The 144,179-nt window shown below is 43.5% G+C and overlaps 4 protein-coding genes across 5 annotated transcripts; 1 reads left to right on the plus strand and 3 right to left on the minus strand.

Annotated features, from left to right (window-relative positions):
- Positions 1-5,874: 5,874 nt before the first annotated feature.
- On the plus strand, positions 5,875-87,347 carry LOC112245254 (SH3 and multiple ankyrin repeat domains protein 3). The gene is made up of 13 exons (XM_042323214.1): positions 5,875-7,016; positions 40,818-40,931; positions 55,071-55,146; positions 57,034-57,116; positions 70,654-70,778; positions 70,922-71,057; positions 73,939-74,019; positions 74,281-74,304; positions 74,936-75,066; positions 75,335-75,440; positions 75,560-76,104; positions 76,218-78,322; positions 85,927-87,347. Exons 1-13 carry the CDS (start codon positions 6,764-6,766, stop codon positions 86,483-86,485), a joined length of 4,338 nt encoding a protein of 1,445 aa, XP_042179148.1. The 5' UTR covers positions 5,875-6,763; the 3' UTR covers positions 86,486-87,347.
- Positions 87,348-94,806: 7,459 nt separating this feature from the next.
- Positions 94,807-99,446, minus strand: rabl2 (RAB, member of RAS oncogene family-like 2). The gene is made up of 8 exons (XM_024413347.2): positions 98,386-99,446; positions 98,237-98,266; positions 97,876-97,955; positions 97,602-97,681; positions 97,398-97,509; positions 97,215-97,312; positions 97,010-97,093; positions 94,807-96,081 (listed from the first exon to the last, which is right to left on the minus strand). Exons 1-8 carry the CDS (start codon positions 98,490-98,492, stop codon positions 95,998-96,000), a joined length of 675 nt encoding a protein of 224 aa, XP_024269115.1. The 5' UTR covers positions 98,493-99,446; the 3' UTR covers positions 94,807-95,997.
- Positions 99,447-99,937: 491 nt separating this feature from the next.
- On the minus strand, positions 99,938-101,622 carry odf3b (outer dense fiber of sperm tails 3B). The gene is given in 8 exon segments (XM_042322754.1): positions 99,938-100,027; positions 100,182-100,322; positions 100,472-100,521; positions 100,524-100,592; positions 100,791-100,839; positions 100,841-100,893; positions 101,018-101,278; positions 101,598-101,622. Coding segments are annotated over 8 exon segments (738 nt in total).
- A 16,831-nt stretch (positions 101,623-118,453) lies between these two features.
- On the minus strand, positions 118,454-120,714 carry LOC112245203 (CD209 antigen-like protein A). 2 transcript variants are annotated; one of them, XM_042323215.1, is made up of 6 exons: positions 120,473-120,712; positions 120,298-120,387; positions 120,105-120,212; positions 119,795-119,937; positions 119,098-119,198; positions 118,454-118,972 (listed from the first exon to the last, which is right to left on the minus strand). In XM_042323215.1, the coding sequence occupies exons 1-6, from the start codon at positions 120,582-120,584 to the stop codon at positions 118,822-118,824; spliced, it is 705 nt and encodes a 234-aa protein (XP_042179149.1). In that variant the 5' UTR covers positions 120,585-120,712; the 3' UTR covers positions 118,454-118,821. The 2 variants fall into 2 exon arrangements, with proteins under 2 accessions (XP_042179149.1, XP_042179150.1); XM_042323216.1 differs by lacking the exon at positions 120,298-120,387 and having other exon boundaries at positions 120,473-120,714.
- Positions 120,715-144,179: the final 23,465 nt, after the last annotated feature.

The raw sequence follows: 144,179 nt of genomic DNA on the forward strand, positions 1-144,179 counted from the left end.
TTTCTTTATTTTTATGTTTTCTATTTCTTTGTTTTTGGCCAAGTGTGGTTCTCAATCAGAGGCAGCTGTCTGTCATTGTCTCTGATTGGGAATCATACTTAGGCAGCCTTTTTCACACCTGTGTTTTGTGGGTATTTGTTTTCTGTGTAGTTTATTTTCCTTACAGAACTGTTTTTTTTTCTTCACTTTGTTATTTTGTTGGAGTGTTTTGATCAATAAAAATCATGAACAATTACCACACTGGGCTTTGGTCCATGCCTTCCGACAAGAGACGTGACAGAACTACCCACCACCAAAGCACCAAAGGACCAAGCAGCGTGGTCAGGAGAAATGGACCTGGGAGGAGATTTTTTAATTTTTTAAATTTTATTTCACCTTTATTTAACCAGGTAGGCTAGTTGAGAACAAGTTCTCATTTGCAACTGCGACCTGGCCAAGATAAAGCATAGCAGTGTGAGCAGACAACAGAGTTACGCATGGAATAAACAATTAACAAGTCAATAACACAGTAGAAAACAAAGGGGGGAGTCTATATACAATGTGTGCAAAAGGCATGAGGAGGTAGGCGAATAATTACAATTTTGCAGATTAACACTGGAGTGATAAATGATCAGATCTTAGACGGGAAAGGACCCTGGGCGCAGGCTGGAGAGTATCACCATCCGAAGGAGGAGATGGAGGCAGCTAAGGCGGAACGCAACGTTATGAGGAGTTGGCTCAACAGGCAAGCAGGAGAGGCAGCCCCCAAAAGGTTTTTGGGGGAGGCACACAGGGAGATTGGCAGAGTCAGGGTTCAGACCTGAGCCAACTCCCTGTGGTTACTGTGGGGAGTGAATGACTGGTCAAGCACCGTGTTATCCGGTTCTGCACAACATGCCTTCGGTGCACAGCCTCCAGCGACGGTCCGGCGCCTCCGGCGGTGATCGGAGGTCTGGTTCCTCCAGTGAAGGTCCAAGCACCAGGGCCGCCACCAAAGCGAAGGGACCTGTGGGCGGAGGGGGTCTACGTCCCGCACCGGAGCCCCCGCCGTGAAGAGATGCCCACCCGGACCCTCCCCTTTAGAGTCAGGTTTTGCGGCCGGAGTCCGCACCTATGGGGGGGGAGGGGTACTGTCACGCTCTGGCCATAGAGAGGCTTTTATTCTCTATTTTGGTTAGGCCAGGGTGTGACTAGGGTTGGCATTCTAGTTTCTTTATTTCTATGTTTTCTAGTTCTTTGTTTTTGGCAGAGTATGGTTCTCAATCAGAGGCAGCTGTCTATAGTTGTCTCTGATTGGGAATCATACTTTTGCAGCCTTTTTCCCACCTGTATTTTGTGGGTAGTTGTTTTCTGTATAGTTTATTTTCCTTACAGAACTGTTCGTTTTTCACTTTGTTATTTTGTTAGTGTTTTGATCAATAAAAATCATGAACACTTACCACGCTGCGCTTTGGTCCATGCCTTCCGACGAGAGACGTGACAAGTATTTGATCATCAATGAATTCGAGAAAAAGCCATTTGTTTTTTAACACAGGAGCCCCATATCAACAGGTAGGCCTAAATGCACTTGTAACTTGTTTTCATTCGCAAACTATCATTTTCTAATTTATTCCATGATACTTTTGTTACAAAGTAGATTTGTGTTGTCTGTGATTAGGGCATGGGAATAGAAGAGCATATGCTGGGCTAAATTAACAAACTAGGCAAGCATAGCTCAACACATGGTCCTCAAACCAAATACTGGCCAAACCTGTGTTTCTAAAAGTAAATTCAAATGCACTGTACAGCCTAATAAGGCATTTTTCATGTCTTTACTTTTTAATTCTAAGTCATCATTTTTTTAATGTAATTTTATACAGCCTACATTGAAAATGTATAGGCATGTTGAAGTGTTGTTGTTGATGTGTTGTTAAAATACTGAGCACTCCTGCCAACCTGTAGCGTGTCACAAATGCTTCACTTAAATGTGTATTTGTATTTATTAAGGATCCCCTTTAGCTGGTACCAAGGCAGCAGCTACTCTTCCTGGGGTCCAGCAACATTTAGGCAGTTATATACAGTACATTTAAAAATATTACATGACATTACATTTCATAACACTTTTCACAACACATTAAGTGTGTTCCCTCAGGCCACTACTCTACTACCATATTTCTACCATACAATACAAAAAATAATCAGGCAATAACTAACTCATTAGGAATCCGGGGCACCACGGAAGCATTAGTTTATATAGAGCGGCTATCTCCCAAATCCACTCTTAAAGATCTGAAGATCTTTTATATCAATTGCAGTCAGTCACTAATTATTATTTACCTTCTATCAGTCTCATCTGAATGTCGTAAAATGATTGGTTATCTGCACGAACCCTAGCATAAATTTTGAATCAGCGATATACAAATTGGCTTAATTATTTATTTACTAACTAATCAAATCACAGAAATACATACATAACAAACAAACAGTAGATATTATAGATTGGGTTGCTACATGATACAAAGAAAAGTCCCTAGCGAACGAAACCGATATGACAGCTACCAAGACAAAAGAAAGGGGAGGGTGGTTCAAGAGCACGAAACTCAGAGGATTAGTACACTCATAGAAATTGCTAATACTTTACATGAATGACCGCTCATATGAAAATAAATTGCAATTTATATTTACGCTCGTATGTCATTATTGTCTTCTCTGTTGGAATCCGGTCCGTCTGCTGGAGAGTTCATCAGGATCTCTCTGGTTGCGTTTCCCCAAAGATCAAACTATTTTGTGGTTGTTAGATTGAATACTTTAGAGTACCATTCGGAAATGTTCTCATAGAATAGATGTTTTGGCGTTTGTCTGTATTCTCATTCTAGGTTTACGTAATTTCTAGCTGCAGACTAGTAATTATATGTCTAAGATTTGCTCTTATTCTGTAGGGATCAATAGTCTCAGAGTTGAACCATTTCCAGCCGTGTAGCCAATGCTCCACGTGGTATAGTCTTGCCCTTTGGTAGAGTTGTAGTTTAAACTACTTCACACACCAGCGTCACCCGGCATGTTTTGGTCTTAGAAATTCAACCATTTGCAACCTTAGCTTACACCGGGGTTTGCGTGGTCTGGTGTGAACTTCATCAGGAGTGGGTCTTATACGTTTCAGTAGAAAAGGGTGGTCCATGACAACTAATGTGACGTCTGGGCTCAAGGGGGCGTATTGTAATATTTTAAAAACATTTAAAAACTGCCTAATTTTGCTGGACACCAGGAAGAATAGCTCCTGCCTTGGTAATCCGTCTGGCCCTGCGGCCTTGTGAATGTTGACCTGTTTAACGGACTTACTCACATCGGCTACGAAGAGCGTGATCACACAGTCGTCTGGGATTTCTTATAAGCGTCCGCTCCCTGAAAGTGGCAACTCTGGAATAATCGCTGTTTTGGTATCCAGAATCTCTTTTCTGTCCTAAGAGACGGTGGCAGAAACAGCAGCTATCTCCTCCGGAGCTATTCTATCAATTAAGTCTTGCGTAGTTAGTTTTGCTTTGAAAGTGGCTAATATTCCGTTGATTCGATTACAATTCCCACAGTAAAAGGTAAACGTTGATAGCGTTAGCTATCATGGAAAACTAGAAAGTTGAGTGATGTTCAATCTCGTACTTCTCTGCATGTGCTGATATTTCTTCTGCATGGCAGTCCCGGGGAAGTGAATGCCACTTATGCACGCAGCTTAGCGGGAACATTGGTGCCAACTGTAAAGTTTGGTGGATGGGCTGTTTAACATGTTACGGGCTAGGCCCCTTAGTTACAGTGAAGGGAAATCTTAATGCTACAGCGTACAATGGCATTCTAAACGATTCTGTGCTTCCAACATTGTGCCAACAATTTGGGAAGGCCATTTCCAGTTTCAGCATGAAAATGACCCCGTGCAAAAAGCGAGGACCATACAGAAATAGTTTGTTGAGATCTGTGTGGAAGAACTTGACTGGCCTGCACAGAGCCCTGACTTCAAGCCCATCGAACACTTTTGGGATGAATTGGAATGCTGACTGCGAGCTAGGCCTAATTGCCCACATCAGTGCCTGATCTGACTAATGCTCTTGTGGCTGAATGGAAGCAAGTCCCCGCAGCAACGTTCCAACATCAAGAATGGAAAGCCTTCCCAGAAGAGTGGAGGGTGTTATAGCAGCAAAAGGGGGACCAACTCCATATTAATGCCCATGATTTTGGAATGAGATGTTCGACGAGCATGTAGTGTATTTTCTCTTTTCTGGTATAGACAGTTACCACGGTTACAGAAGCGGTGTCCTAGGAAACACAGACACACACACGCGCACACAATGAGAGGGGGCCATCGTGGCATTATAAACACAGTTCATTAAAGGGGAGGAAGAGAGATCAATCTGGAGTGTACAGGGACACATACACACACCAGCAACATCCTCCTCCAGACCACCTGCAAGGAGCAATCAGGGCATCTGCCACCACAGAGGTCAGACCATCTAACATACCATTACAGCTCTGTGTGTGTGTGTGTGTGTGTGTGTGTGTGTGTGTGTGTGTGTGTGTGTGTGTGTGTGTGTGTGTGTGTGTGTGTGTGTGTGTGTGTGTGTGTGTGTGTGTGTGTGTGTGTGTGTGTGCGTGTGTGCGTGTGCGCGCGTGCGTGCGTGCGTGCGTGCGCGCGCATGTGTCGGTGCAAATATGGATGTTCCAGACCAGCTTGTAGCAACATTGAGATATGTAGTTTTATTGCCTGTTATACAACTGATGACAGTAGTAAATGAATGTGAATGTATGTACAGAATTATGTGATTGGAGATTTGTATCCACTAACGCTGCATTAACTGAAGCTGAATTAGTTTAGCTTTAGGCTTAATTAAAACAGAATCCCTATATCCTTGTTTACCCTATTCTGTCCTTTTTTTAGCCTCATATCTCTCTCTTCATCTCAATCTGCCTGTAACCCTGTCTCTCCTGCCCACTCTAGCTGCTCCTTTCATCTCTCTTGTCCCTCACTCTTTCTTCCCTTTTACCCACCCCCTCTCTCTCTCCTCCTTCCTCCATCCATCTCTCTGCTCTCCTCTCTTGCTCCCTCGCTCCACCCTTCCATCCCTCACTCCCTCCCTCTCTGTGTTGTGTTCAGCTTGCGGAGGGTGGAGTGTCCTGGGCTCAAACATTAACATGCGGCAGGCAGCCATCCCAGCATCTTTCCTCCTTTCCTCTTAAGGAAGCGATAAACAGAAGGGAGGGGGAAAGATGGAGAGTGGAGAATGAACGAATGAAATAAGGGTTCCAAGTGATTGATATGGCACAGACAGAGAGGGAGGGAGAGAGGAGAGAGGGAAGGGGTAGATAGAGAATGAGGGGTGTACTCACAGACACACTTGACGTGATACCCATAATGTACACACACATAAACACAGACACACATACCTTAACACACAGAGGCAATGTAAAAACACATTGATATTTGAATCACTGTATAGTTTCCATGATTTTGCAGGAACAAAGAGAGAACAGAGAGAAGGGGAGAGGGATGGAGGAAGTAAGGAGAAAAGCAGCTGTTAGAAGGATGGGAGAGTGAGTGTTGAGGACACAGACAAACAGGCAGCAGTGTGATCCACACACACACACACAACGCTGCAGCAGTAGTGATGAATGAAGATGAGGAGAAGCTGTGATTTGGCTCTATTAGAATTCACCAGCCACCTCCATCAGAGAAATAGAAGGAATGGAGAGAGAGAGATGGAGGCAGAAAGGGGGAAAAAGATAAAGTGATTCAAGGCGAAGAGGAGGTGGAGTGCCAGCGACAATTAAGCCAAATGGGCCGGTGCTTCATTCCTGCCCCCCCACTCACACACCAACCTGTCCCGGGTATCAGTGCCACATGCACACACACACGCAGGCAGACAGACAGGCAGGAGGAGATCAATGGTGCCCGGGGCGTGTGTGTGCGTGTATATGTCGGTTCAGTGTGTTTGTGACATGGTGTCGCTGGCGTATGTTGTGCTAGCGGAGATGTAGCATTAGCAGCAGCGGAGGGGGCAGCCTGCTTGTGTGTGTGTGTCTGGGAGAGTATGCGTGTTGGTTAGAATGCTCAGAGAGAGCTGTGTGTGTGTGAGTGTGTGTGAGTCGTCAGAGGGGAGGGGAGCCTCCAAGCGCAGTAGCGGTAACAGCAGCAGGGCTAGCAGCAGCATCGTCGCCAGTGTGTGTGTGAGTGTGTGTGAGTGGGCGTGTGTGTGTGAGGGGTGGAGGGGAGCGGAGAGGGACTCCCAGGAGAAGGAGTCTTGGTCGGGGTGTAGAGCCAGCCTCTCTCCCTCTCCTCCACAGCAGGACCTGGACCTCCAGAGCCAGGGGACTAGGTGGATCTGTAGCCCAGCCTGGAGCACTGGAAGCTGGGGAGCTCTCTCCCCCTCTCTGGAGGGCTGTTCGGTGGGAGCGGGAGCTCAGGATATGTGTGACTCAGGGGGACTGCCAGAGGGATCTGAGAGACAGCAACGGGGAAGATTCCGTTACCTCTAACCGTTAACACTACTGCTCCTGCCTTGGAGAGGACGAGGAGGAGAGGAAAAGAGGGGTGAAGGGAGGGGGACAGGGGGATTTTGTGTTTGCTGTAACAGAGGAAAAGACAGAAGGATTTAGAGGTGGAGGGTAGGAAGAGTGATCTCTCGTCCCATGACTTTCCCTCAGGGTTTGCTTTGGGACCTTTGACTGTTGGCCGATTGGACAGACAGTGGCATTTATCTTACAACCTGTCACTGTAACAACTGTCAGGTTGTTGCTGGGTTACTGTCCCCTTGGCGACCCGACCATGTCGGTGACCACAGGCTTCAGCTACCAGCTGCCTGGCATCACCACTGTAACCTATGTGTTTGTTTACAGCCCGGGCACGGTACAGCGGGACCCCAGCCCCCCCACCCACACCCCCCCTGCCATTCCCGGCGCCAGCGGGCCCAAGCGGAAACTCTACAGTGCCGTGCCGGGACGCACCTTCATTGTGGTCAAACCGTACACGCCACAGGGCGAGGGAGAGATCCAGCTGAACCGTGGAGAGAGGGTCAAAGGTTAGTACACTATGACTGTTCATAAAGTGGTTTGACCTCTTTTGACAGGTGTATTATGAAACTCGACAGGTCTCAGATTTGGGAAGGAACCTAGAAAGCTGTAAATGACATATCTCATTCTAGGAAACCAGGAAATCACTAGGACAAAGGAAACTTGCCTTGGGATCACAAACTTTTATTGCGTCTATAGAATGTGATAACTATGTGCTGAGTAAGTCTGGGTCTAGTCTGTAGTCTCAGGCAAGGTCAGCCATCACAAGAGTGTGTCACTCTTGTCACAGGTGTAAATGGATGTGACAGAAGGTGTGTTTAACTGTAGAGGCAGTACAACACTAAAAGGATGGGTCATGCATACATTATGCAGTACAGTACATAGATAAAGGACACTCCACTGTTTTCATTCCATTCATGCCTCTGTAATGTCACTTCACCACTGGAAAGTGGTACATTTGTCATCTAATGCATCTGAAGTGTTGTCAAAGTCAGTCTGACATGAACAATGTTTTTCTGTTTTAGTGCTACTTCACCAGCATTGTCATGGGTTGAATCCTAACTAACGTGTGATGTCTACGCATAAATGCCGTAATGATTTTGAGTTATGTGTTACGTGTGCATATCTCGAGCTAGGATTCAGCCCTACAGGATGTCTATATATTCTGACTCATAATCCTAATGGTGCTGTGGTTACGGTGTCATGTGTGTGTCTTCTGTTCTCCATCCATGCCTCACTCCAGACTACGACTCTAATGACCTAGAAGGTAAAATGCTACAACATTCTTCAACATGACTGTCAGCTCGTCTCTCTCTCTCCCAATCACCTCTATATCCAAACCCACCCCTCTCCTTCCCCAGACAACTCTAGTGCTTGGTTGTTGGTTGAGGAGGGAGTGTGTGTATTCTACATGAGTTGCTGCCTATGTAAGTGCATGGTCCTCTATTGCCCAATCCCAAATTGACTCCTACCCCTTATGCACATTTGATAGGATTTTACTGTATATAGGTGGAGGCAATATGGTAACAGCTCCACTGAATGTGTCACCATATTGCTTATGTAGCAGATGAAGATCTGTGAAACTCACTCCTCAGCCTGAAGTGTCTGCGCTGCCGAATAGCTAGCAACTGGGTATAATGTTTCAGGAGGGCAGTCACGTGTGTTTGCGAGGCAGAGGTCCTGGGTTTGAGCCTGGGTGTGAGATGATTCAGGAGGAAGCGGTACATGCTAAGCAAGCAGTGCGATGTCCTTTTACACTTACACCTCTCAAAGCCTGACAGATCTCAACAAGTGCATAGGGGTTAGGGGTTAAGTAAAGTTTGGGCAAGAGCATACACTCACTTCGTACTTCCTCTTCAGAGTGATTCTTCCTGAGTGCGACGTAGTTTATCTTCCCTCTTCTATGCATGCCTACAGGATGAAATGTTTGTCACTGTTTACTCTCCTACAGGCTCTTAGACACACCTCTCCCCGACAGGCACGGATGCCACACTTACCCTTTGCTATATGGTCTGATACACTCCCACCCTGTGTGTGTGTGTGTGTGTGTGTGTGTGTGTGTGTGTGTGTGCGTGTGTGTGTGTGTGTGTGTGTGTGTGTGTGTGTGTGTGTGTGTGTGTGTGTGTGTGTGTGTGTGTGTGTGCGTGCGTGTGTGTGTGTGTGTGTGATGAAAAGTGTTGTTGTTTATGATACCTAGGCAGATGTTGTGCCAAACAACTGCGTCGTGAGTCATGACTATGAATAGAGGAACTCAGTGACCCAGTCTGATATGAGAACTGATATGTATAACATTGACACAGATGTTATCACCCACAGAACTTTCCATTTCAGAGGAACGAACACACACACCCACACACAATGTTATGCATTTGTCCTCCTTACCATGCATTGTTCAAGGTTATTCGCATAACCACAAACATCAGAAGTAATAGTGTATGTTGTGTCTAAAACATGGTGTTCCATGACGGTACTGAGAAATGGAACACCAGTCCTACCGTGGCAAGGCTATATGACACGTTCACGCTATGCTGAATACTGCAGGTGTGAATGAAAAACATGACGATATACGTGGCATATGCTCTCACTTATGATTACAGTCATGTGGCTCATGCTAGAATTGAACCTACAACGTTGGGGTTGCCAGCACCACACTCAAGCCAACCGAGTCATCTGGAAGTGTTGTCTAATACTGCCCAACATGACTAACTGTACTTTCCACTTCCCTGTCCACTGTAGTTCATGGGTATAAGCTGTATCGAATGCCAATTAGAAGGCAAAAATATATATTTTCACTCTTCAGTTTTGCTAGTTCCCAGCTGGTCTTGTTGTTGCTAGCCTGCAGTGACCAGTCCGCCTCACAGTGCATAGAGGGGGTTTGGGACTGGGAGTGGCCATCTCTGTGGATGGATGATCTCCACTTTGATACATAATACATTCCATCTCATCTGCATTCATGAATGGATGAGTTGCTAATAGTTACAGGCCTCATTTACACTGGGGGAAGAGAGGAGGTGAGGGGAGGAAGGAGAAAAGAGGAGAGGGCAAGAGATTAAGCTTCTCCACCGTGCCGTGCCATATTCTTGGGGAGAAAAACTTTGACAGAAGCCAGAGCACATGGCCTGTAGATGTGATGGTATGCCATGAAAGGATAGGGAGAATCCCCCCCCCCTCCCACCAACCACATCCTTTGTAAGAATAAAGAAGGTCGCCTTCTATCTTTTGCAATGAGAAGGTAGTAAGAGTACTATACACTTTCAACATCAACGTCCTACTTCAACCAGCTTTATTTGTAAGAGCCTGGTTTTGTAGGATGGTGTCCCTGACATACTTTGTTGTTGAACCTCCATTAACTCAGTCACAGCTCTTCTCCCTTGTGTCATACCCATATTCTTCTCTTGTCACTTTTCCATCCCTTTATCCTGTGACAACAGAGGAACACCTGTATGAGGAACTGAGAGGGGGTGAAACCAGCAGGCCTGCATTCTAACTCTCCTCTCATAGCCTACTGTGTGTTTGTTAGCATACTGTAGCTAGCTAGCCTGCACCCTGTGGATTAGTATTGTGGCTAGGTTAACATAGTCAGGTGTTTGGTGTATAGGTTCAGTTGAGCTGGTATTGTATGTAGTCCTTAGACCAGGGCTGTAATACAACAGATTGTATGCATTCATGTGTTCTTGTCTTCCTCTCTGTCCTGTAGAGAACGGTGTTTTTCAGGGATCAGAAGGTAAACACAGCTGTATAACTCTACAAACCCTGGGATATCTACTGTACAATATAAACCCTTAGAGATGGTTTCCTGGTCACAGATTAAGCTTATTCCACAACTAGGCTTCATCTGTGTCCTGAAAACCGGTCCTTAATGTTTAGGCGTTGTGGTAGAGGACAGTCATGGTTAGCACTGTGTTGTAGTTGGTGTGTGACATGTTGTAGTTCTACTATAACGTTTAAGTGTATGCACAGCTTTGTGCATCCTTCAGTGTAGTTTGTACATCCTTCAGTGTAGTTTGTACATCCTTCAGTGTAGTTTTTGCATAGTCCACGATGTCACATTTTCTAGCTTTCATTGTCTGTCTTGGTTTTATTGTCTTTCACCCGTTGTTACTCTTTTATATGTGTTGTATCTTCCCTCTACTCAAAAATGCTGTGTAGCTGACTCCCAATCTGATGAAGAATAGCTAGGTAAATTCCATTCCTCTCCATAATTTTGTCTACAGAAGGATAGTGACAATAGCCCACTGATGCACAGATAGTCTATTGTTGCCTTCCTATATGTGTGTGTACCTCCACCACTGTGTGTGTGTGTGTGTGTGTGGCGGGGGTCTCGATCCATTGGATATGTTAGTGTTGACAATACCCCAGGGGGCCTTCCATTCCCTCCACCTCTCTCTCTCTCTCCTCTCTGATGTACTCAGATAGCATCACCAGGATGAACACCTCTCGATAGGCCACTTGCTGTCACTATGGAAACGGCTAGAAACACTTCTCCTGAAACGTGGTCAAGCCCTTAGAGCACACACTCATTCACACGCACACACACACACACGCACAAACACATGCCCTCACCTAGGGCTGTGGCGGTCATGACATTTTGTCAGCTGGGGATTGTCATGCAAATAACTGCCGGTTTCATGGTAACTGACCTTTAATTAACATAAGCACGTTTAGTATCTCTTAGCTTCCACGCATAGCCTACAAGCCACTGATGCAGACCTTTGGAACATCTACATTTTAAAGTCTAATACATCCATTTAACATAGCCTAGGCCATTACAATAAATAGTAAGAAGACTACAATTGAACATAGCTGAATAAATTAGAAAGGATATTTCACCAAGCGATCTGAGGGAGTGAACACATGTGGCATTCTGTGTTGAGAGGTTAACAAAGAAGCAGGCCCTCCTATATGCTTCATTTACAGTTATTTATGACACTTTAGTTGTGATACAAACATTAGGCTATATATATATATATATATATATATAACAAATTATTCATTCTGAAGCTGCATGATTCAACTCTAATGATGATTTGAAAAAAAGTGGCATGAAGGCATGAGCTCTGCTGTTCCTTGTGCAGTCTGCTCACACTGAGTCAGTCTCTCATTCACAGTTTGACAAGCGCTTGATAATATTCTTACACATCAGACTTTTCTCAATTTTGTCTTTACATATACTAAATACTGTGTGAAATCAGTTTGGATATAAAATGGGACATTATCATGCCCCTGTCGGGAACAGGGGCAGGGGAAAAAATGCATGTAACCCATATGCACTTAAATAACGAATGGAGGACACTTTCCCCGCGGTTCATTTTCATGCCAGCCAGGCAGGCAGGCTACTACGGTTGTAAAGTGAAGCAATGTGCTTAATATTAGGAATGTTTAGAAATATATATAGTAGAGTTAGCCTATAGAAAGCTGATGGGATCCTCCTCTTTTTAATAGAGGCCATCAAAACTCTGTTTTCTCACGCAACTGCATAGCCTATAGAAATCTTGCGCAACATGGGTTTATGGGCTCTCAAGTAGTGTTTGATTCGATTTTTTGATTGCATTTGCATTAATGTCAGATTGATTAGAGTGCTGAGTACCAGGCCATTATCGAAGCCATTGGCCGTTAACAAGTTTGGTAGGCTACTAATGACCATCAGTGGCATCAGAGCGCAGTTTTGGAGAAGCCTAATTACCATGACTCCACGGTCACGTGGAATTTAACTGTGGTCATGACACATGAATGCCAGTAAAATGGTCACCGTAACAGCCCTACACTCACCTCACACATTGTACCATCTTAACACACATAAAGTACAAACACACACCAACATATTCCATTAAAAGTTATTACTTCTCAACACACACACACACAAGCACACACACCTCTCGTCTGCATGCCATTGTAAATCTTCCAGACAGCCATGAAAATCTAACCGGCACAAATAACATTGAGATTAGACATTCACAAACATGATTAATGGTCTCAGGCCGCGCCCAGTGTGTGTGGAATATTAACATTGCTATGGCCAGTAGAGGATACCTGGAGCACACACACACAAGCTGGTAGACACACACACACACACACACACGGACAAAAAAAAGGCATTACTAATGATCTGAAGGGGAATTAAGTGTGATTTAACCATTACAGCAGATATACAATTCCAGGCTCAAACCTTCCACTGGTGCTAATGCTTGGTCAACCTGGGTCCTTTATGGCTTAGGGCTTCTCTATCATGTTGGCACAGAGGCCCACATCTGTATGCGGGTGAGGGTGTGTTGTAAGCCTAGGACTGAGTGCTGTAATGGGCTCTCAGAGATGCACAATAGATCATTTGAATGCAGCATTGTGATGACACGCACACACGCGCACGCACACACACACACACCCAGTGTTGTATTCCAATTTTGAGGACACAGATGTAGCTGTTTCTGGGACCAGAATGCAACTGTCTGTAACCAAGCAACAGGTGCTGAACACAACAGAGCAAAAGTTAAATACTCGATTTTCATGAATAACAAAAGCACATTTATCCGTTTTTTAAAATCCTGACATAAAAAAAAACACATTTGGATTGTATAACCTCAAAAGTTACTTATAGGCCTACCTCTGCTTTTGACACTGTTGGTGACATTGAATTGCCAGAAGTGGGTAGTGTATTTTCAAGCGTGTTCTCCAAAAATGTAGTCCATTGTAATGTACTCATTTTGAAATAGATCTTCGATCTGAAACCTGTCACATACAGTTTATGACGGCTACAACATCCACACTTCCTCTCTCATACTAGGAAGCAATTCATCCTGCATTATGAGACCTGAGAAGGGGGTGGTAGGGAGTAAGGATCGGGGAATGTGTGATTGTGTGTGTGTGATTGTGTGTGTGCCTCTAGAGAAATTACAAAGTGACAGGGTAGAGTGGTCATAGTGACCTGAGGGGATAAAGTTTATTAAGACCTTATTAAGATTTGTGTGTGTGTGTGTGTGTGTGTGTTTGTGTGTGTGTGTGTGTGTGTGTGTATCAGTTGGGTCAGTGGCCTGGGGGAAGGACGAGAGTGTCACAGCTGTCCAATCAGAGACGCAGCAGGTAGCAAAAACCCGGCCACGCCCACACCTGCACCCTGCAGACCACACCATCTGTCCCTCTATCGCACACACACACACACACACATACACATACACACACACACACACACACACACACACACACAGCTAATAACAAACACAGCAGAACCAGCAGTCAATAATTATTATGAATACAGATCAGGAACTAGAGTGAAAGCTTCCTGACATACAGGATTGCTCCATAACCATTAGGTACAGATTGTGTGTGTTTGTACAGAGTGTACAGTTTGTGTGTGTTTGTACAGAGTGTACAGTGTGTGTGTGTGTGTGTGTGTGTGTGTGTGTGTGTGTGTGTGTGTGTGTGTGTGTGTGTGTGTGTACAGTTTGTGTGTGTGTTTGTACAGAGTGTGTTTGTGTGTGTGTACAGTGTACAGTTTGTGTGTGTGTGTTTGTACAGTGTACCATGTGTGTGTGTGTGTGTGTGTCTGGATCCTTGCATTTCACATGTGTTCCTTCAGAGGGTGTACTCTACCTAGTTTTTTCAGAGGGTGTACTCTACCTAGTTTTGTCAGAGGGTGTACTCTACCTAGTTTTGTCAGAGGGTGTACTCTACCTAGTTTTGTCAGAGGGTGTACTCTACCTAGTTTTGTCAGAGGGTGTACTCTACCTAGTTTTGTCAGAGGGTGTACTCTACCTAGTTTTGTCAGAGGGTCTACCCTACCTAGTTTTGTCAGAGGGTGTACTCTACCTAGTTTTTTCAGAGGGTGAACTCTACCTAGTTTAAGCCTCAGTGCCTGCTGTGTGTGTATTCATGCCCAGATAGTGAGCCGTATCAAGGACAGGGGATACCTAGTCAGTTGTACAACAGAGATGCAACTGAAATGTGTCTTCTGCATTTAACCCAACCCCTCTGAATCAGAGAAGTGCGGGGGGCTTCCTTAATCGACACCCCCCACGGCATCGGCGCCCAGGGAACAGTGGGTTAACTGCCTTGTTCAGGGGCAGAACAACTGATTTTTACCTTGTCAGCTCAGGGATTTGATCCAGCAACCTTTCGGTTTCTGGCCCAACGCTCCTACCCGCCAGATGGACACAGTGGGACTGTGAGATCCTGTAGTGTCTCCGTATGGTCTTGCCCTGTGTCAGCCCTGCCCTGCCACTGTTACTGTGACACTGTGTATCATTGAATATGTGTATGAGATGCACACACACACGTCACACATGTGCTGATACGATGTGTTGCGATTCTCACAATTCTACATGTACTACGATTTGATGTTCCAAACATATTGCTCACCGTATGTCTGCTGCAGAGGGACAAGATGAAGCCATAAGGACTAGTTTTATTCAAGTCAAGGAAAGCTAATTGGCTCACTATTTTAAAATACTGGAGTTTTGGTGCAGGTACAGTTGACTAGCGCAAAAATAATATTGCGATATGTGGTCAAAAATAATATTGCGATATGTGGTCAAAAATAATATTGGTAAATGTGGTCAAAAATAATATTGCGATATGTGGTCAAAAGTAATGTTGCGATATGTGGTCAAAAATAATGTTGCGATATGTGGTCAAAAATAATATTGCGATATGTGGTCAAAAATAATATTGCGATATGTGGTCAAAAATAATATCCTGATATGTAAATGTATCGATTTTTGCCCCATCACTATTATTGACAGTCACTTTCAGTATGTGTGTTTACTGTGGGCAACGGTCTTGCTCATTAAGGTCCTGTATCACAGAGTAATCACCATTAATCAACACCTACTAACAACCACACATGCACTCACACACACACACACACACACACACACACACACACACACACACACACACACACACACACACACAATCACACACACACACACACACACACACACACACACACACACACAGATCTATGACTGATCAACAAACATTCTGTCAGTGATATTAACGGTCAATACGTAATCACTCAACACTCAATCTCTATCAAACCCTGGTCTTTTAAAAGTGACCTTATGAAGGGGTTCATTATTTTTGCCTGTTTTTTTTTATCCACAGCCAGGCTGTGCAGCAAGAAGGTGCACCCACATCGAATGAGCTTGTGAGTGTATTAAGGTGAACAATAGACAGGAAAGGTAAGAGTTATTAGGTAGCCTGCCTGGTCTATTTTTGTCTTCACCTGGGGGCCTATAGAAATGGGGAGAAAGAGAAGAAGAAAGAGAATAAATTAAATAGAGGGAGAGAATGAAACCCAAAGAGTTTTGCTTATCCCTTCAAGGTTGGGATCCCTTGGAGTTTTCCTCCCCCACTACTCTCACACCTTAGTCATTAAGCAGATGCTCTTATCCAGAGGGACTTACAGGAGCAATAAAAGTTAAGTGTCTTGCTCAAGGGCACATTGACATATTTTTCACCTAGTTTGCTCAGGATTTGAACCAGTGGCCTTTTGTTTACTGGCCCAACACTCTTACCCACTAGGCTACCTGCTGGTCCCTTCTTCTGCTCCACCTGCTCTCATTCTATACCTGACTTCGCTGTCATTACAGTTTTTTTCGATTGCTAAACGACAGTGGGCACAACTGGAGTCACATGTGCAAAACTCTAACTACAGTCTGCACTACCAACAGTCACCTGAGCTAAACAGTTCACATCACCTGCAAAACTTATTCCAAGCAACACAACTCTTAACACATGGCTCAAAACACGCTCAGTGCAGCCAAACACTATGCACAACCCTCACTGAGATAACACACACTGTCACTCAGAACACACTGAGAGTAAAAACACTAGCATCAAACACCAATACAGAAAATACAAACTCTTCATCTTTACAGTTTGAACAATTTCAGTGACTTTATACAAAGTAATATTTTCTTCAAAGAAAAGAGTGACATTCTTTCACATGATTTATTAAATTTTTTAGAACATAACAATTCTTTAAGGTAAATGAAAATTAGCAGTTTGCTTCAATAGTCTGTAGTAATTTACGGAATTACAGTAATGAGAAAAAAAAGAAACTAAAAGTACATACTGTAATTCGAACAAATAATTGAGGGGCTAATCCTGCCTCTCTCTAGCATCAGGCCACAGGTTTTCTTCAACATCACATCTAATGTTTTCTCTTGCCATGCACCTGGGGAAGAACCTTCTGGAGTGCCTTATCCATTCCTGGCAGTCCTCTGGACTCGTGTCCTCACATCCGGCACGCATGGCTTCCAAAAGAGACATTTGGTCATGTGGGTGGTGACCAAACACTTTCCACCTCCAGGCAGAGAAAAACTCCTCTATTGGGTTGAGGAAGAGTGAAAATGCAGGCAGGTACAAAACCATAAATCTGTGATGTGCTGCAAACCAATCTGTGACAGCTGCAGAGTGGTGAAAAGCAACGTTATCGCAAACTATGACAAAAACTTGGGGGTTTCTTACTGGCTCCCCCTGTTCTGCTGGCACTAGCTGAGCATAGAGCTGTTCTAGGAAAGCTATAAGCCTTTCTGTGTTGTATGGGCCAATGAGTGGTGTGTTGAGAAGCAAACCATCATTGGCCATTGCAGCACACATGGTGATATTTCCCCCCCCTTTGGCCTGGAACCTCAACAGTGGCCCTTTGACCTATAACATTCCTTACTCTGCGCCGTGTTTTGGCAAGGTTAAATCCAGCTTCATCGATAAATACAAATGAATGTGGTCTTTCCAGTGCTTCCACCTCCATTACTCTCTGAAAAACAGTAAGTGCACAGTTTTACTGTAGAAATGCTAGTGTTTTTTTTTACTGTAAATATTTTGTATAGCTGTGTACGTAACCTCAGACGTCTTAACTGGACATATTGGTATCTTTGCTCTTTTACCCGTTCACTGTTTCTCTCGAACGGTACAGTGTATAACTGTTTCATTGTAACTTGGTGTTTCTTTAGGACTCGAGCAATAGTTGTTGTACTGACAGAATTAACATTTTCAAATATATCATTATCAGCCAGCACTCTATCTTGAATCTCCCGCAGTTTTATTGCATTGTTGACAACAACCATGTCAACAATAGCATTTTCCTGCGCATCTGAAAATATTTTTCCTCTTCCCCCTGTTGGGGGTAGCCTTTGGGTCCTGTTGTAAAAATATATTTTACAGTCAAACTTACTGTAATATATATCTGTGTAAATATTCTACAATTGCAATACAAAATAGATTCCTGTAATGTTTACATTTACTGTAAGGATGTAACTCTCACCTGTTTGCATGATGGAAAATTCGCATTACAGATGCCACTGTGGATCTTTGCAGATTGGGTTGCACCCTCAACCCATCTCTCTCAATGAGAGACCATGGTTCACGACATGGTCTATAAGTGTAGCCCTTATTTCATCTGAAATAACAGCTCTTTGCCTTCTTTGTCTTCCTCCACGCATCCGCCCTCTCCCTGGCACCCTTCTCCCTCCACGAACCCATCTTCCTTGTTCCATTTCCAAAATGAGTCTTTCTGAGCTCTACCTATATATACTGTAATATGTGTGTGTGTTCACTAACAAGTCTAAAACAAGACACCTGCTTAGCCTTTCAGCTGAAATTGCAATCAGCAGTGTTTGAAAGGCACAAGGCTGAAATCTATTCCGTTTTGAATGTGTGGTTCACAGTTTTGACAGCAGTGTGTTAGCATTTGAACAAAGTGCTGTAAATCCACAGTGTTGTGCAGGTTGTGGTTAAAGTCATGGGATAAGTGTGTAGAGTTTTGAAAACTGTGTTCAAGCAATGAAAAACGAACTAGAGTTTGGTCCACATGAACTGCTGCTGTGCAGACTGTAGTTAGACTTTTGCACATGTGACTCCAGTTGTGTCCACTGTCGTTTAGCAATCGAAAAAAACTGTAATATATATATATAAAGCTCCCTTTTTCATACACTCTCTCTCTTCCTCGACTGAAACGTCTTATCACTCACTCTCTCTTTCCCTCCCTTACTGTGGGTTTGTGTTGAATACAGATGAGGAAGGGACTGCGCCACTCCCCAGCCCTCTCTGAGCTGAAGGAGCCCTGAGAGCACACACACACACACACACACACACACACACAAACAAACAGGGCCCCAGTCTCAGGGAAGCGTGACTATCCTTCCCTCCATTCACTTATTCACTCCCTCCTTCATCTAAACTCCTCTGTGCCTCTGGGGTCTACTCTGCTCCTCCATTGTTTCTTCATTCCCCCTTCACTCTCCTCACCTCCTAATATATCTCTTTCTATTCCTCCTCTCTTCTCCTTCTCCTTCTCCTATACTTGTGGTAAGATGAGAGCTATTAGTGTCATATACGCTGCTTTATCTGGCAATTAATTAACAAATGATGTTCACTGCATTCGGGGATATATAGTTGAAAATCCTTGAGACTTGCATCCCAAATGTTTGTGTTTGTGTGTGTGTGTGTGTGTGTGTGTGTTGTGTGTGTGTGTGTGTGTGTGTGTGTGTGTGTGTGTGTGTGTGTGTGTGTGTGTGTGTGTGTGTGTGTGTGTGTGTGTGTGTGTGTGTGTGTGTGTGTGTGTGTGTGTTTGTATGTGTGTGTGTGTGTGTGTGTGTGTGTGTGTGTGTGTGTGTGTGTGTGTGTGTGTGTGTGTGTGTGTGTGTGTGTGTGTGTGCTCTCTCTATTAAAGCATGTTGAAAAGAGGTTCAGTAAAGCGTGGAGGGCTCCAAATCTATTAACTGCACTTTGGATATTGGAATTCTCCCTGTACATACACACAAAATCATATGCCTGCTGGCCACCCACAGCAGCTCCACACATCTGTAATATGTTCTGTTTGTAATGATACATTACTGTGTATATACATCTCATTTGTTCTTAGTATTCTTACAGCACACACACACCCTCATTTTACCAGGTAAGTTGACTGAACACATTCTCATTTACAGCAACAACCTGGGAAATAGTTACAGGGGAGAGGAAGGGAGATGAATGAGACCATTGGAAGCTGAGGATGATTAGGTGACCATGATGGCCAGAACACTGGGGTTAACACCCCTACTCTAATGATAAATGCCATGGGATCTTTAGTGACCACAGAGTCAGGACACCTGTATAATGGCCCATATGAAAGACAGGACGCTACACAGGGCAATGTCCCCAATCACTGCCCTGGGGCATTGGGATATTTTTTTTTAGACCAGAGGAAAGAGTGCATCCTATTGGCCCTCCAACACCACTTCCAGCAGCATCTGGTCTCCAATCCAGGGACTGACAAGGACCAACCCTGCTTAGCTTCAGAAACAAGCCAGCAGTGGAATGCAGGGTGGTATGCTGCTGGCTCTCTCTCTGTGTGAATGCATATCGGCAGATGGCCATCTCCCAGTGTCTCAGCTCTCTGCTGGTTCCTTTGTTGTGTGTTTCTGCAGGAGAGAGGAGAGTTTTTTAACAACCCCACTCAGTCTGTCTCTTGTCACCTTTCTCTCCTGTGTGTGTTTGTGTGTGAGAGAGAGAGAGAGAGAGAGAGAGAGAGAGAGATGTTAAGAGAAGAAAAAAGCTGGACAGCTGTCTTTGGGAGCATGTATAGTGGTAATAGTATGAGAGAGAGCGAGAGGTAGAGAGAATCAAGTTTAATGTGTGTGTGTGGGGGGGGTGGAGGGAGAGGAGAGAGGAAATATTGATGTGTGAGTGAATGACTCAGCTTTGAGCAGTAGAGCGAGGCTAGGCTGAAATTAAAATGAGCTCAGTCGGTCGTCACACACACACACACACAGTGGGGATACAGTGGAGCTTGAAGGCAGGGCAGAGTGTGTGTGGAGTATAAATAGCTCTGCATTGCCACTGATGCTATTTCTGGACCAGGCATCGTGACTGACTCAACCGCAGGCAACCTCAGATGGGACACCGACACACACTTTGTTCAGCACACACACTCACGCACACTTGCACACACACTAAGTTCCTCGGTGTCCAAATCTCTAAGGACTTAAAATTGTCCAAACATACATTAACAGTTGTGAAGAAGGCGCGACAGTGGCTCTTCCCCCATCAAGATATTTGTCATGGGCCCTCAAATCCTCAAACAGTTCTACAGCTACACCATTGAGAGCATCTTGACTGGCTGCATCACAGCTTGGTCTCGATCGCATGGCGCTACAGAGGGTGGTGCGGTCAGCCCAGTACATCACTGGAGCCGAGCTCCCCGTCATCCAGGACATCTATATCAGGGGATGTGAAAGGAAGGCCCAGAAAATTGTTTAAGACTCCAGCCACCCAAGCCATAGACTCTCTACTTCCGCTCGGCAAGCGATACCGGAGCAACACATCTGACACCAACAGGCTCCTGAAAAGCTTCTATCCCCAAGCCATAAGACTGCCAAAAAGTTAACTAAATGGCAACACGGACCATCTGAATTGACCTTTCAATGTTATATTTTTTGCACTGATTATTCACACTCTCTCGCTCTATGCACACTGACACTCCAACACACACACATTCATACTGACTCTACACACACGCACACACACTTACATACAATCATCATATACACTGCTGCTACTCTGTTTATCATATATGCTGATGCCTAGTCACCTTATCCCTATACATATCTAACCATACCTCTCCAGTATCCCTGCACATTGTAAATATTGTATTGGCAATGACCCTGGAACTGACCCTATATATAGCTACTGACCCTGGAACTGACCCTATATATAGCTACTGACCCTGGAACTGACCCTATATATAGCTACTGACCCTGGAACTGACCCTATATATAGCTACTGACCCTGGAACTGAACCTATATATAGCTACTGACCCTGGAACTGAACCTATATATAGCTACTGACCCTGGAACTGAACCTATATATAGCTACTGACCCTGGAACTGACCCTATATATAGCTACTGACCCTGGAACTGAACCTATATATAGCTACTGACCCTGGAACTGAACCTATATATAGCTACTGACCCTGGAACTGACCCTATATATAGCTACTGACCCTGGAACTGAACCTATATATAGCTACTGACCCTGGAACTGAACCTATATATAGCTACTGACCCTGGAACTGACCCTATATATAGCTACTGACCCTGGAACTGACCCTATATATAGCTACTGACCCTGGAACTGAACCTATATATAGCTACTGACCCTGGAACTGAACCTATATATAGCTACTGACCCTGGAACTGAACCTATATATAGCTACTGACCCTGGAACTGACCCTATATATAGCTACTGACCCTGGAACTGAACCTATATATAGCTACTGACCCTGGAACTGACCCTATATATAGCTACTGACCCTGGAACTGAACCTATATATAGCTACTGACCCTGGAACTGAACCTATATATAGCTACTGATCCTGGAACTGACCCTATATATAGCTACTGACCCTGTATATACTGTACTGTAGCTTACTTGCATTCTTGTGTTCTTATTTCTATTTCTTGTGTTTTCTTCTTCTACTTGACTTTTTTTTATAGTATACTGATATTGATTGCTGCATTGTTGGGAAAGAGCTCGCAAGAAAGGCATTTCACTGCAGTTGTGCAACTTGAAATTTGAAACACACACAATCACTCAGTACCACACTTACATACTATACCGACAAAGAAATGCATACAGACATGTATCCACACCACTCTCAAATGCATCACCTTTCAACGATTGTTTGTGTTTTGATTAGGATTATTCCTCTGCTTTTGTATCCCTCCCTCTTGTGCTCCTTTTCATTCTCTCCTCTCTCACCACTCCTCTATTTGTCTTTGTCTTTCGTTCTCTCTCTCCCCCTCTTTCTTTATCCATCCCCTGCGCATGATTACTGTATTAGTGTTTAATTAGGCCTGTCCATGTCTGCCACAGAAAATGTTTTGTGGATTGTGGAACAATACTTATCCAGCTCACACAGAGTCTATTGCTGCGGTGGAATGACTGGAGAACCCACTGATTCTCAGAGGTGGAGTGACTCTGAGTTCCCTACAAGAAACTCTTCCCATAGAATATGATGGGAACTATGATCAGTTAATGCAGGTATGACTGTTTCCTACGGCTTGGACTACAAACTGAAGATTAGTTGACTTACCCCCCTGTACTAAGTAAAATGTTTGAGGCCCAGTTTAAAAAACTGAATAGCACATCTGTTATTGTTCCATGAGGTGACAGATACCCTGTTTTGTGACATCTGTCCTCTGTGTCGCCCACTGCTGTGTACCTGTAGAGGTGATTCTAAACCAGCATGAAGCCAGTGGTGCTGTAGTACTGTAGCTGTTGTTGTCCAGTGGTGCTGTAGTACTGTAGCTGTTGTTGTCCAGTGGTGCTGTACTACTGTTGCTATTGTTGTCCAGCGGTGCTGTGGTGCTGTAGTACTGTAGCTGTTGTTGTCCAGTGGTGCTGTAGTACTGTAGTACTGTAGCTGTTGTTGTCCAGTGGTGCTGTGGTACTGTAGCTGTTGTTGTCCAGTGGTGCTGTGGTACTGTAGCTGTTGTTGTTACAGTGGTACTCTAGTACTGTAGCTGTTGTCCAGCGGTGCTGTGGTGCTGTAGTACTGTAGCTGTTGTTGTCCAGTGGTGCTGTGGTACTGTAGCTGTTGTTGTCCAGTGGTACTGTAGTACTGTAGCTGTTGTCCAGTGGTGCTGTAGTACTGTAGCTGGTGTTGTCCAGTGGTGCTGTAGTACTGTAGCTGTTGTCCAGCGGTGCTGTGGTACTGTAGTACAGTAGCTGTTGTCCAGTGGTGCTGTGGTACTGTAGCTGTTGTTGTCCAGTGGTGCTGTAGTACTGTAGCTGTTGTTGTCCAGTGGTGCTGTAGAACTGTAGCTGTTGTTGTCCAGTCGTGCTGTAGTACTGTAGCTGTTGTTGTCCAGTGGTGCTGTGATGCTGTAGTACTGTAGCTGTTGTTGTCCAGTGGTGCTGTGGTGCTGTAGTACTGTAGCTGTTGTTGTCCAGTGGTGCTGTGGTACTGTAGCTGTTGTTGTCCAGTGGTACTGTAGTACTGTAGCTGTTGTTGTCCAGTGGTGCTGTGGTACTGTAGCTGTTGTTGTCCAGTGGTACTGTAGTACTGTAGCTGTTGTCCAGTGGTGCTGTAGTACTGTAGCTGGTGTTGTCCAGTGGTGCTGTAGTACTGTAGCTGTTGTCCAGCGGTGCTGTGGTACTGTAGTACAGTAGCTGTTGTCCAGTGGTGCTGTGGTACTGTAGCTGTTGTTGTCCAGTGGTGCTGTAGTACTGTAGCTGTTGTTGTCCAGTGGTGCTGTAGAACTGTAGCTGTTGTTGTCCAGTGGTGCTGTAGTACTGTAGTACTGTAGCTGTTGTTGTCCAGTGGTGCTGTGAGGCTGTAGTACTGTAGCTGTTGTTGTCCAGTGGTGCTGTAGTACTGTAGTACTGTAGCTGTTGTCCAGTGGTGCTGTGGTGCTGTAGCTGTTGTTGTCCAGTGGTGCTGTAGTATTGTAGCTGTTGTTGTCCAGTGGTGCTGTAGTACTGTAGCTGTTGTTGTCCAGTGGTGCTGTAGTACTGTAGCTGTTGTTGTCCAGTGGTGCTGTGGTACTGTAGCTGTTGTTGTCCAGTGGTGCTGTGGTACTGTAGCTGTTGTTGTCCAGTGGTGCTGTGGTACTGTAGTACTGTAGCTGTTGTTGTCCAGTGGTGCTGTAGTACTGTAGCTGTCGTTGTTCAGTGGTGCTGTGGTGCTGTAGTACTGTAGATGTTGTTGTCCAGTGGTGCTGTGGTACTGTAGTACTGTAGCTGTTGTTGTTCAGTGGTGCTGTAGTACTGTAGCTGTTGTTGTCCAGTGGTGATGTAGTACTGTAACTGTTGTTGTACAGTGGTGCTGTAGTACTGTAGCTGGTGTTGTCCAGTGGTGCTGTAGTACTGTAGCTGGTGTTGTCCAGTGGTGCTGTAGTACTGTAGCTGGTGTTGTCCAGTGGTGCTGTAGTACTGTAGCTGGTGTTGTCCAGTGGTGCTGTAGTACTGTAGCTGTTGTTGTACAGTGGTGCTGTAGAACTGTAGCTGGTGTTGTCCAGTGGTGCTGTAGTACTGTAGCTGGTGTTGTCCAGTGGTGCTGTAGTATTGTAGCTGGTGTTGTCCAATGGTGCTGTAGTACTGTAGCTGGTGTTGTCCAGTGGTGCTGTAGTACTGTAGCTGTTGTCCAGTGGTGCTGTAGTACTGTAGCTGAGCCCCACCCAATACCCGACATCAGGACAGATTTTTCCCCACCACTCCACCCACCTGCATAGAATTGTTCTGATAGCCTATTCATGACCCACCAAATAACATAACAGTAATATTTGATATTGTGATGAAACCAGCTCAAAGTATGATGACCAAAGTATGAAAAATGACTGTTGCTTCAACATTGATAAAGTGTGATCATAAAGTTACTGGTCCCCTCCCCCATGTCAAACACTTTGATTCAGAAGGCACGATTATTAAGGGGATAGGGTGACATCACCCTAACTCTTATTTTAATGCACCAACGGTAACATGATATTCTATTACCTTTTTTAAAAAGGTACATCGGAGAACACATGTTTGCAGAGGAGCGTGGATTATATAGCTAGATAGCTACTCTACTGGTGCCAAAATTTGACTGTAGGGTGTCAGCAAATATAATTAAAAGTTTACACTATTCATCTATGGCAAAGATGTTTCCCCTTTCATCTGTGTCTTGTGGACGTCATGGAACAAAAGAGGAGGAAGGGTCATTCAAAACTCTGACACAGTTGTCATGTCAACACATCTGTCAGTGCTGCTGTGAACCGCATCACAAGAGACATGCCGACCGTGAAATGTACACTGCTCAAAAAAATAAAGGGAACACTTAAACAACACAATGTAACTCCAAGTCAATCACACTTCTGTGAAATCAAACTGTCCACTTAGGAAGCAACACTGATTGACAATCAATTTCACATGCTGTTGTGCAAATGGAATAGACAACAGGTGGAAATTATAGGCATTTAGCAAGACAGCCCAATAAAGGAGTGGTTCTGCAGGTGGGGACCACAGATCACTTCTCAGTTCCTATGCTTCCTGGCTGATGTTTTGGTCACTTTTGAATGCTGGCGGTGCTTTCACTCTAGTCGTAGCATGAGACGGAGTCTACAACCCACACAAGTGGCTCAGGTAGTGCAGCTCATCCAGGATGGCACATCAATGCGAGATGTGGCAGAAGGTTTGCTGTGTCTGTCAGCGTAGTGTCCAGAGTATGGGGGCGCTACCAGGAAACAGGCCAGTACATCAGGAGATGTGGAGGAGGCCGAAGGAGGTCAACAACCCAGCAGCAGGACCGCTACCTCCGCCTTTGTGCAAGGAGGAGCAGGAGGAGCACTGCCAGAGCCCTGCAAAATTACTTCCAGCAGGCCACAAATGTGCATGTGTCTGCTCAAACGGTCAGAAACAGACTCCATGAGGTTGGTATGAGGGTCCGACGTCCACAGGTGGGGGTTGTGCTTACAGCCCAACACCGTGCAGGACGTTTGGCATTTGCCAGAGAACACCACGATTGGCAAATTCGCCACTGGCGCCCTGTGCTCTTCACAGATGAAAGCAGGTTCACACTGAGCACATGTGACAGATGTGACAGTCTGGAGACGCCGTGGGGAACGTTCTGCTGCCTGCAACATCCTCCAGCATGACTGGTTTGGCGGTGGGTCAGTCATGGTGTGGGTGGCATTTCTTTGGGGGGCCGCACAGCCCTAACATGTGCTCGCCAGAGGTAGCCACTAGGTACCGAGATGAGATCCTCAGACACCTTGTGAGACCATATGCTGGTGTGGTTGGCCCTGGGTTCCTCCTAATGCAAGACAATGCTAGACCTCATGTGGCTGGAGTGTGTCAGCAGTTCCTGCAAGAGGAAGGCATTGATGCTATGGACTGGCCGGCCCGTTCCCCAGGCCTGGATCCAATTGAGCACATCTGGGACATCATGTCTCGCTCCATCCACCAACGCCACGTTGCACCACAGACTGTCCATGAGTTGGCGGATGCTTTAGTCCAGGTCTGGGAGGAGATCCCTCAGGAGACCATCCGCCACCTCATCAGGAGCATGCCCAGGCATTGTAGGGAGGTCATACAGGCACGTGGAGGCCACACACACTACTGAGCCTCATTTTGACTTGTTTTACGGACATTACATCAAAGTTTGATCTGCCTGTAGTGTGGTTTTCCACTTTAATTTTGAGTGTGACTCCAAATCCAGACCTCCATGGGTTGATAAATTTGATTTCCATTGATCATTTTTGTGTGATTTTGTTGTCAGCACATTCAACTATGTGAAGAAAAAAGTATTTAATATGAATATTTCATTCATTCAGATCTAGGATGTGTTATTTTAGTGTTCCCTTTATATTTTGAGCAGTGTATAAAATAAATGTACATTTCTTATCAGGTTTCCATCCAACCATTTCATGCGGATGAATTACCTGATGCATGGAAAAAGTCACAACCAGGCTGATGGAAACAGGTTATGCCCGGTACGATTTTATAAATGCTGACAATCGATTTGTTGTTCGACATAGTGTGATATTTCTGTCCATACAAATCATGCGAGATATTGCAGTGGAAATGCCTTGTGGTCCTCCCACTACGACTCGGGGAAACTACGCAGCTTGTTAGGCGACAGATGACATTAGTTATGAACTTCACGGGGTGGTGAAAGTGCACGGTGATGAGCTTGATGCTCCTTTCCAAGAAATATCAAGGGTCTTATCTGGTGACATGATGATCCATGCTTGACAAATAAAAATATTAGCACTTTTATCCAGAATAATCTCATCATGTAGACTAGACAACCCGCACATCCTACATGCACTGTATCTGCGATCTGTTGGCTAGAGCGCAGGTGCAAGACCAGAGAAGACATATTTTCTATTTAAAGCAACAGTTTTTGTGACAAAACTAGTGGTAGAGTTAAAAATGCGATGGAATCACATTGAACTTTAGATTTTTATATGGTACATGAAAACTTAAGCAAAATAATATATGTTGTGTGCACTACGTTATTACACAAAAAAACATTTTTTATCTGCAACAAATCTATTTGGTGGAAACATACCACTGGTAGGAAAATGCACATATTCTACAATATTGATATTAAAATCTGTCGCGAATTGGATGGAAACCTAGCTACTGCAATTTCAATTTAGCTTGATTTGCTTTGTCTATCACTAAATTTGCTTGAGATGATTTTTCTGCAAAACTGCTCACTGCATCCAAGTTTCTTAACATAGAAATTTCAAAGGGCTGTCAGTCAAGGCAAGCTCATGAATATAAACTCCCCACCCACTCAACCAGTCTTTTCAAACTTCTCTGTAGTTAGCCATGAGAGAAAAATTATTTTTTCTGAAATGTGGAGCATTTCTAGCCTCCCAAAAATATTTTGGGTGATATTTTAGTCACTCAAAAGGCTATTTTACATATACAGGTCTGGTGCAGTCAATATGTTTTCCTGAGTTTTGTATCATATTGTACAGCAGCTGATGAAAATAACAACGTAAACGTGTGAGTAAATGTGGTGTTTCCTAATGGGGTGGCAGGGTAGCCTAGTGGTTAGAGCGTTGGACTAGTAACCAAAAGGTTGCAAGTTCAAATCCCTGAGCTGACATGGTACAAATCTGTTGTTCTGCACCTGAACCCACTGTTCCGTCATTGAAAATAAGAATTTGTTCTTAACTGACTTGCCTAGTAAAATAGAAAAATTGTTTCTGGTAGAAAATGCAATCTACACAGAAACATCTAATCATCAGGTTTGCATTCCATGGTGACATCACCATGCAGTAAATTGGTTAATAGACCAAAAACAAAGAGTTCCAACCTCTCAGCCAATAACAGCTTGTTTTCTGCTCCCCACTCAGTCTTTTTTTTTTATTCATGGGGTAGATCAGCTTTAATATTGAACATAGATTGTAGCTCCAATCAATGTAATTCTGCATAATTTCCAATCCCCCATATATATCTTTTTGTAAATATATATATTCATATACAGTACCAGTCAAAGGTTTGGACACCTACTCATTCAAGAGTTTTTCTTTATTTTTACTATTTTCTACATTGTAGAATAATAGTGAAGACATCAAAACAATGAAATAACACATATGGAATCATGTAGTAATCAAAAAAGTGAAAGCTTTGCACACTCTTGGCATTCTCTCTCTTAAAAATTGTATCCCCCATACATATAACATTCTATTGGTTGCAAGAATTTTGTATAATAATATAAATTGAAAAATTCAAAGTTTTGAATCTGGCATCGTTTTGCGTATCAGTTCATAAACCATGTGCCATGGAATTGGTACGTTGTAAATCTCTTCCCAACTATTTTGCAATCTATTATGTCACAGCTGTCTATTAGTATGTTTGAGTTTTAACCACAATATTTGTTGGATTATTTGTAAAAAATAAGAAAAAATCTGGTGGATTAAACTGAAATTGCAACCAACTTTCTATGGCTTGTTTTTAAAATAATTATATTTTGGAGATTTACTCTGTTGTGCAAAACTCACTCTGAGAGCCCCCACCTATTCCATATGTGTTATTTCATTGTTTTGATGCCTTCACTATTATCCACTTACGCAATGTGATCTTTCTCGCCCATATTTCAAAATAAAAGCCTGAAACTATGTCTAAAGACTGTTGACACCTTAGGGAAGCCATAGAAAAAGGAATCTGGTTGATATCCCTTTAAATGGAGGATAGGCATGCATAGCAACAGAGAGGTTTCAAAATAAGAGGCACTTCCTGATTGGATATTCCTCAGGTTTTCACCTGCAATATCAGTTCTGTTATACTCACAGACAATATTTTGACAGTTTTGGAAACTTTAGTGTTTTCTATCATAATCTGACAATTATATTCATATTCTTGTTTCTGGGGCTGAGAAATAGGCAGTTTCAAATGGGTACGTTTTCTTTGCCAAAAACGAAAATACTCTCCCTGACACGCAAAAGGTTACATAGCCTGCGTATGGTTGAAATTAACAAAAGCCTGAATTAATATAATAATTAACAGATAATTGTTTTCAGGCTTTGTATCCATCTACCGGGTTGTTGACCTCCTTGTCTACAACGACTCCTTCCAAACCTGAGAGGTCACTCGCACACCTCCTGTTTCCACGATGGTGTTATTCCACCATTATTTTGCCGGTTACGTTAGCCATATTCACGTGAGCTAGGCTAGCCAGGAAAGGTTCACTTGGCAATGTAGTCATGTGTGGGTGGAGGGAACATAAACGGTGCATGTGGGCAAATTAGGAATGTTTCAGCAAAACACAAACAATGGACAGTTCACTGCTTTAGGCTACTACCGGTAACTGCCAAAATAATGGAAACACTTGTGTAAATGAGGGATACAACGTGTATTGAAAGCAGATGCTGCCATACCACTGTGGTTCCTGAGTTAATTAAGCAATTAATGATAATGCCTCCATCCACAGGGCACAAGTAGTTGCTGAATGGTTTGATGAGCATGATAACAATGTAAGCCATCTGCCATGGTCATCTCAGTCACCAGATCTCAACCCAATTGAACACTTATGGGAGATTCTGGAGTAGCACCTGAGACAGCAGTTTCAACAAAACACCAAATTATGGAATTTCTTGTGGAAGAATGGTGTCACATCCCTGCAATATAGTTCCAGATATGTGTAGACTCTATGCGAATATGTTTGTTCTGAATCACAAAATAATGTTTTCATTCCACCACCAGCTGAATTTTTTTGCGGGTCACTCGCTGGGGAACCGTGGGTGTCCAACCCGATGCAGGACTGTACTATGAGGGACGTTCCACGAAAATAATGCATTTTGTATCCCTTTAATATTTGAAGTAGAAATTGAGTCTTTGCTCAGCACCGCCCCAGAATTTTTGACAACCAATCGCAGCGCTCCAATGGATAGCAACTGTTGTCAATTCCGACACCTCGGACAAGCTCGTATTTAAATCGCATGAAAGCCAGTGAGGGCATTGGCAAAAACAGAGTTTTCTTTAAAAAAAGAAAAAGGCTAAATAATATAACACTGCACCAGGAGTACTTGCTACTGTGATTCCTGAAATGCAGAGCCTGTTGCAGAGTATTGTTCTTATCTGAAATTATAATTACTTTTGTTACATTGTTTGCTACCTCAGCTGGTCAGCTAGTCTCTTAATAAAACTTATTTTCTCAAAATGTATGTTAGCCAGCAAACTTAGCAATGTTATGAATACAACCCCAATCTGCTTATGACATCAGGATACAATTTGAGAGCACTAGTTAACTCCAAAAGTGGCTATGGCTTTGACTGCAAGTTGATAATGAATTCAAAGCCATTCAGTGGCTAGCTACACTATAAACATAATTTTACTAGGTTCCTGTGAAGCAATTGTAATGACAGTCCACAACAACATACCCCAGAGTTTCCTGATTAGCAAGAGGTATACTGTGTTTAATTTAATTGTGTATTAGAAACACAGTTGGAGATCATTGTGAGGGGATTTCACCAGTGGTTGAATGTGGTATTGGGCTTCCCGGGAAAATGTTGTCTGAGGTTGCAACAGTAACCAAGGGGGACGGGGCTTAGCGAAGGGTCAATTGTGCACCAATATTGAATTTTAAAAGCCTGTTATAGTAAATAAAGAGCAACATGGACAATTCAATAAATCATATTTTTAGATGAATAAAGACTTGCTAAGGTGCCAAAACATGTTTTTTATGAAGTAGAACATGTGCTCTTTATGACAGAATGTTAAAATCAGGTGAAATCAAAAGTTACACTTCTCCAAATTGGTGGAACGACCCATGAGCTCTTGGCTTTATCCTCAGTTAGAGTCACATACAACACACTGTGATGGTTTTCTGGTTATGCCTCTTCTCTCCTGTCCATCAACCCTCTTTTCTATTCCCCTACTTTTATCTGACCTCTGATTTCTCCCCATTTCCAACCTTCTCTTCCTCCACTTTTGCACTCTTTATATTCACCTCATGTCTTCTTCCTTTTATATATGCTCTCTCAACTCTCCTCCCTCTACGTTTCTCCCTCTTTCCCTCTCTATGGCCTTGCTCCCAGCTCAGTCTGGATAGCAAAAGACACACTGGTGCCACTTGGCCACTAAATACACACAGAGCCCTGTTTCAGGGCCACTGAGTGCCAGCGTCTGTTTCAAGGGGCCAATAGTCATGCCAACCGGGCCTTGGCACAAGACATAACAGTTTGCTGATGACACAACAGTGGTAGGCCTGATTATCAACAAGAACGAGACAGCCTACAGGGAGAAGGTGAAAGCCCTGGCGGAGGGGTGCAAGGATAATAACCTCTGTCAACATCAACAAAACGAAGGAGCTGATCATGGACTTCAGAAATGCAGCAGAGAGCGCACGCCCCCATCCACATCGACGGGGCTGCAGTGGAGAGGGTGAAAGCTTCAAGCTCCTCGGCTTGCACGTCACTGATGACCTAAAATGGTCCATTCACACAGACGGTGTAGTGAAGAAGTCGTTGGCCCATAAGACCCTCACAAACTTCTACAGATGCACCATTGAGGGTATCTTGTCAGGCTGTATCACTGCATGGTACTGCAATTGCACCGTCTGCAACCGCAGGGCTGTCCAGACGGTGGTGCGGTCAGCCCAAAGCATCCCCTGGGACACACTTCCTGCCTTCCATTACTCTACAGCAACCAGTGTCACAGGAAGGCCAAGAAGATCATCAAGAACCTCAGCCACCCGAGCCATGGAGTGTTCACCCCGCTACCATCTAGAAGGCGGAGAAAGTTCAGGTGCATCAAAGCTTGAACCGAGAGACAGCTTCTATCTTCAGGCCATCAGACTGTTAAATAGTCACTATTAGCCGGCCTCCAACCAGTAACTTGCCCTAAACCTTAATCACTGTTACTAGCCGGCTACCACCTGGTGCTCTACCCTACACATTAGAGACTGCTGCTGCCCTATGTACATATAGACATAGCATACTGTTCTACCCACTTCACATATATACTGAACAAAAAAGTAAAACGCAACGCAATGTAAAGTGTTGGCCCCATGTTTCATGAGCTGAAATAAAAGATCCCAGAAATGTTCCATATGCACAAAAAGCTTATCTCTCAAATGTTTTGCAAAAATGTGTTTATATCCCTGTTAGTGAGCATTTCTCCTTTGCCAAGATAATTCCTCCACCTGACAGATGTAGCATATTAAACAGCATGATCATTACACCTTGTGCTGGGGACAATAAAAGGTCACTCTAAAATGTGCAGTTTTGTCACACAACACAATGCCACCGATGTCTCAAGTTTGTGCAATTGGCATGCTGACTGCAGCAATGGCCACAAGAGCTGTTGCCAGAGAATTGGATGTTCATTTCTCTACCATAAGCCGCGTCTAACGTTGTTTTTGAGTATTCTGCAGTACGTCCAACCAGCTTCACAACCGCAAACCATGTGTATGGCGTTGTGTGGGCGAGCGGTTTGCTAATGTCAACATTGTGAACAGAGTGCCCCATGGTGTCTGTGGGGTTATGGTATGGGCATAAGCTACGGACAACAAACACAATTGCATTTTATTGATGGAAATTTTAATGCACAGAGATAAAGTGATGAGATCCTGAGGACCATTGTCGTGACATTCATCCGCTGCCATCACCTCATGTTTCGGCATGATAATGCACGGCCCCATGTCACAATGATCTTTACACAATTTCTGGAAGCTGAAAATGGCCCAGTTATACCATGGCCTGCATACTCACCAGGCATGTCGCCCACTGAGCATGTTTGGGATGCTCTGGATCGATGTGTATGACAGCCTGTTCCAGTTCCCACCAATATTCAGCAACTTCGTACAGCCAGTGAAAAGGAGTGGGCCAACATTCCATAGGCCACAATCAACAGCCTAGTCAGCTCTATGTGAAGGATATGTGTCTCGCTGTATGAGGCATGCCTCAAACAGCGAGACACATATCCTTCACATAGAGCTGACTAGGCTGTTGATTGTGGTCATACCAGATACTCACTGGTTCTGATTCACGATCAACTTTTTTTATGCACCAGTATCTGTGACCAACAGATTCATGTTGACTGTATTGACTGTATTCCCAGTCATGTGAAATCCATACATTTCCTTAAATCAATCAAATGTACTTTTAAAGCCTTTTTTACATCAGCAGATGTCACAAAGTGCTGTACAGGAACCCAGCCTAAAACCCCAAACAGCAAGCAATGCAGATGTAGAAACATGGTGGCTAGGAAAAACTCCCTAGAAAGGCATAGACATAGGAAGAAACCTAGAGGGAACCATGCTCTGAGGGGTGGCCAGTCCTCTTCTGGCTGTGCCGGGTGTAGATTATAACAGTACATGGCCAAGATGTTCAAACAATCATAGATGACCAGCAGGTCTATCACATTCAAGAATAAGACCCAGGTGCAGATAGTGTTGAAATAACAAAAGTTTATTATTCGAACAGGGGCAGGCAAAAGGGCAGGTCAAGGGCAGGCAGAGGTCAGTAATCCAGATAGGTACAGGACGGCAGTCAGGGTCAGGGCAGGCAGGGATGGTGTACACCGGGAAACAATAAAACAGGAACTATAGCAAAGACAGGAGCAAGGGAAAAAACGCTGGTAGGCTTGACGAACAAAATGAACTGGCAACAGACAAACAGAGAACACAGGTATAAATACACAGGGGATAATGGGGAAGATGGGTGACACCTGGAGGGGGGGGGGTGGAGACAATCACAAAGACAGGTGAAACAGATCAGGGATTGACAGGGTCAAATAATAAAAATCACAGTGGTTTTAGATGGTGCAACAGGTCAGCACCTCAGGAGTAAATGTCAGTAGTCTTTTCATAGCCGATCCTTCAGAGTTAGACAAGCAGGTGCAGTAGAAAGAGAGAGTCGAAAACAAAACAGCATGTCCGGGAAAAGATACAGTAGCACGTCCGGTGAACAGGTCAGGGTTCCATAGCCACAGGCAGAACAGTTGAAACTGGATCAGCAGCATGACCATGTGGACTGGGGACAGCAAGGAGTCATCTGGCAAGGTAATCCTGAGGCATGGTCCTAGGGCTCAGGGCCTCCGAGAGAAGAGAGAAAGCGAGAGAGACAGAGAGAGAGAGAATTAGAGGGAGCATATCTAAATTCACACAGTACACTGGATAAGACAGGAGAAATACTCTAGATATAACAGACTGAACCTATTCCCCCGACACATAAATACTGGAGGCTGAAAAAGGAGGGGTCGGGAGAACTGTATCTCAGAAAATCTTTGAAATTCTTGCATGTTGCATTTGGATTTTTGTTTAGCATATACTGTATTCTACTTATTGTTCATCCTGTATAACTATTGCTGTAAACATTTTCTATTCGTATATTATACAACGGGTGGGTCTAATCCTGAATGCTGATTGGTAAAAACTGCATTCCAGCCGGTGTCTATTCCACAAGTTATCACTGACTAAATCTATGCTGTTAAAATGCCTATTTACTCTGTTCCATCTGACTGCACAATCCACTGTCTCATCAACCCAGCCAGGCAATTTATAGAGTTGATCTCTACCCACTATAAAAAGCATCTAGACATTATCTCACATTTCTTTTTGACTAACATTTAGTTTTCAACAGTGGATGTTTGTATAAACCTTGCTGTCTGTCTCTCCTACATTTGCAACATTGTTTCAATATTCAAATTCGATATCCAGCTGTCCCATAGTAATGAACGTGTCGGGAGTCGGGATGAAATATACAGCTATACAGCTCAGCCAGTAGAACACATGAATCAGCATTATTTGTATGGATTTATACAAAGAACTATCAATAGAAAACAGGTAAAACAAAAAGAAGTGCAGATAGTTTGCAGTCTTTCCAGCTTCAGTTTCAAATTATTAAGCTAGCTATGTTGTTGCCCAGCTCCTCTGAACAACAGTGTCCTGACAAGAAAAAATAATTTTCTATGCCAGGTGAAATTGCGCATCATTAGCTCGTTGTTAGCTCCACAGATGACTCAATCTCAAATCGGACTCCACACTGCCCTTGGACACCCACCTGGACAAAAGGAACACCTTTGTGAGAATGCTGTTCATTAACTACAGCTCAGCGTTCAACACCTTAGTGCCCACAAATCTTATCACTAAGATTGGGACTAAACACCTCCCTCTGCAACTGGATCCTGGACTACCTAACGGGCCGCCCCCAGGTGGTAAGGGTAGGCAACAACACATTTGTCATGCTGATCCTCAACACGGGGGCCCCTCACGGGTGCGAGCTTAGTCCCCTCCTGTACTACCTGTTCACCCACGACTGTGTGGCCAAGTATGACTCCAACGCTATCACTAAGTTTGCTGATGACATAACGGTGGTAGACCTCATCACCGACAACGGTGAGACAGCCTATATGGAGGAAGTTAGAGGCCTGACAATGTAGATTCAGGACAACAACCTCTCCCTCAAAGTGATCAAGACAAAGTTGATGATTGTGGACTACAGGAAAAGGAGGGCCGAACAGGCCCCCCATTCACATTGACGGGGCTGTAGTGGAGCAGGTCGAGAATTTCAAATTCCTTGGTGCCCACATCACCAATAAGCTCTCATGGTCTAAACACACCAAGAAAGTTGTGAGGGCATGACAACGGCTTTTCCCCCTCAGGAGACTGAAAAGATTTGGCATGGGTCCCCAGATCCTCAAAAAGTTCTACAGCTGCACCATCGAGAGTATCCTGACTGGTTGCATCACTGCCTGGTATGGCAACTGCTCGGCATCCAACCTTAAGGTGCTAGAGGGTAGCGCGTACGGCCCAGTACATCACCAGGGCCAAGCTTCCTGCCACCCGGGACCTATATAGTCGGCGGTGTCGGAAGAATTGTCAAAGACTCCAGTTACCCAAGTCATAGACTGTTCTCTCTGCTACCATACGGCTAGTTGTACCGGAGCACCAAGTCTAGGTCCAAAAGGCTCCTTGACAGCTTATATCCCCAAGCCGTAAGACTGCTGAACAATTAATCACATTTCCACGGGTACTATTTATATTGACCCCCCTTTGTTTTTACACTGCTGCTACTGGCTGTTTATTATCTATGCATAGTTACTTTACCCCTACCTACATGTACAAATAACCTTGACTAACCTGTACATTGACTTGGTAACGTTCTTATCCTATCTTGTCCCTTGCGGCTAACTTACAACCATGTAAAAGAGTGTAGCCAGAAAGTACTGGTACCCCCTGAATAAAGTCTCATTATTCTTATTTTTTATATTCTTCATTTGTTTGACTTTAGTTTATTTAGTAAGTATTTTCTTAACTCTATTTTCTCAACTGCATTGTTGGTTAAGGGCTTGTATGTAAGCACTTCACTGTAAGGTCTACCCACACCTGTTGTATTTGGCGCATGTGACAAATACAATTTGATTTAATTTGTTATGGATGTATCAAAATAAATATCACTAGAAAACCGCTTAAACAAATGCAAATGCAGCTAATTCCTTGCTTTCTGGCTGCACTCTTTGACATAACTGTAAGTTATTCGTAGTTGGCTAGTTAGCAAGCATGGGATAAGATCGTTTCCAGCCAATATGGCAATGGAATATTTAGAACGACTGGGAACGACTGGGTCGCGTCCATAGATACAGAACGAAGACTGAATGACTGGGTCGCGTCTCTGGCAACCGAACCAATAGATCAAACAACCAGCCGGCTTGGGTAGCAACCCCAGATTTGTGTCGGTACTATATCTTGTGGAAGGATGAAACAGAATAAATTCATCAAAATAACATTAATAAAAATGTAAATTATTATTTTAATATGTTGGTAACACATTGTATAAAAGTGATAATGCCCTTGAAGCAGGTGTATGGAGGATATATTGACTTAGTCTCCGGCCTAACAACACCTGTGCCAATATATCCTCCAAACACCAGCTCTCAGGCATTATCACTTAACTGTCCATACTTTCTATACACACCATTATTTATATATACTCTAATATTGCTCGTTCTGATATTTATTCATTTTCATTTGGGGGATTTGTTTGTATTGTTTTGTACTGCTATGTATTGTTGGAGCTAGTCTGTTGGAGCTAGACTGTTGGAGCTAGACTGTTGGAGCTAGTCTGTTGGAGCTAGTCTGTTGGAGCTAGTCTGTTGGAGCTAGACTGTTGGAGCTAGTCTGTTGGAGGTAGTCTGTTGGAACTAGTCTCTTGGAGCTAGTCTGTTGGAGCTAGTCTATTGGAGCTAGTCTGTTGGAGCTAGACTGTTGGAGCTAGTCTGTTGGAGCTACACTGTTGGAGCTAGTCTGTTGGAGCTAGACTGGAGCCAGTCTGTTGGAGCTAGTCTCTTGGAGCTAGTCTCTTGGAGCTAGTCTGTTGGAGCTAGTCTCTTGGAGCTAGTCTGTTGGAGCTAGTCTGTTGGAGCTAGTCTCTTGGAGCTAGTCTGTTGGAGCTAGTCTGTTGGAGCTAGTCTGTTGGAGCTAGTCTGTTGGAGCTAGTCTCTTGGAGCTAGTCTCTTGGAGCTGGTCTGTTGGAGCTAGTCTGTTGGAGCTAGACTGTTGGAGCTAGACACACAAGCATTTAGCTGCACCTGCGACAACATCTGCAAATATGTGTATGCAACCAATGAAATGTAATTTGTGTACGTGTGTGGGGACCAGGGTTATTTGAGCTTTTTATGAAGTGTATTTCATCAGCCTTCACTCTCAATTACCCTGTTCTCTGTGGCACTTTCCTGCTCTCCCTTTCGTTTTTACTCTCTCTCGTTCTCTCCGCTTCAGTGTGATCGGTGACGGTCATCTTTGGTCACAGTCTGGTTGTGGTAGTGGCACTGTCAGGGGTCTTATTTCATGGTGTTCACACACACACACACACACACACACACACACACACACACACACACACACACACACACACACACACACACACACACACACACACACACAGAGAGAGAGAGAAACACTCCTCGCAGAGTAAAGACGAGGGAATGGTTTTACATGCTCACCAGTCCGAGTGGTGAGCCTGCCGAAGGAAGCAAATTGTTGACTCGTGTTGTGACTGAGTGATGGAGAGCAGAACCAATCAGAAATACTTTTGGCATTTGTGTCCTGCCACTCTAATCTCTAGTTCAGTATGTCATTCTGGGCAGAAGTTAGGGGTTGAAAAATAATGCATTCATGTATTGGAAAAGACAACATGTCTCCAAAGGATACTCATGGTTCATCATCATTGCTTGTAAAAGGTTCACCTTTTTATCATTTCAATGCCCAATGTTTGACTCTGCCTTCTGACATTCATCAAGATGCACGTTCAACAATAGTGGACTAATAGTGGTCATGAATGAAATACAATGTTCATGTGATTTGGGATGTTAGTTTGAAGTGACTCAGAAGTAACGTTGAATTTGAACTGTAGTATGAATGTTGATGTGTGATATGAGTTTATGTCAGAGAGAGGATTAAAGTTATGCTCCAGAATTTTATCCTTTCAGCCAGTAGTTTTGAAAGTGATACTTGAGCCAAAACAGGTCCTCGTTTTTTGTGTACAGTGTCATGATGATACGTTCCCGAATTTAATTTGCATACTATTTTACAGATTTGTACCCCTTTTTCGTGATATCAATTGGTAGTTACATTCTTGTTCCATCGCTGCAACTCCCGTACAGATACGGGAGAGGCGAAGGTTGAGAGCCATACTTCCCCCAAAACACAACCCTGCCAAGCCGCACTGCTTCTTGACACACTGCTTACTTAACCCGGAAGCCAGATGCACCAATGCGTTGAACTGGCGACCGTGTCAGCGTGCATGTGCCCGGGCCCGCCACAGGAGTTGCTAAAACGCGATGGGACAAGGACATCCCGGACGGCCAAACCCTCCCCTAACCCGGACGACACTGGGCAAATTGTGCACCGCCTCAAGAGTCTCCAGGTCGCGGCCGGCTGTGACATATCCTGGGTATGAACCTGGGTCTGTAGTGATGCTGTGCCTTAGACCGCTGTGCCACACATGAGGCCCCAGACTGCATATTTAAGTGGTGATGCAATGCTCTGGGGTTATTGAGGAGCTTATCATCATGGTTCCTGTGGCTGTCTGCTAATTGGCAGGTTGATTTCCTGGTCCTTGATTACAGCTAGCTTGGGTGAATTCAGCTGAAGAAGGGAAATAGAGATGATGGTGTGTGTGTGTGTCAGTTCCCTGAAGGTCTACCATATTTCACTATTGAGACATTTCTGAATAGAGTGAAGGCAAGTAATCGCTTAGTGCTATGTAATGGTTGTATGCCAAGCCAAAGGACAGGGAACGGCATCGAGGGAGTATGCCCAGGAGACTGACACAGTGAAGCAGGTTTAATCTGTGATCAGAGAGAGGGAACACAGCAGGTTTCCTCCAGGAGACGGGGTCGATGCAGCTCCTCTATCCGATCAGAGTGAGCCCTGCCTTTGCCTGGAACTCTGGGACTCTGGTTCTATGCTGGATTCTCCATGCTGAGGTAGCAGATGTGTACTGGCACGCTAATGACGTGCTAGTGCAGTTTCCCAACGTATGGTCACCTGTCCTGAGATATAAGAAGTCAAGTGTCACTCACAAAGTGAGATTGGAGAATTCATCCTGGGTAGCACATTCTGTCATTCCAACATGTTAACATTCCAATAGGTTAACATCCCATCATTCTAACATTCTTCAAACCAGCCACATGCTGCAACCTGACTTTGCCGTAACCTAGCAACCATGGAAGGATGAGGGTTCAGTAGAACACAGCCAGAGTTCCAGCTGGTGTTCGTTTATGTGTGTGTCGATATATGTGTATGTCCAGCTCCTTAGTCTTCTTGTTAGCCTGTGCGTAATGAATGTGTATGTTAACATGTGTGTGATGAGGTAATGGATAAGCTTAGTGGAAATGAGCGCTTCCTGCAGCGAAGATTAATATCAACCATACATTCGTCTCTAATTACCACGGCAGGGCACACTCATGCACGCAATTACACACGTGCACACACCACACACATGAAAACACACACTGAGACACACACACACACACACACCAAATGCCTGCCTTGACTAAGAACACACACAACTCACTGCCATGCAATTGAATGGCAATTTTGCCAGTGTTGGGTTTGCATCTGTTATTTTCAGGAAATAAAATGAAAAAGAGGTCTTCCGACCTCAATGAGACTTCCTGGTCAAAATAAAAATAAACATTAAATTGTGTCCACTTTATCCACAGGATACAAGAACTGACTGTGATTAGGGACTTACAACTTGATCCACCCAACATTCTGTGACATCTACTTCCTTTTAGCCACAGTGGAGACTCATCTGTATCTGTTAACCTGCAATGAACTGTACATATGCTGTAGTTAACATTCTCTGTCTCTCCCCCTGTGTCAGTGTTGAGTATAGGAGAAGGAGGCTTCTGGGAGGGCACGGTCAAGGGGAGAACAGGCTGGTTCCCTGCCGACTGTGTGGAGGAGGTTCAGATGAGACAGTACGACCCTCGGCTAGGTAATGACTGGAGAACACACACAGACAGCTCTGTAAAGCACACACTTTCTCACTCTTCACAGTGTATATTTACTTTGGCTCGCTAGCCCTGTCCACGGTGCTGAACAGGCTGGTGAAACTATGGGTGCTGTCCAAGGTGCTGATTCAGCCATGTATGTACAATATTATGTGTGCTGACCTCTAATGTGTATACTGACTGCCGGGACACGCACACACACCAAAAACACACCTGAAGATGCTCATAATCACATGATGAATGAACCATCTGTCTCACTTAGCCAGGTAGCCTATCGGTTAGAGCATTGGGCCAAATACCTGAGCTGACAAGGTGAAAACATCTGTTGAACTGCCTTTGGGTAAGGCACTTAACCCTGTGGCTGACCCTTAACTATGGCTGACCCTGTAAAACAACACATTTTACTGCACCTATCGGTGTATGTGACAATAAACAAGGACAACAGAGCCCATGGAAAAAGAAAACATGCTGCATTCATTAATGTACTATCTATCTCTGCATGTTTAGATTGGTTTATGGGTAAACAGGTGGTGTGTTTATTGAACCATAAAGGTTCATGAACCTTCTCCATCACAGAGTGTGTGTTAAATAGGCTTTCTGAATCACACCGCAAGTCCCATTAGGAACCCACGGATGCAGCTCCTACCTACTGTGTAGAGCAGTGGGATGGGGAGAGGTGTTCTGGAAAGGAGTCTGAGGATGTGGCTAGGGAGGGTTTTGTGGAAATGGGTGGATGAGGAATGTCTCTCGTCTTTCCCCTCAATACCACTTGAGGAATCGTGTCCCCTGATGGGAGGGGTGAGGAGATATGGAGAGGAAGGAGGGGAGGGAGTGAAATAGTGATGGAGAAGAATGAGGGAGGATTCACTAAAAGACATAGGAGAAGAGATGATGAAAAGGCAGCTCTCTGTCTCTATTTTTTCTCCTCTCACTCCTGTGTTTCCTTATTCCCTCTCCTCTCTTGCTTCACCCCCCCCTTCTCTTACTCTCTCTCTATTCTATTTGTCTCTTCCCCCTCCTCTCTCTATTCTATTTGTCTCTTCCCCCTCCTCTCTCTATGTTTCCCTCCTCCCTCCATCCAGTTCTCCTTCTCATTCCTTCTCCTTCATGTCTTTCCACTGGGTGTTGAAGTACAGAAGCGTTTTTATACTGTATGTTTTTCTTAGATTGTTGAATATTAACTCGACAGATGATTTTGGTGCAATAAATAAGTCCAGCTGAATAAATAATGCTGTGTAATGGTTGAAACTCAACAGTTGGTGATACACAGTTGTTTTGAAGGAGTTATATGTATCCCAGATGTTTCAATAGTGATGAAATAATAGGTAACATACTAGAGGACACACAAACTCAGAGACATAGACACAAGCACACACACACACACACACACACACTCAGACAAACACCTCCACACACACATACCCTTGTCCACCTGAAGGTAAGCATTGAGGCTTCACTGACAGTCACGGCAGTATATCTCAGCTCAGTGAAGCAGGAAAGACAGCCCTGTCTACAATGATCTAACCCAAACAACACTGCTCGTGTGTGTGTGTGTGTGTGTGTGTGTGTGTGTGTGTGTGTGTGTGTGTGTGTGTGTGTGTGTGTGTGTGTGTGTGTGTGTGTGTGTGTGTGTGTGTGTGTGTGTGTGTGTGTGTGTGTGTGTGTGTTGTTTATTGACTCTCCTACAAATCAGTGTGTTTGAGAAAACTGACTGTGTTGCAGGCTCCCCTATCTACAAGCTCTCAGATTCTCACTGCAGAATTAGACGTTTTTCCACGTTTCTCCAAACGGCAAATTTAGAAGTTGCAAAAGCGTGTGTCAATAACTGGGATTGAACACGTGATCCTCCAAGACGGAGCTCGCGGATTATGCACATCCGCCACACCCATCCACAACACCCATCCACAACACCCATTCGCCACACCCATCCACAACACCCATCCGCCACACCCATCCACAACACCCATCCGCCATACCCATCCACAACACCCATCCGCCACACCCATCCACAACACCCATCCGCAACACCCATCCGCCACACCCATCCACAACACCCATCCACCACACCCATCCACAACACCCATCCGCCACACCCATCCACAACACCCATCCGCCACACCCATCCACAACACCCATCCGCCATACCCATCCACAACACCCATCCGCCACACCCATCCACAACACCCATCCGCAACACCCATCCGCCACACCCATCCACAACACCCATCCGCCACACCCATCCACAACACCCATCCGCCACACCCATCCACAACACCCATCCGCCACACCCATCCACAACACCCATCCGCCACACCCATCCACAACACCCATCCGCCACACCCATCCACAAACACCCATCCGCCACACCCATCCACAACACCCTAGCAAAACCCAAGCCAGCTTGATGGTAATAGCGCTCAGCGTTGCCCCTAGTGGCGACATCCTTTAGTTAGGCACACAGCTCCAGACATTTTAGCCATGTTAGGCTCCCAGAAACAAATCTACGGTTAAGTTAATGCATTCATTCCGACTGGCTTAAAAAAAGAGCTACGGTTTGGGATATAGAAAAAACTCTAGGCTTAAATTCAGGCATTAATTCCAATTGGTTAACAATTTAGACATGAATTACAATTGGTTAAATTGAGGATTAAGTTTTGGGACAGGGTTAAAACAGAAAAACAAGTTTAGCTATTAATTAAGACTGGCCTTGATGACTCATTGTTTATGGATGGAGTAGTAGTAGTCTAAGCAGCAAGCTACTGCTCCATGAACTGCGGGTTCAATCGAAGCTCCGGGCTTATTATGAGTTTGAGAAAAATAGCCCTAGTGGACTGTTTTGATGGCAACATCACATTTCTACTTGAATCTGGAGTGATCTCTCTGCTCCTATACATCAACCCTGTGTCGTGACTCACTGTGCTCTCCCCCTCTCCCTCTCACCCTCTCCCTCTCTGTGTCTCTTTCTCTCTACCCCTCCCATTTGATTTGGCGGTAAGGTTCTGGTCCGTGTCAGAGAGAGAGAGGGAGAGAGATGGATATGGGTAGAGTTAAGGTCAGGGTCAGGCCATCAGTGAATCTCAGTTATTTATTGTGACTATCTCTGTCTGTCTGTCTGTCTGTCTGTCTGTCTGTCTGTCTGTCTGTCTGTCTGTCTGTCTGTCTGTCTGTCTGTCTGTCTGTCTGTCTGTCTGTCTGTCTGTCTGTCTGTCTGTCTGTCTGTCTGTCTGTCTGTCTGTCTGTCTGTCTGTCTGTCTGTCTCCCTCTCCCTCTCTCTCTCTCTCTCTCTCTCTCTCTCTCTCTCTCTCTCTCTCTCTCTCTCTCTCTCTCTCTCTCTCTCTCTCTCTCTCACACACACACACACACACGCCAAGGGGACAACAATGGAGATGACACTTTATAAGTCACTGCAGGTAGGAGAGAAAGAGGGAGAGTACAGAGGGGGATTCAGGACAGAGGTATTCAGGACAGAGGGATGAAGGGAAGGAAAATATAAGGAGGGAGGGAGAGACTGATAAAGAGAGAGAGAGAGAGAAAGAAAAGGATATTGATTGATTCAATTCATTAACACAACATTGAGTGATGAGTGGTGAAATGCTGCTGGCTGTGAGTGTATTGGTGTTTGCATTTGTTTGCTTTAGCATTTGGGGGTGCGCATGCCATGCACATGCGTGACTGTGGATGCTATGGTGATATCACCGTTTTTTAAACTAAGGGCATTTTCACATATGAAATTCGGTATCCTGGTTCGGTTTCCTGGAGCCTTTGTGAGAATTCTACAGAATATGTTTTGCTTTCACAAGACCTGAAAATGACCATTTCGGAGTGTGATTAGCAAGATGCACATTCCATATGACGTTAGCGAGCTAGCTTGTTTACATTTGGAAAAAAGTTCCAAGCGACTCGCGCCGCCGAGTCACTATACCTGGTACTCTGGTCCTGGATCTTGAAACCGCTACTCACGCAGGTCCAGGATTAGTATCAGCCAGGATTCGTTTGAATTTCACATGTGCTTTTTAGCAAGGATCAGGGCACCAAACGCTCCAGGATCCAGGGGGATATGTAAAAGTGCCCTAAGTTGTGTTACTGGTAGTTTTAGCTACTATGTAACATTAGCAGCATGGCTTGAGGTTTCTTCATGGTTTTGTATGTATTCACTCTCATCTCTTTCCCCCACCCTCCCCTTCCCTCCCCTCCCACCCTCCATTCCCAGTGCTGAGTAGTTGAATGACTCACCAGTCAGATAAAGACTGCTCTATTTTTAGCCTGCCCATTAAAAAGTTTGGGAGTCTCTTCTTCATCCGCACCCTCTCTATCTATCCCTCCTTTTCTCCCTCTCTTTCTCACACCCTCTCTACTCTCCTGGAATACTAATCACAGGACCTCTGCAGCAGGAGTGAAAAGGAAGTCACGGCTGAAAGAGAAAGGGAAAGGGAGAAAAGAGGAGAGAGCAGGTAGAAGAAAGACAGGGGGAGCTGTTGTCATTGAGAGAAGTGAGGGGCAGATAGAGAGGCACAAGGTATCTTCCATCAGATTTGATTTGGAGTTTTAGCAGACACACATACACAGATCTAACTAGCTCAGGCTGCATTTGATCCCAGAGCTCTGAGATGAGGCAGTAATAATCACATTCAAACAGAAGCTCTACACTCTTCGAAAAAGAGGTGCTATCTAGACTAGATTCTAGAGAACCCTTTGAAGAACCCTTTTTGATTCCGCGTGGAACCCTTTTGGTTCCATGTAGAACCTTTTTGGGTTCCATGTAGAACCCTTTCCACAGAGGGCTTTACATAGAAGACAAAAGTGTTCCACCTGGAACCACAAAGGGTTCTCCTATGGGGACAGCCGAAGAACCCTTTTGGAACTTTTTTCCCAAGAGTGTAAAGTGCTGTGTTAGCAAGGTCATTCACACATGTTAATCAGTCCAGGTTAGCACGCCTCTAACAGCAATGACCTACCTGTTGGGAGGAAATGATGACATGATGAGAGACGGTGCAAAGAGAGGGACAAGAAGAAGAAGAAGTGAGATACAGACAGTGTCTCATGGAGGCAATATGCTAATTCTATATGCACGCACGCACACACACACGCTCACTTTCTCTCTCTCTCTGTAACAGTGTTACCTGAAAGCCAGCAGCGTCAGCAGAGATATTAGCATAGGCAACTAATCCATTTTATTAGAGAGAGAGAGAGGAGAGAGAAGAGGAAGAGAGGAGAGAGGAGGAGAAGGGAGGGACCACTAGCAGGAGGACATGTCTTTAGCATTAGTGTTTTAGCTGAGTCAGTATTATTGAATTCAGTTGAGGTCAACCCCCCTTTAGCCTTCAGACACCTGAAGGGATTGGCTTGTTTCCTATATGGGTGTGTGCCCGTGTGTGAGCACGTACATAGGTGTGTGTGTCAGAGTGATGGCCACTGTCTCCATTCCATCAGAAATCAGTCAACTGTGCAGAGCCAAGACATACAGTATCTACACACATACGAGAGAGAGAGAGAGAGAGAGAGAGAGAGCTTTGATTCATTGTCCATATAGTCTATCAGGCCACACTGTGGAGCAAAGACAAATCACTTTTGACAAGGAGCACATAGGGTGACACACACACACATCAGCACACACATCAACACACTGGGTGACTAAACTGGATGACAAAAGCCAATTCCAATTCATACTGTCATGGTTCCACACACTACAGACGCCAAACATGCTGCCTGAATATGTGTGTGTTTGCGTGCACCAGGAAACCCACTGAGCTTGCCTACATTGTGTTTGGCACATCTGCCAAGTTGACACACACACACACACAAACACACACAGGTTTGTCCTCTAACAGCAGAGCAGGTTAAGTGGCAGAGATAGGCCTCACATGACTAATCATACTCTCCCCCCAGCCCCAGTACAACCCTTTGTATGTGCTTTACAGTGACTTAATGGCTATTGTGCTACTGATGATGTGGTAGATGTACATGTTGTACAGTAGTTGTTGTCTGAATCTGACTGAATTATTCAATGCCTCCTCAGAGAGAACCAAGGTATTTTTAGACACACACACAGTCACACACAGTCACACACACTCAGCCTGAGAGACTTGAGGAGAGAGAAAGGGAGAGGTATATGTGAGGGAGCAATACAGAGAGGGAAATAACTGGCGAAGGAAAGAAGGACAGAGAGCTTAAAGACAGGAGAGATGGACTCAGATACACACTGAGAAGATGGAGACAGGTATTCATAAGGAATCCAAGTGGAATTGCTTTTGTATCATTTTCCTTGACAGCATCCATGAAGCGCTTTTGGGACAACAAGAATGTGGATTTGAAGAAGTGACAGCTGGATGTGACCTGCCCTCCGGCAGCATCAGGGGGTGTGGTGATAGGAGGGAACAGTGGTGATAGGAATGCAGAAGTTAGTGATGGACGGTAGGGAGCAGTGTGGGTAGTAGAGTGTAGAGTCATAGATAGGTAGTAGGAGCTGGGGGATGGATTGTTGCCCTGTATTAGTGTCAGACCTGCCAGTTCTCTGCAGTAGAATAGATGGGATAGTAACCTTGGTCAAGGCGGAACAGCCCTACTCTATGTGTCATGGCCGTTACCAGGGTAAGTGGGATATGTACAGCTCTTAACCAGACCTGCATCAAACATTTACATGAAATACTTTCAAATACCTCCGGAGTGCTTGAATTAGCTAGCTTGACCATACAGGGTGGGTGGGGTTTTCATTTTGGGGACTGCAAGATCTATAAAAGTAAACGACAGGCCTACTGTAAATAATAGGTTCAATGTTGCCCTATCTTCCTTTACCTATGGTAGTGGTAATGAACTGTGTTGGTTTTTAACAGATCTCTCCCAGTTGTGTTCTATTAACAAACCTTACTGTACTGGCAGTATCTTTGTCAGCCTGAGCCTCTGCATTGATCAAAGCACCTCATCACCCTGGCTGTTCAAATATAAAAAGACTTGCTGGGTTTAGACTGACTGACCGACTGACTGAACTCTCTCTCTCGCTCTCACTCGCTCTCTCTGTGAAATGACAGTCAGTCTTGGTGTAGAGTCAAATGATTTGACAACCTTGACTGGCTGAATGCAGACTTATTTTTCCCTCTGTTTTCAGCTGTGAAATAACTGTCATCTCACAGTGTTCTACCCTCCTCCGTTTCTCCCATAACTTCTATTGATCTCCTGCACTTTATTTTCCATTTCTTCATCTGTTATTTACACTGAACAAAAATATAAATTCAACATGTAAAGTGTTGGTCACATGTTTCATGAGCTGAAATAAAAGATCCCAGAAATGTTTCATATGCACAATAATCACAGGTGCACCTTGTCCTGGGGACAATAAAAGGCCACTCAAAATGTGCAATTTTGTCACACAACACAATAACACAGATGTCTCAAGAATGCTGACTGCAGGAATGTCCACCAGAGCTGTTGCCAGATAAATTAAAGTTAATTTCTCTACCATAAGCCGCCACAGTCGTTTTGGAGATTTTTTGTTCATTGTAATTTTTTTACTTGTTCTTCCCGTTCTCTACCTTTCCCTCTCTTTGCATATCTCCCTCCTCCTATTCTCTCCTCCTGAACTCCTGAACTTACTAACCACACTTTTCCAAGTTTATACTTTTCACACATTAATTTGCAGTGACGGATAAAGAAACACCTGGGGTTCACATGGTCTATCTGTTGTCGTAGTAACTGTAAAAAGATTACCAGACACACAGCCAGATAGGCTAAAACTGTACATGTACGTACGTGTTTAAAATAATACAGATCCTGCTTTTTGTTCTTTCCTTTTGTACATTCTCTTTGTACTTTATCTTTTGTCCCGTGTCCCTTCCCTTACCCCTCCCCTCTCTGACCGTCTCTAACTTTATCCTATTACAACCTCAATTATTCTGTTTCTACAGTTAATTCTAAAGACTAAAGGTACCGTGTGTTTCTTTCTGTAAGGATAAGCGCACTCTCTTTTCTCCCTCTCTTTTCTCCCTCTCTTTTCTCCCTCTCTTTTCTCACGCTCTTCTCTGTAAGGAAATGGGCCAGTCTTAAGTGAGGCCACTGTGTCTAAAACACATTAAAGACAGGAGCATGTGAGACAAAAAGAAAGTGAGAAAATGAAGGGTGATTGTATCATGTTCTCATTACAGTGTGTCTCTTTGGAGGCTGTCTGTAGCAGATAGAGAGTAAACGAGAGGAGAGGTTTGGGTTCATACTGACCCACGTATACATGACCATATCTATTCTGCTTAGAAATACTGAGTGTATTATCCCCTTTGGTAAGGGATCCTACTGAGTGTACTATCCCCTTTGGTAAGGGATCCTACTGAGTGTACTATCCCAACTTCTTAGGGGACCTACAGAATTGGGTAGGGGGTGTTGGCGATGTTCCTCAGACTGTGTGTGTGTGTGTGTGTGTATGTGTGTATGTGTGTATGTGTGTGTGTGTGTGTGTGTGTGTGTGTGTGTGTGTGTGTGTGTGTGTGTGTGTGTGTGTGTGTGTGTGTGTATGTGTGTGCTACGTGTGGTCAGGTGTGTGTGTGTGTGTGTGTGTGTGTGTGTGTGTGTGTGTGTGTGTGTGTGTGTGTGTGTGTGTGTGTGTGTGTGTGTGTGTGTGTGTGTGTGTGTGTGTGTGTGTGTGTGTGTGTGTGTGTGCGCTACGTAAGGTCAGGTGTGTGCCAGAGGCGAGTGTGTTTAAGCAGGTGCCGTTTAGCTGGGCTTGTTGTGTGAGCTGGAGGTCAGCAAGGTGATTCAGCCAGCTGCCCATGTTACTGGCTTACAACTGGAGAGTGAGGAAGCAGAATATATCTGGCTAACAGAGAAACACAGAAACTGAGGATGTAAAGCGGTGTGGACGGTGGTGTGTGTGAGGGGTACTTGTGTGTGTGTTAATGGAGGTGAAGCGGCTTGCGCCCTTCAAACAAGGACAGAACAGCTCTTGCATCCTGCCTAGAGAGAAGCAGGGCTACGTGGGCACACACACACACATTCCACAGTACGTGTTATTTAGAATACAGTTTGTGTTGAGGAGCACATTTGAATTTCCTGTCTTTTTCAGTTATTTGCTTAGCTTTCACAGAAAACTGAATTTTAATAATGTGTGTATGTATTATGCTGTCTGTTTCTGCTTGCCAGCCACAGATGCACAATCTTAAGTCTGAACAGAACCAGCTTCCAACCAAATCCCTCTTAACGCAATCTCTTTGTAAAGCCACTTCTTAATGAACCCAAATGAACCTCTCTGAACAATGCAATGGCTCAAGCTATCTGTTTTAGCGAATGCCAGGAGAACGCTACCTGCCCCAATGCATAGTGCAAACTGTAAAGTTTAGTGGAGGAACAATAATGGTCTGGGGCTGTATTTCATGGTTTGGACTAGGCCCCTTAGTTCCAGTGAAGGGAAATATTAACACTACAGCAGACCATGACATTCTCAACGATTCTGTGCATCCAAATTTGTGGCAACCGTTTGGGGAAGGCCCTTTCCTGTTCCAGCATGACAATGCCCATGTGCACAAAGCAAGGTCCATACCGAAATCGTTTCTCGAGATCTGTGTGGAAGAACTTCACTGGCCTCCACAAAGCCCTGAACTCAACCCCATCGAACACCTTTGGGATTCATTGAAACGCTGACTGTGAGCCAGGCCTAATTGCCAAATATCAGAGCCCGACCTCACTAATGCTCATGGCTGAATGGAAGCATGTTCCAACATCTAGTGGAAAGCCTGCACAGAAGAGTGGAGGCTGGTATAGCAGCAAAGGGGGGACCTACTCCATATTAATGCCCATGATTTTGGAATGAGATGTTCAACAGGTAGGTGTGCACATACTTTTGATCATGTAGAGTGTGTGTGTGTGTGTGTGTGTGTGTGTGTGTGTGTGTGTGTGTGTGTGTGTGTGTGTGTGTGTGTGTGTGTGTGTGTGTGTGTGTGTGTGTGTATATATATATATATAGTACCAGTCAAAAGTTTGGACACCTACTCATTCATTCATTTTCTTTATTTTTACTATTTTCTGCATTGTTGAATAATAGTAAAGACATCAAAACTACGACATAGCACATATGGAATCATGTAGTAACCAAAAAAGTGTTAAACAAATCTAAATATATTTTAGATTCTTCAAAGTAGCCACCCTTTGACTTGATGACAGCGTTGCACACGCTTAGCATTCTCTCAACCAGCTTCACCTGGAATGCTTTTCCAACAGTCTTCAAGGAGTTCCCACATATGCTGAGCACTTGTTGGTTGCTTTTCCTGCTATTCCTTCACTCTGCGGTCCAACTCATCTCAATTGGGTTGAGGTCGGGCGATTGTGGAGTCCAGGTCATCTGATGCAGCACTCCATCACTCTCCTTCTTGGTCAAATAGCCCTTACACAACCTGGAGGTGTGTTGGGTCATTGTCCTGTTGAAAACCAAAGTCCCACTAAGCGCAAACCAGATGGGATGTTGTATCGCTAAAGAATGCTATGGTAGCCATGGTGGTTAAGTGTACCTTGAATGCTAAGTAAATCACAGATAGTGTCACCAGCAAAACACCCCCACACCATCACACCTCCTCCTCCATGCTTCACGGTGGGAACTACACATTCGGAGATCATCCGTTCACCTTCTCTGCTTCTCACAAAGACACTGCGGTCAAATTTGGACTCATCAAAGCAAAGGACAGATTCCCACTGGCCTAATGGCCATTGCTTGGGTTTCTTGGCTCAAGCAAGTGTCTTCTTATTGGTGTCCTTTAGTAGTGGTTTCCTTGTAGAAATTCGACCATGAAGACCTGATTCACACAGTCTCCTATGAACAGTTGATATTGAGATTTGTATTTTACTTGAACGCTGTGAAGCATTTATTTGGGCTGCAATTTCTGAGGCTGGTAACTCTAATGAACTTATCCTCTGCAGCAAAGGTAACTCTGGGTTTTCCATTCCTGTGGCGGTCCTCATGAAAACCAGTTTCATCATAGATCTTGATGGTTTTTGCAACTGCACTTGAAGAAACTTTTAAAGTTCTTGAAATGTTCCATATTGACTGACCTTCATGTCTTAAAGTCATGATGAACTGCCATTTCTCTTTGCTTATTTGAGCTGTTCTTGCCATAATATGGACTTGGTCTTTTACCAAATAGGGCTATCATCTGTATCCCCCCCTACCTTGTCACAACACAACTGATTGGCTCAAACACATTAAGAAGGAAAGAAATTCCACAAATTAACAAGGCACACCTGTTAATTGAAATGCGCTCCAGGTGACTACCTCGTGACGCTGGTTGAGAGAATGCCAAGAGTGTGCAAAGCCGTCATCAAGGCAAAGGGTGGCTGCTTTGAAGAATCTCAAATATATTTTGATTTGTTTAACAATTTTTTTGTTACTACATGAGTCTTCATCTGTATTAGTACCAGTCCAAAGTTTTGCACACACCTACTCATTCCATATGTGTTATTCCGTTGTTTTGATGTCTTCACTATTATTCTACAATGTAGAAAATAGTCCAAATAAAGAAAAACCCATGAATGATAGGTGTGTCCACACTTTTGACTGTACTGTATAAATGAAGACTCTTTAGTGCCAACAATAATGGGTTAAATACATGTAGAATATATATATATATATATATATATAATAACTAAATATTTCCTTATTTTTCAAAAATCTCTGAGATAGGACAAACAAGCTTCCTTTAGAATTTTTTGGGGGGGACCATTTGTTGTTCCATGTAGTGAATGTTATTAAAATTCTTGAATTTTTAAACCCTTCGGCTTAGACAGGGCTTAGGCTCTTATGGGTTAAGGATCATATCACCTCCACCTTACCCAACAACATAGACACACTACAATTTGGATACCACCCCAATAGATCCATGGATTATCCACAATCACACTGGCCTATCCCATCAGAACAAGAGGAACACCAATATAAGAATGCTGTTCATCGACTACAGCTCAGCCTTCAACACCATAGTGCCCTCCAAGCTCATCAGATCCAGTGCGAGCCCTGGATCTGAACCCCTGCCTGGGTCCTGGACTTCCTGATGGGCCGACCCCAGGTGGTGAATGTAGGGAACACGTCTGCTACGCTGATCCTCAACACAGGGGCCCCACAAGGGTGCGTGCTCAGCCCCCTCATGTACTCCCTGTTCACCCATGACTGCGCTGCCACACATATCTCCAACTCAATCATCAAGTTTGCTGACGACACAACAGTGGTAGGCCTGATTGCCAACAATGAGACAGCCTACAGGAGGGAGGTGAGGGTCCTGGCGGAATGGTGTCAGGAAAATAATCTCTCCCTCATCGTCAACAAAACTAAGGAGCTGATCGTGGACTTCTGGAGACTGCAGACACAGCATGCCCCCAATCACATCGACTAGGGCGCAGTGGAGAGGGTGAAAAACTTCAAGTTCAAAAGCGTGCATATCACTGACAACCTGAAATAGTCCATCCACACAGATGGTGTGGTAAAGAAGACTCAGGAGGCTAAAGAAATCCAGCTTGGCCCCTAAGACCCTCACAAACTTCTGTACTTTAATATTTATATTTTTGACTACTTTTACTCCACTACATTCCAACTCGTTATCAATATAACGAGTTGTCCTCCCTTCTGCCTCTGATCTGGCAGAATAAATAAATACAAATGTTGCGTTTGTAAATGATGTCTGAGTGTTGGAGTATGGCTGTCTGTCCTTAATATAAGCATTTACTCTGGCTGACTGTCTGACTGTCTGAGTGGTTACGTTGCTAAACAGAGAGTTTTGGGGCTATGACTGGTTGGATATGAGAGCAGCGGGACATGGATTCTAGATCAGTGCCCGGTGTTTGTTGTATTCCGTATTCTGATTATATACATGCGTGTGAGTTTTTGCCATGTGAAAGAGGGGAGAGGAGGGGAAAGGGGAAGTCTATGCATTTGTAATGAGAGTCAGGCCAGTGGGCATGTATCCATTAACTCCTTATGGAGACAACAACACTATGAGAGAGAGAGAGTAGAGGAGAGGAGAGGGATGGAGAGTAGAGGAGATGGATAGAGAGTGGGAGTGGAGAGAGAGGGATAGAGAGTGGGAGTGGAGAGAGGTGGATAGAGAGTGGGAGTGGAGAGAGAGGAATAGAGAGTGGGAGTGGAGAGAGGTGGATAGAGAGTGGGAGTGGAGAGAGGTGGATAGAGAGTTGGAGTGGAGAGAGAGGAATAGAGAGTGGGAGTGGAGAGAGGTGGATAGAGAGTGGGAGTGGAGAAAGGTGGATAGAGAGTGGGAGTGGAGAGAGGTGGATAGAGAGTGGGAGTGGAGAGAGAGGAATAGAGAGTGGGAGTGGAGAGAGAGGAATAGAGAGTGGGAGTGGAGAGAGAGGAATAGAGAGTGGGAGTGGAGAGAGGAATAGAGAGTGGGAGTGGAGAGAGGTGGATAGAGAGTGGGAGTGGAGAAAGGTGGATAGAGAGTGGGAGTGGAGAGAGGTGGATAGAGAGTGGGAGTGGAGAGAGAGGAATAGAGAGTGGGAGTGGAGAGAGGAATAGAGAGTGGGAGTGTAGAAAGAGGAATAGAGAGTGGGAGTGGAGAGAGAGTGGGAGTAGAGAGAGAGGAATATAGAGTGGGAGTAGAGAGAGAGGAATAGAGAGTGGGAGTGGAGAGAGAGAGAGGAATAGAGAGTGGGAGTGGATAAAGGGGGATAGAGACAAGGGGATAGAGAGGTAGAAAGATTGATGCAGAGGGAAGGAGAGAAGGTTTGAAAGGGGTATAGAGAATGATGGAGGGGTGTAGAATGGAATCAGGAAGAGAATGACAAGAGGGGTAATGTGGATATGAGTGGAGAAAGGGTCAAGAGGGGGATAGAGAGAGAAGGATAGAGTGATAGTGAAGAGTGGAGATGATGGAGCTTGGAGTGTGGAGACAGAGAGAGGTTTGTTTGCTATTTCTGTGATTTGGCGTTGAGAAACTTGTGGTGGACAAAGCTGTCAGCTGTCACTGACTCAGACAGAGAGACTGACAGACAGGGTGGAATGTCAAGAAACAAAATGTAATTAACCCACAAGATAGTCTGACAACACACACACACAATTAAGAACTCTAGCAGGGTAGCAGTATGTGTGTGTGGGGGGGGGCAAGCAAGACCACACACACACACTGACAGTGTATTACTTTGTTTTACAGAGACAAGAGAGGACCGCACAAAGAGACTGTTCAGACACTACACTGTGGGATCCTATGACAACCTCTCCTCATACAGGTAAGACACACACACACACACTATGTGATGTGATGCTGCTGTCATCTAGGGGTGAGACAGTGTCAGTGCATTCTGCTTGCATGAGTCCCACTCTCAACCCAGACCTCATATAAAACGTGGATTATTGAAACATTCCCTTTGTGTATGCGTGTGTGGGTGAGTGTCTCTCTCCCTCTCGTCCTTTGTCCCCCTCACTCTGAATTGTACTGCCTGTGACATCAATCAGTAATAAAGGAGAGTGTGAGTGCTCACTCTCAGGTAAATCAGATGTGCAGGCTGGGAGTGAGGACAGCAGAACACTATATGCTATAGGACTGTGTTCTGATGTAAATTCACTCTAAATGTCAGAGTCAGCTTGTCGGGAGAGAGGTGCTCGTTATCAGAGTGTTGTTTCCCCTCAGCTTTCGAGAGAGAGAGAGAGAGAGAGAGAGAGATTTCACCAGCTAGTTAAGGATCATGTCACCTCCACCTTACCCTGCCTAGACCCACTACAATTAGCATACCGCCCCAATATGACTCACTACGTACAATGAGTACAGAGTGAATCATGAAGAGTGTGTGAGAGCTAAGGCAGCAGAGGTGGCTCTGAATTGGATAGAATGTCAAAGCTCTTGAATGGAAGTCTTTAGCATTATACTGTGAATGGCTACTTTATGGAACATTATTACGTGTTAGACTGTAATTACATTATTGAACATGATTGTCCTACATTGGATGCTAATCTGAATATGAATGTAAGGAATATTTTTTTAAATACCTGAGTAGTACTGTATCTAACTAAATAGGAGTTCATAGAATAGAATTGTGAATGCAAAATTAGCGCAATTCAGAGCATGATTGGTTGAACAGAAACAAAGCTATTCTGTAGCTATGAAGGGGAAAAGTTTAGAGCTGGTTGGATATAAAAGGATGTAGGCTAAGAGGAGGGGGAGGAGAGAAAGATGTTGAACTGTATTTGTAAACCCCCTATATATACACACACACATATACACACAAACACATATACACACACACACACACACACACACAATACAGTACCAGTCAAAGGTATGGACACATCTACTCATTCAAGTGTTTTTATTTATTTGTGCTATGTTCTACATTGTATAATAATAGTGAAGACATCAAAACTATGAAATAACACATATGGAGTCATGTAGTAACCAAAAAAGTGTTAAATCAAAGTATATTTTAGATTCTTCAAAGTAGCCTCCCTTTGCCTTGATGACAGCTTTGCACACTGTATATTAAGCAAGTCCTCTAGTTAAATTGTATCTCTGAAACCTCTGATCCCTGACACAGGAGGGTTTTTCAGGGGTATCCATGCCCCGTCAGCAGGGGCTCTGTCTACCCGGGGTAAGTGGCTGGGCAGTTGGCGTAACCAACAGCTAACACACGACTGAACTCCAGGTCTCCCATGCCAGTGTGTCTAGTGTTCAATTCACTAACTGTATGGGCTGTCTGGTGTCAGCAGTGGGATCTGACGGTCAGTCAACAGAAAATTGGTGTTGCTGAGATTGGGACATGATGGTGCTTTTACTGTGTGGTAACAGAGTGCTAGAATGTCGCTGGGAATAGATGTTGTTGTGTTTGAACATTGAATTGTGTGGTGTGAATTGACACACACACACACACACACACACGTGACAACACTCATTAGTAATGAGATTTTTATACACTATACAAAAGTAAACACAACATGCAACAATTTTAAAGATTTTACTGCACCCTCGTCACCACCCCCTCCTCCCCTATTTCTCGTTGTCCATCTCCATCTTCTCCCATCCTTTTCTCTACCATCCCTGGCTCTCTGCTCTCTCCTTCATTCCCTCCTGTCTCTTCTCTCAGAGACTCTTACCTGCTGTCCCTCTCCTCTCTGCTCTCCAGTGATTACATCATAGAGGAGAAGAATGCTATGCTGCAGAAGAAAGAAAACGAAGGATTCGGCTTCGTCCTACGGGGAGCCAAAGGTAAACAAACATGTCAGAAGGGGCAGTAGTTGATGGAGTTTGGTATAAGGTTTTTGGCATGGATGGTAGTCGGGGCACAACTGGGGGCTGACCCTGCCCCCTCCCCATAACAGCAGGGTGAGCCTCCAGTTGTCAACTGTGTCTGCGCTGAGCCTGCTGGCAGGGCAAACCCCGGCCATAAGCCCACCATTGTGAAGGAAGCCTGGAGGGTGCAGTTGATGGATAGGCCAGCCACCCAGTCGTAGACCAAAGTAGACCTGGCCCGCCATTGTGCAGTGTGTCTAGCGGGTGACTCGCTGTGGCAGTTTAATGGCTTCTCAACTACTGCCTGTTTGTCAGCCAGAAGTACAAAGGCGTGAAGATGGATGCTGTTTAAATACTTTGACGGTGGTTAATGAAGCAATTGGATTCAGGTGAGTGAGGCGGGCTTGTGGCTAATAAAGATTGGATGCAGGTGAGCAACTTGGCATGGTCACGGTTCAATGTCCATATGTGGAGTTCCTTGCCGATCGTGTACTTTCCAGTGCGGGTGTCTGGGCCCACATATGGAGTACCTGCTCCAGGGCTGCATTCCAATATGAATGTCCGTGCCCATCAGCCTGGAGTGACAAACACAATTTTCACAAAACTCAACTTTATACCTTCTTACTAAAGCAGGCTGTCCGAATCACCATCACGGCTGCGTCCAAAGCCCTGCTACTATCTTCTAGGGTTGTAACATTCACCGATTCCCATCAGTCCCCTGATCAAATGTTTAAGATATGAGTGGATGGGTCCACGGGATCCCTAACCGATCCAAATGTAGCACGCATCTGTCAGAAACTGATTAAACCGTTAGCATTTTACTTTCTTTTTACCTTCCGAAAATACCTCTCATCTTTTGAGACAACTGATGCATGCTGAGCAACCCCCCGGCAATATCAGTAGCCTAGTCAAACTGCGCAGCTTCGCACACTGACCAAGGAGATGACCAAGGCCTATTCCTGATCTTGCACATCTGCAACCGCCTTCAGCTTTCAAATGCTTGTAAAAAGGCTTGTGCAATATTATGCTTTATTAGTTGAGGGACAACCAATGTAATTTGCTAGGTTATTGTTTACAAATGCGCTTCTGAAAATGGTGTTTTACCGGGAAGCATAATACGGGAGACACACCTCTCATCTGGCTATAACCTAGCCACTAATCGGGGCTTAGCTCTACATTGGACTTTATTTCGATTGTTCAGGTTCACCATCAGCAATAGTTTTGGTACACAGCAAATTCTCCAGTGTTAAACACTGATAAGCTGAGCTTCACTGTGCATGTAGAGAACTTGATAAGGAAGCTCAAGCTGAAAATAGGATTTTATCACCGGCATAAGGCTTGTTTTTCTTTTGAGGCCAGGAAGGAGCTGGTACGATGTACATTGCTGTCGGTTTTAGATTTTAGTGATGTTATATATATACAGTGCCTTGTGAAAGTATTCGGCCCCCTTGAACTTTGCGACCTTTTGCCACATATCAGGCTTCAAACATAAAGATATAAAACTGTATTTTTTTGTGAAGAATCAACAACAAGTGGGACACAATCATGAAGTGGAACGACATTTATTGGATATTTCAAACTTTTTTAACAAATCAAAAACTGAAAAATTGGGCGTGCAAAATTATTATTATTAAATGTGGCAAAAGGTTGCAAAGTTCAAGGGGGCCGAATACTTTCGCAAGGCACTGTATATGCAGGCCTCAGCCTGAATTTACTACCCTGAGAGCACTTGATTCAGTGTATCATGCAGCCCTCAGGTTCATTACAAATCAGAAACGTCTAACACATCATTGTGATCTCTACAGTGCTGTTGGCAGGTCATCATTGACCTTGCATAGGCTTAAACACTGGTATACACTGATTTACAAGGCTATATTGGGTAAAATGCCATTTTATCTCTGTTCTTTTTTAGTCAGGTCAGTAAATAAATATCAATTACGGTCCCATTCTGATTTGCTTCTAACAGTACCAAAAATGAGAAAGAAAGATTATAAATAGTTTTAGTTACTTAGCACCGTGGTCCTGGAATTCTCTCCTGAACATTTTAAAATGTGATGATCTCGTTTCGTTGGTGGAGTTTAAACACTTGATGGATTTATATATCATAGAAGAGTGTAATTGTCTTTAGGACAGCTGTTTTTAGTCAAGACGTTTGTGTTTTTAATGTACAATGGAATTGTTGTACTGTATGTGTGTTTATAGTTTTGTTTCATGTTGTGTTAGTGTAAGTTGTTTTGTCTGAAACGTTGTTCCCCCTGCTGCTATTGGACCAGGTCTCTCTTGGAAAAGAGATGTTATCTCAATGAGAAAAAACCTGGATAAATAAAGGTAAAATAAAAATAAATAAAAAACACAGAGTGTTACATTTAACACTGGCCCAGTGTCTATACAGGTCCACACACTTTTCAGTGTTAAATTATCAGAGTTACCACCTGTGACTGCATTTGTTAGGGATAGAAACATTCATCCATTTTTGCTATCTATTTCCAGTTCTGTGTCCTTCACCAAGTGAGATCCCAAGTGAATATGTCATCATTAAACTGTAATTATTCAACACAATATGTATTTCATAAGGCCTTGTGTTGAGTGCCTAGCTTTACCTAGTGATTGAGGAAACAAAGTTTTCTGAACTTTGAAGCTTTCCAGCCAATTGTGTTGAAAATGGGTTCATTACACTGTGCTTCATTATCTGTTCACAATGCACATTAGTGACATCTGCTGGTCAGGAATAAATAGTAACGTGATTAACAGAGTTTATTTTTTTCTCCACTGATTTTATCAAAGCTTCATGGCCAGCAGTAAGTTGTTTGCTGTAATAGACTACAATCAGTTGGATTACCAGGTTTGCATCTTACATCATGCTTTCCTTTTTCACCTTCAAGTTTGCTATCAAAAACAGAATATATGCCATTATTTAAAAAAGAAGCTTATACTATACTGAACAAAAATTTAAATGCAACATGCAACAATTTCAAAGTTTTTACTGAGTTACAGTTGATATAAGGAAATCAGTAAATTGAAATAAATTCATTAGGCCCGAATCTATGGATTTCACATGACTGGGGATATAGATATGCAACTGTTGGTCACAGATACCTTAACAAAATGTGTAGGGGCGTGGATCAGAAAACTAGTCAGTATCTGCTGTGACCACAATTTGCCTCGTGCAGCAAGACACATCTCCTTCACATAGAGTTGATCAGGTTGTTGATTGTGGCCTGTGGAATGTTGTCCCACTCCTCTTCAATGGCTCTGCCAAGTTGTTGGATATTGGCAGGAACTGGAACACGCTGTCGTACACTTCAATCCAGAGCATCCTGAACTTGCTCAATGGGTGACATTTCTGGTGAGTGTGCCGACCATAGACAAACTGCAGGCCTTGTGACATGGGGTAGTGCATTATCATGCTGAAACAGTTGATGGCGGAAGATAAATGACACAACAATGGGCCTCAGGATCTCGTCATGGTATCTCTGTTCATTCAAATTGCCTTCAATAAATCCAATTGTGTTCATTGTCTGTAGCTTATGCCTGTTCATACCATAACCACACAGATACCATGGGGCACTCAGTTCCTAATCTTGACATCAGAAAACCGCTCGCCCACATGATGCCAAACATGTTGTCTGCGGTTGTGAGGCTGGTTAGACGTAATGCCAAATTCTCTAAAACGACATTGGCGGCAGATTATGGTAAATTCTCTGGCAGCAGTTCTGGTGGACATTCCTGCAGTCAGCATGCCAATTACATGCTCACTCAAAACTTGAGATATCTGTGGCATTATATTGTGTGAAAAAAAATCCCCATTTTAGAATGGCCTTTTATTGTCCCCAGCACAAGGTGCACCTGTGTAATGGAGAAGGAACGGATAAATGCTCGCTAACAGGGATGTAAGCAAATATGTACCCAAAATTTGAAAGAAATGAGCTTTTTTTGCGTATGAAACATGGGAGCAACACTTTACATGTTGCATTTATAGTTTTGTTCGGTGTACATAAAACAACTTATTTGAAGAACAGTGCAGAAAGTGTGGTTTCACATTTAAAAAATGGTGTGCTTTCACATTTAAAAAATGGTGTGCTTTCACATTTAAAAAATGGTGTGCTTTCACATTTAAAAAATGGTGTGCTTTCACATTTAAACAATGGTGTGCTTTCACATTTAAAAAATGGTGTGCTTTAAATGGGATTCCACCTTATTCCATCACATCACTGAATGTTCCATATTTCCCTACTCTGCCTGCTAAACTATTGGTCAGGTGAAATTACATGTACAAAATCCTAATTATATTTATACGCATGGTATCCAGTAGAGGTTGGTGTTTGAAAGCAGCTTAATCAAAGAAAGCACCGGAACCACAGCAAAATCAGTGAGATCTCACATTTAGCAACACACGGTTTGAAAAAGCAAGTGATCAAGCTAAGCTTCCGACATCACTGATGACGTACTTCTGCTAAAGTGATACAGGCATCAGCACACTGTTTCAAAGTTAGCTGCTGTAAAACATAACATCACTAGTTTTATCCTATTACAGTGGCCTGAAACTCATGGTTTACAGGAAACATCAGGCCTGCAAGTCACATTATACTGGCTTGCAAAGTGATGTGTAATTCCTATTGGAATCCAGCCAGAGTGGGGATATTCAACATTGTAAAAAAATGATTGTCACCAGCAACTTGCATTCAGATTGACTGTTGGCTTGGGTAGACTATGAGACTACATATAGCATTTAAACCATTTCAATAACGGGTGCAATAAATAAATCCAAGTAACAAATTGGATTAGTTTAGAAAAGTGTATATTACTTATATTTGAGTAGCATAAGATGAATAACTGAATCAATTTTCATGAAAAAACATATAACATGTAATGAAACAAACAATTCTAAATATCAACCTGCAATAGAGTATTCTGGGAAATGTGACAATGATGGGCATGGTTTGGGTTTAACACTGGTTATTAACACCAACACCGGGGTTCTGTTACACCAGTGATTACGGAGTTCATTTAACACCTGAATCAACACTAGAAATGTTACACTGAAAAATCAACACTGGCCAACTTGCTGTGTAGTTTTTATTTCAACATTCAGTGAAGATGTTTGGGTAATGATGACTATTTCACAACGAAAACAGCAATCACTTTCATGTTCAAAACCATTTTCACACAGGGGTGAAATCCAAAGTTGTGCTAAACATTCATTGTCTATTCATGTCGTAGCTCATTTTTACAACACTTTTCATCTCCAAAAATGTAAAGTTAATTAGTGGGTTGTGGTCGTTTCAGATCAAAAGTGGGGGGTCAAAAAGTACACATTCCTCCCCCTAATCTGATAGTAGGGTGGTAGACGCCCAGTCTCCCTCTTTGTGCTTACATACAATATAGGCATACGGTACACATTTGCAAACCCACACACACACATATAGAAGTCAGCTCAGACAGATCCAGCTCAGAGATCGAGCTCTTCAGCTCCTTCAGCAGCAGATTTGAATTTAGAATGGAAAATGAATGTGTTTATGCAACAAATGTTAGTGCATCACATCAAACCGAAACGCGTTGATTGGTTCCTCTAATCAAACCAAATCACACCAAATTGTTTAATTCTAAAGCGTATTGTTCCTGTATCATATCGGAGCCCAAGTATCTATATCAATATGTATTGGATTGTCTTGAAAGGGAAAGATACGTCTTCAAATCGTAGCCTGTCTGTGAGCCCCTCTGTAGGTGGTCTGAGTGTGGGTTGATGCGAGGAGTTCTATACACCTATCACTGAGTCACACAGTATGACTAATTCTCTGTGAGTCAACGTGACTGTCTTTGGCCAACACTACATTGTCTCTCTCTCGCTCTCTATAGCTCTCACTCTCGCTCTCTCTCCCTGTGTGTGTGTGTGTCTAGCCCCTGTGGTGTGTGTGTGTGTGTGTGTGTGTGTGTGTGTGTGTGTGTGTGTGTGTGTGTGTGTGTGTGTGTGTGTGTGTGTGTGTGTGTGTAGCCCCTGTGGTGGTGTAATCCTAGGAAGAGCTGTCAGTTGAATACCCCATCTGTTCCTCACACATGGTGTTCAGGGAGACAGAAATGAGTATCTTTCTCTCAATTCTCTCCATCTTTCTTTTTCCTCTTGTCTTTTTTCTCATTGACTCCTTCACTGTTTGTTCTATTCCACTTTTTTCTGTCTCTAATTATTTTTTTACCTCCTCCCCTCCCTCTTCTTTATTCGTATCTCAGCTTTACTATTAGTCATTATCAGCTTCTACTTTACCTGCACACACACACACACACTTTGCACTACTGCACGTGCCAGCTCCCCATGCTGGTTACTATAGCAACCCCTTGTGGGCACCTTGCCGGAAGTCTGAGTGTGTTTTCTGCTCCTCCATCTCAAGCAGACATATCCTCCTCTACGTGTGTATTTGGACAGTGAGGCTAAAATGTTACATTTGGCTCTATACTCCAGCATTTTGAATTTCTGATCAAATGTTTCATTCGAGGTGACAGTACACAATGTCACCTTTTTTTTGTGTGTGTGGGGGGGGTATTTTCATACATATCTGCTTAACCGTTTAGAAGTCAAAGTACTTTATTGTTGCAGTACCCCCCAGTTCAAGCTGTCATGTGCACTAGCAAAGTGAAATGCCTTTCTTGCAAGCTCTAAACCTAATAATGCAGTAATCAATCACAAAATAGCAAAAATAGACTATGGCTTTCCTCCTGATCAACGAACAGTTGACATGTCGAGCCAGGAGATGTTCTCTGTCCATCTGTCTCTCCCTCCCTAGTTCCTCTCTACCTCCTCCTTAGCAATATTTCAATTTGTCTACTCTTTTTCTCCTCCTGTTCCAATTTCTATCACTCATCTTCCCCCCCCTCTACATGTATCCCTCTCTTCCACTCCTCTTCTTCTCCCTCTTCCTCCATGTTCCCGAGTGCCTCAGATAGAACTGAATGGATTACCTTTCCTAGTGGGGTCAAGTCGCACACACACTGACACACACGCACATACTGCAGCTACCTCTGGGAGCTCTCCTGTGTAAGTGGTATAGCTGGACTCAGTCCAGGATTAAGTGGAGGGTGTGAAGTGCACAGTAGACTATCCTCAGGCAGAGGCACACTCAGCTAACGAGTCAGGAGTGTGCTTACATGAGTTTCTGTGATTTTTTTTTGTTTGTGTGTGTGTGTGTGTGTGTGTGTGTGTGTGTGTGTGTGTGTGTGTGTGTGTGTGTGTGTGTGTGTGTGTGTGTGTGTGTAATCTGATTTTCAGTGTGAGAGTGGATAAAGTAATATGGTTGAGTGAAAGGGTCTCTCTCTCCCTGTCACACCATCTCACCTCTCACTGTTCCTAATACACTATAGAACACACTGTAGAGTCCATCTCACCTCTCACTGTTACTAATACACTATAGAACACACTGTAGAGTCCATCTCACCTCTCACTGTTAATAATACACTATAGAACACACTGTAGAGTCCATCTCACCTCTCACTGTTACTAATACACTATAGAACACACTTTAGAGTACATCTCACCTCCCACTGTTACTAATACACTATAGAACACACTGTAGAGTCCATCTCACCTCTCACTGTTACTAATACACTATAGAACACACTTTAGAGTCCATCTCAACTCTCACTGATACTAATACACTATAGAACACACTTTAGAGTCCATCTCACCTCTCACTGTTACTAATACACTATAGAACACTCTGTAGAGTCCATCTCACCGCTCACTGTTACTAATACACTATAGAACACACTGTAGAGTCCATCTGACCTCTCACTGTTACTAATACACTATAGAACACACTGTAGAGTCCATCTCACCTCTCACTGTTACTAATACACTATAGAACACACTGTAGAGTCCATCTCACCTCTCACTGTTACTAATACACTATAGAACACACTTTAGAGTCCACCTCACCTCTCACTGTTACTAATACACTATAGAACACACTGTAGAGTCCATCTCACCTCTCACTGTTACTAATACACTATAGAACACACTTTCCATCTCACCTCTCACTGTTAGAACACACTAGTCCATCATCTCAACTCCCACTGTTACTAATACACTATAGAACACACTTTAGAGTCCATCTCACCTCTCACTGTTACTAATACACTACAGAACACACTGTAGAGTCCACCTCACCTCTCACTGTTACTAATACACTATAGAACACACTGTAGAGTCCATCTGACCTCTCACTGTTACTAATACACTATAGAACACACTGTAGAGTCCACCTCACCTCTCACTGTTACTAATACACTATAGAACACACTGTAGAGTCCATCTGACCTCTCACTGTTACTAATACACTATAGAACACACTGTAGAGTCCACCTCACCTCTCACTGTTACTAATACACTATAGAACACACTGTAGAGTCCACCTCACCTCTCACTGTTACTAATACACTATAGAACACACTGTAGAGTCCACCTCACCTCTCACTGTTACTAATACACTATAGAACACACTGTAGAGTCCATCTCACCTCTCACTGTTACTAATACACTATAGAACACACTGTAAATCAAATCAAATCAAATCAAATTTTATTTGTCACATACACATGGTTAGCAGATGTTAATGCGAGTGTAGCGAAATGCTTGTGCTTCTAGTTCCGACAATGCAGTAATAACGAACAAGTAATCTAACTAACAATTTAAAAAAAAACTACTGTCTTATACACAGTGTAAGGGGATAAAGAATATGTACATAAGGATATATGAATGAGTGATGGTACAGAGCAGCATAGGCAAGATACAGTAGATGATATCGAGTACAGTATATACATATGAGATGAGTATGTAAACCAAGTGGCATAGTTAAAGTGGCTAGTGATACATGTATTACATAAGGATGCAGTCGATGATATAGAGTACAGTATCTACGTATGCATATGAGATGAATAATGTAGGGTAAGTAACATTATATAAGGTAGCATTGTTTAAAGTGGCTAGTGATATATTTACATCATTTCCCATCAATTCCCATTATTAAAGTGGCTGGAGTAGAGTCAGTGTCATTGACAGTGTGTTGGCAGTAGCCACTCAATGTTAGTGGTGGCTGTTTAACAGTCTGATGGCCTTGAGATAGAAGCTGTTTTTCAGTCTCTCGGTCCCAGCTTTGATGCACCTGTACTGACCTCGCCTTCTGGATGACAGCGGGGTGAACAGGCAGTGGCTCGGGTGGTTGATGTCCTTGATGATCTTTATGGCCTTCCTGTAGCATCGGGTGGTGTAGGTGTCCTGGAGGGCAGGTAGTTTGCCCCCGGTGATGCGTTGTGCAGACCTCACTACCCTCTGGAGAGCCTTACGGTTGAGGGCGGTGCAGTTGCCATACTAGGCGGTGATACAGCCCGCCAGGATGCTCTCGATTGTGCATCTGTAGAAGTTTGTGAGTGCTTTTGGTGACAAGCCGAATTTCTTCAGCCTCCTGAGGTTGAAGAGGCGCTGCTGCGCCTTCCTCACGATGCTGTCTGTGTGAGTGGACCAATTCAGTTTGTCTGTGATGTGTATGCCGAGGAACTTAAAACTTGCTACCCTCTCCACTACTGTTCCATCGATGTGGATGGGGGTGTTCCCTCTGCTGTTTCCTGAAGTCCACAATCATCTCCTTAGTTTTGTTGACGTTGAGTGTGAGGTTATTTTCCTGACACCACACTCCGAGGGCCCTCACCTCCTCCCTGTAGGCCGTCTCGTCGTTGTTGGTAATCAAGCCTACCACTGTTGTGTCGTCCGCAAACTTGATGATTGAGTTGGAGGTGTGCATGGCCACGCAGTCGTGGGTGAACAGGGAGTACAGGAGAGGGCTCAGAACGCACCCTTGTGGGGCCCCAGTGTTGAGGATCAGCGGGGAGGAGATGTTGTTGCCTACCCTCACCACCTGGGGGCGGCCTGTCAGGAAGTCCAGAACCCAGTTGCACAGGGCGGGGTCGAGACCCAGGGTCTCGAGCTTGATGACGAGCTTGGAGGGTACTATGGTGTTGAATGCCGAGCTGTAGTCGATGAACAGCATTCTCACATAGGTATTCCTCTTGTCCAGATGGGTTAGGGCAGTGTGCAGTGTGGTTGAGATTGCATCGTCTGTGGACCTATTTGGGCGGTAAGCAAATTGGAGTGGGTCTAGGGTGTCAGGTAGGGTGGAGGTGATATGGTCCTTGACTAGTCTCTCAAAGCACTTCATGATGACGGATGTGAGTGCTAAGGGGCGGTAGTCGTTAGCTCAGTTACCTTAGCTTTCTTGGGAACAGGAACAATGGTGGCCCTCTTGAAGCATGTGGGAACAGCAGACTGGTATAGGGATTGATTGAATATGTCCGTAAACACACCGGCCAGCTGGTCTGCGCATGCTCTGAGGGCGCGGCTGGGGATGCCGTCTGGGCCTGCAGCCTTGCGAGGGTTAACACGTTTAAGTGTCTTACTCACTTCGGCTGCAGTGAAGGAGAGACCGCATGTTTTCGTTGCAGGCCGTGTCAGTGGCACTGTATTGTCCTCAAAGCGGGCAAAAAGTTATTTAGTCTGCCTGGGAGCAAGACATCCTGGTCCGTGACTGGGCTGGGTTTCTTCCTGTAGTCCGTGATTGACTGTAGACCCTGCCACATGCCTCTTGTGTCTGAGCCGTTGAATTGAGATTCTACTTTGTCTCTGTACTGGCGCTTAGCTTGTTTGATAGCCTTGCAGAGGGAATAGCTGCACTGTTTGTATTCAGTCATGTTACCAGACACCTTGCCCTGATTAAAAGCAGTGGTTCGTGCCTTCAGTTTCACACGAATGCTGCCATCAATCCAAGGTTTCTGGTTAGGGAATGTTTTAATCGTTGCTATGGGAACGACATCTTCAACGCACGTTCTAATGAACTCGCACACCGAATCAGCGTATTCGTCAATGTTGTTGTCTGATGCAATACGAAACATCTCCCAGTCCACGTGATGGAAGCAGTCTTGGAGTGTGGAGTCAGCTTGGTCGGACCAGCGTTGGACAGACCTCAGCGTGGGAGCCTCTGTTTTAGTTTCTGTCTGTAGGCAGGGATCAACAAAATGGAGTCGTGGTCAGCTTTTCCGAAAGGGGGGGCGGGGCAGGGCCTTATATGCGTCGCGGAAGTTAGAGTAACAATGATCCAGGGTCTTTCCACCCCTGGTTGCGCAATCGATATGCTGATAAAATTTAGGAGTCTTGTTTTCAGATTAGCCTTGTTAAAATCCCCAGCTACAATGAATGCAGCCTCCGGATAAATCGTTTCCAGTTTGCAGAGAGTTAAATAAAGTTTGTTCAGAGCCATCGATGTGTCTGCTTGGGGGGATATATACGGCTGTGATTATAATCGAAGAGAATTCTCTTGGTAGATAATGCGGTCTACATTTGATTGTGAGGAATTCTAAATCAGGTGAACAGAAGGATTTGAGTTCCTGTATGTTTCTGTCATCACACCATGTCACGTTAGTCATAAGGCATACGCCCCCGCCCCTCTTCTTACCAGAAAGATGTTCGTTTCTGTCGGCGCGATGCGTGGAGAAACCCGCTGGCTGCACCGCTGGATAGCGTCTCTCCGGTTAGCCATGTTTCCGTGAAGCAGAGAACGTTGCCGTCTCTGATGTCCCTCTGGAATGCTACCCTTGCTCGGATTTCATCAACCTTGTTGTCAAGAGACTGGACATTGGCGAGAAGAATGCTAGGGAGTGGTGCACGATGTGCCCGTCTCCGGAGTCTGACCAGAAGACCGCTTCGTTTCCCTCTTTTTCTGAGTCGTTTTTTGGGTCGCTGCATGTAATCCACTCCGTTACACTGGTTGTAAGGCAGAACACAGGATCCGCATCGCGAAAAACATATTCTTGGTCGTACTGATGGTGAGTTGACGCTGATCTTATATTCAGTAGTTCTTCTTGGCTGTATGTAATGAAACCTAAGATGACCTGGGGTACTAGTGTAAGAAATAACACGTAAAAAAACAAAAAACTGCATAGTTTCCTAGGAACGCGAAGCGAGGCGGCCATCTCTGTCGGCGCCGGAAGTGTAGAGTCCACCTCACCTCTCACTGTTACCAATACACTATAGAACACACTGTAGAGTCCACCTCACCTCTCACTGTTACTAATACACTATAGAACACACTGTAGAGTCCATCTCACCTCTCACTGTTACTAATACACTATAGAACACACTGTAGAGTCCACCTCACCTCTCTCTCTATTATAAACACACACACACTTGCTGCTGTTTGTGTCTTACTCTGTGTGTAACTCAGATGGCAGATGTGTGTGGGTTTTTCTTAAGACAGAATGTAAACTATATATACAAATCTATGTGGAGACCCCTTCAAATGAGTGGATTTGGCTATTTCAGCCACACCCGTCGCTGACAGGTGTATACAATCGAGGGCACAGCCATGCAATCGCATCAACAAACATTGGCAGTAGAATGACCTTACAGAAAAGCTCAGTGACTTTCAACATGGCACCGTCATGGGAAGCCACTTTTCCAACAAAATTTCTGCCCTGCTAAAGCTGTCCTGGTCAAATGTACATGCTGTTATTGTGAAGAGGAAACATCTAAGAACAACAACGGCTCACTACCGAGTTCCAAACTGCTCTGGAAGCAACGTCAGAACAAGAACTGTTGGTTGGGTTTCCATGGCCGAGCAGCCGCACACAAGCCTAAGATCACCATGAACAATACCAAGAACTGGCTAGAGTGGTGTAAAGCTCGCCACCATTGGATTCTGGAGCAGTGGAAACTCGTTCTCTGGAGTGATTAATCATGCTTCACCATAAAGAAGTCCGATGTACGAATCTGGGTTTGGCAGATGCCAGGAGAACGCTACCTGCCCCAATGCATAGTGCCTGTACAGTTTGGTGGAGGAGGAATAATGGTCTGGGGCTGTTTTTCATGGTTAGGACTAGACCCCTTAGTTCCAGTGAAGGGAAATCTTAATTCTACAGCATACAATGACATTCTAGATGATTCTGTGCTTCCAACTTTGTGGCAACAGTTTGGGGAAGGACCTTTCCTGTTTCAGCATGACAATGCCCCTGTGCACCAAGCGAGGTCCCTACAGAAATGGTTGGTTGAGATCGGTGTGGAAGAACTTGACTGGCCTGTACAGGGCCCTGGCCTCAACCCCATCGAACACCTTTGGGATGAATTGGAACGCCGACTGTGAGCCAGGCCTAATCATCCAACATCAGTGCCCGACCTCACTAATGCTCTTGTAGCTTATTGGAAGCAAGTCTCCACAGCAAAGTTACAATATAAAGTGGAAAGCCTTCCCAGAAGAGTGGAGGCTGTTATAGCAGCAAAAGGGGGACCAACTCCATATTAATGCCCATGATTTTGGAATGAGACGTTCGACGAGTAGGTGTCCATATAGTTTTGGTCATGGAGTGTATCTCTCATGATTCAGTGATTATACCTTGTGGAATATTCTGAGATGTGTGTTTCTTGTGTTGAAACATCTGTCAATTTCTGTATCTAAATCAAGTCATCCTCTCTCTGTGTTCCCAGCTGAGACACCCATTGAGGAGTTCACCCCAACACCAGCATTCCCTGCCCTCCAGTACCTGGAGTCTGTCGATGTGGAGGGAGTGGCCTGGAGGGCAGGGCTTAGGACAGGAGACTTCCTCATAGAGGTAACCATATCCCCTCTACTCTCCAACCCCATGGACTACCGCCACTGCCTCTCAGCTCTTTGTCTGACCTCCAGCCATGTGTGCGTGTGTGTGTGTTTGTGCCTTATATGTGCCGCGTGTGCGTGCGGGTTTGTGTCTTCCAGGTGCACGGGGTGAACGTGGTGAAGGTGGGCCATAAGCAAGTGGTGTCTCTGATTAGACAGGGGGGCAACAGCCTGCTGATGAAGGTGGTCTCTGTCACACGCAAACCTGAGTCTGAGGAGGTAGTCCGCAAGAAAGGTGAGCAATGTGTCTACATGAATCCTATTTTGAGTATCTATCACAGGAGGTTGGTGGCACCTAAATTGGGGAGAACGGGCTTGTGGTAATGACTGGAGCAGAATAAGTGGAATGGTTTCAAATACATCAAACACGTGGTTTCCAGGTTATTGATGCCATTCCATTGACTCCGTCCCGGACCATCATTATGAGCTGTTCTCTCCTCAGCAGCCTCCTGTGATGGTATGCAGCCTCCTTCTGGAGTGGACAGGGTGAAAAGTGGGACATCCACTACTGCCTGTCCCTCATTGCAGATGTAATCTCTTCTTCCTCCAGTCCAGTGTGCCATTATTAGCTGCTCCATGTATTTGATCTTTAGCACATAGCCATTTGATTCTTAAATGACAGCTTCTGTATTAGTATGTTGTCATGGAAATGGCAGTTGACACTAGATGTATGGAAGTAGGATCTCTATGTTCCCGTCACCAAGGTGATTTCACCACATTGCCACACTGTAAATTCATGTGGTTTCCATGTCAACGGCATCTCATCATCTCTCTGCAAAACATCTCCCACTCACTCCTGCTACTACAACCTCGGGAAAGTGTGTGTGTCTCTGTGTGTGTCTCTGTGTGTGTCTCCTTGGGTGGGAGAGAGAGAGACAGATAGCTCTGACCTACTTCCATCTGGACAGTAGATAGCAGATTTGTCTTAGTGCGCCCCCCCCGCTCCTCCACACACACACACACACACACACACACACACACACACACACACACACACACACACACACACACACACACACACACACACACACACACACACACACACACAGAGAGATAAATGAAAGAGAGCAGCAGAGTGGTAGCTGTGATATGGAGGTCTTTGAGTAGTCAGTCAGTGATTGGTGATCTGTGAATCGTCTAGTCATTACAAATATATAGTCCTCCTGTCACTAGAAACAGTACACTGGTCCATGTGGAACTGACCATGACAGACCTGCTTTGCTGTTTTTTGCTGTTTTTTAAGGATGATTTTCATATCCAGCATATTCTTTTTTAAGGATGATTTTCATATCCAGCATATTGTTTTTTAACGATGATTTTCATATCCACCATATTGTTTTTTAAGGATGATTTGTATATCCGGCATGTTGTTTTTTAAGGATGATTTGTATATCCGGCATGTTGTTTTTTCCAAGAGCTTCTATTTTTTTGACTAGAAATGTGGAATATTTCTCCTTCTGGTGATGTTTTTGCAGGTGAGTGAACTAATCTGATCCTATACAGTGACAACAATATTAAACCTGAGTATACTGAGCTGATAGCACAGGAGGTTGGTGGCACCGTAATTGGGGGAGGACGGGCTCGTGGTAATGGTTGGAGCTGAATAAGTGGAATGGTATCAAAAACATTAAACACATGATTTCTATGCGTTTGATGCCATTCATTTCGCTCCGTTCCAGCCATTATTATGAACCGTCCTCCCCTCAGCAGCCTCCTGGAGAAATGAGTTGGTTATGAAGAAGTCCCCACATGCTCTCGTCACTCTAGAGGACTCAGGCGTGTACAATGTGTGTTGGGGGATGAGAGGGGGCAATGGACAGGGCAGAGACGGTAGACAGATCTGAGAGATGCAACAACCCCATGGGGTTCTGCTGAGCTGGCTTTGCTCTGCCTGGTGATTCCGTGATGTTCTAAGCTGTTCTAAGCTGTGTTCAATACTCTAACAGGCTGCTCCAAGGGGACCTTCTCTGCAGTTTGTAACTCTGCAGACACTCTCACACACTCTCGCAATCCCCCCCCCTTCTCTATCTCTCTCACACACAAGCCCCTGCGTCAAACCCTGCTAGCGCCATGGTAACCATAGCAACAATGCTGCGTGCTTGAATTAAGCATTGCAATACACTTTCTCTAGCGCTCTCTCTCACTCTCTGTACTTTACATGAATATGCTGACCGGTGATGAAGTGATACTGTATGGACTAGATTAGATCAGATTTCTAGCTGCTCAGTGTAGCAGCGTAGCCAGGCTGTGGTGGCATCCAGATGTTCTGCTGATCTGTTGTTGCTCTCCACAGTGGTGCATTGAGACGGGACTGGCTGGTTGACAGTATGTTGAATGAGGTGTATTGTATTGTGCAGAGACTGGGAGGTATGCTCCTGTATTTTAACATGTTCAGATGATACAGTGTGTTGGGTGGCGGACTGTAGCATAGATTTCATAGGCTGAGCGGTGTATTTTAGCTGTGATCATGTGTAGCTGCACATGCGATGTAGCACAGCGGGAGGTATTGCGCTGTAGTAGTTGACGCTGTGATGGCATGGGCTATCTGTTTTGAGGGATTGTATTGTAGCATGTTAACAGTCAGCTTTTCTCCTGTTATTTGGATGTGGACTGGATAGTATAGTAATAATATGTAGGTGTTTGGTATTGGTTGTGGACTGGTGCAGCACTAATAGTGAGCTGATTTGTAATAGTTAGTAGGCTTTACAAGGTTCCTCCGGGTTTTTGGAGGTTAGAGGAGATGTGTGTATTCGGACTGTTGTGAGTGGTGTGCTGGTAGTGTATCAAGGGATTTCTGAGCTGTGGGATCTACAACTTCTTCCTCTGCCAAGGCCGCATGGCACAATGTACTCCCCACCGAAGTGTTCAGTGGGGTGGTGAGTGTGAGTGTGTCTGTGTGTTTGACGGAGGGAAAGAGAGAGGTACGATGAAGAAGAGTGTGTCTACCCGCAGCCTGAATAAGTCGTCCAGCTTTCCGCAGGCTGACCAGAGAAAGGCTGTGAAGACAGGATGGAGCGTTCGGCTGGGCCACACTCGCAGGGCGCTGAGCAGCAGGGCCAAGGAGCCTTCCTCCTCACCCTCAACATCATCATCTTCACCCTGCCTTTTCTCCACAGCTCCCCCGCCACCCAAAAGAGCCCCCAGCACCACCTTGACGCTGCGCTCCAAGTCCATGACTGCCGAACTGGAGGAACTGGGTGAGTGTGAGAATACAGATGCAAACATTCACACACATATGTCCCCACTCTGTCTCTCTCTGTCTCTCTCTGTCCCCACTCTGTCTCTCTCTGTCTCTCTCTCTCTCTCTCTCTCTCACTTCACCTTTTTCATAAAAATATGCTTTAATCTTGTCTTTCTTCTTAACTTTTGATATTTCCTTTCTCTTTGACTCACTCACTCACTCTCTCTTACACACACACACACCCTGACCCACATTTTCTGTCCTCTCGTTTCCCAAGCTTCCGTCCGGAGGAGGAGAGGAGGTGAGTCTGAGTGGAGACCTGTTGAGGCATCATCATGACCTCTCTGAGCATCACAGCCTGGCACACTATTCAATATGGATGAAGCACCGGCACGGCGTGGGCACTGAGCTCTGAGTCAGTCAGTCAGAACCTGCTCCTCAATCTTAAGGCTCACAAAGATTATAGACTCAGACGCTGTACCCCGTGCCTCTGATCCAGTGGAGGCTGCTGAGGGGAAGACGGCTCATAATGATGGCTTGAGTGGCGCAAATGGAATGGCATCAAACCATGTGTTTGATAGATGTTATACCATTCCACTGATTCTGCTCTAGCCGTTACCACAAGCCCGTCCTCCCCAATTAAGGTGCCACCAACCTCCTGTGCTCTAATCCAACATAGTGAAGGTGTCTTTAGTTGTGTTATGTGCATGGTGTAACTGTCAATTCTAAATATATTTGAACATGTGTAGACCTGCATGGTTGTGTTGATATTGTGTGGCGTTGTGACATTTTCTAGTTTCTAGATGTCTGACAGGGACTAGGAGCTGTGCATTGTGTGCAAACACTCACAATTTGTCATGTAGAAAGTATCTTGGTCCGTACATGCTGTGTAGCTTTATTCAGACTGTGTTGTCCGTGTGATCCCTGTACAGAAAGGCTAGATGAGATGCTAGCGCCCCAGGAGCATTTGACGTTACGTTCCCAGCCCACAGAGGCCGACTACAGAGCTGCTACTGTCAAACAGAGACCTACAGGCAGGAGAATCACATCAGCAGAGATCAGTGTGAGTTCACATAGACACACGTGTGCAGAAACACATTGATGCACACTCTTTCTCTCTCTCCCACGCACGCACACACACACACACACACACACACACACACATTCACACACACAGCCATTCTGGAACAGAGACCTACAAGCTGCAGAATAACATCAGCATATACAGTATATACCCTCCCACATACTCATGTACCATACATGCTGTTTTGTATAAAAAATGCGTCTGAAACCTTTTTGTGAGTGTGTGTGTGTCTGTGTGTGTGTTTCAGTCGCTGTTTGAGAGGCAGGGCATGGCACTACATGGTGGGCTCCACCCAGGGATAGAGAGGGCTCATATGCAGCTGCCTAGAGGGATGTCCAGGACCAAGTCATTCGGTAACACCTTTCACCTTTAGTACAGTACCTAGTCAATAACTTGGCAACTATAGTGCATAATCTCTGTACTACTTTAGACATTCTAACTCTCTCTGTCCTTTGCCCTCTGACCTCTCCAGGTGCGACTGAGGAGGACCGACTGTCGGCTTTGGCTGGAGAACACCGTTTCCCCCGGAGCTCTTCCATGACTGACAGCCTCCGAGACCACTCCCACTCCCACTCCCATTCTATCCCGCCCCCTCCCCAGACTGCCCCCCCTCCTCCCCCTCCCTCTACTACCTGGACACTGGCCCTCCCCCTCCTTCTGCCCCCTCCTCCCCCTGCCAGGGGTCAAGGTCAAGGTCATGATCCTGGAGGTCGTTCCAGCTTCAAGCCCTCCTCCCTGGACCTGGACCGGCCCTACGACCCATCGCACCGCCAGTCCTCCCATCTCGAACGACAGAAGAAGACAAGGTCAATGATTATTCTACAAGACTCCTCCCACTTACCCGTGGAGCCCACCGACATCCCCCGCCCCTCTGCCTCTGCTACACCACCCGAGCGAATTAAAAGGAAAGGACGGGTGATTGACAACCCGTACGCCAATGTGGGCCAGTTTAGTATTGGGTTGTACACGCCCACCAAGCCCCAGCGCAAGAAGAGCCCTCTGGTGAAACAGCTACAGGTCGCTTAAGTTGTTGATTTCTTTATTCTGATTATTAGCTGTTACTGTAGCAAGTGAACAAAGTTTGTTTTGAAGTTGAAGATTCTAATTTCTTGTCATCTCTATCCCTCCAGGTGGAGGACGCTCAGGAGAGAGCCAGCATCGCCTTGGCTGCCGCCCACTCCCGAGAGCCCTCCCCCTCAGGTCGACACCCACACACCCACGGCCACACACACACCAGCCGGGCCGACTACTACCAGCAGCAGCTGATGGTGGAGCGCGAGCGTATGCGTCTCCAGGGAGAGGCCCTGCTACAGGGGAAAGGGCCGTTCGCTGCCGCTATCGCCGGCGCTGTGAAGGACCGAGAGCGCCGTCTAGAGGAACGGAGGAAATCAACAGTCTTCCTGTCGGTGGGGACCATGGAGGGGGGGTCTGGGTCTGTCCCTGAGGCCCCCTCCTACACCACATCTCGCTCCATCGATGAGCGCCTGCTCAGCAGAGAATTTGGCCAGCTGCCACCCCCTGCCCTGGCACTGCGTCCCTCACCTGGTGGCACTACCTTCATCCACCCACTCACAGGGAAGCCCCTGGATCCTAACTCGCCCCTGGCTCTTGCGCTGGCCGCAAGAGAGCGGGCACTTACCTCCCAGACCCAGTCCCCCGCCAGCAGCCCTGAGCCCAGGACTAAACAGGAAAGGGCTGGGGCTGGGGCTGGAAGTCAGGGGGCTTTGCTCTTCATCGACAGCCAGACCAAAGAGCCTCAGGATGGGGATGGGAGTCCGGGGTCGCCCCAGGCTGGTAAACCCCAGTGGGGAGCATCCTCACCCACCTTGCTTCGCCAGGAGATGGAGGGAAGAGTAGAGGAGAGGAAGGAGGAGAGGAGAACGGAGGATAAGAAGAGTTTGTTGATCAGTATCATGGACACATCCCAACAGAAGACGGCTGGACTAATCATGGTCCATGCCACCAGTAACGGCCAGGCAGTGGGGCTGGAACCAGGGCTGGAGAAGACCCCCACCTCCACAACCACCGAGCCCAGTAAACCCTCCCTCAGTCGGGTTCCATCGCCCAGCCCCTCTGCCTCTCAGCCCCAGGCCCAGCCCCAGGCCCAGCACCCCTCCAGCCCAGCCCAGGCTACCTTGGCCCAGGGCAGTTCAGAGGAAGATGTGGAGCCCTACACAGTGAACCTACCTCCAGCCATGCTGTCCTCAAGTGATGAGGAGACCAGAGAGGAGCTGAAGAAGATCGGGGTGCTCCCACCTCCGGATGAGTTCGCCAACGGGTTGTTGGCCAAGGCACAAGCACTGGAACAAGCCCAAGCCCAAGCCCAGGGGACCCCTGTACCCCAGTCTAAATCCGTCACCTCCCCCACAACATCTACCACCCCTACTCCCCTCACCCCTTCCACCACCACCCCAACCCCCAGCCTGTCCCCCACCCAGCCTCAGGGCCCTCCTCTCCAGCCTTCCCCCGGAGGAGCAGTCGTCTCAGGGAAGCCCTCGGACCCGGACCAGCCCCATCCTCCAGCCCTGCTGGCTGAGTCTGGTTCAGCAGCAGACTCTGGTGTGGAAGAGGCAGACACACGCAGCTCCAGTGAAAGAGAGCGAGACCACCACCTGGAGACCACCAGCACCGTGTCCACCGTCTCCAGCATGTCCACTCTGTCCTCGGAGAGTGGTGAGCCCGCCGATACACATACCTCCTATGCCGACGGGCAGACCTTTGTGCTCGACAAGCCACCAGTGCCTCCCAAGCCCAGGCTAAAATCCCACATCGGAGGCAGTAAAGGCCCGGTAACCTTCAGGGACCCGTTGCTAAAGCAGAGCTCTGACAGCGAGCTGTTATCCCAGCAGCAGGCAGCTGCTCTTGCTGCAGCAGCGGCAGGAGGGGCAGGGCTGGGGCATGGAGGCCTTGGGTCTGGAGGCCTGGGGTCAGGCTCTATATCTGGTCTGGTGGGAGGCCCTGGGAGGCCCCGCTACCTCTTCCAGAGGAGGTCCAAGCTGTGGGGGGACCAGATGGAGGCGCGAGGACCCGGGGTGGGGTTAGGGATGGGGAGTCTTGGTAGTCTAGGGGGGTTGGGGCTAGGGATGGGGGGTGAGGAGGGAGGCAAACCATCGGTGATTGGGGAACTGAGTTCCAGACTGCAGCAGCTGAATAAGGATACCAGGTCTCTGGGGGAGGATGAGCCACTGGGGGCATCGCTGGACCCTGGGAGGAAGTCCCCTGTGACAGGCGCCAGGTAAGACAGGAGAGAGGGAGGCTAACTGAACATGGCCAAACCAATCTTAGGCCCTATTCAAGTACTTCTGAGATTCCTTTTTCCCTTCCTTTAAGTAATTAAGAATCTCTTGGGTGGATTAAAGCAAGGCTCCATTAGGCTACACAGCTTTCACATATCCACTCCGCTGTTCAAAAAGCTTCATATTCAGTTTAAAGGTTAAAAGGATTAAAAAACATCTGTAAATATTACATTCTAATTATCACTGCTGGCCTTGTTGTGCATGGTTTGCTCTCTCCCATTATAAAGTATGCCACTGCCACCATACCCCCTGCACAGCAAGTAAGTAAGTAAGAGAGACTGAGGATAGAAGACATGCCCAGCCAATGCTACAATGTTAGCATTAACTTTCCTTAGCAATGCTAGTGCAAACAGGCCCTTTCATTAGCAATCCCCATTCCTCTCTGGTACAGCAGAGATGGTACAGAAAGGTGAGATAATAGATAATAGGATTCGGGTTGAGGTTACGCTTGGACATTTAGCTGTGGAACCGATGGAGTGATTGTACGACACACCATTTTTGGAGGATTCGTTTTTTTCCGTTTTTTTGTTCTTTCATTGTTCTACTGAAAGTCCTTTGTATTCCAACAGAAGTTACAAGGACACGGATGGGAGTAAACTTTAAGTTTATAGCCACTAGGGTAAACCCAAACTCATTGCATTTTCATTTCCTGACCAGCCTATTAACTAACCCCATGGGAATGAAATCATTTACCGATTTTGTTTATTTTATTTCTCAAACCGCCATCAGTTGTTACCTTGTTGGCATGATCCACTTCCTGACGTTTCGACCAATAAAATTAGACATCAGGCTTACCGTACAATAACTAATTAATCACTTCCTGTAGAGGACCATAAAACATGACTAAATGTTATAATTAAGCAATAAGGCACAAGGGTTGTGGTATATGGCAATAAACCACGACTAAGGGCTGTTCTTAGCACGACGCAACGCAGGGTGCCTGGATACAGCCATTAGCCGTGGTATATTGGCCTTATACCATAAACCCCCTTGTGCCTTATTGCTATTAGAAACTGGTTGCCAATGTAATTAGAGCAGTAAAAATACATGTTTTGTCATATCCGTGGTATATGCCTGTCAGCCAATATACCACGGCTGTTAGCCAATCAGCACTCAGGCTTCAAACCACCCAGTTTATAATTCCAAATATAATACATGTATAACCTATGTACTGTATGCATGTAGTACTGGATCTCTCTGACACGCCACCATTATAATGTAATATATATATATATTCAGTAACTGATTTGAGTTTTAAAGATTCTCTCCAATGTACATTACATTCTTTCATTGACAATTCTAGGTCTAGACTGAGTAAACTTCAGATCATCTGAAATAATTAGATGATGTAATCCCATACAGTATAGAGATTATAGACCACCTGAAACATGCTGAGTTCCAAACTGTTTCCATGGTGACAGCACTGGCCTGCTATCAACAGTCACCTTTGTTGTATCTAGTCAGTAAATCAGCTCTAAATCTCACTCAATAAAAAACAGTGTGGTGTGTGTGCATGTGTGTGCATGTGTGTGTGCATGTGTGTGTGCGTATGTGTGCAGGGTTGGTCGGTTGGTGCAAACAAGGTAACACAGGGCCTGGAGGGATGCACTTGCTGAATGCTTCTTCTCATCTCACGCACATACACACTCTCACCTCTGACCTTTAGGCCCTGACCTATGACCCTGCCAGCCCCCCCCCACACACACACACACCCTCCCTCTCTCCTACGTGCAATGCTCAGCTGGAGTGGGTAAAAGTTGCTTCTAACCACTGATAAAGGATCAATTCGTTTTTTTAACACCAAAATGTTTTAATGTTCTGTGTTTAATGTTAATGTTCTGCAGTAGGGGAAACAGCACCAGTGTCTGTCCCACTGTCAGTGTTATATTTTGGGTTGCTGACAGGCGGAGGTGAGGAGCGCCGCGCAACGTGCTATAATCAATTGCAGTACTAGTTCTGCTGTTCTATCACCATGATATCTGAGGCAATAAAACAGTGTTCGTTGTTTGCAGTAATTTCTTCGTTGTTGTAATATCACAAACAGACTTGGCAGTGTCACCATTAAGGATTCCAGCTTTAAATTCGGGTTGGGGCTAGGTTCATCTGATCCTAGATCTGTGGTTAGGGTTAACATATACAGTACCTCAACTCCCTCCTTTAGATTGCTTTCATCTCTCTCATCTTTGCCAGGTCCCATGTTCACTCCCTCCTTCCACTATGGTCTGCTGGCTGCTTACAGGGATAGTACAACCCAAAAACCTTAGTCTGTCAGATACCAAATATACGCGAGACTGCAGACTTCTCCTAATGCATATACAATAGCAGGATCTGCACATATATAACATCATCTACACAATATCATCTACATAAATGGCATAAACTACATGACTTTTAGCTCAACTTTTTAGGTATAAAAACATCTGATATATTTTTGGAGTGAACTATCCCTTTAACGTTCGGAGAGATTGGGCTAAATGAATGATCCTGCCCCCTCCCCTCACCTGACAAATCAACTTCAAGCTCAAGCACATCAGCAGAGTTACAGTGGGATGAAACGTTGCCTGCTGTTGAAATACTGTGCATTCGTTGTTTTTACTAGTTTGGTCTTACTTATTTTAGTATATTAGATCTTATGTTGATCATGATTGTTTATGATGTATGTAGGTGATAGTGGTTATACAGTATCAAATAGCTTAGATGTAGTTAGTGTAAGGCTCAGTTAACCAACCTTATTAGCAGCAATAGTCTTCTTTCAGGAGTCTTCAGATGTATCTCAATAGTCTAAAATGCCTTCCTCTCCTCACCACCTCTCCTTCATCTGTATTGAATTGATCTGAACAGGTGAGCACAACATAGGCGATGGCTTCTTGGAATTCGCTTTCACCTGTCCAGTTCTTTGATATGATGCGGTGACTATGAAGTAAAGAAGGGAAGAGGAAGGCAAGGTGAAGAAAGGAAGTGGTTTTAGGACTATTGAGATGCAGACCTGATGCCTTTGTTTGTCTACTGAGCAGGAGGACCAATTATGACCACCAGTACCACCCTGACCTGGTTGTGGATAGGAACAGTAGTGGCGGCCTGCGAGCTCGCCTCAACTCTCTCTCCATGAAGCTCAGCAATGTTCTCAGATAAGGTGCTGAGGGACACTACTATTATAGCATTCTATAGAGTAGTTATGGTTATTCATGTAGCGTACCAGCAAAGCAAATGTGTTAGTTAGATATTTCACCATGTGTTTGAAGTAAGTATCACATCCCGTCAACTCAACCAGTCCCAGAGCTGGACTCTGACATTACCTACATTCCCTGTGATGTCAGAGGATAGCGTGATGTCATATGTGTCATGTGACAGAGTGTTCTGATTGGCCCACTCCTCCGTCTCAGTTCATTTGACTAATCTTGACCGTATCCAGTCAAAATCAACCTCCCTGCATCGTCCCGCCCCCAACGTCATCTGATACTTCTATTTCTACAGACTTTCTTTCTGTTCAGTTTAAATGAAGGAAAAGCTCAAATTATGCACATCGTTATTCTCTCTCTCTTCCTCCCTCTCTTTTTCACCCACTTCACACAATTGCAGAACTCATTTGCTTGATTTCTGTGATGTGTACACTCACTCGGTGTCGCTCCATACATTTATCACCAGTCCATGTCTGTCTCATTCAAATGTATCCATGCTGCCAAAGGTGCTATATGTACCATTCATTCATCTATTCAATAATGTCCACTCATGCTATGTTGTCATAGCTTTGGCTGGTTCAGAAAATCCTGGTTGTCATTTGTTTGAGTTGGGCTCTTTGGTCTCCTGTTCTTCTCTGATCTTTTATTTAAGTTACATATGTTTCTGTTTGATATCAGTGATTGTGTTGGGGATTTCATTTGTCCACTGACGAGTCATCACACACTATAGTATACACTCTATTATAAACTGGGTGGTTCCAGCCCTGAATTCTGATTGGCTGACCACGGGTATGACAAAACATGTATTTTTACTGCTCTAATTATGTTGGTAACCAGTTTATAATAGCAATAAGGCACCTCAGGGGTTTGTGGTATATAGCCAATATACCACGGCTAAGGACTGTATCAATTCCACGTTGCGTCGTGCCTAAGAACAGCCCTTCGCCGTGGTATATTGGCTAATCTGGCCTTATTGCTTAACTCTACTATACAATACTATGAGTCTCCATAATCTGAGTTTAAACTCACAAACACACAGAGTCAGGAGACTCTTGCCATTCATCCTGTTCCTCATTGTTTTATTTTGTTGTTTTTTCTATTGGTTTGTATTCTTTATCCTTTTATTCAGTGTTTGAGATGTGAATAGTGTGCTCATTTCTCTCTCATGTGGCCTGCTGGACTCATCTGGTTCTGATTTCCTCAACTCTGCTGTCGTTGTCATGTCAAAAACACATAAACACAACCACACACCCACAAACACGGGCACCATTCATCCACACATACTAACACAAACACATACATTGGCTTGACATGGCCAGAGGAGTTGTCTAAAGCAAAGCCAGGTGTGGCTAGCAGGCTATGTCTCATGGACTGATGCTAACATTCTCTCCCATTGCTCTCTCTCTGCTCACCTTGCATGTTCCGCCCCGCTGCTCTGATCTGATTGGTCTAGAACTGACTGTACGCCCAGGAGGGCAAGACGACCGTGTAAGTGCGCATGGAGCTCATGTCATCTCACTCCGCCCATCTCTGTAGCTACCAACCGTCTCACCTCCTAAACCCATACCACACAGCACTCTCCCAACACACACACAAAGACATACACAAATGCACACGCTATCGCAAGTACACATGGATGTTGGTACTCACTGAAAACACCACCCTGTCCTCCACCACTCCCACACACCTCCCTGCCTGTCCCCAAAACCAACCTACTTCTCCATTTCCCCCTAAACTCTTCCACCACGCCTCCTCTCCACCCCTCCCTCCCTCTAACCCCTCACTCTTTACATGAATTCCTACTGTGTTGACTGTTCTCCACCTCTCCACCCCTCCCTCCCCTTAACCCCTCACTCTCTCCAGTCATTCCTGCGGTATTGGCTGTTCTTCACCTCTCCACCCCTCCCTCCCCTTAACCCCTCACTCTCTCCAGTCATTCCTGCGGTATTGGCTGTTCTTCACCTCTTCACCCCTCCCTCCCCTTAACCCCTTAGTCTCTCCAGTCATTCCTGCGGTATTGGCTGTTCTTCACCTCTCCACCCCTCCCTCCCCTTAACCCCTTAGTCTCTCCAGTCATTCCTGTGGTTCTGGCTGTTCTTCACCTCAAAGCCCTCAGGTCTCACACTGTACGGTGCTTTATCTGTGTCAAATACAGACAAATAATCAAACCATTACTATCTAAAGTGATCTAACTGTGTACACAGGGTACAGTCCGGAGTGAGACTCAGGGAAAGCACTGGGATATGGTATAAATACGGTAGTTTGCAGTGTGAGGACTGAGCTAGTGTTGTAGCTTCCATAGCTCTCTCCTTTCTTACCCACAGAGCAGACCATGTTTCTCCCATACAGAGTCCCACCTGTTTCTCCTGTAGAGCTATAAAGACATGACCCATACTCTTACTACATGCATGGTCAGCTTTTTGGACCCAAAATATGCTGACACAAGGAAATCATGTTCACTGCTTTTATTTGTGTGCATGCTTGTGTGTGCGGTCAAAGACATGGCCAGGTTTTGAACAATTATCCTTTAACCCTGGCATTTGTTGGTGTTTACAGTAGGCTTGTATTATGTTCCTCTGACAGGACAGAACCATAAACCCCCTCCACCACATACCCTCATAGCTTCAAATCAGAGCTGTATTTATTGAGGCATAAAAATAAATCATTATTTGATCTCGCAGACATTGATTCCGCTTTGACATGACTTTATTAAAAAAGCACCATTCGCCAGAGTAACCTGTTCTCTGGGCCTGCCGAATGAGTAGAGAAAAGACATGCCCACGTGAAAAATACTACAGTTTACTATAGAATACTATAGTACTTGCTATAGAATTATGTAGTGAACTGTAGTATACAGTAGAATACTATACTACACACTCTAGTATCCTTCGATCATGTAGAATAATATAGTACAGACCACAAAAACACTACAGTAAATACTACAGTAATGTCTGCAAAAACAATAGAGCAATTATTATAGTATGTGCTCCAGTATTTCATTTGCATATCTCAATTCGTGCCACCCAGTGAGAAACCCATAAGTGAGAAATGATAATGTTCCCTTCATAATATAGAAAAGAGCAGAAGCTCTGAACTATCTGTTCAGACCTCAGTCCTACCTACCTACAGGTTATGGAACATTTGCTCTTTGAGTATTTTGTCCAGTAGTTTTCCTAAAGGAGATAGCCACCACTGCTATGTCGAAGATAATAAAACAAAAACACTTAAATACTGTAGTAAATACTACAGTAATGTCTGCAAACTAACTACAGTAAATATTACAGTATATTACAGTCTGCAAAGACACTACAGTAAATACTATACTATATACTACAACAAAAAAATTACTACAGTATTTATTCTATAGTAAACTGTACATACGACAGTGTACTGCAATCATGTCCGCAACACTAGAGTAAGTACTGCAGTATTCAGTATCCACTGTAGTGTTTTTGCGGACCAAGAATGGCCATTGGTGAAACTGCACCAGTTTCCTGGTCCCCGTCTGTGAGGTTTAGAATGGACATCAGAGAAACTGAGCGATGGGAGCCAGGGAAATGCTGATTAGGGCTCTATGTCGGAGTGGACAACTTGATTGGCAATAAGACAGAATTAAGTTTCACTAAAGTAATTTATGAAGGAGAGAGGGAAAGGGAGAAAGGGAGTGAGGGATAGAAAGAGATTGATGAGCAGATACTCTCAGTGATTGCTCTGTCAGAATGAGCTGGATCCACCAAGTGTTGCTTGATCATCTTCCACTAGCTAGACAGTATGCAGCTCGCGTTTCTCTTGCACACCATATGCCAGCAACTGGATAGATCGAACCGAGAGAGAACAGAGAAAGCGACTACAGAGGGTATTGGTAGATAGAACCCATTTCTGCTCTGTCAGATGTTCTGCCATGTTCCGGTTCTGTAACGTTCCAGTTCCTTAGTGTTCCAATTCAACTGTGTTTTCTGCAGTGTTCCTCTCTCCTGACCCCAAGAAAGGTTGGACCATCTTGTATAAGGCCTTTAAGCCATGCACAAACCAACTGAGTAGTTGAAAACAATGAAGCTTTTGATCTTGCTGTGATTTTAACTAGCTTGCTCTCAGTAATGGTCACTAAACCTGCAGCCCCTCAGTGGCTTGATGTTTCAAAGGCTCAACAGATCAAATGGCTCTTTTTACTTGTGTGAAGCTTTATAGATAAAAAACACTGTGACATTGTTCTAATATCTCTTTGCCTTTTTCTTTCTCTACATCTCATTGCGCTTGCTTTCTCTGTATCCCTCTCAACCTCTTTCCCTCCCAAACACCCTCTCCTTCTCTCTCTCTCTCTCTCTCTCTCTCTCTCTCTCTCAATCTTTCGCTCTCTCCTCCAGACTTTTCAGCAGTCTAGGAGAGCTCCACACCATTTCCCAGAGAAGCTACGGCACTTCCTACACCATCCGGCCCGGCAGCCGCTACCCCATAACACGCCGAATCCCAAGCCCTGGCTCGGGCTCCCCAGATCGGGGTGACCCCCTAAGTCGACTCCCAGGCTTCGGCTTACCCATTTCGCCCACCATGCCGCCCCACACCATCCTCAAGTCATCCAGCCTCAGCCTGCCCCATGAGCCCAAAGAAGTGCGCTTTGTTATGAGGAGCTCCAGCGCCCGGTCCCGCTCCCCGTCTCCCTCTCACTCTCCTGGGCTGGGCTCGCCCCTCCTGGCCCTCAGGCCCTTCCACCAGAAGCCCCTCCACCTGTGGAACAAGTATGACGTTGGAGACTGGCTGGAGAGCATCCACCTGGGGGAGCACAGGGCCGGCTTTCAGGAGCATGAGATTGAGGGCTCGCACCTGCCAGCACTCACCAAGGACGACTTTGCTGAGCTGGGGGTGACGCGGGTGGGACACCGCATGAACATCGAACGAGCACTCAAACAGCTGCTGGAGAGCTGACCCCTGCCCTGAGAGAGAGAGAGAGAAAGAAAGAAAGAGGGAGAGAGAAAAATGGATAGACCACCCCAGTTTTAAACAAACTCCATTTTAGGTCGCTGCTTTTCATTTATTTTTATTCTGATGTGTCTGAAAGTTTCAGTGATTGCGTTCATATGCAGCTCTCAGCACTGCACTGAATTATGACGTCCCTCCCCCATCTCACAGCCTATCAGATGAGTCCTCTGAAAGAGGCACATAAACTCTTTGCAGAACAGAATCTCGCATGAGCTCTGATTAGAACATTTGATTTGTGACTGCTTGAGTTGCTCCTTTAGTCACAACTTTAAACTATCCCACAGACCTTTCCTTCGCTGTGCCGTTCTTCTTCTCCCTGTCCCTCCATCTCTTTCCCTCCTGTTCATTTTGCCTCTGAAGGATCCCCAGTTTGTGTGAAGAAGAGGAGGATGAATCTCGTTCCAAACGGAAAGTTCAGTTGCCTTTCAAAATATTCTTACAGAGATCAGCTACGTTGAACACAGGAGTAAAGACGCAGTACTGATGTAGTATTGACATAGAACTGACATACTGATACAGTACTGACCAAGTATTGACAAAGAACTGACATACTGATACAGTACTGACACAGGCCTCTCTCCACTCTGCCTGGCATTGTGTTTAACACTTGTGCCCAGAGACAGAGTTTGGTGTTGGAGACCACGTGGGGAGAACTCATCTATCCTGGGACTGTCTCACGGACTGACTGTGCTATCTATTATATTTGGAGAATGTTTAACCAACACTAGTGGCTTTTTTCATAATCAAAACATTTGCTTTGGGTTTCCAAAGGGAATATTAGAAATATATATAATATAAATGTATTTAAATATAGCTTTGAGGGGGGGTGGGGGGGACGACAGAACGTTGAAAAAAAGATACGTTATATACAGAGCCTCTGACTCCTACTTCTAGACCGAGTATAGAGAGAAGACTTTAAAATTTATTCCACCAACAATTTACTTGTTTTTACCAATTATATATATATATTTGAAAAAAAGTATATAGATATATAATGATTTTTTTTTCATAAAATATACAACTTTACTAAAACTATACATATTCAATATACAACACGCTATTGATGAACTGTCCTTCTATGGTCACTCTTTCCTGAACAGTAGCATGAGAAGTTGCATCACGTCGTCTTGAACAGAAGGTTGTGTTTTCGTTTCCGCTTCTTTTCTTGCGGTCTTCCGTCATGCTGAAGGGTATCCCACACAGTGAGGGGTGTGAAACCACAGTTGACCCCAGTTTAAACCCAGTGACCTCAACACATACTCAGATGTAGATATACACAGATAGAGTCTTAATTATCAGCCTGTTGCAGAAGAACTTTCCTGCAACTTTCCTGCACTTGTAGTGCTTGTAGGCTTCTGAAGTTTGTAATTTACACTTTGAAATGTCAGACTTGATTTTGTATCAACCCCTACCAAAAAATGTCCATTAATTATAATATAATAATAATTCACATTTCCTGTTGCTGCAGGATTATTTTCCTGCTGTAGCAAACTGGCCCAAATGAAGATCTTACATCTATATCTACTGTACACACATGAACATTCACCTGGTCAAACAAATAACACACTTAGATTCACACACAGACACAGACACAATCCTCATCCAACCTAAGACCGGTAGCATCATTATCTACATCTGAGACCATGGTTTGGGTTATAGAACGAGATGTCTTAAGAAATCAACAATTGTAATGTGAATAGCTTCTCTCAATGGTTAGAGACAGTGAGTGGTCATCCATACACACAACAACACAACGGGAGAACAACAGGGTGCTCTTAAGAGGGAGCAACATTCTGAATACCGCATGTTTATTTCATTTGATTTATTTGACCTTTATTTATACAGGTTTTTTTCTCCTTGAGATGACATCTCTTTTCCAAGAGAGACCTGGTCCAATAGCAGCAAATAGACCTGACATGGTACAACAGTCATGAACGTCTTATAAAGAGCAAACATGATTTCCTGTTATACAAGTAGATTTTTTGCTTTTGTAGGTAAAGAATATGTAGTATAGGTTTCTCAACAGTGAAGCATGTCTGTTCTCTATAATACATGACTATCTACATTGAGGTTTAACATTGGACTCCCCTGAACATGACCCAGGTGGGCTCTACTACCACTAAAACCTTAACTAGTCAACAGTAGCACTGAAACCTTTATGCTCAGTTAAGATTCTTGGCAATCTATCTCTGTGAAACGTTCCTTTGTATCCATTTAGCAGGTGGTAAATTCAAAGTTGTGTCAAGGTTGTAGGGATAACGCTCACTGTCTCACATTGGACCTCTCAGACGATCTCACTCCTGATTCTGGAGACATGCGGGGTGTTCTAAATGACACCCATATCCCTATAGTGCCCTCCATTTTACATTTTGTGGCACTATTTAAGGAAAAGGATATATTTTGGGCCACTACAATACCGTCTGACTCATTTAGGCTTTTGTGTGGGGTTGATTGTTGGTTTGTGTTTATTTGTTATTTCCCCCCTCCCTAATGTAAGAGTTGATTGTTGGTTTGTGTTTATTTGTTATGCCCCCCTCCCTAATGTAAGAGTTGATTGTTGGTTTGTGTTTATTTGATATGCCCCCCTCCATAACGTAAGAGTTGATTGTTGGTTTGTGTTTATTTGTTATGCCCCCTCCTCCATATTGTAAGAGTTGATTGTTGGTTTGTGTTTATTTGTTATGCCCCCCTCCATATTGTAAGAGTTGATTGTTGGTTTGTGTTTATTTGTTATTCCCCCCCCATATTGTAAGAGTTGATTGTTGGTTTGTGTTTATTTGTTATGCCCCCTCCATATTGTAAGAGTTGATTGTTGGTTTGTGTTTATTTGTTATTCCCCCCCATATTGTAAGAGTTGATTGTTGGTTTGTGTTTATTTGTTATGCCCCCCTCCATATTGTAAGAGTTGATTGTTGGTTTGTGTTTATTTGTTATCCCCCCCCTCCATAATGTAAGAGTTGATTGTTGGTTTGTGTTTATTTGTTATTCCCCCCTCCATATTGTAAGAGTTGATTGTTGGTTTGTGTTTATTTGTTATGCCCCCTCCATATTGTAAGAGTTGATTGTTGGTTGGTGTTTATTTGTTATGCCCCCCTCCATAATGTAAGAGTTGATTGTTGGTTTGTGTTTATTTGTTATTCCCCCCTCATATTGTAAGAGTTGATTGTTGGTTTGTGTTTATTTGTTATGCCCCCCCATCCATAATGTAAGAGTTGATTGTTGGTTTGTGTTTATTTGTTATGCCCCTCCATAGTGTAAGAGTTGGTGTGTGTTTATTTGTTATGCCCCCCTCCATAATGTAAGAGTTGGTTTGTGTTTATTTGTTATGCCCCCCCCTCCCTAATGTAAGAGTTGGTTTGTGTTTATTTGTTATGCCCCCTCCATATTGTAAGAGTTGATTGTTGGTTTGTGTTTATTTGTTATGCCCCTCCATAATGTAAGAGTTGGTTTGTGTTTATTTGTTATGCCCCCCTCCCTAATGTAAGAGTTGGTTTGTGTTTATTTGTTATGCCCCCTCCATATTGTAAGAGTTGATTGTTGGTTTGTGTTTATTTGTTATGCCCCTCCATAATGTAAGAGTTGGTTTGTGTTTATTTGTTATGCCCCCCTCCCTAATGTAAGAGTTGGTTTGTGTTTATTTGTTATGCCCCCCTCCATATTGTAAGAGTTGATTGTTGGTTTGTGTTTATTTGTTATGCCCCCCTCCATATTGTAAGAGTTGATTGTTGGTTTGTGTTTATTTGTTATGCCCCCTCCATAATGTAAGAGTTGAATGTTGGTTTGTGTTTATTCGTTATCCCCCCCTCCATATTGTAAGAGTTGATTGTTGGTTTGTGTTTATTTGTTATGCCCCCCTCCATATTGTAAGAGTTGATTGTTGGTTTGTGTTTATTTGTTATGCCCCCCCTCATAATGTAAGAGTTGATTGTTGGTTTGTGTTTATTTGTTATGCCCCCCCCTCCCTATTGTAAGAGTTGATTGTTGGTTTGTGTTTATTTGTTATGCCCCCATCCATAATGTAAGAGTTGATTGTTGGTTTGTGTTTATTTGTTATGCCCCTCCATAATGTAAGAGTTGGTTTGTGTTTATTTGGTATGCCCCCCCCTCCATAATGTAAGAGTTGATTGTTGGTTTGTGTTTATTTGTTAGGCCCCCCTCCCTAATGTAAGAGTTGGTTTGTGTTTATTTGTTATGCTTCCCCCTCCATATTGTAAGAGTTGATTGTTGGTTTGTGTTTATTTGTTATGCCCCCTCCTCCCTAATGTAAGAGTTGGTTTGTGTTTATTTGTTATGCCCCCCTCCCTAATGTAAGAGTTGGTTTGTGTTTATTTGTTATGCCCCTCCCCTCCCTAATGTAAGAGTTGGTTTGTGTTCATTTGTTATGCACCTCCATAAAGTAAGAGTTGGTTTGTGTTTATTTGTTACGCCCCCCCCCATCCATATTGTAATTTGAGTTGATTGTTGGTTTGTGTTTATTTGTTATGCCCCTCCATAATGTAAGAGTTGATTGTTGGTTTATGTTTATTGTTGGTTTATGTTTATTTGTTATGCCCCCTCCATAATGTAAGAGTTGATTGTTGGTTTGTGTTTATTTGTTATGCCCCCCCATCCATAATATAAGAGTTGATGGTTGGTTTGTGTTTATTTGTTATGCCCCCCCCCTCCATAATGTAAGAGTTGATTGTTGGTTTGTGTGTATTTGTTATGCCCCCCCTCCATAATGTAAGAGTTGATTGTTGGTTTGTGTTTATTTGTTATTCCCCCCCTCCATAATGTAGGAGTTGATTGTTGGTTTGTGTTTATTTGTTATGCCCCCCTCCCATATTGTAAGAGTTGATTGTTGGTTTGTGTTTATTTGTTATGCCCCCCTCCATATTGTAAGAGTTGATTGTTGGTTTGTGTTTATTTGTTATGCCCCCCCATAATGTAGGGGTGGATTTTGTAGCTATTGGATTAAGACATTAAGAACTTTTTCTATTCACTCACCTAATCTGAATTTCAGAGTGACCAAGAAAAAGAGAAACTAAAATATTTAAACCTCTCAAAATGACATACACCCTGTAAATATGAACAAAATACAAATATTTGCTTTTTTATATTAATCAAAAGCAATGTATATATGATAGTTTTCATATACATTTTTGAAAATCAAAAAATATATAGATCTATTTATGAATGTTTGGCATATATGCATAGTTAATCACTGAGGAAAAAATGTGTGATCAGATTGTATTCTTTCTATGAACTCTGAACTAGGAGATGATTTGCACAAAACACGGTGCTAGCAATACAGCCACCATTCGTTACAGCGCATGCAGGCTGTGAAGGGAGGAACACCCTGACTCTCTGTACACTCCCCCCTCTCCTCTGTGTGGTGCGTGTATGTATGTGTGTGTGCGCTAGTTCAAACCCTCGAAGTGAGTCCACTTTAGCCTTAATACCATCAGAGATTCCTGGCAGTGGCTGTGTCTCACACACACAAACACACTCACACGTGGTGCACACACACATTTGCACAAACAGAGACACAGACTGAACTCCAAATCTGTAATCATTATAGGACCCTTTGATATCTATTCATTGATGAGAGAGAGAGAGAGAGAGAGAGAGAGAGAGAGAGAGAGAGAGAGAGAGAGAGAGAGAGAGAGAGAGAGAGAGAGAGAGAGAGAGAGAGAGAAAGAGAGAGATCAAAACAATACTGGGGTGCTGAAAGCGATACAGTTTAATCTTCTTTACATTCTGTCTGTTCCTGTATAGCCCCTGTCTGTGTGTCAGAGACCCTGTCTGCCTTGGGCATTGTGTGTGGTTTGGGCTGTGGTTCAATTGGAGACATAGACACAGACAATTACAGTGTTACCATCTGCCCTACAACACCTCCCTATGACTCTCCTCATGACGAGGTGCACTGGCACTCTCTGCTCCGTGTTTCAACCTGTTACACACTCTCTGCTCCACGTTTCATCCTGTTACACACTCTCTGCTCCGTGTTTCAACCTGTTACACACTCTGCTCCGTGTTTCATCCTGTTACACACTCTCTGCTCTGTGTTTCAACCTGTTACACACTCTCTGCTCCGCGTTTCATCCTGTTACACACTCTCTGCTCCATGTTTCATCCTGAGACACACTCTCTGCTCTGCGTTTCATCCTGTTACACACTCTTTGCTCCCTTTTCCCTTTTCAGACTTTGAGTTTTTTAGGGTATGCTATGATGAGGTGATTTTGAAGAGGACTGACAAAAAAAAAGAAACAAAGAGGGAAAAACGTGCCAAAAAATAACAAAAAACTTTCAATGGTGTATTTTTCTTAATAGGACTACTTTAGTTTGGAAGTTGTTGAGCTGTTACTCAGTAATATGGTGCCATCTCCTGGGAATCTTGAGAACTACAGACATTCATTTAGCTTCTCCACTGTGTGTGCACAACCTTTTTGGAGTGGAACTCCAGGCGTTTTTTTATGTTTTGTAAAGGAATATATATATATATATATATATATATATATATATATATATATATATATATATATATATATATATATATATATATATATCCTGAAAAATGACCAGATTTTATGAATTAACAAATTATTATTTGCATTATTACCATTTCTATATATATTTTGAGACAAGGTATCAAAGTATTGCTTGGTTTAAATGTGATGAAGGTTGTATAGCTTGTCTAACTGATGCTGAGAGATGCTGACATGGGTTTAAACACACAGCTCATATATACACACATGCTGTACACACGCACATGCAGGCATGCACATGCGCTCACACACACACAGTGCAGTTTGGACTCCAGTTGCTTTCCTGGTTAGAAAACACGTCAGTAACAGAGAACCTAGTTGGACCCCTTAGTAGGTTTACCACAGGTAGCCTATACAGATGCAAACCCATGCTGCGGGACACAGAAAGGTGAGGCAGACACTTCATTCACACCAATGAGTTTCTCTGTACGGTCGACTTCATCTTCTTTTCTAATCAACAAAGCACAAATCTACACGGTGAGAGGGTATCTGGTAGACCCACCACTGGATCTAGTGATCTTATCATCATTCAAAGGGTTTTTCTTTCATTGTTGATTTTCTCCTTGTTTGCACTGTGAAGTTTAACATGGTGGATCTATCACAGGCTATGTCTGGGCCTTGCCTGGCCCATCTAAACCTCCCCTCCTCTTGACCCCCCAGGCATCCCGGCTCTCTATCTTCCTCAAAGACACTGAACTCCACACAGAACTGTAGCCTGGCTGAAACTAATGATGAACACTGGATTAATGACAACCTCAGTAGATTCATATTATTCAGTAGTTTAGCATTGTTGGATTAATCCTGACAGCATATGTCTCAAATGTGGTAGGTGAAAATGTGAAAGGTCAGATTGCTAGCTAACTAGAATAAAATAGTAGCGTTGACTTTGGTGCTATAGATGTACAGATTTCTGCTAGACAGTGTTACTGTGACTATTGGTGAGGCCAGGATTTTAAGATACAGTTCTGTGTCATCTCAGATACAGGAAGAGAATACTCAAGTGTAAATGTTTTTTTGCTGTTGAAATAAAATACCCTCATTAGTCTGCAGAGAGGGAGATATAGGCTACCTGCCTCTAACTAGCATCTGAAGGTGAAGATGGGGAGCAACCATGTCTACTCCCAAACACACCGTACTGAAAGAGGTCAGGGCAGAAGCGGCAGACAGACTGGAAAATAAGACAGAATACAGTGGCCACTGGCCATTGAGTAGATTTCTGGAAAATAACAATAATGGAAACAAAAACACACTTTATGGTCAGTCCCACGATTTACAAGATCAGTTGAACCCTTTTCACCCAGAGGCATGGTTCTCTTATCATCCATAAGGAAACAGATAGGGAAGGGCGGCAGGGTAGTGAGGCTGAGGCAGGTCCACAGCTGTGATAGCTCCACCACAGAGATATATGTTTGTTATATTATGTAATAAATTTCTAATTAAAAACATGAATCCTGTGTATCAGCTCCTCATTGCTGAGATCTACTTTGGCCAGAGCTTTAGAAGTGCCAACTGCCATGTCAGTTGTGACCGGAGTCTTTCCCAAGGAAAACTGAGGCCCTCTGCTGGAGAATTGCTGCCGTGTGGCTCTATAGTTTCACAGTAGTCAGTACATAATTTCCAAATAATTTATTGTGTACATTTCAGCTGTGATTATAAAATGTTTATTTCTTGAAGGGGGTTGAAATTCCACTAATAACCAGGGTTAATACCCTGAGGGAAGCACATCAAATAGACAGTATGTCTTGAAATGATCCTTTTTTTAATCACAGTTCATAGGATATCATACAGATTTTAAAAAATGTGGATTTTCCACAGAGAACATTAAGGGCTCTATTCAATCCATATTGCAGGAGTTCAGAGTGATTTAAATGTGAAGGCATTCTAACACTTCAGTGACATAGAATACAGTCCTTAGAGTTCTACTACACCTAGATTGTGAACCTCTCAGAAGTGGTCAGTCATTGTAGTTCTGAGCTATCTTCAGTACTTCTGCAACACTTCCAGTTGACATCATAACATCATATATATATATATATATATATATACACACACGTATATCTAACTTGTACATTGATCGATAACTGCACTGGAATGAATTACTGGTGACATTGATGCAGCCTAGCCATGTCAGGTAGCAAGTATTGAGGTTTAAAACCACACTGAAATAATATCTAACAGTCGCTAGTGCCGTCACATGGTTACAAGGTACATTCATTGTTTAAAATACATTAAAAGACATGGCATAAAAGCTCTGGCTTTACATTATAGAACTTAAGAGCAATGACAGCAGCCTTTACATACATGTACCCCACTATCACCTTACATTGAACAAATCCTCATGTAAAAGCCTCAGAGAGCAAAAGCTGATGACAAAATCACAAGTGGCAAAGAGAGTTCACATTCACAGTTTCACTTTGCTCTCCAAAAATAGCCCAAATAGGAATGATAAGTATTGTGTGTGCCCCACATTTTACAAAGCTTCACATTCTAGTTCACCTCAAATAACAAGCCTGCTTCACACACTTTGGCAGACATTTCACCAGCCTGACAACATGTTTCCTACAGTATGTTTGTTCTCACATCAATAGATTTCGCCAGTTCTCACAGGTCACTATTATATGGGTCAAAGGTTAGCATTTCCATAGCATCAGTCCCACAGAAGCATGGCTCTCTCATGGCATAAAATACACACATGAGGAGAATGGAAGGATAACATGTCCACAAAGTGAGAATAACATGAATATAACATATCCACAACGTCAGGTATTCAGGAGCAAGGCTCTCCCATGGTAGACTAGTAAAATGTCAACACTATCTGGATAACATATCCAGTGTCCATAGCTGCACTGTAGTCCAAATCAGAGCTTGTGTTCACAACGTCAGTATAATGTAAAGATAACGTGAGGATAATGTATCCACATCAACATCCAGTCAGACAGACTCCGAGCCCTCTGGTTTCAGTCCCTTCTGAGCCGTCTGTAACGACAAATCCTTGTTCTGCTCCAGCTCAAAGTTCTGCAGGCCGGGGATGAACAAAAAATACATCATAATAATTATAGTACATTTATTTTAGATTGAGCTTTTCATACAGAATCACAAAAAGTTTGTTTTATATATTTTTTATTTAGGGAGCTGGTTGTCGATGGGAAATGGTCTTCCGCAGATAGAGGATGATGGGGCGGCAGGTAGCCTAGTGGTTAGAGCATTGGGCTAGTAACTGAAAGGTTGCTGAATCAAATCCCCAAGCTGACAAAGTAAAAATCTGTCGTTCTGCCCCTGAACAAGGCAGTTAACCCACTGTTCCCCAGTAGGCCATCATTGTAAACAAAAATTTGTTCTTAACTGACTTGTCTAGTTAAATAAAGGTTACATGATGCATTTCAGGAAAGGAGTAGCTTGAGTGCAGTCTTTTAGGGCTCTATTCAATCTGTATCACTGAAGCGTTAGATTGTTCGCTAAAAATGTAAAAGGTCATTTCCCATTGAGCCGAGATATGCATTTACCATGAATGCAGTCTCCGGGACTGCGGGAACATTGCTTTTAATTATAAATTGCGCTAGAATGCAGATCTTTAGTGCTACGTATTGAATAGAACCCTTAGACTCTAAAATGGACCTCCAGTAGCTGTGTATTACACATTATCTGCAGACTTTTCCCCATCACCACCCCAGCCTCTGCCTGTTTTTGGTCCCTACTCCTAGCTAGGCTATGATCCGATTCAATACCTGAGCACTTCCTTGGGTGGGGAGCACCCTGAAGATCAGAGCCTAAACACTAAGACCAAATGTATTATCATTTTCTGTTCAATGTGCACCGAATACATTCATTCTAATGACAGAGCAACTGTCAGTCAAATAGCTGCAGTTAACTCTGGAGTGAAACAGCAAAATAAATAAGAGGGAATATATTATCAGAGTGCTTATATCCAGAGGGAAACATGTACCTCTAGCTCCCGCATCACTTCATCCATGAAGTCACTAGAGTTCTGCTTGTACGACATCGCCATCTTGATCGTTTCTTTAAACATCTAGGATACATTTTCAGAACACAGAACTTTTGTTCCCTTTTTTTTTGTTAAGCATGGGAATACAGTATACAGACAGAGTATATGGTGTGTAATTAAGGAGATCAGTGTTGTCCATCCTCACCTTGACCACATTGGTCCCATCAGCAGCTGATACAAAGTACAAAGGAAGTCCCTGCTTCTTGGCAAAGTTAAAGTTCCTCTGGGTCACCTTCATATCAGCTGCAAACAATAGAGACAACTGAGTAAAAAATAAAGTGGGAAGGAAATAAAAGATTAAAGAATAAGCCTGTCTGGCTGGACTCACCATCTATCTTGTTAGCCACCACAACACAGGGGATCTCAGGCCTGTACTCTCTCAGCTCTGTGTACCAATTGGTCAGGTTCTTATAGGTGATCTTCCTCTGCACGTCAAACACCTAACAAACCCAGGTACAGTCAATGATACAGGCTATGACATTAGTGCAAGCCTTGTAGTAGTATCGTCTTAGAATCTAGCATGAAGTCTTACCATGATACAGGCGTGAGCTTTGTGGTAGTACGAGGGATGCATGCTCTGGAACCGCTCCTGTCCAGCAGTATCCCAGAAGTCTTTGGGGCAGACATAATCACAAATACAGCTGAAGGCAACCAAACAGATAGCATGGCAACCAGATAACAGAACAGGATTATGGTTTAAAGCAATAACAGATTGGTTTACTTAAAACCAGCTGTCTATTTTATAGCCTTAACAACTCATTAGTCTAAACCAGACATTTTGATAAGGAAACCATTCATAAACATACCTACTAATACAGCCTTTCTGTCAATGGTGGTATTGTATTTGTAGAGTGTCAGAGCATAGGTTGACAGCTGCTGGGGACGACTGGAGAACAAGTTAAGGAATAGAATAAACAACATTGTAAACTATCTGTACAGTAGCTACAGCATATGGTAACATTGCTGGTCAAAAGGCATGTCGGCATGCTGGATGACCAACCAATTACAAGCCAAATCGGTCACTGCATGAAGGCTTTGGGTTTCTCTCCATTTACTGCCATTAACACTAGGCAACACTTACTTAACTACATCAACCCAAAACACAGATGAATGTCTTCATGTGACACTCAAAAACCAATTACAGAAGGAATAGATGAGAAAGGATACTATCCGTCAATCAGGAACCTCTCCATCAACCTGAAAGACAACAAGAGGCAGGTGTTTAACATCTCCTGGGTCACAAAAAGTATGCACTATCATCTTTAAGGTGAATTTGCAGTGACAAGAGGTAGCTGGCATGCTCCCGATCTCCGTACTTGGATTTTCCCACTGCACTGTCCCCAAGGCAGATGATCTTCACTTGTTCATCTGCATCATATTTATCTTGGTCCAGTTCAGGAATGCCATTGGCGTCGCTTGCCATCCTTCCTTCGGGATGGGGAAATCAGCTGCGTCGCACAGCGGCTTAGTTAACGTCTAACTAGGTAGCTAGCTAACTTTAGCTAGGAACAAGATGACCGACTACACTTAGTCTGTGATTACACTAACGCTAGCTCCTGAGCTAGCTAAATTAAACCGCTTAACGTTATCGCGACACACATTGGCATGTAAACTTAAGTTATTCACTTAAAATATGACTCAACCCCATTCGAAGTCATATGTCTAAACTAACTTATTAGCTAAACTAGCGAAACGGGTAACGTTATGTTTTCAACTCCTTGGTTATCTAGCCAGTGGCTACTTGACTTATCTAACTAGTTAACTGTAGATAAAATGTAGCTAATGCTTAACGTTACATCCAGTCAGGGACATTTGATATGTTTGGCTAGCTATATCTAACAACCTTATTTAGCTGTCAATGGTCTAGCAAAATAAGCATCAAAACATTAACGTAGCTATCGATGGAAAAACTTCAAAACATTGTAGCTAGTTAGCTAGCATGTTCTTGTAACAACAGCTTCGATAGAGAATGTTTGTTTCTATGCAACGCAGACGCTTGAAGGCCCCCTTTTTAACGTGGCTGTTCCTATTATTGCCTGAAAATATATATTCATGTTCTTGTAGCAACGGCTTCCATAGAGAAAGTATGTTTCTATGCAACGCTGACGCGTGAAGGCCCACTTTTTTACGATGCTGTTCCTATTATTGCCTGAAAATATATATTCATGTTCTTGTAGCAACGGCTTCCATAGAGAAAGTATGTTTCTATGCAACGCTGACGCGTGAAGGCCCACTTTTTTACGATGCTGTTCCTATTATTGTCTGAAAATATAACTTGGTCGCCAACGTTCCTATAATACCTCATTATAGCGCATGGTTGTCGAATTCTCGTTTCTGATTGGCTAGATTATGTTGCAAAGAAGCAAAAAGGGAAGGGACCATTCGTTGGGGACCTACGTGAATTTGCCCAATAGAAACTCGATTTCAAACTGTTTGGACTAACGATTACACCCATGGTTTCTTTTTCAATGAGTGAAAAAAGTGCATTCATTGTCATTGTTGAAAATGTCTTTATTGATTTGATTTGATTTTATTAGGATCTCTTTTTTAAAATCTTTATTGATTGATTACCACATTTTGACAGGTTGGCTATTTTAGATGACATCAAAGTGAGTGAACATAAGTAATTTTGTTGTGAAAATCATGTCAGATCAATGTGATATCAAACCACATATTTGGTACCTGCCCCCCAATATGTGATTGTCAGGTTAGCTTGTCAGCATCATTTTATTCAATGCAGCATACGCAATACATAACAATAAGGCACAAGTAACTGCTTTCTTCAGTGCAGAGCAGTTTGATGCTGCTTTATTTATTGCTGGGATAAGGGGTGGAGTAAATGGAAGAAGGAAGGGAGGAGAGTTCCTATTACACCACGTCCACGATGAGTGGAGCGATGAACTCGGAATGATGAATTCTGAAAGTGAAGCTTGGAGGTTTGATCCTGGTGAAGGTCACCTACCAATGGAAGACGGGCAGCTAGGACATTACCGATGCAACAGTGGGTAGAAAAACACTTTGCAGAAGAGATTATCATATTTTTTTATTTTAAGATGTTAATCATTGCATAACAGTAATATAAGAGTGATATGGGTATGATGAGGTGACTTGCCTGTTCAGGGTGGTGAGCTCCGGGGCCTGGTTTCATGGTGGTGTCTCCAGGCATGCTGTTGCAGCCTGTCATGCTGTAGTGGGGGGGCTTGTGTTTGTAGGTGCAGGGGTCCACCACTCTGAATGTCCCTGGGCCAGGGACAGGTGAAAACACAGGGAAGAAGTGTGAGGGAAGATACAATGAACGATAGGCCTATCGATAGGCCTATTAACTCAATCTGTTCATCTTCAATAAAGAGGACAGGTAAGATTTCCATTTGGAAGAGTCTGTATTCGACATGTCAGATCTACCTTCTGCAGGTCCTCGTGGAAACTGACCATCTTGCTGCATCCTCGGAGGGTAAGTTAGGGGCGGAGGTTTTGTTGACGGTGGCAGGCCCCAGCACAGAGGGCTGCATGTAAGCAGCAGGGCCTGAGCGAAAGGACACAATCACATTCCGTAAGTACACCAACATTCTATTCCACAGTTCTAACACATTCTCTCAGTCTTCATCGAACAGTCTCCTTCGATCACATTCTAAAATTCTGCAGCTAGCATTCTACTCCATGTCTCTAAAGGGCACAGTGTTGGACTGTTATCATTATTGAAGAGGATGTTACCTGATGTTACCTGGGGTCTGGTCGTTGCAGAAGCCTTTGCTCCAAGCAGACAGGGAGTTAGGCAGGGGCAGATTAATATGTAGACTGCCCCGACCTCTCAGTGGAGTAGCGACCTGAAACACTGAACAGACAGTAAGAAAACAGTTTCATATTATATGTCTTGAGTCTGTATGTGTGTGTAATTTCTGAGAGACATTGTGTGAGTTTTGAGCATGCTTGTGTGTGTATGTTACTGACCAGGTCCAGGGGTTTGGAACAGCTGGGGGTCATTGGGGCGGCTGTAGAGGGAGTATGAAGGGGCCCCGTCATGTCCAATCCTGGTGATGTTGGAGGGAACCAAGTACGCCGGCCCGGGGGAGCGGTCTGAGCTGAGCTGTTGGTGGCGCATCCCAAAACTGAACGCTGGCCCTGGGGAGCGGTCTGAGCTGAGCTGTTGGTGGCGCATCCCAAAACTGAACGCCGGCCCTTTCAGCATTCTGGGGTCATGGTAGTTCAGACCTGAAGGAAGAGATGAAGATGAAAGGCAGGTCAAATTTAAATCACATGTAATTAATCATTTAAATCACAATAATTTACAAAAATGGACACATTTATTCATGTTTTTTTTTAATGCAATGCAGTCAGAACTTGATGAAAAAATATGCTTCAGTTTCTCAGTGTGTGTGTGTGTGTGTGTGTGTGTGTGTGTGTGTGTGTGTGTGTGTGTGTGTGTGTGTGTGTGTGTGTGTGTGTGTGTGTGTCTGTCTGTCTGTCTGTCTGTCTGTCTGGATCTGTCTGTGTTTTGACAGCTGGATAAACCAGCAGACATCAGACCTACCTATGTTCCATCCTGAGTCACCCATCAATATTACACAAACTCGTTTTTTTCCAAATTATTTTTGATGGAAGAGTCAGAACAATTCCTTAAATTACCAGGTGGTGGTATTGCTCAGCTCTCTGTCAATTGTCCCCCAATTCACTCAAAAATAGGCTACATAGGCATCCTCTGTACTACTAGGGGTAAACTCAATGTTTACATTGTATTTTAAGGACAGATGTGATTTTGGATCAATATTCAATGACAATGTTCTCTAGAGAAACAGCTTGCATGGTGTGTTCATTTTAACATCTCATCTAAACTTGACTGAAAATGTGCCTGTGCCTTGAGTGTTCAGAATACATCAAAGTCAACTCTCATCTAACAGTGGCTTTGGCATCAGTAAAACATTTCACATCCAAACCTTTATAATGTGACAAGTACATAAATATGTCTAGGCTTGATTGAGACAATAATAAACCTGTTTACTGTCGCCTCTCTATCAAACTCACATGAATGTGCCTCATTTCCACGTGGTTTAGGGTCTGAGTAGCAGGCTGCAGGCTTTGAAATGATGATTCATGAAAAACTGAAACAAAACCTTTGTGGAAAATTAAGGATCAGGAGGTTAAATATCATCAAATAAATGTATCAGCATTCAGATTATTGAGTCTGTCCAAAACGCAGTTATGGCTTTTAGAAATGTTCTCTCCAGCCACTCACTTTTAAGTGATTTTATGCCTTATGCATGGTTATCAATTTACACAGTTCCTGGATAAAGGTGTCAATGTTACTCTAGAGAGCACTAAAGACAAGTGGGAAAGAGAGAGAGGGAGATATATAGCTAGAAAGACATATGTAAAAAGAGAAAGAGAGAGAGAAACTACTCAAAGTGGCCCCCAAAAAGCCAGCTCTTTAATAGTGGTGCATTAAATAATTGAACCCCCCCTAGTAGTGAAATATGATTGGCTATACAGACACTGGCTCCAGACCCCTTCATAGCATGAATATCTACATCACTTGTGGTTTGGTGCTCATCTCTTTGAACAGCTGAGCACAGATTCCAATCTCTCTGGTCCCTACATAGTTTTGGGTTATTGATGCTTGAGTCTGATGCTAAACCGTGATAAGCTGTGAGACTCAGTCAATAAAGGTTAGAGGCTGTGACCGGGCGTTCTATTAAACAGCCTTCCATGCCTGTCCAACCTCTCGCTCTAAAGACATCTGAGTCTCTCTGTCTGAATCCCATTACTCTGTCTAATTAAAAACTTCACCCCGTAGCACTGCCCTCCGGGGCCAATAGTCCCAGGACCTCTGAACTGGCCCCTGCCGTAGCGCGCTGCTTTCATTAGATTAAACACAATAATGAGAAAATCTTTTATCTTTGCATATAATTAAGGATCAGATGAAGGACATGTTGATCGATGGCAGGGAGTGACAGGTTCGTAAAAATCTTAGAGCTGCCGATGGAGGTCCTGCCAGGGATCAATAGAAAATGTCCAGCTCAGATTGGAGTGCATGGAGAGGCTGTCGTCACAGCAACGGGACGTTGTCAATACTAACAACTAGTTAAATCTCTCATACTGCAGACATGGATGGAGTCCTCTATCTGAGGGTGTGTGTGAGAGGGGGGGGTGAGGCTCTGTGAGTGCGTTTAATCATAACCCTAATTCAACAAATCAAGGTCTACATAAGAAACCACTTAGATTGTTCTGCTGTTTTAGTTCCGGGCTGGAATAAAAGCCGCCACACACTGCAGCTCTCCAGGACCACCAACCCAGGACCAGGGTTGGTGATCACTGTTTTTCATAGACTGCTTCTCTTCCCAGTCACTGGAGGGCAGTGTCGTCCTATATGAAAGGGAGGCTCGTTTCAGGCAGACAGTGTGTGAGACTGAGGAACACTTTAGAATCGTGTGTTGCTTGCTGTACTTTGCTTCTATTAAGGAGTAATGTTTCACTATAACCAAAATATGAATCAAAACTAATATTTTACATCAAAACTGAATCTGTTTGATTTTATGACCACAGTGGTTCCGTGTGGCTCCATTGGTGAAGCATGGCGCTTGCAATGTCAGGGTTGTGGGTTCAATTCCCATTTTTGACAAGTACGAATGAAAATGTATGCACTCACTACTGTGAGTTGCTCTGAGTAAGAGCATCTGCTAAATAACTCAAATGTCACACAACAATGTCAATCAGGTTGTAAAATAAATCTTTGCCAGGATCTACAACTTCTGTTTTAGTTTCCTACATAGTGTATTACTATAACATGCAAGAACGAGCTATCCAAAAAACATATTGTTGTTTTGTTTTTACACAAGTTGTTGTTAGTCTCTAAAAATGTTCATGTGTAGTGTATTTGTCATTGAGACAACATGGGAAGATGAGAGATATTCCGAGGTGATGCCATGATATTTGTTGTGTATGTTTGAGGAGATTGGAGAGAACGGGCCAGTATTGACAACACTTCACTCCTCTTTCATACACAGACACAAAGCCACTGTCACATGAAAGAGGTTTTGGCTATTTGTCTGATTGCAACATACGGTGGGCCTCCTGCTTCTAGAGTAAACACAGACAGACAGAAAGACAGGCCACTTTGAATGTAATCATACATTAAACAAGTGTGCTTGGAAACAGAGAGAAACATTGTAATATTATAGTTTTTAGTATCCCCCTCTTTTGACAGTGGACTTGACAGTGTGAGCCTACACACTTATCTGGGATTCTAGTCAATTACAGTGCTAGTGATTCCTACAGTGTTCTCAAGTGTGTGTTAGAGCTGCAATAGTAAAAAGTTCAGCACCTCTATGTCCCCCTGTCTCACACACACACACACACACACACACACACACACACACACACACACACACACACACACACACACACAGTCTTGTACAGCTAGCTAACCTTGTGGGAGGACACAATTTAGTCCCCTTCAAAATTGTATTTTTCCCTAACCCCTAACCCTAAACCTAAACCTAGCTCTGGTACCCACAAGAATAGTTAAACATGTCCAAACACACACACTCTCTCTCTTAACCTACATTACCAACTACAGCCAAACTGTCACTGCTCATAATTGGGTCTCACTGTCGGGACAGAAATCAGCCACACTGTTCAGACTACAACTGAAACATCCCTCACTCATTCCTCGTCTCTCCCATCCCCTGGTGAGTTTGGTGTGTGTGTGTGTGTGTGTGTGTGTGTGTGTGTGTGTGTGTGTGTGTGTGTGTGTGTGTGTGTGTGTGTGTGTGGTAGCCTGGGGGCCTGGTTGCTGTTGACAGGTACGAGCGTTTCTGATTTGAGGAGAGCCGTCACCCAGACGACTGCAGCTGCCTCCTCAAGTGACACCTCCCTCTTACCAGGGGGATTAGGGGTGTGTGTGTGTGTGTGTGTGTGTGTGTGTGTGTGTGTGTAGAAGTTCTCAAGATAGGGAAAGTTTCCCTGATGAGGTGACAGGTCCTCACACTCTACAACCAACCAAAGGATACAGAAGAAGAGGGAGGAGAAGAGGTAGAGGGGAGAGAGGAGGAGAGAGAGGGATGCTCCCTGGTCACCAATTTAGGCCCAGCCATGGCATCCTGCCGCACAAACACACACACAATACCAATACAAGCCAACCCATATACAATATGAGCCAAGCTCCATCCCATGAGCAGCTGAGCATGCCACGGCAGCATGCGGTCGTTGAGCTTGCCTTTCTCTAGATGTGTGTGCATTTGTGTCCATCCATCCACCACCCATGCACCCGAGTCTGCCCAGTGTGAGTGCTGTGTATATCACCGCTCTGCCCTATCTAATTTCATTAATGTGATCTCCTGTCCATCCCCCGATGTCTTAACTGCCATTATTTGTGGTTCCCTTCAAATAAAGTCCAGGCTATAAATTGTGTTCTGTGGAAATTGAGATATAAACGCCACCCTGCATTACAGTCTAATATTCTGCCATTTAATTAACTGAAAGCTACACTGACATTTATTGGATTGCAAGTTACTTGTTAATGGCAATACATTGAGAAACCTCCAAAAAATATCATTGCTTATTTTACATCAATAATTTGTGGACCTTTAGCTAATGATTATTCATTACAGCCCTATGGGGACTGTCTCGTTATGGGGAGGGAAAGTGAATGAAGAATTTAAAGATTTAAGTGGCTAGTGTCTGTTTCTCTGCATCTACAGATAAAAGGTTCCCCAGCTGTCCCCATAGTATAACCCTTTTTGGTTACAGGTAAAAAGAACCCTTTTGGGTTCCATGTAGAACCATCTGTGGGATGGTTTCTCCATGGAACCCAAAAGGATTCTACCTAGAACCAAAAGGGTCAACCTGGAACCAAAAGGGGTTCTTCAAAGTGTTCTCAAATGGTGACAGCCAGAAACCATTTTAGGTTTTCAATTCAAAGTGACTTTATTGGCATGGGAAACAATGTTTGCATTGCCAAAGCAAGTGAAATAAAGAATAACAAATTAACAGTTAATTAACATTAAACACACAAAAGTTTCAAAAGAGAAAGACTTTTGACATTTTCTATTAATATTAACCACTGCATGTACAGTGTAGTTACAATGTGCGAATAGTAGAAGTACAAATGGCAGGGGAAGATAAATAATCAGATATTATTCAAATATAGGTTTCATTTACTTGTGTTTCAGCGCCACTGGTTGCCCTTTTCTTATTGCAACAGGTCACACATTTTGCTGCGATGATTACAAACTGCTGTATTTGACTATATGTATACACAGTCCCAGTCAAACGTTTGGACACACCTACTCATTCAATGTTTCTTCTATATTTTTACTATTTTCTACATTGTAGAATAATAGTGAATACATCAAAACTATGAAATAACACATATGGAACCAAAAAAGTGTTCAACAAATCTAAATCTATTTCATATTTTAGATTCTTCAAAGTAGCCACCCTTTGCCCTGATGACAGCTTTATACACTCTTGGCATTCTCTCAACAAGCTTCACCTGGAATGCTTTTCCAACAGTCTTGAAGGAGTTCCCACACATGCTGAGCACTTATTGGCTGCTTTTCTTACACTCTGCAGTCCAACTCATCCGAAACCATCTCAATTGGGTTGAGGTTGGGTGATTGTAAAGACCAGGTCATCTGATGCAGCACTCCATCACACTCCTTCTTGGTTAAATAGCCCTCACACACTTTGGAGGTGGTTTGGGTCATTGTCCTGTTGAAAAACAAATCATAGTCCCACTAAGCGCAAACCAGATAGGATGGCGTATCACTGCAGAATGCTGTCGTAACCATGCTGGTTAAGTCTGCCTTGAATTATAAATAAATCACAGACAGTGTCACCAGCAAAGCACCCCCACACCATCACACCTCCTCCTCCATGCTTCACGATGGGAACCACACATACAGAGATCATCCATTCACCTACTCTGCATCTCACAAAGACACGACGGTTGGAACCAGAAATCTCAAATTTGGACTCATCAGACCAAAGGACAGATTTCCAACAGTCTAATGTCCATTGCTCGTGTTTCTAGGCCCAAGCAAGTCTCTTCTTATTATTGGTGTCCTTTGCTTTCAACTGTGTGTTGTTAATCTCTTAGACATGTGTCTTAGAAATCTGTATTAAGAATATTGGTAGTATTAATAATTTGTCATACAGTAAATCATTTGTCTGGATTTCCTGAATCAGAAATAACCGAATCTAAACTGTTGTCTTCTCTCAAGGTTATGGCGAAGGTGACCACAGATGGTGTCCAGATGCACGGAAGGGATCATTTAACCAAGAACAGTGTGAACCTCAACCCCCCCTAACTGGCTAAAGCAACGGCCAACAATGGCGTTCACTATGGTCTTTCACCACTTCTACCATGAGACCTGAGTCTGAGCCAGCAACCTGTACACAGCATCCAGTCGAAGCTATCAGTCGAAGCTATGCTTTTTCTCTCATGCCTGTTCTTTCAGGAGTGCAACATGAGTCCACGTGGAGTGAGCATGGAGAGAGATCCCGTCCAAACTTGTTGGTGTAATGGTAGAAAAATGGACAAGACATAATGCACTGTAAAGGACAGAGGCGGCTCAGGTGAGAGACATTATTAAGGGCCATCCACATTGAACATTTGCCATTGGGAGGATGAACTGAAACACTATCTGAAGAAGAACATGAAGAAACGCAAGAAGAATGAGTGCTGGGATGGAGGGGGGTGGTCAACCGTGCCCGTAATTGATTTAGGCTTATCCAAAATGGTTATTTGGGGTATCAGGTTGATTGTGGAGGTCTGCACACTGTGAAATGTATAGTAATTAGACTAAGAATGCATTGAGATACCAATCTGTCATTACCACAAGTGATTACTAGAAAGTTATTACTAGAAATATAAGATGTATATATTGTATATATTGTCAATGTAAATGTACATTCTGCCAGTGTCGGTGTGTGCTAAATTGAGGTTCTTAAATTAAAGTGATAGAACCAACGTGGAGCATTAACTTCTTAGTGATCCCTTTGCGCGCAATCCCGTTAACAGCCCTACTTCTTAATTTCTCAAAGGAAAAACATCAACCAATTTCTAAAGACTGTTGACATCTAGTGGAAGCAATAGGAACTGCAATCTAGATCCACATAGAAAACCCATTGAAAAGAGAGTGACTTTAAAAAAAATCATTACTGGATGGTTTGTCCTTGAGGTTTCTCCTGCCAAATAAGTTCTGTTATACTCACAGACATCATTGTAACAGTTTTAGAAACTTTAGAGTGTTTTCTATCCAAATCGACCAATTACATGCATATCCTGGCTTCTGGGTCTGAGTAGCAGGCAGTTTACTTTGGGCACACTTTCCATCCGGATGTAAAAATAGTGCCCCCTAGTCTTAAGGATGGAGTTTCTAAATTTGGGTTGGATAATTGATCAATAGTTATAATTACGATTTGGAAAGGCTTCTAGGGACAGAGCTATGCCCCTAAATTGTGAGGAGAGCCACTAGATTGTAGCTTGGGCTAATCTTGCCCCAATCTCATTCTTATCAAGATTGGTGTGAAACTGTTATAACACATGCTCTCTCTCATCGCTGTGAAAGTCAATATGCATTTGCCCAAGACCAAATTCGGGAGATCTCTAGAAACGTAGAGAAAATTGGTAATGCAAAAATAATTGTGCAAATTGGCTCTGCAAAACAGAGAGGCTCTTGACTGTCTTTTGGCAGGTCAAGGGGGCACTTCAAATCAAACTTTATTTGTCACATGCGCCAAATACAACAAGTGTAGACCTTACCGTGAAATGCTTACTTAAACCCCTTAACCAACAGTGCAGATCAAGAAGAGTTAAGAAAATATTTACCAAATAAACTAAAGTAAAAATAATAAAAATTAACACAATAACATAACAGTAAGGAGTCTATATACAGGGGGTACCAGTACCGAGTCAGTGTGCAGGTGTACGGGTTTAAGGTCATTTGTACATGTAGGCAGGGGTGAAGTGACTATGCATAGATAATAAACAGCGAGTAGCAGCAGTGTACAAAACAAATGGAGGGGTGGGTGGAGTCAACGTAATAGTCCGGTGGCCATTTGATTAATTGTTCAGCAGTCTTATGGGTTGGGGGTAGAAGCTGTTAAGGAGCCTTTTTGTCCTAGACTTGGCACTCCAGTTCTGCTTGCCGTGCGGTAGCAGAGAAAACCGTCTCTGACTTGGATGACTGGAGTCTCTAACAATTTTATGGGCTTTCCTCTGACACCGCCTATTATGTAGGTCCTGGATTGCAGGAAGCTTGGCCCCAGTAATGTACTGGGCCGTATGCACCACCCTCTGTAGCGCCTTACGGTCAGATGCCAAGCAGTTACCATACCAGGCAGTGATGTAACCGGTCAGGATGCTCTCGATGGTGCAGCTGTAGAACTTTTTGAGGATCTGGGGATCCATGACAAATCTTTTCAGTCTCCTGAGGGGGAGAAGGTTTTGTCATGCCCTCTTCACGACACTTGTGCAATCATTGGCGATGAATTTTGAACTTTTGTCCCAGATCACTCTTCTAATATGACTGATCTTGCCAAATACATTGCCACTGTTGCTAAGAATAATTCCCCACAACTAGAGTGAGCGTCTGTATCTTGGTTGGAATCCCTGTTTGGAAGTTGGGGATCCCAAATTGCCAAATGGGCTGCAGCGTGTGTTAATAGAAGTATAACCTTTATTCAAATCAAATCAAATGTATTTATATAGCCCTTCGTACATCAGCTGATATCTCAAAGTGCTGTACAGAAACCCAGCCTAAAACCCCAAACAGCAAGCAATGCAGGTGTAGAAGCACGGTGGCTAGGAAAAACTCCCTAGAAAGGCCAAAACCTAGGAAGAAACCTAGAGAGGAACCAGGCTATGTGGGGTGGCCAGTCCTCTTCTGGCTGTGCCGGGTGGAGATTATAACAGAACATGGCCAAGATGTTCAAATGTTCATAAATGACCAGCATGGTCAAATAATAATAAAGCAGAACAGTTGAAACTGGAGCAGCAGCACGGCCAGGTGGACTGGGGACAGCAAGGAGTCATCATGTCAGGTAGTCCTGGGGCATGGTCCTAGGGCTCAGGTCCTCCGAGAGAGAGAGAGAGAGAGAGAGAGAAGAGAGAGAATTAGAGAACGCACACTTAGATTCACACAGGACACCGAATAGGACAGGAGAGGTACTCCAGATATAACAAACTGACCCTAGCCCCCGACACATTAACTACTGCAGCATAAATACTGGAGGCTGAGACAGGAGGGTTCAGGAGACACTGTGGCCCCATCCGAGGACACCCCCATACAGGGCCAAACAGGAAGGATATAACCCCACCCACTTTGCCAAAGCACAGCCCCCACACCACTAGAGGGATATCTTCAACCACCAACTTACCATCCTGAGACAAGGCTGAGTATAGCCCACAAATATCTCCGCCATGGCACAACTCAAGGGGGGGCGCCAACCCAGACAGGATGACCACATGAGTGAATCAACCCACTCAGGTGACGCACCCCCTCCAGGGACGGCATGAGAGAGCCCCAGTAAGCCAGTGACTCAGCCCCTGTAATAGGGTTAGAGGCAGAGAATCCCAGTGGGAAGAGGGGAACCGGCCAGGCAGAGACAGCAAGGGCGGTTCGTTGCTCCAGAGCCTTTCCGTTCACCTTCCCACTCCTGGGCCAGACTACACTCAATCATATCACCCACTGAAGAGATAAGTCTTCAGTAAGGACTTAAAGGTTGAGACCGAGTTTGCGTCTCTGACATGGGTAGGCAGACCGTTCCATAAAAATGGAGCTCTATAGGAGAAAGCCCTGCCTCCAGCTGTTTGCTTAGAAATTCTAGGGACAATTAGGAGGCCTGCGTCTTGTGACCGTAGTTTACGTGTAGGTATGTACGGCAGGACCAAATATTATGATTATAGTATTACCAAACTAATTAGATTGTATAACCCAGAATGAAGGGTTTGAAATTATGAAGTGTCTGTTTTTTTCTTTGTTGATTTCCCTTACTTTAATAGGAGTATAGAACATTTTGATATAGAAGCTAAAATGTAAATGCTTACATTAAAATGTAATGATTATTATCACACAAGTGATAAGAAGATGGAACGTGATGGAAGGTTTTATGTTGGTGCTTCTTTTAAACTTTATGTTGGCACAGCCAGAAGAGGACTGTCCACCCCACATAGCCTGGTTCCTCTCTAGGTTTCTTCCTAGGTTTTGGCCTTTCTAGGGAGTTTTTCCTAGCCACCGTGCTTCTACACCTGCATTGCTTGCTGTTTGGGGTTTTAGGCTGGGTTTCTGTACAGCACTTTGAGATATCAGCTGATGTACGAAGGTATATATAAATACATTTGATTTGAATAAATCAACTTGATTTGAACTAACGGGACTGCCCCGAGAGAGCTCCTGACAGATGTTCACTATGGTGCATCAAGTTTGTTGGAACCTCTCCAGCACACTGACAATAAACAATGATTCATTTAAGATAGACTTCAAGTGTCCCTGTGTAAGAATTTCCATGGCACACCTTTGGCAGCAGTTACATCCTCGAGTCTTCTTGGGAATAACGCTGCAAGTCCAATCTTCCAGTCCCTGCTGCTGAAAATCATTCCCACAGGATTATGTTTCACCGTAGGGATGGTGCCAGGTTTACTCTAGACGTAATGCTTGGCATCCATGCCAAATAGTTCAGTCTTGGTTTCAACATACCAGAGAATCTTGTTTCTCATGGTCTGAGAGTCCTTCAGGTGCCTTTTGGCAAACTCCAAGCGGGCTGTCATGTCTTTTACTGAGGAGTGGCTTCCGTCTGGCCACTCTAACATACAGACCTGATTGGTGGAGTGCTGCAGAGATGGTTGTCCTTCTGGAAGGTTCTCCCATCTCCACAGAGGAACTCTGAAGCTCTATCAGAGTGACCATCAGGGTCTTGGTCACCTCCCTGACCAAGGTCCCTCTTCCCCGACTGCTTAGTTTACATGGCAGCCAGCTCTAGGAAGAGTCTTGGTGGTTCCAAACTTTTTCCATTTAAGAATGATGGAGGCCACTGTGTTCTTGGGGACCTTCAATACTGTAGAAATGTTTTGGTATCCTTCCTCAGATCTGTTCCTCGACACAATCCTGTCTCGGAGCTCTACGGACAATTTTTTCGACTTCATGGCTTGGTTTTAGCTCTGACATGCACTGTCAACTGTGGGATCTTATATAGACAGGTGTGTCTTTCCAAATCATGTCCAATCAATTGAACTTACCACAGGTGGACTCCAATCAAGTTGTAGAAATATCTCAAGGATGATGAATGGAAACAGGATGCACCTTAGCTCAATTTTAAGTCTCATAGCAAATGGTCTGAATACTTATGTAAATAAGGTATTTCTGGATTATATTTTTAATAAATTTGTAAAAATGTCTAAAAAACTGTTTTCGCTTTGTCATAATGGGGTATTGTGTGTAGATTGATGAGGGGAAATAGTAATTGAATCCATTTTAGAATAAGGCTGTAACCTAAGAAAATGTGGAAAAAGTCAAGAGGTCTGAATACTTTCCGAATTAACTGTATTTCACCAAACAGATACGCAAGCTTACCGATTTTAAAATACTTTTTAGGTCCTTGTAATCTGAGGGAAATATGTGTATCTTTTATCATCGTACATTTGATAGGAGGTTAGGAAGTGCAGCTCAGTTTCCACCTCTTTTTGTGGGCAGTGGGCACATAGCCTGTCTTCTCGAGAGCCAGGACTGCCTGGCGGCCTCTCTCAGTAGCAAGGCTATGCACATTGTACAATTTTCCTCTGTTTCTTTCTACAGCTAGTCTGCCACCATGTACTGTCTGTTTAGGTCCAAATAGCATTCAAGTTAACCTTGAGATTTTATATTATGTTTCCCCAATAGGTAATCTAATTTTATTTTTGTTTGTTATAATTTCTTTGGGCCAGATTGTCAGAGTGCTGTCCTGAGGCTTTGTTGTGTTGGTAGTGGTTAATGAACTTCAGGACTGGCTGAACAAGGGAACTTTTCTCTATGTTCATCTCTTGTCATTTCAGGGCTTTATAGTGGTATGAGTAGGGGTTGATTGCTTTGAAGTGGTTATAGAATTTGATGTCTACTTTTTGGATATTAATTAGTAATTGATATTGGCCTAAATTTGGGGCTTTCTCTGTACTCTAAGAATATGCTTGCAGGATTTCAATTGGAGGTTTGTCCCATTTTTAAAAATGTTGATTGACCCCACACTTCACTTCTATATAGGGCAATTGGTTCAATTTTAGATTTGAATATTTTGAGCCAGACTCTACTTGGTATGTCAATTTTTATTTGTCTTTAGTGTGTTCTATGTCTATTTGGTTTGTGTGTCCATTTCTCTGTCTGTCTTTTTCTGTCTCTGTTTCTGTCTCACTCTGTCTACATGTTTTTCTCATGAAGTGGGTTCTAACCCACTGTGTGTGTGTGTCTGTGTGTGTGTGTGTGTGTGTGTGTGTGTGTGTGTGTGTGAGAGAGTGTGTGTGAGAGAGAGAGAGAGAGAGAGAGAGAGAGAGAGAGAGGTAGAGGCAGATAGTTTTTAATCCCCCTTATGAGTCTAAAGTGGTGAGGTGGTCAACCTCTGGTCCCTCTATAGGACATGACAACATCTCAGAGAATGCATCAGACCAATCCTTCATCAGCCATAAACTATTATGGTATATTACTGTAGATATAACCTTCAGCTCTGGGCTAAAGTTAATGTAGAGGGAGTGTTGAGTCAGAGGAGAGACCTCTTCTTCCTGTATGTTTATGTGGAGTTATGAGAAGGTTGTTGTGAGGTAAGGCATTTGCTGTGTCAAGTATTTTGGTTGAAACTGTGTTGGACTTGAATTCTTTGCATTGGCTCTGATCTGAGTCATATGGCTGCCAGCTCTGCTAAAGATCCATAGAGAGAGAGGTCAATGACTGTGTTCCTCTTAGTTCATTTTTGTTCGTCTGTCTGTCTGTGTTCCTCTTTCAGGAAACCGTGAAGTTGTGTTCCTGTTTCTGTCTCTCTGAAGCCACAGTTTAAAGCAGTTATTTTTCTCCCAGTCCTCAGTGCTCCTTTGTCTACTCTTTAGTGCCACTCTCCGTCTGCATCAGTCAGGTGGCTTGCCAGCTTGCCAGATGTGTGAATATTTCCTGTCATGTCGAGGCATCATACACACACAAACAACCCCCTTACACACACACACACACACACACACACACACACACACACACACACACACACACACACACACACACACACACACAGGAGTCAGAAGGCGAGCTCTTGTTAGGCGCTGCCATTTGGCTGGGACTGGCACTGATCTGACATGGTGGGCACAGCGGTATGACAGACCTGCCACATAGATGAAACCCTCAGACGCCAGGCAGGGAGAGACGCTCGGCTGCACACACAAAAGACCGCACAAGTCAAAAAGAGCAGTCAGTCAGACGGTACGCACGCTGCCCGAACCTGTCAGCACAGATCTAATCTATGTGGGTCTTCACTGAAAGAGAGAGGCAAGAGAGGTAGAGAGGAGTGAGGGTTTTGGGAGGGGAACATCAGGCGGACAGACAGAGACATGACTCAAATTAAGAATGATATGGTGTGAGCTGGAGGACCAGCAAGATTCTAGCCTTATCAACTCCACCTGTCTCTCTCTCTCTCTCTCTCTCTCTCTCCAGCTCTTCTTCCTCTTTCCTCTCCTCTTTTTGCCCCTCATCCCACTACTCTACCCCCACCAACTGCTCTGTCTCCATCCCCTCCCTCTCCTCTCTCACTAACCTCCCCCCTCCATCCCTCCCCCCAGGGGTTTTCCTGTGTGATCGTCTCACCGACATCTGCTCATCTCATCCAGCTGAAGGGACAGAACGGCCCTCCTCTTCTCCTGGTTGGCTGGTTGCTCCTCCTCCTTGTTCGCATCTCACTCATCCCTTCTGATGCCTCCCAACGACCTGCAAATAAACAACAGTGACAAGACAGAGAGAGAGACAGAAAGAGGGGACATCAAAAGTAGCTGTTATTTTGCAAGGCCAAGAGCAGAGTCCCTAAAATACTGAGGAACCGAAATCACATTGAGGACCATACATTCTGACTTTGTATGAGGGAAACAACCTGCTTTTTAATTTGGAATGACTTTGAAAATGATCAGAGCACTACTCACCACATAATGCAGTCCCAAAAAGAAGAACTTACATAGTTACTTATGAAATTGTTCAGAAATTCAGTTAATGCACTATACAATCAAAGTTCATATCCTACTCATCCAAGGCCCTTGTCTGTGACTACCTGTCCCAGGCTAATGGACAGACACAGTTGACAGCTCAGTGTGTGTGAGGTCTAATTAGGAGGAAATCTGACGACCTCTTGACGTTCTGTCACTGGTGGAGCATGTCCTAACGTTCTAGACGGAAAGTTAGCTGAATGTTCATCTAATTACAGGTGTGTTTTAAATATGTGTTATTAAATGTAAACTACTGTCAAAAGCCAATGTAGAGTTGTAGCAGATTACCTTAGATTGACTTTGTTGAAATGCACAGTAAACCAAACTGACATGGATCAATTAGTAAAATACATGAATTTGGATATTAAGCTCCAGGTTTATGAAATCAGCCTTGGCCATTAACTGAGCCTCAGTAAGAATCTAAAACTACATGTAACATCTAAAACTATACATAATATTGCCTCTATATCTTTATCTATATAATAAAAGCTCTATATCTCTGTGGTAATGTTAGCTCTATAACTCTGTCTACATAATATAAGCTCTATGTCTCTGTGGTAATGTTTGCTCTATATCTCTGTGGTAATGTTAGCTCTATAACTCTATCTGCATAATAAAGCTCTATGTGTCATGCCCTGACCTTGGAGATCCTTTTTATGTCTCTATTTTGGTTTGATCAGGGCGTGAGTTGGGGTGGGCATTTCTATGTGTTGTGTTTCTATGATTTTCTATCTCTATGTTTTGGCCGGGTATGGTTCTCAATCAGGGACAGCTGTCTATCGTTGTCTCTGATTGGGAACCATACTTAGGTGCCTTTTTTCCCACCTGTCTTGGTGGGAAGTTGACTTTCTTCATGGCACTTTGCCTTTGAGCTTCACGGTTTGTTTTTGTATTGTTTTTATTGTTTTGTCAGCGTCATTTGGATCATTAAAAGATACTGTACGCTCACCATGCTGCACCCTGGTCCTCTCCTTCAAACAGCCGTGACACCATGTCTCTGTGGTAATGTTAGCTCTATAACGCTGTCTACATAATATAAGCTCTACATTGTTATCCACATCATTTTACCTCTATACAGTGCATTCGTAAAGTATTCAGACCCCTTGACCTTTTCCACATTTTGATACATTACAGCCTTATTCGAAAATTGATTAAATAACAGAAAATCCTCAGCAATCTACACACAATATCCCATTATGACAAAGCGAAAACTGATTTTGTTCTCTTCTAATTTATAAAAACAGAAATACCTTATTTACAGAAGTATTCAGCCCCTTTGCTATGAGACTCGAAATTGAGCTCAGGTGCATCCTGTTTCCAATGCTCATCCTTCAGGTGTTTCTACAACTTGATGGAGTCCACCGGTGGTAAATTCAATTGATTGGACATGATTTGGAAAGAAACACATGTCTATTTAAGGTCCCACAGTTGACAGTGCATCTCAGAGAAAAAAACATGAGGTCGAAGGATTTGTCCGTAGAGCTCAGAGACAGGATTGTGTCTGGGGAAGGGTATCAACACATTTCTGCAGCTTTAAAGGTCCCCCAAGAACCTTCAAATGGAAGATGTTTTGAACCACCAAGACTCTTCCTAGAGCTGGCCGCCCGACCAAACTAAGCAATGAGGGGGAGAAGGGCCTTGGTCAGGGAGGTGACCAAGAACCTAATGGTCACTCTGACAGAGGTCTAGAGATCCTCTGGGGCGATGGGAGAACCTTCCAGAAGACAACCATCTCTGCAGCAATCCACCAATCAGGCCTTTATGGTAGAGTGGCCAGACGGAAGCCAGTCCTCAGTAGAAGCGACATGACTGCCTGCTTGGAGTTTGCAAAAAGGCACCTAAAGACTCTCAGCCCATGAGAAACAAGAATCTCTGGTATGATGAAACCAAGATTGAACTCTTTGGCCTGAATGCCAAGCATCACATCCGGAGGAAACCTGGCACCATCCTGACGGTAAAGCACGATGTGTGTGTAGATTGATGAGGAAAACTAACAATTTAATAAATGTTAGAATGAGGCTGTAACGTAACAAAATGTGGAAAAAGTCAAGGGGTCTGAATACTTTCCAAAGGCACTGTATCTGTGTCTACATAATATAAGCTCCATATCTCTGTCTACAGAAAGGGGATAGATCTTATCAGCCATCTGGACTTTTACAAGATGATCAACTCCAGTAAAAGGAGATTAGATGAGTGCCTTATGTATTTGACAAATAGTTAATTGGCCTGACGTAGCCACTGACCCTAAAAGTACATGTTGCAGGAGGATAATCTTCTTAGAAGGAGCGTTCAATTAACCAGACTAAATGGTGAGAAACATGGTGCAGATGAGGAGATGCAGCTATGAACAATTTCTCTCTCTCTCTCTCTCTCTCTCTCTCTCGCTCTCTCTCTCCACCACCCCCTTACAAAATATTATTTGACTTCCCATTGTAAAATGAATCTGTTTCTGAGCCCTCCAGTATTGTTTCTGCAAGAGTAGACAGTACAGGGCAGTGAGGCCATGTCATTATTCCCCCATTGGCCCTCTATAGCAGAGATCAGAGCCTACTGTACATTACCCATATTCCTAGAGGCCAAGCAATCTCTGTATGAGACCTGTGGTAGGGTATTACTGTGTTGATGCGTTTCACTACCAGGGACTATGTGTAAATAGTGTGTTATTCTACCAGGGTGGTGTTTCCTCCACCACCTCTGGGTATCATAGCCACTAGTACATAATCAAAACTCAGGGGCCATATCCTCAGGCCAGGAACAACACAAGCATGCACACACTTACTCACACACACAAACACACACGCAAACAAATAAACACACACACACACACTCACAGGGCTGATCCGTAAACCCTGTAGTGCCAGCTGTGAGTCATGGCAGCCTGTTGACATTCTGTAACTGTGATATATGCCAGCGGATGAATGTGTAATTAGGCCTTGGCAGGGACTCCACAGTTACTTAGCTCCACACTTCATTATTGTCCACACCCCCCCGGTTGCTTCTAACCCTACAGCCACACTGATGATTTAAGCTAATGTAGGAACAGAACGGGAGAAACCTTCTCTTCTTCTCTGTTTCCTCTGGTGGAGGGCCATTCTCCTGCTGTAAGGGATTTGCTGGTTGTTTTAAAACGTTTTGATTCAAAGAGTTTAGACATGTAAGAAAGCATTGTATGTGATACCGTGGAATGATTCAGGTGTGTATTCTTCATTTATTTGGAAACCTGGAAACAAGTGGAGGAGTCATACATCCATACTTTTGGTATTAGATATAAAAAGACTCAAATGACAACAAAACAAAGTAAAATAACATGTTGGGGTTATTATAGGGTAATAGCAGTTGCACTAAGCTAATTAGGCATTGATATATATATTTATATTTATTTAAACAATGGGGAAATATAATTAATCAAAATTATAATTGAAATGATAATCTAATAATTGTATGCAATAGTCCGAGCAGGAGTTGTAAAAAAGCATATACAGTATATTACTTGATGGTTCATGAAAAATTAAAAGAAAAGAATGCAGTTTGAATGCAGTTATATGTGCAGTTTGAGTTACGGATAAGCCACTTTCTCACAGATCCCTAACTTCAGTTGACCACATGCTACATCATTCCAGCTCTGATTTGTGTTAGAATAAATTAAGCTTCTCTCAGCACAGTCCTCTTCACCGCCGTAACTGTTAGGCTCTCCACTCTTCCAGTACCTGTAACCAATCAAGACCCAGTTTACAAACACAAAGTAAATGGAATGTAATGTAAAGAAATTGAGGCCTGTGGCTTTAAATGAAATACAGTTATTATGGGACATTAGAATATTTAAATGTCTTACTCTATGGTCAGTGGTGTTCCATCCACCCATTTCCATGACCCCTCTGTCTCTCTGTCAGACAGACCAATCCAGAACATCCCATTGAATCCATTGATAAAATTCTAAAATATTGGCACAGACATTTAATGTCAACAAAACTCAATGAATCCTTCATCAATAACTAGGGCCAGTTGTTTTCTGGGTTTTTTCTTTCATCAATATTTCCATCATTATCCACTAGGGTTGCTGCAGGTATAAAATCCTAGGACATGTTAAATTACACAAGCTTGAGTGTTTGGTGGGGGGGATCCCCTAAGCCTTGAAAGTCACTAGACCTGGGTTCAAGTCTCGGTTGGGGCTACCCACACAGTGATGTGTAGAATCACTGATCTACAAATAGTATTCCCTGCCAAGTAATAGGCTATGTGAAATTAAAATGTGTAGAGCTACGCCTTCCCTGGCGATTGATTGATTGATTAAAGAACATTTCCTAGAATTTTCTACCTGAAGCAAACCTAGTGGATAATGCTGGAAATAACAGTTAAAGAAAAATAAATCACCAAAACAGCTACCAATAACTACAACACCATTTCTACTGCTGCTACTACCGCCACTATCCATTTACCTCTCTCTCTCTCTCTCTCTCTCTCTCTCTCTCTCTCTCTCTCTCTCTCTCTCTCTCTCTCTCTCTCTCTCTCTCTCTCTCTCTCTCTCTCACCTGTTCCTCTCTGCCTTCTATGATCACCAGGTCGGCTCCACTCCCTACACAGTCCTGTTTGCTCTGCTCCCAAGTCTTCTCCACAGTGGAGAAGAGGTAAAAACTGGATCCAAAATGATGCCATCCCATTTTAAAATGATGCTCTGTTGAAGAGCAAAGGAGAACACATGTTCAAGCAGCAGCTTCATACTCATAAACCCATGAACCCAATAACACTAATAATGACAATAATATTTGTGATTGTTATGGTGTGTGTGATTGAATTCCAGCCAGTCCAAATGGTGTGGTCAGATAAGGATAACTCCCTCACCCATAAACACTAATTTATTTTGAAGGTTAACTATCTCCCCCATCAGCTGGTCTGTCTCTGTCAATAGCTTAGTCTGCTCCTCCTCAAAGTCACTTGCCACTCTGTTGTCTGCAAAGAAACATAAAAAGCAATGACCAAAATAATCACACTAAAACAACCTGACTATCAATGATATAAAACTGGGTAAACTCACAGTGGGCACAAAGGCCTATGATCCCAGTCAGTAAAAGAACACACAGCAGCCCCAGACACACAACAGCACCTTTGAGGTGGTTACTCTTTGCTGAGGATCAAAGACATGATTTACAGCTTACTGTGGTACAGTTTAGCAGTTTGTGAAAGATGTGTGTGCTGTTTTTTTATCTTACCAAATTGTTGCCTTCCTGCCATACCACTGGAGGTGACATCCTGGGTCTCAATGTTGGGGTCATGAAGAACCTTTACGGTTTCAGCACTAATATTAGCATAAATATTCTCCATAACATCAGTACTTTTCAGTTCATCCTTCTCAATGGTGTCAGTTGGTAAAGGTTATACTGAGTCTATACAGTGTTTTAAAACTGTATCTGTCCTTTCACCATCCCATTTTTTGACGGACATTTCCGGAAGTAAAGTAATACATATTTCAACACTGTCAAGAAAAGAGAACCAAAAGTATGACTTCTGGTTAGGGTTGCGGAACCTCTAACATTATATTGAGAGAGGCATGTTTTTAAACTGAATTCTCAAGTTGTGAGTTCCTCATTTGTACAGAAGTAGCTAGCAAGTTATGCTAAAGTTAGCTAACTTAACTGCATTAACTCTTAACTTCCCACAATGATTTTAATCATAACAGGACATCCATTCCATTTAGCTACTGTTTTGTTGAACAGTGCCTTCAGAAACTATTCATACCCCTTGACTTATTCCACATTATCTTGTGTTACAGTCTGAATGCAAACATTTTCTCACCCATCTACATAAAATACTCCATAACAAAGTGAAAACATGTTTTTAGAAAGTTTTGCAAATTCATTGAACATAGAAATACAGAAATATCTCATTTAAATAAGTATTCTCACCCCTGAGTCAGTACAGTACATATTAGCTGTAATCGCTGCCAAAAGTGATTCTATGTACCTTTCTGGGTAAGTCTCAGATTTTCACACCTGGATTGTACAATTTTTGCACATTATACTTTTTTAAATACTGCAAGATCCGTCAAGTTTGTTTTTGATCATTGCTAGACAGCAATTTTCAAATATTGCCATATATTTTCAAGCCAATTTAAGTCAAAACTGTAGCTAGGCCACTCAAGCATTCAATACCGTCTTGGTAAGCGACTGCAGTGTATATTTGGCCTTGTGTTTAAGGTTATTTTCCTGCTGAAACGTGAATTTGTCTCACAGTTTCTGGTGAAAAGCAGACTGAAACAGGTTTTCCTCTAGGATTTTGCCTGTGCTTATCGCTATACCTTTTCTTTTTATTATGAAAAACTCCCTAGTCCTTGCCAATGACAAGCATACCCATAACATGATGCAGCCACCATCATGCTTGAAAATATGAAGAGTTGTTCTCAGTGATGTGTTGTGTTGGATTTGCCTTTGTGTTCAGGACATAAAGTTTTCTTTGCCACATTTTTATTTTGTTATTTTTATTCTGTACAAGTTTTTCACTTTGTCATTTAGGTTAATATTGTCTAGTAACTACAATGCTGTTGAGCCATCCTCAGTGTTCTCTTATCACAGCCATTAAGGATGGCAGTTCTTAAGGATTGGACGATTTTTTTTTCCATTTCTGCCTTAAATGACATACCCAAATCTATAGCTCATATGCATATCCTTGGTACCATTTGAAAGGAAACACTTTGAAGTTTATGGAAATGTGCAAGGAATGTAGTAGAATATAACACAATCAATCTGAAAAAAGATAATACAAGGAAAAAAACAACCGTTATTATGTATTTTTTTGTACCATCGTCTTTGAAATGCCAGAGAAAGGCCATAATGTATTATTCCAGCCCAGGTACAATTTAGATTTTGGCCAATAGAGGGCATCAGTGTATGTGCAAAGTTTTAGACTGATCCAATGAACCATTGTATTTATGTTCAACATTTTGTATGAAGACTGCCCAAATGTTTATTAATAACTTTTCATGTTCAAAATTGTGCACTCTCCTCAAACAAAAGCATGGTATTCTTTCACTGTAATAGCTACTGTAAATTGGACAGTGCAGTTAGATTAACAAGAATTTAAGCTTTCTGCCAATATCAGATAAGTCTATGTCCTGGGAAATGTTCTTGTTATTTACAACCTCATGCTAATCGCATTAGCTTATGTTAGCTCAACTGTCCCGTAGAAGGGACACCGATCCCAAAGAAGTTTTTAAACTCTGTAACTGTTGGCCTCATGGTGAAATCAGAATAAAAACAAAAAAATCCATAAAAACGTGTGTCAAAAATGTTATAAATTAATTTGCATTTTAATGAGGGAAATAAGTATTTGACCCCCTCTCAATCAGAAAGATTTCTGGCCACCAGGTGTCTTTTATACAGGTAACGAGCTGAGATTAGGAGCACACTCTTAAAGGGAGTCCTCCTAATCTCAGTTTGTTACCTGTATAAGAGACACCTGTCCACAGAAGCAATCAATCAATCAGATTCCAAACTCTCCACCATGGCCAAGACCAAAGAGCTCTCCAATGATGTCAGGGATAAGATTCTAGACCTACACAAGGCTGGAATGGGCTACAAGACCATCGCCAAGCAGCTTGGTAAGAAGGTGAAAACAGTTGGTGTGATTATTCGCAAATGGAAGAAACACAAAAGAACTGTCAATCTCCCTCGGCCTGGGGCTCCATGCAAGATCTCACCTCGTGGAGTTGCAATGATCATGAGAATGGTGAGGAATCAGCCCAGAACTACAGGGGAGGATCTGGTCAATGATCTCAAGGCAGCTGGGACCATAGTCACCAAGAAAACAATTGGTAACACACTGCGCCGTGAAGGACTGAAATTCTGCAGCGCCCGCAAGGTCCCCCTGCTCAAGAAAGCACATATACAGGCCCGACTGAAGTTTGCCAATGAACATTTGAATGATTCAGAGGACAACTGGGTGAAAGTGTTGTGGTCAGATGAGACCAAAATGGAGTTCTTAGGCATCAACTCAACGTGTTTGGAGGAGGAGGAATGTTGCCTATGACCCAAAGAACACCATCCCCACCGTCAAACATGGAGATGGAAACATTATGCTTTGGGGGTGTTTTTCTGCTAAGGGGACAGGACAACTTCACCGCATCAAAGGGACCTCAGCCAGGGCATGGAAATGGGTCGTGGATGGGTATTCCAGCATGACAATGACTCAAAACACACGGCCAAGGCAACAAAGGAGTGGCTCAAGAAGAAGCACATTAAGGTCCTGGAGTGGCCTAGCCAGTCTCCAGACCTTATTCCCATAGAAAATCTGTGGAGGGAGCTGAAGGTATGAGTTGCCAAACGTCAGCCTCAAAACCTTAATGACTTGGAGAAAATCTGCAAGGAGGAGTGGGACAAAATCCCTCCTGAGATGTGTGCAAACCTGGTGGCCAACTACGAGAAACGTCTGACCTCTGAGATTGCCAACAAGGGTTTTGCTACCAAGTACTAAGTCATGTTTTGCAGAGGGGTGAAATACTTATTTCCCTCATTAAAATGCAAAAAGTTTATAACATTTTTGACAAGCGTTTTTATAGATTTTGTTGTTGTTATTCTGTCTCACACCGTTCAAATAAACCTACCATTAAAATTATAGACTGGTCATTTTTTTGTCAGTGAGCAAATGTACAAAATCAGCAGGGGATCAAATACTATTTTCCCTCACTGTTTTTCCTCCAAACACCGGCTTCTCAGGTATTATCGTATTATCAAATGAATCAAATCAAATCAAATGTTATTGGTCATGTACACGTGTTTAGCAGATGTTATTGCGGGTGTAGCGAAATGCTTGTGTTTCTAGCTCCAACAGTGCAGTAATATTTAACAAGTAATATCTAACAATTTCACAACAGTACATTCAATACACACACATGCAAGTAAAGGAATGGAATTAAGAATATATAAAAATTTGAATGAGCAACGTCAGCGTGGCAAAGACTAAGATATAGTACTATAGAATAGAATACAGTATATACTGTACATGTGAGATGGGTAATGCAAAATATGTGAACATTATTAAAGTGACAAGTGTTCCATTATTAAAGTGGCCAGTGATTTCAAGCCTCTAATGTGCTAGTGATTGCTGTTTAAGAGTCGGATGGACTCTCAGTCACAGCTTTGATGCACCTGTCTTCTGGATGATGAACAGGCAGTGGCTAGGGTGGTTGTGGTCGCCTTGACCACAACCACCCTAGGTTGATGCAACTGCAGGTAGTTTGCCCCCAGTGATGCATTGGGTAGACCACACCATCCTCTGGAGAGCCCTGCAGTTGCGGGCAGTGCAGTTGCCGTACCAGGCATTGAAACAGCCTGACAGAATGACCTCAATTGTGCATCTGTAAAAGTTTATGAGGGTTTTAGGTGACAAGCCAAATTTCTTCAGCCTCCTGAGGTTGAAGAGACGCTGTTGCGCCTTCTTCACCACACTGTCTGTGTGGGTGAACCATTTCAGTTTGTCAGTGATGTGTACACAGAGGAACTTGAAGCTTTCCACCTTCTCCACTGTAGTCCCGTCAATGTGGATAGGGGGGTGCTCCCTCTGCTGTTTCCGGAAGTCCACGATCAGCTTCTTTGTTTTTTTGACGTTGAGTGAGAGGTTATTTTCCAGGCACCACGCACCCAGGTCCTCACCTCCTCCCTGTAGGCTGTCTTGTCATTGTTGGTAATCAGGCCTACTACTGTTGTGTCCCAAACTTGATGCTTGAGTTGGAGGCATGCGTGGCCACGCGGTCATGGGTGAACAGGGAGTACAGGAGGGGAACGCACCCTTGTGGAGCCCCAGCATTGAGGATCAGCGAAGTGGAGGTGTTGTTTCCTACCTTCACCACCTGGGGGTGCCCCGTCAGGAAATCCAGGACCCAGTTGCACAGGGCGGGGTTCAGATCCACGGCCTCGAGTTTAATGATGAGCTTGGAGGGTACTATGGTGTTGAATGCTGAGCTGTAGTCAATGAACAGAATTCTTACATAGGTATTCTTCTTGTCCATTTGGGATAGGGCAGTGTGCAGTGCGATGGCGATTGCATCGTCTGTGGATCTATTGAGGCGGTAAGCAAATTGAAGTGGGTCTAGGGTGTCAGGTAAGGGAGAGGTGATATGATCCTTGACTAGTCTCTCAAAGCACATGATGACAGAAGTGAGTGCTACGGGTTGATAGTCATTTAGTTCAGATAACTTTGCTTTCTTTGGCATAGGAACAATGGTGGCCATATTGAAGCATGTGGGGACAGCAAACTGGGATAGGGAGAGATTGAATATGTCCGTCAACACTCCAGCCAGCTGGTCTGCGCATGCTCTGAGGATGTGGCTATGGATGCCGTCTGGGCCGTCAGCCTTGCGAGGGTAAACATGTTTAAATGTCTTACTCACATCAGCCACGGAGAAGGAGAGCTCACAGTCCTTGTTAGTGGGCCGCGTCGGGGGCACTGTGTTATCCTCAAAGTTATCCTTAAAAGTCACAGTGGGTACAACATCTCCTATATACTTCCTGATAAACTCAGTCAACGTGATGGTGTATTCGTCTTTGTTATTCTCGGAGGCTACCCGGAGCATATCCCAGTCCGCGTGATTAAAAAATCTTGAAGGGAGGATTCCAATTGGTCAGACCAGGGTTGAATAGTCCTTAGCACTGGTACTTCCGGTTTGAGTTTCTGCCTATAGGACGGGAGGAGCAAAATGGAGTTGTGATCAGATTTTGAGGGAGGGCGGGGGAGGGCCTTGTAGGCATCCCGGAAGTTGGAATAGCAGTGGTCGAGTGATTTAGCAGCAAGAGTACTACATTCAATGTGTTGATAGAATTTCAGTAAAGTTTTCCTCAAATTTGCTTTGTTAAAATCCCCAGCTAAAAAAAATGCATCCTCAGGATATGTGGTTTCCAGTTAGCATGAAGTTCTTGAGGGCCGTCGTGGTATAGGCTTGAGGGGGAATATACACGACTGACTATAACCAAAAATAATTATCTTGGGAGGTAATACGGTCGTCATTTGATTGAGAGGGATTCTATGTCGGGTGAACAAAATGACTTGTGCTCCTGTGTGTTATCACAATCACACCATGAGTAGTAATCATGAAACATACACCCCCGCCCTTCTTCTTCCCGGAGAGATATAACCCTAGAGAGCCATGTTTCCGTGAAACAGAGTATGTTACAATACTGATGTCTCTCTAGAAGGAAATCCTCGCCCTGAGCTCATCAACTTTAATGAACATTAGCGAGTAATATAACCGGAAGGGATGGGTGGTGTGCACGCCTCCTGAGTCGGACTAGAAGTCCACTCCGAATACCGTTTCTCTGCTGGAGTTGTTTTGGATCGGTCTCTGGAATCAGTTCATTTGCCCTGTGTGGTACGAGGAAAGGATCCGATTCGGGAAAGTCATAATCCTGGTCGTAATACTGGTGAGTTACCGTCGCTCTGATATACAAAAGTTATTCAGCTGTATGTAATAACACAATACATTTTCTGGGCTAGCAATGTAAGAAATAACACATAAAAAGCTATCGGCGCCATTTCAGTTTTAAATTCAGGTTGTTACACAACAAAATGTGTAAAAAGTCAAGGGATGTGAATACTTTCTGATGGCACTGTAGTTCTCAGGTCAAAATATTTAAACAAATGATCCCGATTCTAATAGTAGCAGCTTCTGTCTAGTTCATGATGTAGTAGCCTATGGTAGATCTAATAGCTGTGTTACATAAACTCAGACCTGGCTGACCTGTTGTTATTGTCTTCTGTGGAATTCATAATATTGTTGGACAGGTTTAAATGCTCTTTGTTCTTTGTGTCCGTAGAGACAGTAATTTTTTCCTCATTTAGAATGCCTGAAGCTTTAACTGTGTGTGTGTGTGTGTATGTGTGTGTGTGTGTGTGTGTGTGTGTGTGTGTGCGCGCACGCGCGCAAGTGTGTACGCAAGTGTTAAACTTCAAGGACATTGATGAGGGAGTATCAGAATGTTGTTTCTGATACAGATTAGTGTTTCCGTCCCTTACAGTCAAAACATAGTCTGCTTGTAACTCAATCTTTCTTTCGGGAGAAACTTTAGCTAATTAAACATTTTTGATTAATCACGATTAACTACAGAAAATCATGCGATTAATCATAATTAATTTGTTTAATTGTTTGACAGCCCTAAGTCAAATACAGTACATCATTACATGCACCAGGGATGTGGTGTGCTCGTTGGCTGGCTTGCTATCCAATCAGCTACTGTAGATGTGTTGATTTTTGCATGTTATGACAGAGAGAGGTCAAGTGTCCTGACCTGTGATGATGATGATGACAGATGACCCATCGTCGTAGTGATGTGGTAATCTAATAAGTCAGAGTAGAGTCAACAGGATCATTCTTGAACACACTAGATCACTGTCAGTAGAGCATCATGGTAATGCTTCTCCTCCTCTGACTCCTAGAGATACACTGTACTATCTCTCGATATCAGAACCAACACTAGAACAAAACCAAACCTCTCACATGTAACCTCTCTATGTAACCATCCACCCTTGTCTAAGGTCATGGGTTGCTGTGTGGAGTGGAAAGCTACAGTACTGTAGCACTATTGAGCAGTTCAATGTGGATTGATGAGCAGCCTGCAGATACAGCTGCGTGTGTGTGTGTTTGTGTGTGTGTGTGTGCATGTGTGTGCGTACATGCGTGTGTGTACGTGTGTAAGTGTGTGCCTGTATGTGGAGTGCTTCTCAGGACCTTTCTCTCTCTCTCTCTCTCTCTCTGTGTGTGTCTCCATACTTGAGTAAAAGTCTAAAAGTATTTGGTTTTAAATATACTTAAGTGTCTAAAGTTAATGTAATTGCTAAAATATACTTAAGTATCAAAAGTATAAGTATAAATCATTTCCAATTCCGTACATTAAGCAAACCAGATGGCACCATTTTCTTGTTTCACACAGTCGTCCGGAACAGCTGATGCTCTCATGTATGCTTCAGTGTTACTTGCCTCGAAGAGAGCATAGACGTTATTTTGCTCGTCTGGTAGTTCTGTGTCACTGGGCAGCTCGCGGCCCTGCTTCCCTTTGTAGTCTGTAATAGTTTACAAGCCCTGCCACATCCGTCGAGCGTCGGAGCCAGTGTAGTATGATTCAATCTCAGTCCTGTGTTGACGCTTTGCCTGTTTGATGGTTCGTCGGAGGGCAAAGCAGGATTACTTATAAGCGTCCGAGTTAGAGTCCCATCTTCTTGAAAGCGGCAGCTCTACCGTTTAGCTCAGTGCGGATGTTGCCTGTAATCCATGGCTTCTGGTTGGGGTATGTACGTACGGTCACTGTGGGGACAATGTCATCGATGCACTTATTGATGAAGCCAGTGACTGATGTGGTGTACTCCCCAATGCCATCAGGAGAATCCCGGAACATATTAGAGTCTGTGCTTGTAAAACAGTCCTGTAGCTTAGAATTTGCGTCCTCTGACCACTTCCTTATTGATCGTGTCACTTGTACTTCCTTGACAGTACATACTGTCAGTTGAAAGCTAAGCTAGCTAGCTAGCTAAGGTGTCGGCAGTAGTAACAGATCTGAAGTGTGAGAGAGAGACAGTGTAGCCTGAAGTGCAATTTTTGTTTTCCGTAGCTTTTGTGTGAAGGAAAATCATCCAATTGAATAGCCTATTGTAGCTTCATTCATAATATATATACTGTAGCTAGCTAGCTAATTTGTAATTCGTTCGTGATTTCAGAATAAGGGAGGGTTTTGATAGTGCCGCGAAAACCTGATGTGATGTGTTACAAGCTAGCATCCACCAAACTGATGTGAAAGTGCTCTGTTGCTGTTTCATCCTACATTTAGATTAAAAACTATATTAATAGTCTGAATTTTGCAATAATACTATACACACTGATTATGAAAGCAAAGACGTTATGTTGTTAAAACCAGTTGAAAGCCCCAAACTATGCAACATTACCAGTTATTGTTTATGGCCATCTCTGACGTTGTCACCATAAAACAGATGCTGTTGCCATAAAACCAAGAAGGTGAATCATTCTAATAAGTTTGGTTATACTAAAATTAAATGAAAAACAAGCAATTCGAAAAGAAAATACAAAACAACAACAACAAATACATGTAAAATGTAATGATATCATAAAACTGCCAGGATTAAAAAAAACACAGATTGCTTTTTTTTCTTGAACTAGTCAAGTCACTTAAGGACAAATTCTTATTTATAATGACGGCCTAGGAACAGTGGGGTAACTGCCTTGTTCAGGGGAAGAACAACATGTTTTTACCTTGTCAGCTCTGGGATTCAATCTAGCAACGTTTCAGTTACTGGCCCAACGCTCTAACCACGAGGCTACCTGCCTTCAATATAATAGACCTAAGGGAGGGCTTGGGTTTTGAACATATGAAACGGATGAAACGGAACGGAAAATACTTCTAAATACAATCTTCACCGGTATTCACAAAGGTTCTCATCTCTGGTTTCATGATGGGCATGGACATGTAGCCTACATCATAGAGGGGGTTTCATGCATGTTCAAACTGAGACCTGCATAGAAACAATATGTGCCTGTCCACAATACATAGATAAAAAGAGAATGTCAGCTTACTGTTTTACTCCTTTATATTTTACTCCTTTATATTTTACTCCTTTATATTTTAAATCAACTTTGAGGCTTAAGATTTATTTCCAAGGGTCTCAGGAGCCAAACCCGTTATCGGCAGTCTTGACTACTTTTCAATTGCATTGGGCAGACAAAAAAAGCCTTAATTGAGAGTAGGGGAGGCTATGCTTGGTTTTTAATCAAATAAAACAAAATGACGAAAAACATACATTTGTTATGTTTCTAAAAACGAAGTATTTAGGCACCAAAAGCACATTAGGCTACTCTTGTTCCATGCGCATATGGGCACTGTGCATCATGGCTGAATAAGCTGAGTTTCCACTGTCAAAATTCATATCATAACCATACCGCTAAAACCAGCTTTTGGTTGGTCTTAAGTTTCCCTATCAGCGCTGCCTGAAATTAGCACTTTGGATCATGTTTTTAAGAACACACCTCAAACATTTCTACCCCGCCCATCTGAATGCAAGTGAGCTGATATAACCAGTAAATAGCTAAACCTGGTGTTGGGGCTGGAAAATGGCAGTGCGACAGTTTTTAAATGACAAAATTGCAAACTAACGTGTGTTTGACACTAGCACTATCTTAATGCCAGCCGGAAACAGAGCCCTAGGAATGATTTTAGAAGGGCCGGGGATCCTTTATAGGACTAGAGGGGGGCAGGAATGAAGCCATCATGGGATAAATGATGATAAAATAATTATGACGGTTTGAATTTAGAAAACTCCTTTCTTCGGTGACATCACAATAGCCTAGTATTGGCAGGATTATGCAATAGTAACCGTGCCATTCCAAACACAAAAAAACAGGAAAATAAACAAAAATACAAAACAGAGGAATATAAAGTGGATAATACCATTTGGGAGGACAATGTGCTTCTTTTTGAGCCTAAAATTAAGAAAATCTGTCCAACATTGTAGGAGATCCTCCTGCAATTTAGAATCCTTAGCCTATTTTTATTTTATTTATTTAACCTTTATTTAACCCTAATATCATATATATTTGGCGTTGTTCATTATGTGTCTTTGATAGCTCTCTCTATGCGGCCATACCACACCACAGATAAGGCCTTCAGTGTACCCCTAAATTGTACCACTGGTCATCATGCCTGTCTCAATATAACTGCTAAAGTTCCTCAACCCTGCTTTCATAGTGATTTTAGAGGATTTGAATATATACAGCCCTAGTTGATCACTGTGAACTTACTGTAGCAGGAGAGGACCCATGTCACTTTATATCATACTGCATATAACCTTGGCGTGGGTGTCTTCTCTCTGTATTTCTTGGTATGTAGAGGAGGCTGAGGAGGATGAGTGGATTGGAGCAGGAAGGGGAAGATGGTGGTAACCAATGAGAAGTCTTGGATTTGGGAAACCCTTTTCATGTTTGGTAATCAGCTGATAGCAGGAAAGTCACTGGAGCAGAAAGGAGAGGAAAGGAGGATTTTATGGGAGAAAGACTGTTTTGGGAAGAGAGTTGCCTGAAAGAGTGCAAGAGTGGAGTGAAGGAATTATGGGTAAGGGGCTGAGTGGAAAGAAAAAGTAGAGAACAGTAAAACAGATCGAATTGATGCAATAGCTGTACACTGTAAAATAAAGTGTTAAGGATCTGAACATACGTAAACACTTTTCTGTAACACTTTTTAACGTGTCAAGGCATTTAGAATGTCAATGAAAATGTGTCAGTGTTTAAATTGTAAACGCCAGAACATGTTTATTCGTGGTAATACTTTTTAAATACATAAACACATTTATTCAGCACAAGGCATTTGGTTTTAAACACTACTGTAGGGTGTAAAGCCATAGTTGCATATTTCCCAGCATGCCTTTCTAGTGAATGTGAGAGATGACTGTATTTGTTAGTGACAGAGATACGGTAGTTGCATTAAAAAACTCTTATATCAGAAGCCTTCACCAAGTGGCTGTCTAAGTCAGTGGTCATCAACCCTTTCTGAGTCAAGATCACTTTTGCAATCAAAAAGCAAGCTGAAATCTACTGCTCAGAGGTTTTCTTTACATTAACCTCACACAAACAGTTTTGTAGGAACGAGGTTTGGACAGTAGGCCTAATAGATTATCACAGCATATATGATTGGCCTGCCAAAATGATTGGCCTGCCAAAATATTGTTAATCAGACCATATCAAATTTCAAAACTTGACCTGTGATAACAAACTAGACATTTTTTTTAGCACTTGTGAGGCACTGAGCATTAATTGAAATAATTATCTTTTTTATTTTACTGGACTGATGGTACCTGCGTCTGATGGTCAACGAGGACAAATCACGACGTCAGTGGTCTTCATGTCGAAAAGTCGGAGCTTTCGAAAGATTCCCAAGTTTTCGACTTGGAATTCCGAGTTGGATGACCATTCAAAACTATTTTGGCGACCACTGGTCTAAGTGAATGTGTATCAATTAAAAGTAAAGCTTTTATGACCATATATTATTCATTTCATAAGGTCTTTAGTTATGCCCTAGTTGACATTGTGGTCTGAAAAATCCTGGCTGATGAGCCACATCAGACCTGCAATTCACAACACGATGGTTAGTAATTCCTGTAGGAATCCAGCCAGAGAGAAGATATCCAACAATTGGACTAGTTTATCACCCACATCCTGAACGACTGCTACGGTGGATAAGTTTAGTAAAATGTAAGTTATTTGTCTTTGTTTATTATAAGATCGATTAGTAAGTCAACGTGCATGAGAAAACATAGATATTAAAACAAACTTTTAACAAAGAATGCTGGGAAATATGATAATGAGGACCCTCTCAAGTCTTTTTCACTCTGAGCGATAATGGGAAACTAAACACTAGTGTTTAAAATCTGAACACTTAGGTTAAATAGATGTTCTCCTGGTTGGAAAGAGCTCACTATCATGTTTAATCTTGCATTCTAAATGCCTGTGTTAAAGATGAAAACGCTTAATGGCAAATCGAAATGCCTAATGTTTAATAGGTTCTTAAGGATCAGACCCTTTTTTTCCATTTCTGCCCTAAAATGACATACCCAAATCTAACTGCCTGTAGCTCAAGGATATGCATATTCCTGATACCATTTGAAAGGAAACACTTTGATGTTTGTGGAAATGTGAAATTAATGTAGGAGAATATTACACAATAGATCTGGTAAAAGATAATACAAACAAAAAAACATGCATTTTCAGCGTAGCGTAGCCTAGTGGTTAGAGTGTTGGACTAGCAACCGGAAGGTTGCTAGTTCAAACCCCCAAGCTGACAAGGTACAAATCTGTCGTTCTGCCTCTGAACAGGCAGTTAACCCACTGTTCCCAGGCCATCATTGAAAATAAGAATGTGTTCTTAACTGACTTGACTGGTTAAATAAAGGTCAAATTTAAAATAAAAAAAATTAAATGCATTTTCAAATACTTTTTTAGATCATCTTTGAAATGCAAGCAAAAAGCCATGACGTCACATAGGAGTTGAATGCAATTTAGATTTTGGCCACCAGATGACAGCAGTGTGTGTACACATTTTCAGACTGATCAAGTGAAGCGTTACATTACTGCACAACATTTTGAATCAAGTCTGCCCAAATGTGCCGAATTGGTCAATTGATACATTTTCAAGTACATAACTATAGAGGACATACAAAAATGACATGGTAATAAAAATGTAAGTTTACACACTCCCAGGAAAGTCATACATGATGGATAATTAGCTTCCCTACAGGAAAGACACTAACCTTCACACATCTAGATGGCCGGGCGGGGTGTGGCCAGAAACTGTGTGGGGCCAGAAACAGCAGGGGTTCAAACTGTAGAACCCAGTTCCAACATTTGAATATAAAATAGATTTTATTTAACAAAACTATGCTACATTTTATCTCTGGGGCCCTTAGGATGACAAATCAGAGCAAAATGACTGGATTTAAGTACATTATTTACCCGAGGTGAATGTATCAAACCAGTTGCCATGGTAAAAGTTTTTTGTTGTTGTGCACTCTCCTTCAACAATAGCATGTTTTTTTCCCCACTGTAATAGCTATTGTAAATTGGATAGTGCAGCTAGATTAACAATCATTTATGTTTTCTGCACATGTAAGACATGTCTATGTCCTGGAAAGTTGGCTGTTGCTTATAATGTCATTCTAGTCACATTAGAGCACGTTAGCAACAACCGTCCCGGAATAGGGACACTGATCCCGTAGAGGTTTTTAAACACTACGTTGAGGATATAAACGTGTCACAAATTTAATTGTTTTAGAGTGTAGTTATCCTGTGAGAGGAATGCAGCTTTAAATCCGTTTCTTTCCTCTGTCACCTTTCATCTCTCTTTCTACATTTTTCTTTCGTTCTTCTCTCTTTCTTTCAGTTTCTTCCCTCTCTAGGAATCAATGTCCTGATGGATCACATGCTTGGCACATTTCTTCCTACCTCTCAGGAGTGGGGACGGGAGGACACAATCACTCCCTCTGCTGTCATTACCATCTTCTGCCCCTGTTACACGCACACACACACACACACACACAGACACACACGGCTGCGGTGTGGGTCAGGGTATACAGACGCTGTGGCTGTGATCCATAAGTGCCCTGAGTATCAAGCGACCTTGAGACATTCAAGTCCCTTTGGCCTTGCCTATACCAGCCTTGCTATGTGTGTATGTACAGTTGTAGGATCTTAATTTGACCCGTTTCAGAAAAGAAACCTGCAGCAACAGGAAATGTGAATTATTATGTGGATTATAGGTCATGGACAATTTTGGAGGGGTTAATAAAAAAATGTTTTTATGGCAAATCAAGTCAGATTTCCTAAAATGGAAATTACAAGTGTTTCATGCTGTGCAGGGTGATCAAAACTAAGCTCCTACACCTGTATGTGTGTATGAGTTCATTGCAACTCCAAGGACCACATTGTGGATAACTTATTTTTGGTTTCAACAGTCATTTCATATGAGAATCGTTTACTTTAATGTTACATTTTATTTATATGATCTGAAGGATCATTCCCTTCATGTGTCACCGCACAATGGGACATAAATGAGGTCCCCCAGTCCAACTCTTTCTCCCTTCTCTCCCCCCCTCTCTCCCATGCTCGGCGAACATTAGCATTATCGATGGGCTCACCCCTTCACCCCAGACAGTGGCTCTTAAAAGAGAATAATTTTATGCAAATTAGATATTGATGAGCTAATGATTAATTGGCTGGTGGACGGCGTTAATATGCAGTAGCTGTCGTGTAATATGCATTTCTAATGACTCTGTCTGAGTCTGTTCAAACAAATGGGCCACTTTGATCATTGGGCTAGTGTGAAGCCTTTCAACATGTTAGCTGGGGGGTAAACCACAGCCCAGGGACTTAAACTGGCTGCCATGGGAATGGAGATAGGGGCAGAGGGAGAGAGCTAGAGAGGGAGAGAGAAAGTGAAACTGTGGAGAGAAGTCATTACATCTTTGAGAGGGAAAACAGTCAAAGGGTGTTTATAGACACTGCATGCTGCATCCTGAATAACGTTGCTTTAATCTAAATCAGGCCCTCCAGTCCCACAGATATAACTACTGCTTTCTGTAATGCTACTGTTTCATTGATAGAGTGCAATTGTTTTCCTCTGACTGGTTTCATTGATAGATTACGGTAGATGATCATTTATGAATGAAGAAGAATCTCCCAGCTATTGTCACATCAAACAGCCTCACGCCTTGGAAAACTATTACACGTATAGAACCTGTCTTGACCAATCGGATCAGCCCTGGGAACAGGAAGTGCATTTAAGGTCAACTTAACTGTCATTCAATAAGCGCTGTGTCTCCCCTCAGACCCATCACCAGTCATAACACAGTCATGAGCACTCATAACCTCTGGTCAGATATCAACTGGAGAGTGGAACAGCCAGTTTGTACAGATGGTTCTCAATTATATGTGTCCTTTTGGATCAGGTGTGTTTCTTGGAGCATTGTTATATCAATATGGTTCCTTGATAGAATTTTCAAGACCGCTGGAACGCTTGAGAGCAACATTAAGGCCTTTCAAATTCCATGAGAGAATAGCTAGTGTTGCCATTGTTTTTCTAAAATGTAAAATTAAATTAAAAAGCAGGAACCACGGGGAAAATCACCCATTGGTCGCTCCCCACACAGAAGACCCTCCCTCGTCTTGTCCCCTTGTGTGTTGGATTTGAAGTGCTTCTCAAAGAAGTCTTGAGCCTCCTTGGCAGTGGGAAATGTGTGTGTTGTGTTCTAGAAGGTCAAGATGAGTTTTACTGGGTGGATGAAGCCACATCTCAGGTTTAGCATGCGTAGCTGGGATCTTACCTCACTGGAGGTCTCCCTCTGTTTTCGCAGTTCAGCACTCAGGTCTGGGACGATGCTAATCCTCTTCCCTGCATAGATCAGACCCCAGAATTCTGCTGCAAGACGAACAATTCGCCACTTGACTTCAAAGCTGTGGATAAATACAATCATACATCGAGATCTGTTCCGACGAGTACCCGTGCGATGCGCAATCAGCGGCAAGCTTCTCCTGCACGAACAGTTCATAGAAAAGATTGCTCATGAAGGAAGTTGGTTTGCCTGTTTCCACACCAGTTTCAAGTCCTGTGGCCCGTACAGTGATTTTACGGGAATGATTTTCGAGTGAATCTGTCTACTGTTATAGGAGTTTGGTTATCCCTTCCAACCTAGACTACAAGACCAAAAGTATGTGGACACCTGCTCATCGAACATCTCATTCCAAAATCATGAGCATTAAAATGGAGTTGGTCCCCCCTTTTGCTGCTATAACAACCTCCACTCTTCTGGGAAGACTTCCCACTAGATGTTAGAGCATTTGCTGCAGGGACTTGCTTCTATTCAGCCACAAGAGCATTAGTGAGGTCGGGCACTGACGTTGGGCGATTAAGCCTTGCTCACATTCGGCATTCCGGTGAAACAGGAAAGGGCCTTCCCCAAACGGTTGCCACAAAGTTGGAAGCACAGAAGCGTATAGAATGTCATTGTATGCTGTAGCATTAAGATTTTCCTTCACTGGAACTAAGGGGCCTAGCCCGGACCATGAAAAACAGCCCCACACCATTATTCTTCCTCCACCAAACTGTACAGTTGGCACTATACATTGGGGAAGGTAGTGTTCTCCTGGCATCTGCCAAACCCAGATTTGTCCGTCGGACTGCCAGATGGTGAAGCGTGATTCATCACTCCAGAGAACGCGTTTCCACTGCTTCAGAGTCCAAAGGCAGTGAGCTTTACACCACTCCAGCCGACGCTTGGTATTATGCATGGTGATCTTAAGCTTGTGTGTGGCTGTTCGGCCATAGAAACCCATTTCATGAAGCTCTCAACGAACAGTTCTTGTGCTGACGTTGCTTCCAAAGGCAGCCTGGAACTCGGTAGTGAGTGTTGCAACCGCGTCAGCACTCTGCGGTCTCGTTCTGTGAGCATGTGTGGCCTTACCACTTTGCGGCTGAGCTGTTCTTGCTCCTAGACGTTTCCACTTCACAATAACAGCACTTACAGTTTACTGGGGCAGCCCTAGCAGGGCAGAATAACAGCACGTACAGTTGACGGGGGCAGCTCTAGCAGGGCAGAATAACAGCACTTACAGTTGACCGGGGCAGCTCTAGCAGGGCAGAATAACAGCACTTACAGTTGACTGGGGTAGCTCTAGCAGGGCAGAATAACAGCACTTACAGTTGACCGGGGTAGCTCTAGCAGGGCAGAAAGTTGACGAACTGACTTGTGGGAAAGGTGGCATCCTATGACGGTGCCACATTGAAAGTGAATGAGCTCTTTAGTAAGGCCATTCTACTGCCAATGTTTGTTTATGGAGATTACATGACAGGTGTATAAAATCGAACACACAGCCAACAATGAGTGAGGCTGACATAGCCCCATCCACTAATTTGAAGGGGTGTCCATAATTTGTCACGTTACAGCCTTTTTCCAAAATGAGATAAATAGTTTTTTTCCTCATCAATCTACACACAATACCCCATAATGACAAAGCAAAAACAGATTTTTATACATTTTCACAAATGTATAAAAATAAAAAACTGAATATTACATTTACATAAGTGTTCAGACCCTTTACTCAGTAATTTGTTGAAGTACCTTTGGCAGCGATTACAGCCTCAAGTATTCTTGGGTATGACGCTACAAGCTTGGCACAGCTGTATTTGGGGAGTTTCTCCCATTCTTCTCTGCAGAACCTCTCAAGCTCAGTCAGGTTGGATGGGGTGCGTCGCTGCACAGCTATTTCCAGGTCTCTCCAGAGATGTTCGATCGGGTTCAAATTTGGGATCTGGCTGGGCTGCTCAAGGATATTCAGAGACTTGACCCAAATCCATTCCTGGTCTGTGTCCTTTAGGTCTGTGTCCTTTAGGTGCCTTTTGGCAAACTCTAAGCAGGCTGTCATATGCCTTTTACTGAGGAGTGGCTTACGTCTGACCACTCTACCATCAAGGCCTGATTGGTGGAGTGCTGCAGAGACAATTGTCTTTCTGGAAGTTTCTCCCATTTCCACAGAGGAACTCTGGAACTCTGTCAGAGTGACCTTCGGGTTCTTGGTCACCTCCCTGACAAAGGCCCTTCTCCCCCGATTGCTCAGTTTGGTCGAGTGGCCAGCTCTAGGAAGAGTCTTGGTGGTTCCAAACTTCTTACATTTAGGAATGATGGAGGCCACTGTGTTCTTGGGGACCTTCAATGCTGCAGAAATATTTTGGTACCCTTCCCCAGATCTGTTCCTCGACACAATCCTGTCTCTACAGACAATTCCTTTGACCTCATGGCTTGGTTTTTGCTCTGACATGCACTGTCAACTGTGGGACCTTATATAGACAGGTGTGTGCCTTTCCAAATCATGTCCAATCAATTGAATTTACCACAGGTGGACTTCAAACAAGTTGTAGAAACATCTCAAGGGTGATCAATGGAAAAATAATGCACCTGAGCTTAATTTCAAGTCTCATAGCAAAGGGTCTGAATACTTATGTTAATAAGGTATTTCGGTTTTGTTTTTATCCATACATTTCATGCAAAAATGTCTAAAAACCTGTTTTTGCTTTGTCATTATGGGGTATTGTATGTAGATTGATTAGGGGGAAAAAAACAATTGAATCCATTTTAGTATTAGGCTATAAAAAATGAAAAGGGGAAGGGGTCTGGATACTTTCCGAATGCACTGTATAGTGTAGCTCGCACTGTTTCCAGGTCGCACCTCTGTCGCATTGGCTGTCCTCTCCAGACGTTCCACTTTGGTTGAAAAGGTATCCACTTTAGCAGTGAGTACTGCTAATGATTCATTTACTGGTTTTAATTGCAATTGTAAGTCGAGGGCAGAGGTAATCTCCTCACCAGTGGAGGCTGCTGAGGGGAGGACGGCTCATAATAATGGCTGGAATGGAGTCAATGCAATGGTATCAAACGTGGTTTCCATGTGGTTTATATCATTCCATTGACACGATTCCAGCCATTACTATGAGCCGTCCTCCCCTCACCAGCCTCCACTGGTCATCATGCATAGTAGCGTCCAGCTCTTTCTGTTGTCTGGTGTTGAGAGACGCCATGTTCCCACAGTAGAATTGCAGACAGATCAATTCTAGCTTCTGGACCATAATAGACCTGCTCGTTATTTCTTGCCACATTGAATGTCCCACATGTTAATATGATGTTTAGCATTGACCAATTTGAGGAAACAAGTCTGTTGATTAATTATAATTTGCAAAAGAAAGCCACGAAAAGCCCACATGTTTCAATGCATGCCACCGGAACCAGAACTCCACTAACCATTTATGAAGAGAAATTAGATTCGAACTCTGTGTGATCCCCACTGTAGAAGATTACACACGTGTGCTGGGAACTGTTAATAACACCTTGGTTTGAAAAGGCCAGTTGATTATTAAACTGAAACGACCTGAAATGACATGTATTGTTTTATAGCCGTAGCCTAATGTTAGATAACTATGTTGAGATAATGAATTAGCAATATGTACACAAAGAAAGTTCACTGTATTTGTCTTTTTGGGGGGGATATAAATGTCTGAGGTGGCAGAAAATAAGCACAGTATTAGTGGGTTTCCAGGATGTGTCTAGGAACATCTCCACCAGGGATCCTTTGATCTTAGTTGTAATTAGTCCCCTCTAGTATTCCCCTGTTCTTTACTGCCAAGACAATACTCACAACCAACCAACACCACTTCACTTCTGCCTGCTGCAGCGTTTTCTAAGTTTGCCTCTCCTAAAGGGTCTTCAACTCCCTTTTCTCTCTAAGAGTATCATGAATACATGCAGGTCATATTGGGTTGATCTATGGTGCTTCCTTTAATGTCATTTTTGTCTTTGTTCCCAGATCTTTGCCTTAAAAATGTAATTTTATCCACAATAAATTCATAATGTAAACACATTTGAATCAATATTAATTTCAAGCCTCTGCTGATGGAAAATCAATTGCATTTACATTAGTCAGTTGCATCTAAATCTTACCGGCCCCCTTCCACCACAGAAAATAAAAGATGAGAGTTGAAAGAGGGAGGCCCAAACACACTTACTAACTCTCCATTAGACTCTCTCTATTTGGTCCTTTCAAAAGTGTGTATGTGAAAGGCAGTGCTGTCACCCTGTGGAGGACATCATGTGTGAAACAGAGGAGCAGTAGCTACAGATCCTCTCTCCCACTGATCACTATTACACATAATTGGACAGGCCTGTCTCTCTCTCTCTCTCTCTCTCTCTCTCTCTCTCTCTCATTCCTCTTTCTTTAACACCCCTCTTGCCACCCTCTCCAGGAGGAAGGGAGTATCTCTGTGTGTATATAGAGTAAAAAGCAAAGGTAAAGTTTAGTCTCCTTGGCAGTAGTAGTCCCTGGGTGAATCTCTCTTATCCCCTGAGCTGCTGTTATTTGGGAATGGAGATCCTTGATGAAGCTCTCCCTGTCAACAACCTAAGAGCTGCCACGGTTGCCGCGAAAACAAGACTTCTCTGGTCGCAGTGGGGAGCGCCATGGAGACCAGTGCCAACCTTCCAACATTCTAACTGCTAATCAGCCCCAGCTGTCAGATGGCACCTGGCTTGACACCTCTGGTTAAAACCTGTCTCCAGGTATCCGCTTATTAAAGCTGCAAGCAGAGAGAAAGCGGGGTGGAAGGGGAGGGGGGGGGGAGGGAGACAGAGAGAGATAGAGGGGCGAGAGAGTGCACTCCTAGTATAAGTGAGTGTGTCAAGCATGAAGTGGATGCGTATTATTAGATAAGTAGCAGTTTGGATGGAGTGTGAACAAAGGGAGAGGTACAGTAGTGTGTGTGTGTGTAAGAGGGATGTCTGCGGGTGCTCCCCTCGCCCATGTAGAGAATGACGAGGTCCCAGGATAGCGCTGGGGGGGACAGGTGAGGGACGGGGCTGTCACTGGACCTGACATTTGGGGCTGTATTCTACTCTAATCTCACACACACACCATCTCACTGACACACACACTCAAATCTGAACAGTGTCTCACTATCGGGCTGTACCCCTAAAGGTACTTTGTGGATTGCACCACATTCTGGGGTAATTGGCAAAAGTTTTGGGCATCTGTAAGATCACGATTTGATAGGTAGTTGCGAACAGACCAACAAACAGCACGTGCACACACACACACACACACACACACACACACACACACACACACACACACACACACACACACACACACACACACACACACACACACACACACACACACACAGCCTCTCATTCCTCTAGCAGCGGGGCCTTCTCTCAGAATAACAGTCCTGTCAAACAGCCATGGGGGGGGGGGGAATTATACTAATACTCTAAATCCCCCCCTTCCTTCCCTTCCCTACTTCTGCCCTCCTTCAATCCTTTCTCTCTCTCCAACACTCTGCCACTCAAAATGAGTATTTTCATTGTTGCCAATTTACAGGCAATCCTTCCCATTAATGAAGCCAACTGTTCTAAATGGTGTCAGAGCAGAGCGGAGAAAAGGGAGGGAGTAAGAGAGGGAAGGAAAAGGGAGGGGTAATGATGTCAGCACAGTGGAGAGAGGGCGTGGGCAGTAGACATATGTCTGTGTTATACATGCATCTGTTTCAGCTTTATACAATTTGTCTCAAAACATTAAACACACTGGCCTATGACTGGGTATCAAATAAATAATACAAGTGTATTGCTTTGTTTTTATATTGCCATGTGCAAAGGTTATCTGGAAACGGCTGTGTTTTCTGGTATTGATAGTGCAACTCACAATGCCTTGGATGATGTTATATGTTCACATCCTGTAACAAGAGTGTACACTGTATTGTAATGGCTGTATACAGTATTTTATTACATGAAACATGATTTTATTACATGGCAAATAAAGTATAGAATTGTATATTTTGGAATATGGCACAAGAATTTTATCAACACAGCTGGGTTGGTGAGGGCAAAGTAATACATTCAACAGATGATTTATCTAAATATGTTGATATGCTCCAGCCCTTTCCTTGTATGTTTCCAAACAGTAGATGACATAATGGGTCCATACTTGTTTCCTAACAGTAGATAACATAATGGGTCCACACTTGTTTCCTAACAGTAGATAACATAATGGGTCCATACTTGTTTCCTAACAGTAGATAACATAATGGGTCTATACTTGTTTCCTAACCGTAGATAACATAATGGGTCCATACATGTTTCCTAACCGTAGATAACATAATGGGTCCATACTTGTTTCCTAACAGTAGATAACATAATGGGTCCATACTTGTTTCCTAACAGTAGATAACATAATGGGTCCATACTTGTTTCCTAACCGTAGATAACATAATGGGTCCACACTTGTTTCCTAACCGTAGATAACATAATGGGTCCACACTTGTTTCCTAACAGTAGATAACATAATGGGTCCACACTTGTTTCCTAACTGTAGATAACATAATGTAGATAACATAATGGGTCCACTAACATGTTTCCACACTAACAGTAGATAACATAATGGGTAGATAACATAATGGGTCCATACTTGTTTCCTAACCGTAGATAACATAATGGGTCCACACTTGCGATCATAGGCAACCATTTAAATTGAAACAAGTTCTCTGCATCCTTAACATACCTCAGTCCACCAGCACATTCTCATCATCAAAGCAACTTTCACGTGTATTATCGCAGGTTGTGGCAAGGGTTCGAATCTCACATGAGTCCCCCCCCCCGTTTCAAATGTAAAATTACATGTATTGTGTTAGTGGGTTGAAAAGGGACACCTTACAGCCAACATCTTGAAAATTAAGATAGTGAATTAGTTGAATAAGGAGCTACCACTTTCCTAGGTCTTGCAAACAACATACTACTATTGCCTGATAATCATATTGCATCTAGGCTATATTACAGGGACGTGTACACCTAAATGTAAGCCTACAACTTTTTGTATGCATTTTTATAATCATCTGCTTTGTCACATATGCATTATTTGACTCGAGGAGGATGAGCGATACAAAGTGTACAGTAGGAATGTAGTTTGCACTTTCGCTGTCATCTTACATATGGCAGTATTGCAGTTTTTTTTTTAAGTCTTAATGTAGGAAGACATTTGGCTATCATTAGTCAATTCTTATGTAGGCTACACTGACATGCAGGCCTACAACGTTTTATAGGCTATGCGTTATTATAATCATCCACTTCGTCACATGCGTTCTGAATCGAGCGTCAAGGATAGGCATAGAACAGTTTTTTCCTGAACATAAAAGCTTGATGAGAGGATGGCTCAAAGCAGCGATTAAAGTGCACTATCAATTCTGAGTTAACCGCTTTAGGAGTGTGTGATACCTAGAAGTGTTGATGATAATGATAGCCTACATGACTCCTATTTGACAAATCCATAAGTCTATTCAGGGTTTTTTTTTACGATAAAGAATGTACTTTATGTACTTTGTAGAATAAAGAATAAACTTACATTTTGTAAGGACTTCATTTATATTTTCTCCATAAAAGCACATGGATGTGTTTGAAACAGATAAATAAAAACATGGGATTTTGTCATATATTCGAAAACGTAGGAGCTAGTAACTTAGTCATGGATGCATCAATGCGATATTGGCACAGATTTCTTTCTTTGTTACAGACCAATGGAACGAAAGTAAACCTTGAATAGGTTTAAAATATCCCTCTAGTGGCCAGGGTTCACCTTTTTTTTTAAATGCCATTGGTTAGTGTACATAAAGTCTAAGATCTTTGATAGGCTGATGGAGAATTTTTGCCAGGATATAATCAATGCCACCTGTTGAGGTTAGTATAGGGCTAACGTGTGCCATGTTATCTGATGGGAACAGCTACAATTTAGCATTTTGTGCCAGATAACCTGTTTAAATGTAAATGATTTCTTATGTTCGCAAGTATGAATGG

The sequence above is a fragment of the Oncorhynchus tshawytscha genome, linkage group LG06 (genome assembly GCF_018296145.1).
Source record: "Oncorhynchus tshawytscha isolate Ot180627B linkage group LG06, Otsh_v2.0, whole genome shotgun sequence".
NCBI classification, from domain to species: domain Eukaryota; kingdom Metazoa; phylum Chordata; class Actinopteri; order Salmoniformes; family Salmonidae; genus Oncorhynchus; species Oncorhynchus tshawytscha.

What these genes read in the sequence shown, in the direction of transcription:
- LOC112245254 (XM_042323214.1), top strand. Translation starts at nt 6,764, where the DNA reads ATGTCGGTGACCACAGGCTTCAGCTACCAGCTGCCTGGCATCACCACT. An exon ending in ACAGTACGACCCTCGGCTAG is followed by an intron (nt 40,932 to 55,070) that starts GTAATGACTGGA and finishes TTTGTTTTACAG; the next exon opens with AGACAAGAGAGGACCGCACA. An exon ending in CGTCCGGAGGAGGAGAGGAG is followed by an intron (nt 74,305 to 74,935) that starts GTGAGTCTGAGT and finishes ATCCCTGTACAG; the next exon opens with AAAGGCTAGATGAGATGCTA.
- LOC112245203 (XM_042323215.1), bottom strand. Translation starts at nt 120,584, where the DNA reads ATGGAGAATATTTATGCTAATATTAGTGCTGAAACCGTAAAGGTTCTT. An exon ending in CATAGGCCTTTGTGCCCACT is followed by an intron (nt 120,213 to 120,297) that starts GTGAGTTTACCC and finishes GTTTCTTTGCAG; the next exon opens with ACAACAGAGTGGCAAGTGAC. An exon ending in TAGAAGGCAGAGAGGAACAG is followed by an intron (nt 119,199 to 119,794) that starts GTGAGAGAGAGA and finishes CCAATATTTTAG; the next exon opens with AATTTTATCAATGGATTCAA.
- rabl2 (XM_024413347.2), bottom strand. Translation starts at nt 98,492, where the DNA reads ATGGCAAGCGACGCCAATGGCATTCCTGAACTGGACCAAGATAAATAT. An exon ending in AGGTTCCTGATTGACGGATA is followed by an intron (nt 97,956 to 98,236) that starts GTATCCTTTCTC and finishes CTTGTTCTCCAG; the next exon opens with TCGTCCCCAGCAGCTGTCAA. An exon ending in ATGGGACCAATGTGGTCAAG is followed by an intron (nt 97,094 to 97,214) that starts GTGAGGATGGAC and finishes AATGTATCCTAG; the next exon opens with ATGTTTAAAGAAACGATCAA.